Genomic DNA, 144,179 nt, shown 5'->3' on the forward strand with positions numbered 1-144,179 from the left:
GTAGGTAGATAGATAAACAGATGGATGGATGGATGGATGGATGGATGGGTGGATGGATGAAAAGATGGATGGATGAATAGATGGATGGATGGATAAAAAGGTAAGTAGATAGATAAACGGATGGATAGATAGATAGATAGATAGATAGATAGATAGATAGATAGATGGATGGATGGATGGATGGATGGATGGATGGATGGATGGATGGATGGATGGATGGATGGATGGATGGATGGATGGATGGATGGATGGATGGATGGATGGATGGATGGACGGATTAATAGGTAAGTAAGTAGATAAACGGATGGATGGATGGATGGGTGGATAGGTAAGTAGGTAGATAAACGGATAAATGGATGGGTGGGTGGATGGATGGATGGATGGATGGATGGATGCATGGACGGATGAATAGAAAAGTAGGTAGATAGATAAACAGATGGATGGATGGATGGATGGATGGATGGGTGGATGGATGAAAAGATGGATGGATGAATAGATGGATGGATGGATGGATGGATGGATGGACGGACGGATTAATAGGTAAGTAAGTAGATAAATGGATGGATGGATGGATGGATGGGTGGATAGGTAAGTAGGTAGATAAACGGATAAATGGATGGGTGGGTGGATGGATGGATGGATGGATGGATGGATGGATGCATGGACGGATGAATAGAAAAGTAGGTAGATAGATAAACAGATGGATGGATGGATGGATGGGTGGATGGATGAAAAGATGGATGGATGAATAGATGGATGGATGGATAAAAAGGTAAGTAGATAGATAAACGGATAGATAGACAGATAGATAGATAGATAGATAGATAGATAGATAGATAGATAGATAGATAGATAGATAGATAGATAGATAGATAGATAGATAGATGGATGGATGGATGGATGGATGGATGGATGGATGGATGGATGGATGGATGGATGGATGGATGGATGGATGGATGGATGGATGGATGGATGGATGGATGGATGGATGGATGGATGGATGGATGGATGGATGGATGGGTAGGTGGATGGGTAGGTGGATGGGTAGGTGGATGGGTGCATGGATGGATGAATAGGTAAGTAGGTAGATAGATAAACAGATGGATGGATGGATGGATGGATAGCTGGGTGGGTGGGTGGGTGAGTGAGTGGGTGGATGGATGGATGACTGGGTAAGTAGGTAGATAAACGGATGGATAGATAAATAGATGGGTGGATGGATGGATGCGTGGACGGATGAATTGGTAAGTAGGTAGATAAACAGATATATGGATGGATGGATGGATGGATGGATGCATAGCTGGGTGGGTGGGTGAGTGGGTGGATGGATGGATAAATAGGTAAGTAGGTAGATAAACGGATGGATGGATGGATGGATGGATAGCTGGGTGGATGGATGGATGCATGGACGAATTAATAGGTAAGTAGGTAGACAGATGGACGGACGGACGGACAGACAGATAGATAGATAATTCCTCATTCAAGAAGCATTTTATAGAGTAAACGAATGAATATAGAGTAAATATAGAGTAAATGAAATAATATGTGAAAATGAAGTGACGTTTTCCTTAAAACAATTAAGGTGAGTAAAAGAGGTGAGTAAATTTAAGGTGAGTAAATAGTCAAAAAAAATTTGATTATTTCGTTTTTTTATGGAAAAACTGACATATTCTCATTTAAAACTGACATATTCTCATTTAAAACTCACATATTGTTTCTGAAAACAAGACAATATTTTAGATTTATTATTTTATGATTTATTTTTATTTGTGCGTGTTTAGAAAACTATTCTTGATCTAAGAATTTATAGATATTTGGACTAGAAAACAAGACAAAAACTCTAAGAAAGAAAAGTTTTTTTGTAGAGTAGCTGTAAATGCTTGTTTGGTTTTGGGAAGAAATAAAGTGACATACGCGTCAATTTCAGTTTCATTCTTACCTTTATAGTCCAAAAAGTCCATTGAGGAGAAACTAGCAGTCGCTAAAATATAATATGAAGATGCGCCATGCTAAACGCTTGACCCAAGTGCATGTAAACAAGATCTCTACTCTCGGCTCCTTCATTTTATATCATAACTATTTTCTTTTTGATGAGGAATGCGTTTCGCCCTCCCTTGAAGCTCCGTCCCACTGGAAACTGTGAACATACAGACACACACACACAATTATACAACCCATTTGGCAGAGTTGTTTGAACTACGCAACAACAAAAAACCTGTTGCAACTGCAAACAGCACGTCTTTCATTTTGTCACTCGGCACCACACATCTGCACGAAAACAATCGACAGGTAAAGGCTGAGCTGACAGCGTGACATCATTCAACGATTCTTCAATCTGTCCATCTGCTGGATTATAAGTCAGAGTTTTACAAAAGCCTCTTCTGACATGCAATCAGTCATAATATGTGACTGCGTGTAAATAATCAGCAGGATCACGCATGCCTTTCACGTACACTTCAAACACCTCTTGTGTTGAGTTTTCTGGGCGCCACACCTATCGGCACTTTGCACTGAGGTTAAATCCATTTGTAAATAAGCCTTCGAGGGCACAAGTGTAAAAAGTGAATGCGCATTAGCATGTGACATTGATAGGCCTACTGGTGTTTAGTTAGGGGGCGTTTACGTGACGCCATTTTCGGCAAATGTTGTAGCCTTTTGGGGCCGTGCAAATGCACACTTCAGAAAGCCAGATTTCAGAATAGCATATTTATTCATTCTCCTACAGCTTAGTCCCTTATTTTATCATTGGTCGCCACAGCGGAATGAACTGCCAACTATTCCGGCATATGTATTATGCAGTGGATGCCCTTCCAGACGCAACCCAGTACTGGGAAGCACCCATACACATTCACACACACTCATTCACTACGGCCAATTTTTGTTTACACAATTCACCTATAGCGCATGTCTTTGGACTGTGGGGGAAACCAGAGCACCTGGAGGAAACCCACGTCAACCTGGGGAGAACATGCAAACTCCACACAGAAATGCCAACTGACACAGCCGGGACTCAAACTATTGACCTTCTTGCTGTGAGGCGACAGCGCTAACCACTGAGCCACCGTGTCACCCAGGAGAATTTTTTTTTCAAGGTAATTGTTTATTGACACAGAAATAAAAGCGGCTGTTTAGATTAATATAAACAGAAAGTGTTTTCTTATGGACGGCCAAATAAATATATCCACATTTTCAGAACTACAGGGAGTGACATTAACGAATTGGAGTGAAGCGGTGCAACTGAAGCAAGAAGGTCATGTGATAATGGCAGATGTAGAACAGTACATCCGAATTCCATTCATACTACACATTCATCCTATATGCAGTGCATCTGAAAAAGTCCTTATAGCGCTTCACTTTTTCCACATTGTTCCGCATGTTTCAGCCTTATTCCAAAATGGATTAAATTGATTTATTTCCTCAAAATTCTACACACAATACCCCATAATGACAATGTGAAAAAAATATTTGTTTAAATTGTTACAAATTTATTAAAAATAAAAAACCTGAAAAATCACATGTACATTAGTATTCACAACCTTTGCCATAAAGCTCTAAATTGAGCTCAGGTACATTCTGTTTGCACTGATCATTCTTGAGATGCTTATTGGAGTTCACCTGTGGTAAATTCAGTTGATTTGACATGATTTGAAAAGGCATACACCTGTCTATATAAGGTCCCAGGGTTGATAGTGCATGTCAAAGCACAAACCAAGCATGAAGACAAAGGAATTGTCTGTAGAACTCGGAGACAGGATTGTTTCGAGGCACAAGGCTGAGGAAGGTTACAGAAAAATTTCTGCTGCTCTGAAAGTTCTAATGACCACAGTGGCCTCCATCATCCATAAGTGGAAGATGTTTGGAACGACCAGGACTCTTCCTAGAGCAGGCTGGCCATCTAAGCTGAGTGATCATAAGAGAAGAGCCCTAGTCAGAGAGGTGATCAATAACCCGATGGTCACTCTGTCTGAGCTTCAGCGTTCTTCTGTGGAGAGAGGAGAACCTTACAGAAGGACAACCATCTGTGCAGCAATCCACCAATCAGGCCTGTATGGTAGAGTGGCCAGACGGAAGCCACTGCCCACCTGGAATTTGCTAAAAGGCATCTGAAGGACTCTCAGACCATAAGAAACAAAATTCTCTGGTCTGATGAGACTAAAATTGAACTCTTTGAAGTGAATGCCAGGCGTTAGGTTTGGAGAAAACCAGGCACCGATCATCACCAGGCTAATGCCATCCCTACATTGAAGCATGGTGGTGGCAGCATCATGCTGTGGGGATGTTTTTCAGCAGCAGGAACTGGAAGACTAGTCAGGGTAGAGGGAAAGGTGAATGCAGCAATGTACAGAGATATCCTGAAGACAAGTCCATCTTTCAGCAGGACAATGACCCAAAACACACTGCCAAAATGGAGTGGCTTCACAACAACTCGGTGAATGTCCTTGAGTGGCCCAGCCAGAGCCCAGACCTAAATCCTATTGAACATTTCCAGAGAGATCTGAAAATAGCTGTGCACCGTCGCTTCCCATCCAACCTCATAGAGCTTGAGAGGTACTGCAAAGAGGAATGGGCAAAAATTCCCAAAGACAGGTGTGCCAAGCTTGTGGTTGGGTTTAGGAAAGGGGTAGATGGGGGGAATCGGTCAGTCGGTTGGTCAGTCAGTCGACAGTGGCCTCTGGTGGATTTACACAAGAACAGCAGAAGTGAATGGCACTCGCGAAAGAAATTTGAGATCTCAAAAAATTTACACAGTGGCCTTTGGTGGATTCACAAAAACAAAAACTGTGAAAAAATTAACAAAATATTTTGCACTCTCCAGAAATTGACATAGGGGTATGTAATCAGAATGGGTTGAAATTAGCATATAACTTTTTGATTCTGGGGTGAGAGTAAATACTATATATTTAACCTATAAATAAATAAAATAAATCTATTTACTATATTGTTTAAATTGACTAAAGCTAATGATCTGTTTTGTAATGAGGCCAGTGTACTTTACCTTGGTTACAGAAAGGTTAATTTGCTGAAAGAACAAACAAATTAGCAAACAAAAAAAAGCCATGCAACTTTGGCAACATCCATTTAACCTAAATATAGGCTCATTTGTCTTGTAAATGTTTGTTCAAAGAGCTTCCTAGAGGTGTAAGCTAAGTGACAGGCAAAGAGAGCGAGAAGTGAAGCCAGAAATAAAAAGCAGATCTTCAAGACCATCTGCCAGGCTAACTTTGGCCGCTGTTTACAATGCCTTAGTCGGACAAAAGGAAAGTAAAATATAATAAGGGTTGGAGGGCTTGTCATGCATTTGTTACTTTAAAACATAAGCAATTTATATGGCAGGCATTTTAAAAAGTTTATGTCAGTTTTGCCAGCAAGACTGTGGACTTTGCAGGAAAGCACAACAATTGTATGGACCTCACCAAGAAGTTCAGCCAACACGAGAAACAGAGCACAATAAAATAAATTTATTGGACTTAAAGAAAGCCCAAGTGGCCACATAAAAAAATACTTCAACATCCAACTCCTAGCAAAAGAAGCTGTTGTACATTTCTGAGTTTTCAGAGGACAAAGGAAGATAAAAAGACAAACCAGATGGGCAGTCTGAGAAAGACTCCAACCAGCAATAAAGGTGAATAAATGTGCAAGAAAAACTCATTGACTTATTCCAACTGCAATAATGGGGTGTACATGCTCAATACTGGAAATTCAGAGAATTTAAAGTTTTAGAATTTAAAAAAAAGTATGGCATATTGCTGTGCACTCAAAATATGTCATTAAAATCATTTCATGATTAATTATTTCCCTCACATGCTTTGTTTGCTTGCAATAAAATCTAAGGTAAAGAGGCCTGTGGTCTGGCCTTCAAAACTCTTCAGTGATTTATATGGGAATTCTTTGAATGACATGTTTGAAATGTACATACATACATGCCTCTTTATGATAAGTCGCTGATGCCTTCTTTGATAAATGAGTCTTCTAAATGACTAAATGTTAGGTGAATGTATATATGTGACTATGAACAGCAGTGTTAGGTGTACATGTTTTGTAATTTAAATGTTTACATTGCTAACTAAGTAAGCTTTCCATTGATGTACAGTTCAATGTAAAAAAGCAATTAGTGGACTACTTTAAAGGGCACCTGTGTTGAAAATCATCTTTTGGACAGAACTGTGTGTAGGTATAGTGTCCACATTCATATTGGGGCGATATAAACACAATAAGTCTCTTTTTTTATTTTCCTGACCTTAAAATAAGATCCAAATCCCTCCCATTTTCAGGCCGACTGCAACGTGATGTAGGAGTGCGGTTTCCCCGCCCACCGAATTGATTGACAGCCGCGTATTAACATGTCTCCATAGTAATGCGTATAATCATATCAATAAGGCAGGATGAGTTTTACAAGTTTAAAATGTTTTTAAAACAGTGCATGTTGGTAATGAATTACATCGATTTTACCGTCTATATCACCACAGCAGCATGTCAGTACAATAATAAAAGAAGACGCCTCAATTCCCGTATGTGGATGTTAAATCAGGTTTATTTTGTTCATTACCATAACGGATATCCATACATTAATGGACATTAATGTGTATCCTGTCAATGTGTATCCTGTCACAGTTGCTGTGCAAAAACAGTGCAAAGTTAAACGTGCACACTGTGTGCGTGTGTGCTTGCTGTGTGTCTTTGTGTGTGCGTGAACTTTGTAACGACATTAACTCATTGTTGCAGAAATGCTTAAATTAACTCCACAACAACTACATCAGATAATCATTGGGAAAGTTCTTACTGTAGTATTTCTCACAAGCGTTACGTGAGATCTGCTTCCTTCATGTCTGTCACTGTGCTGTTTATCTGATGAAGATGGAGATTGAAGCACACTCTGACAGGCACATGGGAACGGTGGGCGGGGAGAACTAGCATTAAAGGCACAGACAACAAAAACAGCTACATTGTGTTCAGAGTAGAGAATTCTTATATTCCAATGCTATAATAAATAATCTGATGAGTGTTTTCAGCTGAAACTTTACAGACACATTCTGGACACAAAAAAGACTTATCTGAAATCTTATCTGACTTATCTGATGCCCTTTAAACAAGTTCAATTCAATTCAATTCAATTCACCTTTATTTGTATAGCGCTTATACAATGTAGATTGTGTCAAAGCAGCTTCACATAAAAGGTCATAGTAAATAGCAACAGTGTAGTTCAGTTTGTAGTGTTTAAGTTCAGTTCAGTTGAGCTCAGTTCAGTGTGGTTTAATAATCACTACTGAGAGTCCAAATACTGAAGAGCAAATCCAACGATGCGCAGCTCTATAGACCCTGAACCATGCAAGCCAGAGGCGACAGCGGAGAGGGAAAAAATTGAATAACAAGTGAGAAAACTCATTGAGTAAGTAAATGAACTATGTGTATAATTTTAAAAAATTAAGTGAACTAAATAGTTCTAAGTTAAAACAAAGTTAAAACAAAGATATTTACTTTTTTTTTAAAGTATAATTAATTTTTTTATGCAAAGGGTTTATTCAATTTTTAAATAACTGCTTTTAAAGTGTATGGTTTGTTAGGACAGGCCAATATTTGGCAGAGAAACAAATAATTAAAAAATCTGAAATGGGAATGTAAAATTTACAAGTGAAAAAATTAAATACTGAGAAAAATATAGCCCTAAGTTGTTAATATGTAGTGCTTAGTAATGGACGATACTAATAACAAATTGAGTTTTGATATATTTATGGTAGGATATTTACAAAATATATGAATGGAACATGATATTTACTTAATATTCTCATAATTTTAGCATAAAGTAGAAATCAATCAATTTGACCCATAAATGTATTTGTGGCTATTATCAAAAGTATACCTATGATCTTTTTCGACAGATAATTTATATTAAAAATGTCATTATTTGGCACAGGTCAAGATAAAACAAGTAAATATCACTTCTTTAGATACCTCCCGCTGTGAAGTTTTGTGTCCTCCTCAATGAGCCACTATCTATCACTGCCTCCCTCCTCCCTGCTTGACTCTATTATGGAGCTGAACCCATACTTTAAGGGACTTATTGGCAAAACATATTCTATAATTAATTTCTACAATCTGGAACCCCTAGTGCAATTAAAAAAACATGGGAGGTGGAAGTGGAAAACATCTTCAATTTGTTTAAAACAGAGTTATATAATTTAAAGTAATACACAGATTACATTGGTCCAAAGTGAAACTAGCCAAATCTAAACGAAATATAAAGCCTAATTGTGACCGATGTAATATTGAGCCAGATACTCTATCTCATATGTTTTGGGCTTGTTCAAAATTAAAGGATTTCTGGCAGCTAATATTTAAACTTCTCACTGACATATATAGAACCTGAGGCTATAGCTCAAATTTTTGGTATCACACCACAGTCCTTATGTTTTAATAAAAGCCAGATAAATGTGATTGCCTTTGCTACACTTTCAGCTAGAAGGTTAATATTGGTGAAAAGGAAGGAAAAATTTCCTCCAACCTTTAACCAATGGCTTATGGAACTCCTATGATATACTGTAAGAGGTTGTACTGATGTGTTTTTTTTTTCTCACCTGGCAACCTGTTTTAGATCACATAAAGAAGATGGACGCTTCAGTCATTTTAGAAGAGTAGAATATTCGCATGTTATTTTTTACATTTTTATTTGTTTATTATTTTTTTCTTTTCTTTTTCCTTTTCTTTCCTTTTATATATGAGAGTAAAATATGTTTTTCTTAATTATTATTTATTTGTATTTTATCTTAATATCATTTATATATTTTTATGGAACCTAAATGTATGTGTGCGACGGGTTTTGTTTGTTGTGTAATAAAAAAAGTGAAAACCTATTTGTACTGTATGCTTCATATCTAACATGTTCAATAAAAATATTTTTGAACAAAAGATAAAACATGATGATGACATCAGAGAGGGATTTTTTGAATCATTTATTTTCTTAAATCATGAAATTGGCTTTTTATTTTAAACTTCATAACAAAGGGTGTTGCCAGATGTTGCTTCATGACCCGTAAGATTTTATGGCATTTAATAATTATGCTTATCAGATATGTATCTTTATAGTCATTTAATACCTTGTTATTTTCACTGTGCGTCTCAGATATAATTTGTGCATGAGCATGTTTTAAATTTCCATATGAAAACTCTACAAAATATTAGATTTTGTGGTGTGAACTGCATTTCTTTTGGAGCATGATATAGGTCTATGGACATTCATTCAATCATTCTCTTTTCGGCTTAGTCCCTTTATTAATCAAGGGTGGCCACAGCGGAATGAACCGCTAACTTATCCAGCATATGTTTTACACAGCGGATGCCCTTCCAGCTGCAACCCATAAACTGATAAACACAAATACACACTCATTCACTCCAGACAATTTAGCTTACCCAATTCACCTATAGCGCATGTATTTGGACTGTGGGGGAAACCGGAGCACTCCACACAGAAATGCCAACTGACCCAACCGAGGCTCAAACCAGCCACCTTCTTGTTGTGAGGCGACATTGCTACCCACTGCGCCACCACGTCTATAGTCACTATATTTAAAAGGAAAGTTCACCCTTTATTATTATTATCATTTACTCACCTGCAGGCCAGATGGTCTTTGGAAGTATATGTTCTTGACTCTCGTAGTACAGGAAGCCATCATCTTGAGTATTAATGGATGGCCTGTGGGTAAAAAAAAAATCAACTGCATTTTATTTTTATTTTAGGTGAAATGTCCCTATAAAAAAGATAGATCACACTAGAACTAAAATAAGCAATTTACTCACCTTTGACTTGTTTCAAACCCATTAGAGTTTTCTTTGTCAGTTGAACACAAAAGAAGATACTTTGAAGTATGTTAGAAACCTGTTCCCATTGACCTCTATAGTTGTTTTTCTTGCTGTGGATGTCAACATAGTTGGTACAACAGAAAACATGAAACTTTTTTAGTTAAGAGTGTGTAAATAATGGCAGAACTATCACTCTAATGTAATATAACCAAAGCAACATCAATAATAAATATCCCCCTGTGTTCCACATCCTATATGAGGTCAAATGGGTTTATAACAAGATGATGATGACAGAGTTTTCATTTATGGATGACCTATTGCTTTAAATGTCTTTCTGAGTGCTTTAAACCTGCAACCTCTTAGATAGCAGTGTAAAAAGTTGACCGCCATTCTCCAGGCCTCGCTGCACAGAAATAGGTTTTATGATAGCTATCCAATGTAATCACTGAATCAGGTGTACCTGCCTTTATGAGCACTTCGCTTTACTGATAAGATAACACCACACATTAAGCTGTCTCCATGTAAACAAGCCAAAACAGTAGAGCAAATACAAACGAGTCTCAACAAAAGTTTGCAACCAGACATTGTTATATTCTTACAAAGCAATCAACTCATAAAACATCACGAACATCACCTTGTCGTTTAATTGAACACCACCTTGTCGTTTAATTCTGTGTGATGGTGTTAGGTGTTGGTTTAATTGACTTGAAGGGGCCCCAAACTGCCGTCTACCTTTGAGTCCGCCCATGCAAGATCACCACCATTCGTGACCGGGATTGGAGCCAGATTGCTCCATGTTCTCGTTTGCTGCTTTGAGGGAGTGGTATAAACGAAAAGCAAACACAAACTAATCCGAACTCACTTTTCCTCCGGTCTGTTTGCCCGACTGTTTCTCTTGAGCTATCATTACCATTACGCAGAATAATTACATCAGCTCGCAGCCACTTCCAGGCATCGATCTGTAACTCGAATCAATCCTCTGGGGACCCAAAGGGATGAAATGGTGATCTATGGTTGTGTGTGAGGGGAAAAACCTGACTTTCAGGCACCGTCGGAGTTCCAGTCTGTGCGATGGTGGGACGGTTCCTGGTATAGCTGCATCTCTTCCTTCTAAGTGCTCTAATGAGATAGTGGGCAAGAAAAAAACTGTCCGCGGGATGCAGCGTGTGAGAAACGGGAATATGAAGATGTGCGGCGTATGTGTAACGAGTTTCTAATTAAAGACACAGCGATGTGAGGCCACGAGGGACGACTGCTTCCGTCTGAGAGCCTCAATAAATTGGCGAGAATCGACGGCGAATGTTTGGAGACGTTCAGAAGGCGAGCGGCGCGCGCGCTCAGAGTCCTCCAGGAGCTTTCTGTGGAGTTTTGGAAACATCAGAAAGGAGTCTGACCACTTCAACTTCCCACGCTTGAATATAATAAAGGACAGTTCGCTTTAAAGGACAGCGCGCTTCTCGTTCTCTCTCTCTCTCTCTTTCCAGCTCGTTTTGCGAGCATTGCGTGGGGTTTAAATAAGCACCGGACACTCGGCACTCAATAAAACAAACAGCGCGCGCCAAAATCGCCTCAGGCTGCTGTGGAGATTCAAGGACACGACCGTCCTCAGGTAGGTTACTGAAGGATTTATGACTTATGGTGATTCTTATTTATCATATGACGGCTGTAACTTTGTAAGCTTTTCACCAATCCTTCTTTATATACAACTTAATTATAAATTATTTACAAAATAACCCTAAAGTGTGACCTACAGTACTAGTCAAAGTTTGGACACACTGCTGAATTATATATATATATATATATATATATATATATATATATATATATATATATATATATATATATATATATATATATATATATATATATATGAGACTTATCTTAATGCAGTGCTCAATTTGATGTATCGTATGTTTATTTAGGTTATTTACCTTCTTTTTTAAATTAATATAGTATTAGTACCTTTTAACTATGTTTTTTAAAGCAGAATTACTATTTCTAAAACCCATGGTTAATTTGTGGTTACCATTGCTTAATTAGTTTTTAATCTGTGGTAAACCCGTGGTTAATTTACATAAATCACATAGAAATGGACTATTTGAGATTTAAGAACAGGCTGTAGACTATAAAGCTCTTGCACAGCTCAGATTATTTGTTTTGTGAAAAATTGAGAAGATTTGAGCTCATATAGAGACTTCTGATGGGCGATGGAGGCACATCTGAAGTCTGAAAGTTTAGAGAAAACACGTGCGAGCTTCTCAGGAGAAGCAGGAGACTTCTCCGTTTGCTCTTCATATGCTACTGCTGTCGAGGAAAACCAATGACTAATGGACAAACATAAATTGTTCCTACATATCAGTTTCTTTCTGAAGTCTCGACTGATTTATTTTCTCAATGAATGAGTTGGACTGAGTAGAGGAAAATCAGCCAAGAAGTGCTGGGCATGTGAACTCTTTCACTTCAGCTGGGATTAAACCCATCACAGGAGGCACTCAAATTGAAAACAATCCAGAGACAGTTTGGATTTGTCTTAAATTCGAATCACAAGTGCTACAGTGCTGATTATACAATATTAAAAATGACAATAAAAAGAAAGAGTAGGCGTGTCCAAACTGACTGGTAGTGAAAGTCAAACAAGACTTCTATTTTAAATAAATCGTAAAAGCCTCCAAAGTTCATTTCTAACATAAAAGTGCATCTTATAAACCCTGCCACTTCTTCTCCAGACTGCGCGATCCTGGACTTGGGCTGTGCGCGCACTCTGGTTTCGGGAGAGATGCGCGCGCTGCGAGCTCCGGTGCTGGTAATGGGGCTCCTAATGTTAATCTGCACTGCCGCACAAAGTGATGCCAGCGCGAACAAAGTGGAGAAAACGCTCAGACGGATCATGGAAATCATGAGACAGGTGGAAAACAGCGCTGACGACGAGAGCGCGCAAAAGACAGAGAGCGCGCCTGAGCTGAAGGACACGCACACGCACCATCTCAAAACGGCAAGTGGGGAAACAATTTTAGGTAAGCGGGGCATTAAAAGATACACAGAATGTCAGTGCACTGGATATTAGAATGTGGGACAACCCAAACTGACATTTTAAGCAAAATGCTGTCTAGTAAGTACAATGTTCAGCATAATTGAGTACACCCCATTTTGAAAATGAATATTTTTATCCATTTCTCAGTGAATATAGGCAATGTGTTTTGGTGCATTTAAACAAAACAGATTTATTAAACAGATATATTTATTAGAATGCTATTTTAGTCACCAAACCTATTTAGAAATTGAAAGATAACACAATTAAATTTAAGCTAAATATTGCACAAAAAATTACAACCTACAAAATTTCAACTAAAATTTGAATTTTTTTTTGCTTCTCTTGATTTTTCCTCTTTTTAAAATTTGTATTTAATATTTTTCTATAACATAAACATTTGGGTGTACTAGTTTTTGGGCTGTTATCGTAAGTTATTTTATTAGATAAGCTCCAGATTTGGCTTCAGTACTGACTAATCTAATGTATATGCACAAATATAATATTGTATAGCTTCCTATTAAAATATAAATTTAAAAGAGAGATTTGTGAGGGGTGCACTTATATATGCTGAGCACTGTATTACAAATAAAGGTTACAAAAGAGGGTTTTAACACATATGCCATGGAAGAACAATTTTCGGATCCCTAAAAGAACAACTCAGCGAACATTTCTGATAAGAATCAAGATTTTCTCAGTTTAGTGAACATTTTAATCATCATTAACAGTTTAATCAGAAAGAAAAAGTTTCTATAAATGTTAAATGGTTTTTTGTGGAACTATCAATGGCAATAGTTCCCAATATTGAAATTTCTTAAATGGCTGGTATATTTAGGAGTTTATTTTCCTGTTTAGCACAAAAGAAGTTACAGAAGGATGTTGGAAACTGGTAGCCATCACGAATAGAATACTATGGAGGTCAGTGGCTAATGTTTCCAACATTGTTTGAAATATCTGTTCAAAAGGAGAAAAAAAAACTTAAAATGGAAGTTAAATGATGACAGAATTGAAATATGAGCTGTAATTTAATAGTCAACTAAATAATTAACTCTATGCATCTACTTTAGGTCATACGAAAGCAATTTGAGTACAAGTGACTGCATAAATGGTTCTGAAAATTGGATCATTGACCATGATCACTTGAGGCCAGCTGGTGTTACATTTTGATATGTAATGCGATGACATCCTAAGTGTCGTCACTGAATGTGCCATCTTATTTTTGACCTACTTTTTAAATCAATGTGACTTACCCTGAAGTCTCGATTCTTCAAAGAATGAGGTCAAAGAGCTTTGCATTGCACCTGTTGTGTGTTGAATCAGACACGTGGAATTGGACATTAGTTTGGGCAGAAGATTATGGCCAACATAAGACTTTCTATGAGAGGGAAGTGTGCAGTCTTCAATTAAATGTTCTTAACCTGGATTCATGGTTCTATAAAGAAAATATAAAAATACATACAGCCTTTATAATGCCCTAAAAAGTTACTTGGGTTATATAAAAAAAGAAGTGTTCATTGACATGGAACCTAAAATGCTATGAAAACTATTTTGTAACCTTTATTTTTAAGAATAAGCTAAATGACTGAAGGTACTGTACATTTCTGTTGATTGAGCTTGGATATTAGTGAGTGTGTGTAGAATGTTAAATATAGGAAAGCGCAGCTTGTTTTGATGTCTAAAGTGCTTAGTCGGAGTGTGTTCATTGCTAGGGAATGTTGAGCGGAGTGATTTGTCTCTCTTGAAGGATCAGAGGATATCCAGCATTTAAATTTTGAATGTTTCTTCTTTGCAGAAATCTTTCCCAGAGACCTCAGAAGGAAAGAGAAAGTTATCGGAATATTAACAGGTAGGAGACTGTCGAATACTCTGAGACATCAAGGCTGTGTGTTTGAGACTTCTAACCTTGTTGTTTTCCATCTGTCAGGTCCTCTTTATTTTGGTCCAAAGTGCAAGAAGGATGTCTACAGGCTTTACCACAACACTAGAGACTGCACCATCCCTGCACGTGAGTACTGTTCCACTCTCCACCACTTCAGATGCTACAGGTCACATCTCTGCCCACATGCACCACCTCCCTTTATATTCATGACAGTCTCATGTCGGCTAGGTGCCGCTGATTTACCGCTGCACACAGAAACAGTATAGGCTACAAATTCAGGACTCATCCAGATGATTATCCAACTCATCCAGCTTTACTCCTGTCCTCAGACTACAGACGTTGCGCGCGGCTCCTGACACGACTGGCGGGGACTCCGAAATGTCAAAAGGGTTAACTTATAATTACCAGGTAAGACACTTACAATTCCCCCTTTTCCTTTCTGATGCAGGAAACTAACAGTGTAAGAAAAAGGGTCACTTTGCTGGTACTGGCTTCTCAAAAGGTGCACTTTTGTATTTTGGGGACACTTAAGGTGCTTTCACACCTGTAGATCGATTGTTTTGTTTTCGAAACAGGGATTAAAATAGTTACACAGTTTATTTTTGTTCTCGGTGCAGTTCGCTTTCACATGGCAAAGTTTCTAAATGGAGCAAAATAGTTAAAACAAGTCACATGCGATCTCCTCACATTGGTCAGAGTTCCACGGTTTATTTTTAAGAGTCCCGCTTAGCTGTCATGAACTCTTATTTTAATGTATAACGATGAGCACTAAGATATAAGCAAAAATCTGCGCTTTAATTTTGAATGGTGACACCCACAGACATCGTCACCAAATATAAATCAGAGGTAAGACTTTCTCATACATACAGTAGCCGTTGGCTAGAATTATGCATTATAGGCTTTATGTTAGAGAGAAATAAAAGTTAAACCAAGACTGCAGTTCGTTAAATTTTGCTAACTGATAAACAGCTCTCGTTAATAGTTCAGCATGCTTTCACTTTCGTATTTGACATGAAACGCACATTTACCGGTAGGAATGACATTCTGCCATACTCATAATTCTCTCTCCATATAGACATATATATGCTTATTACATATCCATACTGTGATATAGCTGGTTGGATAGTTTGTTGGATCGTATTGCTTTCTCACTACAATCGATCCGCTCCAGAGTGTGTTCACCTCATTCAGGTGATCTCGGGCCGATTGTTTTAGCGTGGATCTGACTGCGATTGCTGGATTCACATATGGCAAACGAACTGCGCTAACTGGGCTAAACGCGTCAGGTTCCCAAGCAAAGGTCTAGGTGTGAAAGCACCCTGAAGCTACTAACCTAGACATTTAATGTTTCGATATGAACCTTTTTGGTAACGTGTACTTTTTGAAAAGATGTTGACCCTACTGACAGCTTTTCTACCCTTATGTGTAAGAAGCATACCTTAATGAAAGGTGGGGAATGGGGCATACTCATGGTCCTCAGAGTCTATAAAATGAAGGGCATTGATTGATTAAACACTATATCTAAATGTGTGTGTATACTGACAAAGGATTTGGGACATCTGTCTGTACATACACATAATCTTTAAAGGGAGAATTCACCTAAAAATGTAAATTCCGTCATCATTTACTCACCCTTGATTCAAATCTTTATGAGTTTGTTTCTTCTGATAAACATAAAATAAGTCATTTTGAAAAATGCTGAAAGCTTTTTTTTTCCTACAATGAAAGTAAAAGTTTCCGGTTTTCATCTTTTTTCAAAATATCTATTTTTTTTTAATAGAAGAAACAATTTCATAAAGGTTCGGAGCCACTTGAGAGTGAGTTAATAGTAAGTATATTTACATCATTGGGTGAACTATCCATTTAATGACATCCCAAGCTTAGTCTGTATGGTTTAATATGGAGTTGGCCACACCCCAAGGTTTAGTAGTGCATTTATGGAAAAGTTTGACCATTCTTCTAGAAGCATATTTAAGAAGTCAGGCAATGATGGTCTCCACTCTAATATATGCACAATATATTCTCTTGGGTTGACATCAGGACTTTGTGCAGGCCAGTCAAGATTCTCCTCACCACACTCGCTCATTTTCTTCATGGACTGTCCTTTTTGCACTGGTGTGCAATCATGTTGGAACAGGGATACCCATCACCAAACTGTTCCCAAAAAGTTGGAGAAATTGTCCAACAAGTATTGGTATGCTGAAGCTGAAGTTTCTTTCACTGGAACTAAGAGGCCAGGCCTAAACCTTGAAAAACATCACCACACTATAATACCCCACCACCAAACTTTACAATTGGCACAATGTAGTCAAACAAGCACTGTTCTCCTGGCAAACACTAAACCCATTGGCTTGCCAGACAGAGAAGCATGATTGATCACTCCATAGAACAACTTAAGTCCTAGAGTCCAGTGGCGGCCTGCTTTACACTACATTTTGCATTGCATTTGATGCTGTAAGGCTTGGACCCAGCTTCTCGCCCATAGAACCCCATTCACTGTTCTTGAGGTAATCTGATGTCCACACAAAGTTTGTAGCTGTTGACTGCAAAAAGCTGGTGACGTTAGCACACTAAACACCTCACTAGTGCAGACCCAGCTGTGATTTTACACGGCCTATCACTTCTTGGCTGAGTTGTTGTTGTTCCCAATTGCTTCCATTCAATGTAGTGAAGAAAGTTACCACGTTCACAGAGCTCCTGAGAGGGACCCATTCTTTCTAAATTGTTTGTAGAAGTGTCTGGATGTCTAGGTGCTTGATTCTATACACCTTGGGCAATGAAAGTGACTGGAACACATGAATTCAATGATTTAGAAGGATTCTCCAAATCTTTTGGTAACATAATGTGTGTGTACTTGTTTATGTGGTTTACACATTGTTTAAATGACATAGACATGACCTAGTTGTACTCAATTAGAATGGTTTTACGAGGACATGCCTTATGTCCACATAATTCAAATGCTTAAAATCTTAGTTAACAAGGTCTCTTAACAAGTTCAATGTTAGGGATGGATAAAGGGGTAAGGCAAAGGCAGGAGCAGCTTGACTAGTGTATTCAGCATTGAACTCCTCTGTGTTATAAATGGGAATGTTTATGTTTTTACTATAATAAATTCATTATAAAATGCTAAAAATTATACTGCATCATTAATTAATATGTTTTAAAGCAACATTTTCAAGTTATTTTTAAATATTAGCAAATAACTTAGGAAATTACCCATGGCAAATTTAATGCAATATGGTTTGGTATATTTATCGTTGGCCAACAGCCTCATACCTTATGTCCTCATAATTTAAATGCTTAAAATCATAGTCAACAAGTTCTCTTGACAAGTTTGATGTAAGGGTTGGATAAAGGGGTAGCGATAGTCTTCAGCAAAGGCTTCAAACTCATTCCTGGAGGGCCGCAGCTCTGCACAGTCCAATCAAACACAGTAAATGCAACTAATTAAGGTGTTCAAGTCTACTAGAGACTATTGGGAGGTGTGGTTGGAGCTAACCTGTGCACAGCTGTGACCCTTCAGGGACCCTCCAGTTTGAGACAATTGGTCTAAGGTATTATAATTAGCAGTTTTTACAGTCGAAAATGCATCACGTCTATGGAGAGTCCTCATAAACCATATATACAAGTATGTGTGTGTGTAGGCAAACTACAAAAGTACATCACATTCATAAAGAACACATGTACTTGGAGGTTTTAAGGTTGAAAATGGATTCCAAGATTAGATAACCAATCCAAGCTATAACCTGCATATCTCAGCAGTAAAGACCCCTGGGAAGTGATTTGAGCAGGTATACAAAGTTTGTGTCAATGCTTTACGTTAAAGTGCTTCTTTCTAAGATTACTCTGCAGGGAGTGTACGTAACAAGCCCCATTTCCCAATTTTTGGTTCTCAGAAGGAAAAGATTACATCCAAAATGCACACATGTAGATAAACAGAGCCAAGTCTGAAACAGCACTAAACTCCACTTCCTTTATCAAGCAGGTTGAAGCCAAACCAGAGTGACCCAGAGAAAACAACAAAAACAGCAGTCAAAAGTGCCTTTGGACAAGAGAAGAGAAGAGAATTTACACCAACACGCAACATTCCACATAATCAGCACATCACGTCCAGAGCACTGCTCGGCCTCTCTGGAGAATAGATGAGGGAAAGAATTGATAGAGCAGTAAATGGATAGAAAAATGGGATGCTCTTGCCCAAGGACGGTATGATGGACTCAGCATGGAGCCGATGTTAAAATACAAGATGTCAGAGAATGAAAACAGAAAAACGCATCTGGCGTTTTGGGTTCTGAACCCGTCTGCCAAAAAAACGAAAACCATTTTCCATTGTTTCATTGCGAAAAAAGGGATTGCCGTGGTTTTTACATTGCGTTCTCATCAGACATTGATAGTGATGTTTCGTGCGACGAGCCTCAACGGGGTTACAAATACAAGGACCTGTCAGTGCAATGAGAGAGAGCTTTCATTTTCTCCGTGCTAGTAAACTGCATGAACGTTTCCTTTCGCTTCAGTTTGCCAGCAGACAGGTCGAGTTCTGCAGTTAATCTGTGACCAGAAGCTTCTCGATGTTTGTTTGTTTGTGAGACTACGACTGTGGAAATACATTCAGTATATTTTGATATGTAAATATTGTACATACGAGACTTACAAATCCCTATAACAAACCACATAAGCATCTGGCGTACGAATGCTTCGTTGGGATATGTATATTTAAAAGAAAATATATTTAAATAAATTATGATTGTTTAAACGCTGTGGTGTCTGATATCGCAAGAAAAATAGAGTCTCGATCTGGATTAACGGCTTATCTTGGCATCGGAAAACCTGTTTGTGAGGGAGTTTTGGAGTTCTTATCGGTCACGCTGGATGCTTCGGATGCTTCTGAGATATTGAATTTTTTTCTTTCTCTGTCTGTAACCACACCAAAGATAACGGTCATCTTCTGTTGCTAAATAATTTAGTGATGGGGAAAACTGTCCAGGGAGTTCCTCAAAAGATGAAGAGGATGGATGAGAGAAGAAAACAACTGGAGGAGAAAGCGAACAAAGGAGTAAACAAAGTGAGTCATGTGGTAAAATGAATCAAAACGACAAGCAAACTTCAAAGTTGGCTGAAAAGTGAGGGTCTAAAAGCAAAGTATGCTTTTTTCTGCTATTTCTGCGCAGAATGGGCTTTATGCACAGCTAATGTTTTTCAGCCAATGATAAACTTCCGGTGAAAGCTTAATGTTACTATTTTCAATTTCATAAGGTTCCTTTTACAGCATCGATGTTGTAATGTCATTACAATACAGTCAGTTTAATAGACTTCAGCATTCATTTAGTTGTTCAAGCATAAAACTAGATGAAAGACCTCTAACGCCGTCAGGATCAGCTGACGAGTGCTGAAACGCCATTGAAAATACTGGGGTAAAACAAACTGTCATATTTTAAAGACCTGGCGGGGAGAAATGGAATTTAATGCAGTGCTTCTGGTCCGGTCTGAAACCCACTTCATATTGTATATCTATCAGGCAGGGAAGATCACAGATTTTGAAAAGAAATCAGACCTTAAACGTGACAATTTTATAAAGGAAAGTCAGTTCAATGGAAGCGCTGAGGCTAGCTGGTTAAAGTTAAATGCCCATGTGCATACCTAACATGAAATATAAACAAATGACTAACATGTTTACTTATATGTTGGGTTTACAATCCAAATCCAATTAGAGCTACTTGTTTGGTAAATAAAGCTACAGCAGGTCTCTGATTTAATACATCTGCTAAAAGGCAGAATTTATTACTTTACAAATAGTATTATATGAAAATGAACTAAAATGTTGCATATTATTCAATAATATTATTGAAATTATTGTAAAAACTGAATAAACATACATTTGTATCCATTTACAGTGAAAGTCAATAAATACATTAAAGGTGCAATGTGTAAGTTTGACACCCAGTGGTTTAACTAGGTATTGCACACCTGGTTCAAAACAAACACAAAGCGCAGGTTGCATTGACGACACCAACAGTAGTGTGCCTTACGATCAAGTCTAAAGGCTGATTTAAGTTGTGTTCTTAATAAAAGTAACGACACACGATAGAAGGAATATTTTCCATATTAAAAGGAGTTTTGTCCAAACCAACACCAGAAATGTATAAGTTAGAAACGGCTTTACTTCTTGCAGCTGAACAACAGAAAACTGACAGTGATCACCTCAGAAAAACTTACAGCACCTTTAAATGATGGACTTATAAAACTGGTGTTATCTGTAGGCGCTACAATAAAAAGATCTTTAAAGCCTGTTAAAATAAAGTTGTGAATATCTTTTAATCGCTCACACCTCCACCTGTCAACATGAGTCTATTGTTTTTTTTGTCGTCTTCAGTAGTTCGCTGTTATTTCATCTCCATTTCTTTTTAGACTGCGAAACTAAGGCTCAGTGTTGACCCCTTGTGGACAAACTATATAAGGCAAAAACTATTTAAAATGTAAAATTAATGTTAATAAAGGGATTTGAGCATATAAAGGCTGTCACATCAGGGAAAGAAATCTTTAATTAGATAAGAATTGAATGAATTTTTATTCAATTTATTTCTAAGACAAACTAAAAATGGATGGGTTTGTAACAGCATGAGGGTGAGCATTTAATAACCGAAACATTCATTCATTTTCTTTTCGGCTTAGTCCCTTTATTAATCAGGGGTCGCCACAGCGGAATAAACCGCCAACTTATCCAGCATATGTTTTACGCAGCAGATGCCCTTCCAGCTGCAACCCAACACCGGGAAACACCCATACACACTTTTTCACACACATGCACCATGGTCAATTTAGCTTAGTCAATTCACCTATAGCACATATCTTTGGACTGTGGGGGAAATGGGAGCACCCGGAGGAAACCTACACTAACACGGAGAGAACATGCAAACTCTCTCAGAAATGCCAACTGGCCCAGCCGGGACTCGAACTAGCGACCTTCTTGCTGTGAGGCTATCGTGCTATCCACTGCACCACCGTGACGCCACCTATAACCGAAACATTAATACATTAACGAAAAAACAAACAAAAACCCCAAGGAAGAAAAATAATCTCAGGCGCCAGTAATTCCAGCATTTTTATCTGGTTTATTTTGGTGAATTTCCTCTCTTCAGAGGCAATGGTCAACAAAAGCAGTTTACAGCTGCTCAAACAAGCATCCTTTGACATTTCATTACAACTTATTTTACAATTAAGACAAAGTGCTTCTCTATATGCTGCTGTCGATTGATGTGTGTGTGTTTTGCTTGATAGAAGTCACTTGATTCATGTTTCAGTTGGTTGTACACGGCAAAAAAAGCTTTGTTTTCTCTTGTTTCTAGTCCAAATATCTACAAATTCTTAAATCAAGACACATTTTCTAGACAAGGAAAACATGTTGTCTTGTTTTCAGAAATAATATGCCAAAATTGAGTGAGTTTTTACATAAAACAAGCAAAATAATCAGCCAATGAGGTCAGCAAAATAATCTTATGTCAGAAGGAAAATCAAGACTATTTTACTTCCCCATTTTCGGAAAATTTAGCTTGTTTTAAGGAAAAACTCACTCAATTTTACCATATTATCTCTAAAAACAAGACATTATGTTTCGCTTGTCTAGAAAATACCTCTAGGTTTAAGATTTTTTAGTTATTTGGACTAAAAACAAGACAAATAAACCAAAGGATAGCATTTAAGTATATATATTTGAGTAATTAATGAAGAAGTCTCATAGATTTCAGATGCTGTTGTGTGTGTGTGTGTGTGTGTGTGTGTGTGTGTGTGTGTATGTGCATGCATTACGAATGTTGTTCCAGGAAGGCTTTGCAGCATCTTGCACACTGTTCATACACCGTCTCAAAGTCTTTATCACTGCCCTGCAAGCAAAACAAACAGATACCATTAAAGAAAGATCAAAAGCAAAGAGACATCATCTCCAAAAACACAAAAGAGGACCATTTCAATCAAAAGACATGGAAATATCAGCTGAATATCATCTGAAAAGTGCATTTGGCTGCTGAATTGGACTATATGGAAGTTACAATCCAGCACAGAGGCCGGTTTCCTATTCTTCAATAGTACAAAGAGCTGCCAGCTTCGACCAGCTGGTTGGCACAAAAAAGTACTGTAAAGGAAGCTCAACTTTACACCATTCAGAAGGATTTTTCTTCAATCAAGCTCATCCTGTCTGTGTCCCACATGTTCTGCCTGGTGAAATATGTCTTCAATCAGCTCTTATTCGTATTCCAAAACCAAAAACTGGTGGGATCGGGATGACCTGACGATGTTTGAAGGAGAAATGCTAGAGATCTCAGTTGGGGTGGCCCTTTTCTGGTGCTTTCCCTGTTTCTATTTCACAACACCCTCCCCTATCATCTCTCATAATCCACACGGCTCCCTTTCCAAACCTCAGTTTTGCGGTTTTATCACTTGGGTAATCATCTTTTGTGTCATAACTGGGTTTTTGTGACAATAAACACTTCTGTTTAAAACACCAAATAAATGCATCTTACATTGGCTTGATATTACCAAACAGGCCTTGAAAAACCACAATGTGCACACAGATCCGCCTAAAGAGTCATGGATGATTCTTTTTCATCACTGCTGCCAGAGTTATTTGTGGAGGGGAGGAATAGAGAAGAGACCGATACACAACAGAGCCTTTGGATTCAAGTTTATTTTGCTCCCTTTGGATTAAAAGCATCCGTGTTTTTTACAAATGCATGCTGATATTCGCCATTACATGCAATATAATTATTGTCTATTATTGATGGCTTTAAACTCACAGCATAATCATTTCCATATTTAAGCCCTGATTATAAAGAACACATTTTTTTGTGCCTATATAAAATTATTAGTGGGCATTTTGCATGCCATTTAGCTAAAAATCTAGCTACGGTCTAATCAAATAATTGGAGAAGCAAGCTTTTTGCTGTGGCACAGTATGTTATTTTTTACCACTAGAGGGAGCATATTCACAACAAACAAAGGTGTGGTTTGATGACACCGTGAGTGTGGAATTATGGTTGTTATTACATCCTACTAGACTCCTGCAGAAATCATGCTGATGGATGAGCTATACTATTCAACACATGATAGTAAGCAGAGTAATGCTGTGTTCACATCAGATGGGGAACACGCAAACAAATTGCACTATTCATGCATAAATAGACACGTGAACATTTTGAGTTTACTCGCTTCGTTGGCGCATAAAATTCACTTCGATCGCACGTCAAATGCGATTCGTTCATGCGTCAAATTCACTTTGTTCGTGCATAAAATACGCTTCGTTTGTGCTTCAAATTCGGTTTGTTCTCGCGTCAAAACTGATTCGTTCTTGCGTCAAATTCGCTCCGATCGCACGTCAAATTAGTTTCGATTGCGCATCAAATTCGTTTTGATTGCGCATCAAATCTTCTTTGATCACGAATCAAATCAGCTTTGTTCACGAATCAAATCCGCTTCGTTGGTGCGGAAAATTCGCTTCGATCGCACGTCAAATCCGCTTCGTTCATGTATCAAATTCGCTTTGTTCATGCGTCAAATCCACTTAGATCTTGCATAAAATCCGATTTGCTTGTGTGTCAAATTCGCTTCATTCGCGCATCAAATACGATTCGTTCGCGCATCAAAACCGCTTTGTTTTCACGTCAAATCCGCTTCGTTCTTGCAACAAATTCGCTTCATTCTCGCGTCAAATTCGCTCCGATCGCATGTGAAATTTGTTTTTTATTGCGCATCAAATTCGTTTCAATCGCGCATCAAATCTGCTTCGTTCGCGAATCAAATCCGCTTCGTTCGTGCGTCAAACCCGCTTCGTTTCCCTGTCAAATCCGCTTCGTTCTCGCGTCAAATCCGCTTTGTTTTCACGTCAAATCCGCTTCGTTCGTGCGTCAAATCCGCTTAGTTTCCGTGTCAAATCCGCTTCGTTCTCGCGTCAAATCCGCTTTGTTTTCACGTCAAATCCGCTTCGTTCGTGCGTCAAATCCGCTTCGTTTCCGTGTCAAATCCGCTTCGTTCTCGCGTCAAATCCGCTTTGTCGCATCAAATCTGCTTTGTTCTCGTGTAAAATTAGATTCATTTCCGCGTCAAATCCGCTTCGTTCACACGTCAAATCCGCTAAAGACACAATAGGCACAGATTCACATCATGGGCAGGGATTCGGTCTGCCTGGTGACTCTAGCTTCGTTGCTAAATGGCTAACATGGATTTAATTAAGAGAATGGCTGTGTTTATGTGCTTTAGGAATGCTGAAAGAAAGCATAAATTTGTTTGGCACCATGTCTGAGTGCACTAGATCCTTTCAGAGGTGCACCCAGCTCTGTGAGTTCATCATCTCCTCCAGAAAATATACCTGGATGATGGAGGCTTTCAGCGGTGCTTCTGACTGAGCTGAGCCCAGTTTGATGAACTGTTGTCCAGTGTCGACAGGAGGATTTCCCCTCGGGACAATAACAACAGGCGCTACATCATAATCACGCCCCTACAGGAGAACGTTTCTGAGTTCCGTTGAGGTGTCTGCAGTGTTTGTGTTGTGAAGACACATGGGAGACTTTTGAAGATAGAGCAGAGACTTGTGGTTGCTGTTTTGAGTTATCCGGAGCTATATGACTCACAAATATCGAATATCACAATATTATTAAATATTAAAATTATACCAATATCAACAGCAGCACTCACACGCAATAACCAGCTGATTCAGTTGTTGCCTAGCGACAAAACGCACCGCACTTATTTTTCTCGTCAACAAAAAAGGCAGTGTGGTGCGCCTCACGTTTTTGTAACATAAATGCACGTTTGGTGTGATCGGCCCCTAAACCAGTCATGCTGGACAAGCCGTCCACATGGATGTACAGTTGAAGTCAGAATTATTAGCCCCCCTGAATTATTATTAGAGAGTAATTAGACAAGTTATTGTATTATGATGGTTTGTTCTATAGACTATTGAAAAACAATTTAAGGGGCTAATAATATTGACCTTAAAATGGTTTTTAAAAATGTAAAACTGCTTTCATTCTAGCCAAAACAAAAACAAATAAGACTTTCTCCAGAAGAAAAAATATTATCAGACATACTGTTAAAATTTCCTAGCTCTGTTAAACATCATTTGGGAAATATTTACAAATATAATTCAGTCATATGTACCCACAAGCACATATTTCTCAGTTCTCAAAAATGTACGCAGAGGCACTTTTTTGAAACATTAGTGATAAAGTAATTACACAAGTTAGTAATATTCAGCCCCGCTCTATAGTGATCTTAAGATATTTTACTAAAAAACAAATCATATATGGTGTGCCTTTAAAGCTTCTGTAACAATATAAAAATAGAATTATTACAAAATGTCATGGACAAGTACTTTATTTACTGTATTTAAATTTTAAGAAGTTAAATTTGGTAAATTCTAGAATTACTACACTCAAAGTGAAACATTTTAAATAGCTGAATTTTAATGGCGAGAGGTAGTTGCTGTTTTTTAATGTATTACTAAAGGTAGTACAATTAATGTTGTTTAACGTTGTCTTAAGTGTGTGTGGTATGATGTATCTGTTGTAAATCTAGTACGCTGCAGAACAAATCACCCCAAAAGGGCACAATAAAGTTTACTGTAACAGTAAGAGTTTTTGATGGATATAATGGTTAGGATGCTTAAGAAAATTTTTAAAAATCAATATCTCTAAAACTTTTTCAATTATCAGCAAGTAGTACCGACTTAAATTCCAACATTTATTTAAACATCAGGATAATATTACGATCAAATCAATCAAATTTTCTGATATTCTGGGTTATTCTGAAACTGAACTGACAATAACGACTTGTTCTTCTGTATGATCCAAAGAAGAAAAATGACACAGGCTTCGATTAACATGAGAACAGAGTTTTCACATTTAAAAACACTCGAACTTATTCTAACCCACAAGATGTTGGACATCCAGACCGTGTTGACAAAAGGAAAATCTGTAAATGAAGTCCGCCTTAAACACACGCAAAAACATTAGCTGAAGAATCCTCAATCTCAAACATCTAGCCAGGACCACACAATGCATCAAATTCTTATTTTTTCTGTATAGGAAGCCTAGACAGAGGACAAGATTTACTGCTTTCTTCATTGGCTAAGTACATGATTAAGTATGTCTAAGTAAACCACAACCGAATAAGCAGCTTGCAGCATTCCCAGAAAGTTTTCTGTACGCAATCAACAACAAGCACAAATAAACTCCCCTCGTGTAATCTTATAGAAGTGAAATAAATGTGCATTATTTCAAGCTTACTAGATTAGAAAAATAAACAAAAACAAATACAGTGTCCTGCCAAACAAACAAACTCTGGCATAGAAGTAGTCAGGATTTCTGTAGGTTGGTGGAGACACATTTTTAAAAGTCTTTTGAGAACTAAGTAAAGGAAATGTAATGAATACTCTAAAGGGAACTCTAAATGCAAACGTATAAGAAGCATTAGCTATCTATATGATTTTTACATTTAACTTCATATTGGTCCATTGACCTTTGAAGTGACCAAACATGAAAGATTGCAGTTAATTTTTTGTTTTCTGGAAGCTAAACATCTAATTGCATGTAGAAACAATTCAATTCAATTCAATTCAATTTGAGGTTGACAAAGAACATTGATTATCATGACTTTGACTTCAATTCTTTCTCAACAAAGTAATATTCAAAACATGAAATAACGAATCATTAAGAATCACCAAATAATCCTGGTGGCATATGAAGATGAATGTTAAAAGGGAGCGACGGTTGTGGGAAACATTAAAATAATCTAAAAACGCTAGGCTGATTTGAAAGGTTTCCCACACTAGTAAACAGCAGGAGTCGGACTTAGATGAAACGCAGAGTACAAGATTCAGAAGACATCATATAAACGCACCATAGGTTTACAGACCATAGGATTTAGGACAGTTTCTGGGAAATTCATATAAGGTTTCAACAAGATTTTTTTATTTTTTGGCCTGATGCCACTTTCATTGAATATTTGGCAATGAGTGTCCAGGGTTTGGGACGGATCCCGCTGAGTGCATGTGTGTACACTTACATAGTACGGGTCTTGGATAATAAGCTGTTTTTCAGGATCGTAGGAGCCGAGCAGCTCAATCTTGGCTTTGCTGTTTTTCACGCTGCTTGCCTTCTTGTTCAGATCTCTGTCAAAAAAAAAAAAAAAAAAAGACACACACTTTAGATCCTGTGCAGCCAGTGGATGGTTGCACAATCATATCAATGATGCGATTTCTTCAGTTCCTTCAGACTAATACGGAAATATGATTTAGGCAGGAATGAAACTTGACAGTATCAGTCTGTTCTTGTTTTTTGCAACTCTCTCCCAGGACAAAGACATTGCAACACACACACACACTCACGCACACAAAATAAATGAATAAATAGTTCATAAAAACACACATTAAATTCCTGGGTAATGACAGCTAGTGAGGTTGATTATGTATGACAAGAATATTAAAAACAAATGACTACTAGGGGTGCACAATATTACATATCATCAAAGCAGGCGGTTGGTGGCTAGAAGTGGGGTTGTTTGTAACTAAGAAGAAAATTAGTGAAACATTTTTTTTATAAATAAAAGGGTGGCACGGTGGCTCAGTGGTTAGCACTGTCGCCTCACAGCAAGCATGTCGCTGGTGTGAGTCCCGGCTTGGTCAGTTGGCGTTTCTGTGTGTGGTTTGCACGTTTTTTCCTGTATTCATGTGGGTTTCCTCTGGGTGCTCCGATTTCCCCCACAGTCCAAAGACATGCACTATTATGGCCCATTACCACTGAGAGGTACAGTACTGTATGGGTCACCTTAATCAGGCTTGCGTTTCCACTGCCAAAAGGGTACCCTTCTGGTAGGCGTGGTGTATGACAGTTTCAGACGACGTAATTTTTACTCAAGGAAATTTCAAAGTAAAGCTGTACAGATCGCTCACATATCATATGAGAAACACTGCTCACAAAACAGATGCTTTATACATATAAACACTTGTGTATAAATGTTTATTACTAACCTTTCTATGAACATGATTTGATTAGAACTGCAGATCAATGACAGTGCAAAATAGTCTACTGTAACGTCTGCGATTATATAAAATAAATAAATAAATGCAACATATATGAACACATACAGACCCTTACAGTCACTGATATGTTATCAATTACAGATAAACTACACACAGTATACATTTAGTCCTTATTTGGGTTCAAAAACAACACGAAATATAGGCCCCTGTCAGTGCAAACCTCTCATATGTGTCTTGAATCTTCAGCAGCACATGTAACCTCTGTTAGAGAGTTATTCCGTCATTCCGTCAGTTCATAAAAGTCCAAAAGGCGATGATAATAATTAAACATGGCAGTTTGTTCATGTTTTATGTTGCGGAAAGCTTCTCCTATTTTTTCGCGCTTCACTCACACGTTTGTCCCTTTCTGTAAGGATCGGCTATCAGAAACGCTTCAATAATCACGAGCACCTTATTAATATAGGTTCAGGAAGTTCGTCATTTCAAAAATAGACGCGCAGCAAGCTCTCTAGAGAAAGTGAAACCGCTCACACTTTTAGATGGGCTCGTAAAACAACAACAGGACACGACAGATTTGGTCTGCTTGGCTTTGTGGCTGTTCATCAAGATGATGACAAGATTTGTTTGAGCTCGGGTCGACCATGGCTTGTTATTATATGTATATACTATAACGGTGTAATGTTTTGGCTGTGTTTATATAAATGGCGGTTCCTTTGTTTTCATTCTCCTGCTTCTGCGAGTGACGTATCTCTGAGAATAAGTGGCGAGGAGCGGCGGTGTGTGTCGAGGAGAGTTGAAATCAAGTCAACTTTATGGTAATGAGCCATGACACTGTTCGGCAGCAAGCAATCAGAAGTAGTAGTCCACTGCTTGAGAGGATTCCAGAGAACACAGTCCTGTGAACTTTGGTTCAGACCACACTTGTTCCCAAGGGTTTTAATATTGCAGTTGCCGGATTGCCAGTTATTTATGGTGCTTTCTTACAGGGACATACATTAAAAAAAAAGTTACTGCAAGTTAATGTGAATTAATGTTATACATGTTTTTTTTTTTAAGCGGGAATCTCATGTACAGTACAAAACAGTATTGCTGCTTCAGAATATTTCAGACACATAGACATATTGGATAGGTGGAGCAAAGCCACAGCATACATAACAACTTGATCTTCCAAAATAATATAAATTTGATAAAAGGCACACAACATTTTTCATTTTTCAACATAGAAAACATGTTTTTATGCAGGAATTGGTTTGCTGATTTGCTGCAATGGCCCCTTTAAATACGAGATCAATGTGGGGAACTAACGCACAGTTAGACTGAACCTATCAGTTAGAAAAATGGTGACATGTAGAAATAGGGAGTCGACTCTCAATGGACCTAGCACCAGAATTGACTCCAGGAAACCCTCCTGAATGAAGCAGTTACGTTCTACAGTTATAATGCTCATTCTTGAGCATGATGAACACCGAAGGTGCCCACTTTGAATGCATGTTCACAAGTTTTATGCCTTCTAGGCTATTATTAATGAGCTGCTGCACAACTTTTCATTAAACATTTCAATAATAAATTGATGTTTTAGCTTTTAAAATATGACAATTATATAAAATAATCTAAAATAGCCTAATAGACTTTTTAGACCTAATAGATTTTATTTTGACTGCAGATAACTTAAACTGCTGGTTTGTCTGACCAGAGGTGAACTGCCCAATGTAAAGCTGCAACTGACGCAGTAGCATTGTGTAAAGTGCGATGTAATGGAGTCGATTCCGGAGTCGATCCCACCCACTCCAAAATTAGAAGTCGAGAATCTGAGTTGACTCCACAAAACCCGGAACTGAACACGCTTAGTGACATCTCTTCTCATATCTCATATGGTGTACTGTAATTTCGAAGAGTGCCACAAATACTAGAAACTCTGAAATGAGTTACTTAATAAAGCATTTAAAGACATGTCAGAACAATAGGCAGTGCCAGAATCAACCAAGTTTAGAAAAAAGCCAATGAGCTATAAAGATAAGACAAAACTGGTTATATAATTGAATATTTAAAGATATATTTTTCTTATATTATTCAGATAGAATTTATTGTTAAAGTTTTTTTTTACAGTTACCGTACTAATCGGGAAGTGAGAAAGGGTCTCAGAACACCTCTATTTTAGACTTAATGTGAATAATGGGAGAAAGGTTAAAGTGAATAATGGAAATGGAAACTAATCTGCTGTTTCTGATAATGGTGGCTTGTTTACTGTTGGTCACTAGATTACCAATACTACAGACAGCCACTCTAACAACTTGATGTAAACTCACCTAATTTGCATTCAGTTGAAAAGAGCTTTCTTAGAATAGAAACCTGGTTTACGACGATAATAATGCATCAGCATAATTAATTCTAAAGGAGCATGTGGCACTGAAGCAGGAGTAAATGTTTCTGATATGCAATTGCCAGAATTAGTGATATTTTTAGCCTTTAAACTTTAGGAAGTACCTCACTGAAGGCTAATCATATTTCGAGGTCAGTGGCATCTAAAAGTTTGCAAATCTCTGGTCTGTACGAAGGCCTGTTTAATGAGCATCTCGGCGTCTCATTAAGTCTGTAGTTTAGGGATCATCTCTTCCAGGTTCAAACCTTTGACCTTTAGGATTACCAGCTTAGACCAAATACCATCGTCAATATAAAAAGAAAAATAAAGCTAGTCTATGACTGTATATGTATATTTTTAACGTCAATTAACCCTAGACAGAGTCATTGCTAAGCTATATTATGAGTTATATTGAATCAGTATATCACACTGAGCTAAAGAAGAGAAAAGCCAAGTCAGAGCAAAGACGAAGAATCTAAAGAACTCGGTAATCTTCTTAATAAGCTCTGGATCTAGCAGAAACATGTGATTCTGACAATATTCCAGAAAAAAAAAATCTCCTTCCTGCACTGTTGACTTCACTTTCATATGATGGGGCCACAGACTGGTTGACGCACACTTTACAGTGTTGACAGATCCATAATATAATTCATTCACTCAGTTTTGGAATCATCAATCATCATTGTCCTGTCAGAGAGACAGGCGGAGGGGTAAGGTGGGAGCCCGAGGCTATTTAAACTGTCAACAAAAAAAGCCAAGGGCCTCACTACCGCTCGTCACTTTTGTGTTTGTAAACTCAATGAGAAGTGAACTTAGTCCCACTTTTCGCAACCAACATTTTTCCTGCACGTGCATGTTATTATCAATCAGTAATATTTGACATTCTGAATAGGATAAGAATGTGAATTCATATTCATTCACGTCTCCTCCAGTTTATTCATGCTCACAGAGATTCACTGAACAGCATCCATTATGGCTTTTATGTCCAAAAGTGTGTATATTTGCAGAAATATCGATATATTTACTAGGGATGTACTGAGGTGCCATTTACAGTAGTGCATTTTCATTTTCATGTTTCAGACAAATCTCCATCCACACCATACATACAGCCTAAAACGCATGATACGTGACCAACCATGGCTATTAGGTATGCGCATATTTTGCCTGCATCCATACTTGCAGTATTCCAGTTGTGTAATGATGTTATGAGAGGGTCCTGACGAATCAGGGAACGATATCCAATAGACCAATCAGAGAGCGTTTGTGAACAGCCATGCCTCTGCTTTTTTCAGTCCATCTATATCACCCTGCAGCCACTTACTGAAACTAAGCAGGGATGAGCCTGGTCAGTACCTGGATGGGAGACCACATGGGAAAACTAGGTTGCTGTTGGAAGTGGTGTTAGTGAGGCCAGCAGGGGGTGCTCAACCCCCTGAAGGGGGTTGTGGAATGGGGGTAAAGTGAAAGGGACACTATACTGTAAGAGGGTGCCATTTTCGGATGAGACGTTAAACAAAAGTCATTTAAAATCAGAGACCCCCCTCATGACTGTGAAGCACTTTTGGTGTATGGCCATACAGGATAAATGCGCTATATAAATACACACATTACATTACATTAAACTGAAATAAAACACAAGCATTTTGCAATTTAAAGCAGGGTCTTTAATAGGGCTGCACGATATTAGAAAAAACTGACATTGTCATATTTTGCTTGAATTTAATTGTAACATCTTTCAATTTCTAAATGTTGGTGACTAATGGTGACTAAAATATAATATTATTAATATATATTTATTATTATTATATATTAAAATTAATAAATATATCTGTTTAATAAATCTGTTTTGTTTAAATGCATCAAAACACATTGCCTATATTCACTGAGAAATGGATAACAATATTCATTTTCAAAACGGCGTGTACTCATTTACGCTGAGCACTGGAAGTAATGCAAGCACTTTACAAGGTGGCATCAACAAAATCTCTGTTTAAAACTTATAATGTAACAGAAACCATGAAGTCGGGCCTGTTCCCAGTTCTGTAATTATTAATAAATCTCCAGCACGGGATTTCAGAGTGAGAAGTGTTTACTACACAAAGTTGTAGTTCACCGACAAGCTGGAGATCTGGTAGTAATAATATCGGGAAATTGACTACTGATCACAGAACAGTACTTCCCTGACAAGATGTTTTGCATAATCAAGACTGCGATTTAAGTTTGTTTTTATTTGCCTCCCTAATTACTAATGCTAAAAGAATTTGCGCTTTGTATATTTTGTGTAAAAAAGTGTTGGTGATGGTACTGTATCTCACAAAGGAATATATGAATATCCCGATTTATGGCTATTAATCCCAATTTGAACCTTTGCACATACCTTAAATTGCTTTCATCCATGCAGAGGATGTAATCAAAACTCATGAAGTCATCTTTGGTGACCTAAGAAAGGGAAAGACAGCATGAGTAACGTATGCAATGCTTCATGCACATTGTCCTGCAGTGACCCTATAAGCACGGGGCAGCGCTTTCAGCCACCATCAACCCCCTTTCATTGAAATCTGCAAATCTGCAGCCCAAAGAGCACGTCGTAAGCTTGGACAAACTCCAGAGAACATGAGGAAAAGTCCCGGAGAGCGAGCAGACGTGCTGTCTATGTCTGCTCAAACATTCTCTTCCCTCACTCAAGACGTGAAGTAAAGAAACAGATCAAAGCACATCTGTGGCTGTACGTATGCGTGCGCATATATTGAGCAAGAAAGCATGATTCATCTGGGTCGCCACTACCCAGAGTCATAATAGGATGTTTCCAATTTATAAAAACAACAGACGAACAAAAACCTAAAAAGTTTTTAAACGTAACATGCATGAGGGGTCACAAAACTGGAGTAGAGCCTGCTTGGCTATACGTTTTTGCCTGTATAATTGTTGATTTGTGTGAGGTCAACTGGACAAAGATGTCTTTGGTGTAAGCTCAGCTCTGTAAAACCTGACCTCAAAAGGCCAAACTAAAGCTCGCCCACATGACTGAAATATCTGACTGACGTCTGGAATATGGGGGAGGAAAGCATGCAAGTTAGGAGTTTTCTCTTAGTCTGACATGTAATAGGTCAAACCGTGGATATTACAGGGAAGGTGATGCAGTGGCCTTGCTTTAACATAGTGTGCTTCATATTTTGAGTGCTTTTATTTTTGTGTTCTGCTAATATGCTTTTTTTTTTTATCAAAGAAATGCTTAAAAATGTCCAGCAACTAAGCACAGGATGTAAACTAGTGAGCACACTTGTTTTGAACATCTAAAAGGAGCCTATGATCAATGATGATTATGCTCTGTCAATCATAATTGGATGGGAAACTGAAATCTCTAGTGAAAATTTAATTGAATTGGGTTTGAAAAGTTATGCATAGCTAAAATCGTACAAGATGTAACATCCGCTAACACTTTTAACGCAGCTACTATAACTGTAGACTTTCAAGACTATATGGCAAGGAATATGAAGAGTTTGTTGAAACTAAAGCCTATTCAGTAAAGGTTAATATGAATTAATAACATTCAAAAAGTTAAGAAAATAATCAGAATTTAGATAATAAGCTATGCATTTTATGTATAATACCTAATAATGTCTGATTTTGATATATTAGTATCTGCCAATAAATGCATATGAACTGTTATCTGTCTTTTGTTGTTGCAATCAGGCTTAAAAAATGAAATCAAAATTTGTATTTATTGTCTAATATATCAATTACCAAATATAAAGACTTATTGGTAAATGTATTACACATCATTTTTCTAGCCATATGGACCTAGAAAATCGCAACTTTTAATTTTCTGTAAGACTTAGTACACCATGTAAGTGCAAAAGAGTCAAGCTTTAAGTATGAAAATGACCAAAACTCTTTTTGGAAATTTTCATAAAGATGCTAATGGTCTAATCCGATTCAATGATCTATGCTAAGCTAAAAGAGCTTCCGCCAGACCTGGAGATCGGCTGAATGGATTTAAAATTGGTAAACTCAACTGTTTAACTCTTGATGGCTTTAAAAATGTGGAGTGTTCCTTTAGCCATCCCAAAGAACGGCTAAAGAACTAAACTGGGTTTTATAGGTTCTTATATGGTAGCACAACCACCGAAAGACCAATTTGCGTGTTTATGTTGTGAAAATCCCCAACATTATTAGTAAAAAAGAAGCTATGTTTTTAGGGCAGTTGTGTTTCCCACCCAGCAACAGCACTGCTTCTTGGGAAAAGGTTATAGTTCTCATTAAATGATCTATTTGTGATTTATGGATATGCTACGAAGGACACGTTGATGATACATTATGAAGCAACTGTGTTTTATCAAAATACAGACCAAACACTATTTGGAAGCCAATTCAAAACAACAAACTCTATGGAGAATTTCTTCAGGAAACAGAGATGATAGATGAAAAACGGCAGAAAACACAGAGGGAGATTGAGAAGAGGGGTCAATAGCAGACATGCAGAGGACGCTTGTCGAAATCAATTTATAGGAAAGAGCTTAAAAATAAGGGGAAAAGATAAAACCTCTATGGTGTGTGACAAAGATGAAGCACGTTTGGCTGTAAATTGTGGTTCGATAATACTCATACATGCTATCTCGCCAAAACTGACCTAATATGTGCATGGGCAAGGTTTCATGAGTGACACTGACTGAAGTTATTGAAATGATGATAAATGTGTCGTTCATAGTGTAATGCACAGCGATTCCTCTCCCACTCTCTGCCTTATTTTTAGAGCAGTCTTCCAGTATTATTCACTTCAAGTTTTTAGTTTTCCATTTCTTTGCAGTACAAAAAAATGCTTGTTGTGCAGCAAAACTGATAATCAGTCTAACCATGCTATATTCGCTTATTATAAGAAACACACTGGTTTGAATTTTAATAATAACATTAACTGCACTTCGGTGATTAATTATTTACGTACACTTACCAGCCACTTTATTAAGTGCACAAGTTTAACTTAAATCCCTAATGAGCCAACCACATAACAGTGATTCAATGCGTTTATATTCGTTGACTTGGTCAAGATGATCTGCCAAAATTCAAACTGAGCATGAGAATGGGAACGAATTGAAATGACTTTAAGCATGACATGATTGTTGGCTGGTCTGAGTATTTCAGAAACCGCTGATCTACTGGGATTTTCATCAAAAGTAATCTCAAGGGTTTACAGTCAGAGAAAAGTATTAGAAGTTGATAAATCAAGTATGAGAAAATGAAGGCCCTTAAAAGGTATTAAAAAGTCGATCCACGCGACTGGTTCGGGCTGGGGCGCGTCCGGCCAAGCTTCTCCGTTCGAGTGATGTCATGTAATTTGCGACAAATGCAGGAAGGTGATGTGACGCTCTCCACATGTAGCGAAAAAGACGGCAAAATTGGAAAATGTAAGTTTGTGTACTCCTGGTTGGAAAAAGACGAGTTTAAACAGTGGCTGAAGCCTGTCGCTGAAAACAACCGCGCAATTTATTCATTCAAGCTTTGTTTCTTCCGAGCTTTTCTGAGTTCTGTAGCATGGTTGAGCTCCATTGATTTATTTATCTATATCTGTTTATTTACAACTGTTTATTAAGTTAAAGGTTTGATACTGATTAGAACTTGAATAAAATGTTCTGTGGTCTTTAAAAAGTCTTAAAAAGGTATTAAAATTACCTTTAGGATTCCTGCATATACCCTGTATCAGCACAAACCACTGATTCTGGTCATTCTCTTCTGACCTCTGACACCAACAATGCATTTTTACCTACAGAACTGCACTCGCTTGATATTTTCTTACTTTTTAAGACCCCGCGGACACCCTGTGATAAAATGACTACAGTCGCTCAAATAAAGGCTCATTTTAGAAGAGGAGGAGCTCTGGAAACACAACACATTAAACCTTGAAGCAGATGTACTACAGCAGCAGAAGTAGAAAAGTAAGGTGGTGATGCTCATAACAGCAAACTGAGAACAGGCTGAACAAAACAGGAGAAAAGTTAGGTAGAGATTCAGAATGTGTATGTTATTTATGAGGGATTTATTCTGTTCTACATTAAAGAGATGGTAATGGCACGGTGGCTCAGTGGTTAGCACTGTCGCCTCACAACAAGAAGGTCGCCGGTTCGAATCCTGACAGGGCCAGTGGCATTTCTGTGTGAAGTTTGCATGTTCTTCTCGTGTTGGCGTGGGTTTCCTCCGGGTACTCTGGTTCCGCCCACAGTCCAAACACATAAATTGGTGAATTGAATAAACAAATTTGGCTGTTGTGTATGCTGGAATAGTTGGTAGTTCATTCCACTGTGGCGACCCCTGATAAATAAGGGACTAAGCTGAAGAAAAATGAATGAATTAAAGAGATGGTTCACCCAAAAAGCACAATTTACTTACCCTCAGTTGTTTCTTTCTTCTGTTGAACACAATAGACGACATTAGGATAACAACCTGTAACTGTTGACTTCCTACAAATACTATGGAAGTCAATGGTTACAAGTTTCCAATATTATTCAAAATATTCCGTTGTGTTCAATAGAACAAAGAATAATTCAAATTGCTTTGAAACAAGCAAAGGGAGAGTAAATGATGGCAGAATTTTTGGGTGAACTAACCCTTTAAAATTCACCTGTTCAGACCCTTTTTATAAGACATAAAACAAATTTTAGATTGCAATAGACTGCAAGAGAAGTTCCAGCTCAAAATATCCCACAGAGATTTTGTTTTTATAATTTATTAAAATTGGTAGGTTTTTTTTTTACTTTAAATGTAAATAAGATGTAACTAAATGTAAATAAATCAAATCTTTTCGAAAGAGGTCGGAGCTTCATGCAGCAATCACAATCAAACTGTGAGAAGCTACGATCAGCCATGAATGTTCAAGTCAGATTTAACTTCACTACAATATTTTTTTAAAAAGTATAATTTTGCAGTCTGCCTTTATTGACTGGACAGTATCTAGGAGAGCTAGAGGGGGACATGATTGGTAAAAAAAGGTCCACGAGTCAGGATTCAAACTTGGGACACTCAAAGCGCATTGGGGCCATATGCCTGCGTAAAAAACACTATTTTCACCTACACTTTCATGTATAATTTAACTACATTCCTATTTACAGTAATTCTGGCAGCATGTGAATGCAACATCAGTGAAGACAGGCATAAGTGATAGCAGCTTTAGCAATATTAACCTTACAGAGTGCCAAGAAGCTCCTTCAGAAAACGCAATTTGGAAAACAAATACTCAGATGGAGAGTCTATGGAGATGTGTCTGTGTATCTGTGTCTATGCTAATGGAGGAGAGATCATCACTCAGAGTTTACACTCTAAGCAAAGTGTCCAATTCCATGACTTTCACTGGCTAAAAAGCTGAATTTTCATGATCTATAATAATTAGAAAAACTGGCAGCTGTTGTGTTGAGCAGACCCTTTAGAATTTAGTGACTCTGCGATCGCTAAATTTAATAGAAATTCAACCAAATGAGGGGAAAATGTTTTTTAATTGGCATAGATTGCCTGAGGGCTTTGACCAGAACCCTGTTCAGAGTCCTGCTGCACATTCTGCATTGTTTTACATTAAATGACATTATATTCACATAAAGAAAGTGTTCATCTGGTGTGTGACACGTTAAGTTGTCAGACAAGGCACAGCACTGCGCTTCTCCTGAAATGTGTGAACCACTTTAGACATTAAACACTTTCTGTCTTTGTTTCTCTCAATGTTCCCTGTATATAAATTACAAAGAGGTCAAAAAGTAACAAATTACTAAGGGGTGCACACACAATGCTATCTGAACCGTGCCAGGGCGGATTTCCCAGTTCGTTTGACAAGTGTGAGTGCTCTGAATCGGGGCCCGGGCGAGGTTTAGTTGGCCAGCCCTGGCCCAGTTGGAAGAGGTGTGCCAGAGCATGGTTCGGTTGAGCTCGCGGTACGCTTGTAGTACGCTCCTGAGCACGAAACTGAAGAGGCGACGTGACTTTAAAGGGAATGTTTCATATGGATTTATTAATCATTCTTAGTTTTCACTGAACGCAAACTGTCATAGTTTATTAAAGACACAAACCCCTTGCTGCACGTCAGCTGAACCTTTAGCAAACCTCCTAATACGTGCAGTACGAGGACTTATATGATAATTTATGAGCATCAAAAGTACTGGATATGTTCTGCAATATATTTGACTGTGTGGCACTGCATCCCAAACGACTAAAAATAATACAAACAATATAACTAAAGAAATCTTCACTGTGCTGAGCAAAAGCGCTTCTCCTCCTATTCAACTGAACAGTCGCATTATCGATGAGGGTGCCCAGGTTCGGAAGGTAAAAGCAGTGGGAGTGTAGGCCATCAGGGGAGAGGGGGCATTTGCGCTACAAGGCAACTGTAGCTAGTGTGAGTACGCCCTAAGAAAGTGGTGGGCCGGTGTCCTACACAGTTTAGCTCCAACTCTAATCAAACACACCTGCTTATGGATTTCAAGTGATCTTGAAGACACTGATTAGCATGTTCAGGTGTGTTTGATTAGTGTTGGAGCTAAACTATGCAGGACACAGGCCCTCCAGGATCGAGTTTGCCAACCCCTGTACTAGGATGTGTAAATCTGCTAACATTTTCACAGCAAAACAACACAAATACATCCTTAATATTGACGTAAATTTTCCAAAAGGTCGCAGTGAAAATCATTTTAGGCTTAAGCAAAAATCTAAAAATGTTCATGCCAATTCAAGCAGGGACCGGTTGAACAAGGAGCAGACAAACAACAGACCATAATGTAAGTGGTACAGCCGGGTGGGTGCATTTGATTGTGAGTTGCCATGTGGAATGGGTAGTGAAAAATAGCCTAACCATAACAACAGGCACACCATTTTAATGAATAGAAAGTAAATGTTTTTCTAATGATATTTCATGGCTACTTGGACAAAAAGATATATATAAAAATTTGTAAGACTGTTTTTTTTCTAATATGTCTTGTTCTTTTATTGTGATTGCAAAAAAAAAAATCAGTGGGTGGATTTTTACCATTAGAGGCTGGCTGCTTTTAAACATCTTATAAACGTGATTTATAAGAAAGTACCTTTGGTTTATATAAAAGTTACTGAAAGTAAATTGGTTCAACCTGGTACAAATGAGGTGTATCTAATAAACTGGCCAGTAAATGCTTAGTAGTTATAAAATAGCATTCTTGCCCAGTTTCATAACACACGTACAAATCAAATCCCACATCTGCAGTACCTGTCTTGCCCTGTGATCTGTCTCTATGCCATGTTTCCTGAGGCAGGCCAGACCACGGGCATCAGGAGTGCTGCCAGTATTCCAATCAGAGGTGGCACCAGAGTCTATAACCCACTGTAACACACACACACAGAAAACACGGCTCTAATGTTGAGTGCTAATCAGGACCCCGCCGTACCTGCCGCGCCACGTGCCTCATGGAAACGCCATGCTGCTTCATGCAGGCCTGGCCGCGGTGATCCGGGGGGTTTCCGATCTCATAGGTGGACGTGGCGGCACTGTCTATTCTCCACTGAAGACACACACACATAAAGCATGACAATGGCATATTATGCATACAAACATGCTCAAACACACAGGAACAGAAGAAGAGTTTAATTTAAAGACCTACATTACCAGGGAAAAGGATTGGGATCAGTAGGACTTCTTACTATTTTTAAAAGAAGCCTATTCTGAGCATTAATCATTTAATTGATCAACAATACAGTAAACATTTACAATTATGAAGTTATATAAATGCATTGGCTTGAAAATACAGTACAAAATTGTACAATTATGAATTATATAACATTTATTTGATCATAAATGAAGTAAAAACTGCACAATTATGAATTATTATTTATATAATTTAAAATTAATTTATTCTCCTTCAGCTTAGTCCCTTTATTCATCAGGGGTCGCCACAGCGGAATGAACCGCAAACTAACTTACTATGTTTTACACAGTGTATGCCCTTCCAGCAGCAACCCAGCACTGGGAATCACCCATACACTCTCACATGCAAGAACATGCAAACTCCACACAGAAAAGCCAACTGGCCCAGCTGGGACTCGAACCAGCGACCTTCTTGCTGTGAGGCGACAGTGCTAATCACTGAGCCACCGTGTCACCCGCAATTTAAAATCGTATGGCTTAAAAAAAAATCTTATACAGGATAATATTTAATCTGTATTTATTTAAATAATAAATTTTCTGCATCATTACTCTGATCTTCGGTCTCACAGGGTCCTTCAGAAATCAATATAATGTGATGATCTGCTGCTCAAAAAATGTGTACTATTGTTATAAGCTATGATACGGTACTATTCAAAAGTACCATTAAAAGTGTGTTTTATTCATCAAGGACTTATTAAATTGTTAAAGAGTGAAAGTAGACATGCCAAATGTAAAAACAGATAGAGTGCAAAAAGAAAGATTTATTTTTTAAATTGACTTCATTTCATACCATTTTAAAAATACCACAATTAACAAAAATACATTTTACTCAGACAATTTTGTAAATTAGTTACTATAAATACTATCTTTATATACTTCTATGACTTTCTTATAAAAAATTAAATCAAAATAGATTCTCATTTTAATTAAACTCTTAAAAACTTGCACCACATCAAAATCGCCATTTTGGCTTTTCCTACTAAAAAATGAATGATGAGCAAGAGAGAGAAAGAACAAGAGAGATACATTTACTTATTTTGATCTTTCTTTTCATCAAAGAATACTAATGGTTAGTGGTGTAACGGATCACCAATCTCACGGTTCGGATCACACTACGGTTTTTGAGTCACGGATCAGACCATTGTTCAAATCAGCAAAAAGGGGAGGAGACAAACGTCATTTCCTTTCCATTTATACAAAAATATATCTGCACAAACCATTGGTTTAACAAACAGAACTCAGAACTCAGTAATTTGAATAAAAATCAAGAAAGAACCAGCTGAAAAAAAAAATATTCAATACAAAAAATTATCTTTGCTAGTGTTGCTGATAATGTTAAATATAGAAATCTAACATTACAACATATCATATTTATATCATAATTAATCATTCAACAATTCACATAAAACTTCATGTTTTATTATAGGTGGATCATTTTTGAAATCCTATTCAGTGACATAATTTTGATGGTTGTTTGTTGCCACCTATTGGTTAAACAATGTAATTGCTACAACATTCACCAGCGTCAAGTCCCATTATACAGTGATTGTAATCTTTAACGTAAACATCCGTGATTATATCTGAACTATAAACTGTTCTCCCAGTACTTCTGTGTTATTTAATTGTTTGTAACAAACTGAAAAAGTGTAAAAACTGAATCTCTCTCGATCAAACGCAGATTTAAATGCAGCATTTCGAAGGATTAATAATCATCGGCAAATCATTATATTTATGATTCATGTTGCGCAGGTTTGAATTCAGATCACGATCATTTAATGTTTATTTGTGCAGATTAAACTAAATGCATTAATGCAGGCTAAACAAACAGTGACAGTAAACACCTTTAATTAATAACCTAAGAAAGCATTTAGGTTCCACCACAACTTTTCCGTCATCATTATATTTTGCAGGGAAGCCAAATTTATAAGCCAAAATTATACACGTGACTTGAATGACACAGGAGGCGATCTCGCTGCAACTGTTATAAATTTGGATTAACCTACAAGTTCAAAAATGTCATTAATCCGCGGGTCACTTGCGTTCCGAACTGTGGGCTGTGATACGTACGATTCAGGGATCAACTGTGAGCCGTTACACCCCTACTAATAGTAAAATGTTTCACAGATTTTTACAAAACCCTCAAGCACGAAAAATGCTTTTTTTAATCATTTAATTACAAAACAATTAATCATAACCGAGTAAAAAAGTAAATGATAATAACAGAAGAGCAAATGAGCTTATTATAATGATCTCTGAAAGATCGTGTGATACTGAAAACTGGAGTAATGATGCTGAAAATTCAATCAATTAAATTGTAAACCACATTCAATAATAAAAGCATTTTAAAACTGTACTACAATTTAACAACCTTTAATGATCTTTCATCATATAAATCCAGCTTTGCTGAGCAGAATAGTCTTCTTTTAAAAACATAAAATATTGTACTGATGCCAAACTTCTGACAGGCTGTGTAGGTTCAAAACTCATTGTACGCACATATGTTACTATATAGTGGTTTGTTACAGCTACAAAAATGCAAGTTAAGCATATCCAATGAGATAGTGTTGGCCCAGCATCGACATTTCAATATATCTGGCCTTACACTTAAAGGCTGGAATCAATCTGACAGTGTTTCTCTGCATTTTGGCTCATGAGGCTAAGGTTTCGACTTTCAAGCTTTTTGAACAGCAAGAAACGTGATTTTGTGTGTGCAATTTTCTTGTTTGTACCTTGTGCAACCATAGCACTCAAGTCAAACCTCCACAATAAAATGACCATGATACCAATATTCTCTATTCCAAAAGGTGCATGAGATGCTAGGCTACAAGTACTTGAAAATATTTATAAAAATACATAAATTCTGCAGAAAATAGTTAAATTGAAAAGGATTAGACTAATTTAGATTAAAACTGAAGGTCAGTATTTATTAATTTCTTCTTTTCTTTTTTCAAAGTATTGAACATGTCATGTTGTTTCTTGGAAATAATATTCCTAAAGGAGCTGTTGACATGGAATTTTGCCAGATTTTGGTAAAAACCCAAACAATACAAAAATAAAAATATTCTCCGAAACTTAATTGTGTGTAATAATACAATGACACAAGGAGAAAGTACTGAACTACTGAAATGTATTTAATACTTTTAACGCTTTTTTGGTGATGGCAGCTTAAAGACGCCCAGGGGCGTCGCTAGACCCAATTCACTGGGGCACGTGCCCCAGTGAAAATCTCCAGTGCCCCAGTAAATGCATTGAGATATGATTTACTTCATATGCAAGTGTATTTATTAAGAGTGGTCATTCCGAAATAAAGACGTTACTCTCTATGTGCAACCGAACCAACGCTGGTGAAAGCAATGTGTTTAACCAAAAAGCAAACTGAAGCATCTCCGCGTGTGCGCAGAGAACCCGCGCCCCTCTTCCACGCGCTGTTCTCGCAGGCGCTGCTCTTCTGCTGGTGCGAGTCCCGGTAGTTAACATGCGCGCCAAAAGAGCAGGCTACCTGCTTGTTACGCGCCGCGCATGCGTTGTAAAACCGGCGTAACAGCCTTTTTTGTTTAGCTAGTCACAAAACTAAAGTTTAAACAATATGGCTGTGATCTTACTAAGCATGCCTCCTGATAGATTTATTTTGTATGAAGCAAAAAGGAGGGATGAGGAGTCAGAGAGGTAAGACTTAACAAACCTAATTATCTGCCATGTGTCATCTTTTTTGTGTGTGTTTTATTGAATTGTCTATACAATTTCATTAAAATGAAATTAATATTTATGCAAAAGTAATTTCTTAAATGATCTTAGCATATCACTCCAGTTGTCTTAACATTGTTTTCCAGTTACATTTAAGATTATTTAGAAGAATAATTGTATAATAATAATACTTTTATTTATAATAAATATAATATGATATTATATATATATATATATATATATATATATATATATATATATATATATATATATTATAAATAAAAGTATTCTTATACTTATATATATATATATATATATATATATATATATATATAGTGTGTGTGTGTGTGTGTGTGTGTGTGTGTGTGTGTGTGTATATATGTGTGTATATATATATATATATATATATATATATATATATATATATATATATATATATATATATATATATATATATATATATAATTTTTTTTTTATATTTATTTATTTTTATTATTATTATTTTGAGGGGGGGAGGGGCACGTGCCCCAGTAGAGCTTTATGTCTAGCAACGCCCCTGAAGACGCCTCTAATATGGAGAACAAATTCACATGAACTGCTCAGGAGTGAGTTTTATACAGACTTTAACAGTGTAAAAATCATGATGGTTCTGTGGGTCCCGTCTATAAAATCTAAGCTTTGTTTTGTATTTTATATTGGATTCAAGTCAGGTGATTGGCTGGGCCATTCTACAGCTTGGTATTCTTTCTCTGAAAGCATTTGAGAGTTTTCTTGGCTGTGTTTTTTCATCATTCTCTTGCTGAAATGTCCACCCTGGTTTAATCTTCATCATCTTGCTAATGTAGATGCTGGAGTGATGCTAATATTAATTTAAAATGAGGACGGGCAGAGGGTTGCTGAAGAACTACTGAGAGATTTCAGCTGCTGTGTGGGCTTTCACTGCCTTTCTACACCTCCCTTTCCCATGTGTTCAATAGTTTTTCTGTGTGTCATTTAATTTTGTTATGCATAACCTAATATGTAAACTGATTACATCTATTTTCTTTGCATATATGGATTTCTTTGGTTGTTACCAATATCCAGAGAATATTTCAAGTCAACAGCACCTTTAGAAATATGTTTACTTAAAAAAAAAAAAGATGACATATTCAATACTTATTATTATTATTTACTTATTGTATTTATCGATTATTATTTTACTTTCTTATGTATTGTTTGTATATTGTAGCTTTTATTGTTGATTGTTGTGTAAATGTTTGTTCTACCAAAATTTGAGAAAGTAAAACAAATCTAGCCAGTCATGTATTGCCAATAAATTGCACACATTTGAACAGAAAAAAAAAGAATATATTGATGAATTGCTGTTGCTCTGGAGTGCAAATGTCACTTTGTTACATACCTGCTTGAACACTTAAAAGTTAGTGAACTTCAAGACCAGCCAATCATTTTCATCCAGAAGATGATGCAGTGTTGCAATCAACTCACTGAAGCGCGTGCGGTTTGATTGTTGAGTCTTCATAAACTCTGATCATCATATACATCATTTAATAAACAAAGCATGACATGCTGTGACTTACCTTATCCACCACTCCGCTGTCTGTGGCCATCTTTCTGAAAACAGCCTCCGCGATTGGAGATCTGCAGATATTCCTGGGTATCGAGGAGAAAGTTAAGAATTATATTCATTAGGCGAGCAACTTTAACAAAGTCACATTTAATTTAATTAAAACAATGTAAATTGTGAAAAATTAAGCTATATTTAGTTAGTAATTTCATTATTTTATGGCTTTTTGGAGGAATCATTCTGTCTAACTTTACAATAAGGTTTCTTCAATGTATTTGCTAACATGAACTATTAATAAACAATACATGTAATGTATTTATTAATCATAGTTCGATATTTACTGAAGCATTATTAAAACCCAAATTTATGCTTGTTTTATATTAGTTTATCCACTGTAAGTTAAGATGAACTAAGAACGAACAACTTTATTTCCATTAAGCAGCCATAACAAAGATGGATAAATCCTGTAATAAATAGAGATGCTCCAATTAGGATTTTTGCAGCCGATACGGAGTACGATTACATGTCATAGTGATCGCTGATACAGAGTATCAATTCTGATGTATCAAGCTTTATAAAGCATAAAGCACTTTTTACTCCAAGTATGATACTTAAGTCTCCTTACATAAGCGAATAAATGAAGGATGTTGTATTGTATAATCTCTTAAACATGTATTATATTTCGAGTGAACATGTCATGGTCAGAAGCAGCTTTACAGAAAATAATAGATAAAACAGTTTAAAAAATTGGTAAGAAAATGATGGAAGAAAAATTCAACATGTCTTAATGAAGAAAAAGTTTGGAGCTTATTTCATCTTTTGCATATTTGATGCATAAGAAGTTAACATACACACCTATAAATCCATTTTGTTTATTGCAGTAAGTATATTACAAAAAGGTATATTATTAAATATTCAAGTTTTAAAAAATAATTAACATTTTTTTTTATTTCATTAAAATGTTCAGGCAGGTTTTAGTGAACTTGCAATAGTCAAAAACACAGAACTTTCTGTTGTTAAACATGTAAAAAGGCCTAAATATACGCAACACCATTCAAATATTTTGCTCTCCAACTAGCACGTCTGATTCTTCTGCATGTAAACTCATAAACAAACACCTTCGATTGGTTCATGAGATCGGCCAGCTAACCGATCAAGTTATAAAATGTGATTATCGGCCAATACCGATCTCCGGCCAATCGATCGGAGCATCCCTAGTAATAAATGTTTTGTTCATTGTTTGTTCATGTTACTTAATATTAGTATTTCTTTGGGAAATCTGGGATAAGTTTTCCCAGGAATCTTCAATTATTAGAAATCAAAACAATAATCCATTAACATTTTTTAAGTAAATTTGGATCATTTTAATAACACGTCCTTGAATAAAAGTAATACAAGTATTCAAAGTGTTCTATAAAATTCTAAAATTCACATGATCGTGGTTATATTTGGGCATCTGTTACATAAAGGTTTGATAATCCTGGGACAAAGTTCTAAGCACAAAAACACACTGAGAAGTTTTTAATTTATTTAATGTTGGTTATTACTCTAAAACATCCTCTTAGTAAAATTGAGCACGTGTGTTTAAACGTGTTTAACTTTGAAAAAACATAAATAAAACAATTTACAGACAATAAAGAATAATATCTTGCAAAACTGCAGGAAGGATATTGATACCTTTTCTAATGACTTAGAAAGTATATGAAAGCTCACCTTATATGCTTAGTTTGTGTGTTGAGTTGACGCTATAACTTTAATATGTAAACATGAGTTACTGGTGCTGAGAAATACACATATAGCTTATGTTACGGTTTCTATGAGCCAACTATAACAAGTGCTACGATATAATAATATATTTATATATTAATGTATTGATGGCATCAGTATGCCAGTGTTTGAGCTGACGATGACAGCTTTCATTCACTGAATGAGTCGACTTTCACTGTGCGAAACACTGATAACAGTTTGATCGTTTACTTCAGCTGTAACACTGCCTTGTCGGCTGGCTATCGAAACGCCATAATGACATTAAAGAAGGTCTGGGCATATTTTATAGCATTTCTTACCCAAGCACACGAATAACACCGACCTTCCGCTGAAAGACGCCATATTGGTCACTAACAAAGGTCCCCGCGCCACCGCTGAGGGCTGCCTAAATTACCGCCTGCTCCAAAATTAATCAAAATAAAAACTACAGGTGTATTTGAAATGTTTCGTGAGTTTTAATCTAAAATGTATGAATTTGGCGGAGTAAATACACATCCAAATAGTGTGAAAACATGATCTATATGCACTCACTTTCACTTTTATTCTCTTCTACACACACAAATTTATAAATTCCTAAAGAAATGTTTCCTTAGTGTCAAGAAGAGTCTGTGAAGTCCTACAATGGACAGGCAGCACATGCTTCACCTAAAGTAGCATATCACATCACACCCAGAGCTCAGTGCTGAGTAAATTACCAGAAAGTGGCACAATAATTATTTATCTTTCTTTGATGTTTTCCAGGCTTGCATTAACCTAATCATCACTGAACTACTGGTGGTATTACTAAATTGGAACAGCATATCTAGCCTATGTGCATGGCAAGCTGTTTTAACATTTTACAAACATAGTTTTTATTTATTAGATAACCTACAAGTACTCGTTCATTAATTGTTTTATGAGACCTTGATTTTTTTTATGTTGAAGATAAATCTCTAGAGTTTAACAAAGTGACTTTTATTGACATTTTAGAGGTTTGAAATAATATAAATCTATAAGAAATAATAGATAGAGAAATAAGTCTGTAAAATAACAGAAGTTGTACTGGTAGCTTATTACAAGGTTATTGTACCATAATATTCAACACCAACCTAAATATATCACTTTAAACTGTTAAAAATGTTAATAAAAGTCTTTTTCTAACTTTTCAATGTTAAAAGGTGTTGAAAGAAACATCAAGATCCCATAAAGCAACTCAAAAGCATAAATAAACAGGAAAATTAAAAAACATGAATCACAAAATATGACTTTGATAATATGATAATACTTAGAATTTCAATGTAATTTCATCCTTCAATACATACAAATGGGGATTTTAAGCAATAGCAACTGATTCTCCATTTTTAATATAATTTGCTGATTAACGTGGAGACTATTCATTTGAAATGTAGGTGCAGTAATTTATTTGATCTGTGTAATTTATTTAATTGATCCAATTCATTGTGAACACGTTATTCTTTTGAGTCAATATTAAATGAGTCATTTCTTGTTTTTAACGAAACCAAACTGGATAAATCTGGGGTGTGTTTCCCTAACATATCATTAGCGAACTATGTTTGTTAAATTGTAATGAGTTGCATTTACCATTAAACAAATCTCTTTCCACATGGGAATAGGTTGCTGTTAGAAAAGGTGTAAGCGAGGCCACCCTGTGGTCTATGTGGGTCCTAATGCCCCAGTACAGTGATTAGGGCTCTATACTCTTCAGTGAGCACCCTCATTTGAATGAGATGTTAAACTGAGGTCCTGACTCTCTGTTGTCATTAAAAATCACCAGATGTTATGTGAAAAGAGTTGGTGTGGTTGTCCTCAATGGCCTCTGTTCATGGACTCTTAACCCAAAAGTAACTGTAGACTTGCATATGTAAGCTGAGACATGCAGTCTGAGACATGCAATCTCAGACAGAATGCACTTAATGGAGCTAATGACGTTGTGATGCGATTTCGCAGGTCAAAGTTCACTAAGCTTAAACTTTGCTATGTAGCGAACTGCAAAACTTGTCACACGAGCTTGCGTGTCCAGTCTGCCACATTCGCATGCATATGAATGAAAGTCTATGGGGCAAAAGGTGCAACATGACTGTTTTCTGGGGGTTGAGGAGATTGCCCCCAACATCTGTAAAGCACTTTGAGTACCCAGAAAAGCACTATAAATGTAAGGAATAATTGGAGACCTTTGTTAGTTATTTGGCTACTTTTATATGTTTGGTGTTCTTGGGTTTGTTTTGAAGCTTGGAACCCTATTAATGTGTTAAATAACTTAAGTTTTTAAAAGTAAAACCTCAGTAATATAACGAAATCCATTACAAGTTACTTTTTAAAGCATGTGTTTTGTAATCAGTGGAATATATTCCCAGTCCTGCTAGTCAGATCTGCCTTTTTGCAACAAGTCTGAATGGCCACAGAACAATACTAAAAATAAATTTTAAATAATTTTTTACAAGTAATATTTTAAATATATACTATCTAATAAATATATACATATATTTACTAAACATATACCAGTTGTTCTTTGAAAAGAGTTGGAGTGTAACCCCGGTGTCGCCACTAGGCCTCTGTTTATTATGGCCTCCTAACCCATTAGTATCTAACTGCAGTCTGAGACGTGCTATCTCAGGCACAATGCACTCAATGAAGCTAATGACATCATAGTCAAGGGTAGGGTTAGTGGCGGGATTAGGTGTGCACATTAAAAGCATTGCATGAAACTCAGCTTGCATATGTCTGAAATCCCTAACCCCCCTCTCCTAACCATCCCCATGTAATAACTGGCACCATCACTCCTCTCTACCTGGTGTGTGGTGTGCAGTTTAATGCAAAATGGCTGCCACCACATTATCCAGATGGATGCTGCAGACTTATGCCGTGGTAACACTAGAGTTTGAGCACACAAAATTCTGTGAAAGGTGCTGCAAAAAGGCGCAGGATTAAACAAGATGGCTAGACATTTTAAAAAGCTTGCGATTGGTCCATATTTTAAATTTCTGTCATGTTTTGATCTTCGATTGGTCTCACACAATCATGTGATGTGATTTCGCATCATGCGTATGAATGGAAGTCTATGGGACCCCATCCCCCACCCCACCCCCAACATCTATAAAGCAGTTTTTTCCAAAAAAGCGCTATGTAAATGTAAGGAATTGTTGAATTTTGGAACCTCATTAATGTGTTACATAGCTTTATGCATAGTATTTCAAATTAAAACATCAGTAATGTAATGAAATCCATTACTAATTACTTTTTGAATCATGTTTTTTATAACTTTCCCAGTCCTGCTAGTCAAATCTGCCTTTTTGCAATAAGTCTGAATGCCCTGAATAAAAAAAAAATTGTAAAATAAGAAATTATTTCTACACTGAAAAAAAAATAATTAATTGGATTTACAATTTTTTTAAAGTAAGTGGTTGCAAATTATTTATATGGGCTGAATTTAAATAAACAAATTAAATTTAGCATATTAACATATGTTTTTACACAAGGTAAAACTAAACAGCCCAATAGCTGAATTACCATGTTATGGTTCTGTGTAGTTCTATAATAATTCAATTAGAGCTGCTTAGTTCTGTTTTGGTTAAGGGTATGTGAATTAATAAAAACAAAAATAAATAAAAGCTGATTTTAAAAATTGTTGAACATTTTGAGCAATCACATCTTGTTAAATATATGTGATATACAAGAATGTTCTGTAATGCGTGTATTTATATAGCACATTTATTGTGTATGGCCAAACACCCAAAGCACTTCACAATCATGGGGGGTCTCTCCACACCACCACCAGTGTACAGCATCCACTTGGATGATGCGACGGCAGCCATAGGACAACAGCACCAGTGCGTTCACCACACACCAGCTATTGGTGGAGTAGAGAGACAGTGATAGAGCCAGTTAGGTGTATGAGGATGATTGGAAAGCCACGATTGTTAAGGGCTGATGGAGGGACTTTGGAATTTGTGATGTTTTTGTCCAAAACTGTTCAAATAAATTAATATTTGTGTTCAACAGTGCGTTAAATTCTGCACTAACTATTTTTGTAAATGACACAGTACTGAACTGTAATATGAACTGTATTTAACTGTAGGACAGTTATGCAGTGTGTTGCTGTATTTTAAAGTTGCATTATGAACATTACGGGGGTGTCACAATGGTGCAGTGGGTAGCACAATCGCCTCACAGCAAGAAGGTCGCTGGTTCGAGCCCCGGCTGGGTCAGTTGGCATTTCTGTGTGGAGTTTGCATGCCCTCCGGGTGCTCCGGTTTCCCCCACAAGTTCAAAGACATGTGCTATAGGTGAATTGAATAAACTAATTTGGCCATAGTGTATGAATGTGTATGAATGTGAGAGTGTATGAGTGTTTCCCAGTACTGGGTTGTGTGTGAAAGCGCATCCGCTGCATAAAACATATGCCGGAGAAGTTGGTGGTTTATTTCACTTCTAGCAACCTCTAAAATAGAGACTAAGCTGAAGGAAAATGAATGAATGAATGTAGGTATAACCAGACACTTGAGGGTATCCTTTAATTTCCATATTTCTCTCTGGTTACCAATAATCTTCAAAAAATGTTCTGAATTCATCAGAAAAAAAGGAACTGATACAGGTATTTGGAAGAACTTTATAGGGTCAGTAAATAGTGCGCAAATGCTCTTTTTTGGGTGAACTATTCCTTTAAATTGATCAAAAGTGACAGTAAAGACTTTTATATTACAGATGATTTTGATTTCAAATAACTGTTGTTCATTTGAACTTTGTAATCCTGCAAAAAATAAAAAAAGTATCACCGTTTCCAAAAAATATTAAGCAGCACAGCTGTTTTGAAATGTTTACATGAGCAGTAAATCAGCATTGTTTCTATATTGTATCTGCTGTGTTCAGATTTGAAATTGCAGGAATAAATCAAATTAAAACAGAATACTTATATATATATATATATAATTAATTATATATATATATAATTAACAACAATATTACTAAAGTATCTATCGATTAAATGAATGCAGCCTTGATGGATATAAACTCTCTCAAATACAATAAACTTCTTACCGCCTCCAAACGTTTGTGAATGTGAACACAGAGATTCCTATGCATGGTAAAAATGCCAACAATCTGGTGAGTCACGAACAAAAATATCAGTATCATTTCACCATAGAGCTATACTTACATTTTTATCAGCTTTCCACATTTGGCTTTGATGCAAACACTGTCAAAGAGAATGACCGGTGAGAGATATAATGAAAACAATACTTCGGGGTCAGTGACTCAAGTGGAGCCAAACTTTAAGGGAGGTGATCTATGAATCCAACTTACTGAGAGATCCAACACAGCTTCTCTGTGCAACAACAAAACTGATATCCATTGACATTGTCGATTTATTTTAGATTTGACTGACAGGATTACGAAGCACAACTGTTCTCCCCCATCACCCCACCTTGATATTTAGCATTAAAGTGTTAATTCACCTAAAAATGTAAATGATATTATTAATTACTCATTCTCATGTCATTTAAAGACCATTGTTCATCTTCTGAACACAAATTAAGATATTCTAAACAAATCCTCCATAGATTGCAAGGTTTAAAGTCCATTAAAGTATACCAAAAAATCCTCAAAACAGACCATATGCCTTCAGCTACGTTTATCAATTATTATCAAGCTACATGAATCCTTTTAGGTGCACACAAAACAAAAATAATGACTTTATTTATTAGTTTATATCCCCCCATTGTCAGTATGGGTGGGGTTTATGTGTTGACCTATTCTGATGATCAATTCAGATTCTTTGCTTTAAATAGAGGAAGTTGTATGTAGGCAATATACTTTACAGTTTAGTGTGCAATATACTGAAACTGAGGACTGAAACTATTGAATAAAGTACAAAAAAAGTATATTTTTGGATTTCCCAGGGTGTTCAAGCTACTGACAATTACCTCAGATGCTTCGCTTTAAAGTAGGAAGTTGTATGCTGGCAATATACTGTACAGTATAATGCACAATGTACTGAAACTGAGGAGTGAAACTGTTGAATAAAGTACAGAAAAGTATATTTTTGTACTGTCTGGAGGATCAGCGAGCTCTCAGATTTCATCTAAGCTCAACTCACACTGTGCGATTTTTAATAATCCTGAACGATTGTAGCATGTCAGGCTGCATGAACATGACTCCCATGTCAGACTGTAAGATTTCAGCTGTCATAATGTAAAAGTGAATGACAATAAAGATGGACGTAACATGGAAGTAAACCTGGAGTTTGACGTCATCCAAGCGTGATGCTTTCACTGTCTCTTGTTCTCACAGCAAACATAAACAATCTGTAGTGGCAATTTTGCACACAGCGTGCCTCAATAATAAAACCAGGAAGAAAAAAATTGTTTTGACATTTCACCATAGTGGTTTGAAGTACACTGTTAACAATTTCCTGTAGAATCTACAGTAACTTACTGCCAGCAATTCCCCAGTAAGTCACTGTATATAAATTACAGCAAAATACTGTATTTACATTTACAGTGCCATTTATCTTGCTGTATGCACCGTAAAAAATACCCGTAAATTAGCAGTTTTCCATATTTTGTGATTTCTGTTTTTATTTTGGTCCTGTTTATTTATGCTTTTAAATGCATTATGGGATTTTGATCTTTCTTCCAACAACTTTTAACCTTGAAATGTCAAAAAAAAAGTGACGTATTGTCTGGGTTGGTGTTGTATATTACGCTACAAAAACCTTGTAATAAACTGCAAGTACATTTTCTGTTATTTTACAGAATTATTTATTTATCTATTATTTCTTATACACTTATATTATTTCAAACTACTAAAATGTCTTAAAATTTTCAACATCAAAATCATCAAAATCATAATGCAAATCTCAAATAAACAGAAAACAAAATACAGAAACTGTTAGTTAGCAGGTATTTTTTGCAGTGTATATGTATTTACAGTATGCACCATGCAATTTTCTGCAAAAAGACTGTTATGATGGATTTACAGTTCACCATATTCTTAAAACCTTGATAGATTTTAATATTTAACATTTTTTAAATGTATGAACATTTATTTGCATTTATGAATGTATATCATCTTTGCGTCAAATTACAAAAAACGAATTACCACTTATGCGAGGTGTCTTTAATGCAGCTTCTATGGGGCTGAGAGTACATTTGACTTCATATTCTACTCTAACTGGCGTCATCAGTCTCACACAATTTTTTCCCTTTTTCTGGAAGTACAGATAACACAATCGTGGAGTTTTGGAAATGTGAAAAGGGTCTATTATGTATATATATATCTTCATTATAAAATTACACAGTAGTTTTCACAATGAAACTTCAAAATACAGTAACATACTGCATAACTGTACTACAGTAAAATACAATTTATATTACAGTTCAGTACTGTGTCATTTACAAATATCGTTAACAGTGTCACAAGGATTGCATCATCATATTTGGCACTCCTATTGGTTGTTGGTTTTACACGTTGCAGCTGTTGTCACATTGAAGGAAAGTGTCAGAAATCTTTTAGGATTTCCCAAATTTGTCTCAAATCGTAGCTAAAATCCCACAGTGTGAGCAGTGGGTTTCAGCAACTATATCTTAATTAATATCTTCATTTGAATTCTGAAGACGAAGAAATGTCTCTGGGGTTTGAGGGTAAGTAATTAACAGCACAATATTAATTTTTTGGGTGAACTAACCCTTCAACACACAAGCTAGATATTGATCTATACAGCTGTTATTCCCAAATTGAAATTCAGCTGGTCTCCAGCTGCTTCATGCATAAATCTTCTCAGGGTTTACTTCTCGGTAATAAGCAAATCTTTGAAACTTTCATTAATTATGTCTTCACATTCACATCCTCGGCCATACGGACGCAATATGCTGTCCTCAGGAAATACCTGTCAAATTTGAGTGAACTTTCTGTGTTTGTACAAATTGTCAGCGCAGCCTAACAAGATCTTTTAAAAAAAGATGATTATTTTATCCTTCACATCGGCAACCTAAATACCCATGCCAGTGTACGAAGGCTGTGCATTCAGAGACTGACAAAATCATTCCTCACTCCAGACCCAAATGATTAACCTGGAGGTCAGTGCTGTTTCCTATCAGAAATCGTGTCTGGAACCATTCATACGTTCGTCCAGAAAAACCTTGAGAGATCATTTTAAGGTGTGGAACGGGCACGTCACGACCTTTTACTTTGTGCGATGTGTAAACAAGGTCAGTGGAAGGTAGTGGTTTTGGTTGTAATTTGTCATGCTGCGGTTTCAAATGTTATAATATGCGATGAAGGACGGCTAGAGGGGGTGTTTTGGAGAACTTCTCAATGTGGCATTAGACTGAGCTCACTAATCAGTGTCATTATAAGTGAACTATCTGTGTACAATTATAGTTATTAAGGGTTGTAAGTGATGCAGAATGGTGAAAGATGTTCACGTGCTTCAGAGCAAACTGACATGATAATGATTTCCTCCCTGTAGCATTTGGATCCACAATTTTGGGAGGCTGGAGAAAGCCGTATATTGGTTTTTAATGTACTGCTATTGGATACTTTCCAGCTCACTGTACAGCAGGCCTCTTCATGCACATAAATTACATCTGCACAAATTCTTGGTTAAGTGAAGAAATGAATTCTGGGTTACACTTTGAACAATGCACGAACACTCCACAGGAATCCTGTCAGCAAAATCGTTCCAAAGTGTTGATATGCTGGTGTTACTGTGGTTTTTGATGTGTTATTATGTGGCTGCTAGGGTGAAGTGTTTGGCTCCTTACTAGTCACATTTATTGGTTGTTTTATTGTCTGCCATTAAAATTACATGGCATGACAATACTGATGGCTTTAGAAAAGTTAAGGTCATTTTACGGCTTCATTTTCTAATTAGTTTTATTAGGGTTTAAAGTCAGCACTCATCATGTACACACATGTACGCTTTCAGTCACACTTCCTCTAGTCTGCTGCCATCTAACGTTTTCACAGAGATCCTGCATTCATTTTGACCCCCTCCCAAAAGTCTTTCTGTCATAAATCTAAATCTGTATGCTTTTAATTAGAATAGATGTGTGTAAGCCAATTAAATTTTATGTGCTGTACATCTGCGTTTCTTTCATATATAAACTGCTGCCACATGACCATACTTTGACCGCTTATAAACAAGGACTCGGCAAACAAAAGTTCAGCAGGTCAGATCTGTCAAAAGAGTTTTCCAATTTTTTGGACTTTGTTTGACAACATGAGCCTGTACAAAGGGTGAAATATTATTGAATCGGGACACACGACGCATAAACAGATGTTGAGAAAAACAAGAATCAAGTCAAGATTTAAAGAGTTTTTAAAAGATAAATCTGTTGCCACAAATTATTAGTATAAGCTTAAACTTCATAATACACTCAAAATATGAATATGATTATAGATTATGGGTCTGTTTGAACATGAAGCATCTTTGATTTATAATTTTTCATATTTTTAAACTTATCATATGAGTTTTTTTTACACATGAATCAGCTCCCCACCAAAAACGACAGAATATATCATTTTTTATTGCATCATATGACACTTACAAGAATATAATCTCTGAATTATCAGTATTAAACCCATTAGAATTTAGTTATATTGCTTTCAGGTGACATGGTGGAGCAGTGGGTAGCACAATCGCCTCACAGCAAGAAGGTCGCTGGTTCAAGCCTCAGCTGAATCAGTTGGCATTTCTGTGTGGAGTTTGCATGTTATCCCTGTGTTCGCGTATAGGTTTCCTCCGGGTGCTCCGGTTTCCCCCACAAGCCCAAAGACATGTGCTGTAGGTGAAATGGCTAAGATAAATTGGCTGTAGTGTATGTGATTGAGTGTGTATGGGTGTTTCCCAATGATGGGTTGCAGATGGAAGAGCATCCGCTGCATAAAACATATGCTGGATAAGTTGGCAGTTCATTCCGCTGTGGCGACCCCAGATTATTAAAGGAACTAAGCCGAAAAGAAAATGAATGAATGAATAATCTCAGAATTACCAGTATTAACCATTTAACTGCCTGCTCTACCAAATGGTTGACCATATTTTGACTGTTTTAAATAATGAATGTTAAAGTCAATTTAAAAATGTCTGTTTTAAATAATGGTTTACATTACACAGCGTTGTTGGTTTGCAAAAAAATCAAAGAAACATAATCTTGTTGTACTACTACACTTGATTTTTGTTTTATTGTAAAAAACAAGAACAAGAAAACAACTTACATGAGAATCTGAAATATTTTATGGCATACTTAAAAAAATAAAGATGATAAAGATTAAAACATTTTTATTTTGATTATATATTTTAACTAATTTGGTCTTATACTTAATATCTTTTTGATTTTTCATAGTATATTAATTAATTTTGGTACTTTTACAATGAATTTCCCAGTGATGGGTTGCAGCTGGAAGGGCATCTGCTGCACAAAACATATGCTGGATAAATTGGCGGTTTCTTCCGCTGTGGTGACCCCAGAATAAAGGAATTAAGCCAAAAAGAAAATGAATGAATGAATTTTACCATAAACCGACATATCAATCATTTGGTAAAGGTTAATATTTTAGAAATTATGGGATGTGTTGAAAAAATTGCATTGAGTGTGTTAACTAGCGACATTAGGAGTTGAAAAATGCAATCCATTTTTTTTCTTGGTGGGGTAGTTAAAAGGTTTAAATCCATTACAATTTATTTAGTTATATTGCTTTAAATTTATAATTACTATATTTATTTTAAACAAAACACCAAAATAAAATTTTTTAAACAAAATACATTTATTTTACTTGCATTTTTGTTTATAAATGTGGCTGCAATGTTTGTAAAGATGTGTACAACATTTAATTTATTAACAAAACTCTAAAAGCGTGTGAGAAATGGGGAAATGGCTAAATATATTTTATGATTTTACATTTTAAAGTTTACTAAAGTTTTAACTTCATAGTCAATTAAACCAAAAGTAGCCTATTTTAAACATAAATCCATACCCAAACAATTTGTGTAAAATAAATCCTTACATCTACAAAATAGATCCTTACATTTCTTTTAAATTTATCATCCCTAAAAAAGTAAATCAAACATGAATTGCATTAAAAAAAAATCTAGTATAAACAAATGAAATATATTTTAAATGGACTTGAATGTCATTCCAGGGTTTTCCTGGAATAAAAAAGTAAAACCCTTTTCACCAGCCTCCACTCACTTAATTCTTTGTGCTTATTACATAACTCCATCCTATTTTGAAAATGCTATAGTCGATGTTTCCTGAAAGTCTTCCTCATCTTTTCCCAGACAACTCTCATGTCAGAGCTCGCATTGTCTTGACCTGCTAGTGGGTGGAGTAGGTGAGTATGAACAGGTAAAAGTGTGCGTCAGTGCTGTGCATGCTTGCTCATCTACCGGACCCCTAAACACGTTGAGCAACACAGCCGTTGTGGATTTAGCACACAGTACTCACCTGTTTATACCGGAATAATGTTGAAGAAAACGCAGGGATCGTTCGAGGTGGACCCCTCACGCATACTTGTGAAGGGACCGGAATTTTTGAGGAAACAGATGGAGAGAGAAAACGATGCGAATAAAGGACGCGTCAGTGCGGTGGAGAGGCTGGCAGCCACTAAACCACAGTATGTAAAATGCCAACAAGAGGTCGGTTCCTCTCAGGAACCGGTTATCAGCACCGGGTCTGCCTCTGGGAGCAGTCAAGGGTCTTCAAAGGAAGACGGTTCCTTAAAATACACCTTTAATGTTGATTATAAAGAGTTACCTGAAGAAGATAGCAACGTGGTGAGACGGAGCAGCTCGAAGAAACGGGACTCGATTCTGTTATACAGACAGAAGTGTGAACTCTTGAGAGGAGCACCTGTACTGAGAAGGAGACTCGTCAGAAAGCCGTTACTTACCGTTAGAGACAAATGTGGAGAATCTGAGCTTCGCGCGCTTAGCGCCACAAGTAAGGAATGTGGAAAAGAGTCCTCACAGGTAACTCTAACCGCAAGCGGGACAAACGAGGTTCAGAGAGCGACTCCTCACAGGAGAGTCACTGAAACAAAAGAGCAGGAGCGCAAGAGTCGCACAGGAGTGTCGCGCTCTAGCTCGGACATCAGCTCGCGCTACTCGAAAAACTTCGCGGACTTTGACGTGTTCTTCAAATATTGCGGGCTCGACGGTGACATCATCGAGTCGCTAGGCAAAGAGAATTTCTCCGCGCGCTCGGACGATCTCAGCTCCAATATCAGGAGCATCAGCGTGTCGACGTCAGATGACGGACTTTCGAGCTGCAGCGACGGTTTGCAAGAGGAGGAATTGCAGGAGACTGTCCGTCAAGGGTCGTCAGTGATCGAGCGCAATGCTCGGATTATCAAGTGGCTTTACAGCTGCAGAAATGCAGCGGAGTCTGGAAAGACTCTTCGAGATCTGGATTAAATTGTGTCGTGTAACAAATTACTTTGTCTTGACTACGTTCATCACTGCGGTCACGCCATCTGCGGTTCGGAGAGACACGGTCGCGCTATCTGTGCTTTAAATTGTAGTGCGCGTCTACTCTGTGTTTTGCGGTAGATTAAAGACGCGTGTGTTTAATGCGCTGCAGTTTTATATTCTTGTTTCACTTTTATTCGCGTAAATGAATTTAAATGAGGGATAATCAAAAATCGTCACTTTTGTTCATATTTGGGTATATAATAATCATGAATTTGCATGTAGGCTATGCTATTATTCCTTTGTTTTGCTGCAATTGTGTTTTATTTGCGAGTTTAAAACAAAATTAATAGTATTAAAGTCATTACCCGGTTGTCATGACTATTCACATTCCTTTTCATATTCACAACTTACTATTTAGGTGTTTACTGTGCAATTATGACAGTTTTATTGGTTTATTTGTTGGGTTTTTTGTTAATATTTTCCCCTTTTTCATGTGGAATGTTGCTAAATTAATGAAAAAAAGTTTTTTTTTTGTACGAATGTTCATTTTCCCTACTTCAATCACATTTAAATAATAACATACCAAAATCATGTGAAATACTGACTTTTTACTGAAGAGTCATATTAGAAAAATCATAAAAAAATAAAATCAATTTGTTTTCTGCCAACTCCACCAGATTATTATTCTACATGTCCTGATGTACCACTGTACCCACTTTTCATATCATATTACTGTTGCATATTTTAATAATAGAGTGCTAAAATCATGGAAAATAGTGTTTTTTTACTGAAGAGTCATATTAGAAAATTCATAAAAAAATAAAATCAAATTGTTTTCTGCCAACTCCACCAGATTATTATTCTACAAGTCTTGATGTACCACTGTACCCACTTTTCATATCATATTACTGTTGCATATTTTAATAATAACGTGCTAAAATCATGGAAAATACAGTGTTTTTTACCGAAGAGTCATATTAGAAAATTCATAAAAAAATAAAATCAAATTGTTTTCTGCCAACTCCACCAGATTATTATTCTACAAGTCCTGATGTACCACTGTACCCACTTTTCATATCATATTACTGTTGCATATTAATAATAGCGTGCTAAAATCATGGAAAATACAGTGTTTTTTTACTGTACGGTCATATTAGAAAATTCATAAAAAAATAAAATCAAATTGTTTTCTGCCAACTCCACCAGATTATTATTCTACATGTCCTGATGTACCACTGTACCCACTTTTCATATCATATTACTGTTGCATATTTTAATAATAGAGTGCTAAAATCATGGAAAATACAGTGTTTTTTACTGAAGAGTCATATTAGAAAATTCATAAAAAAATAAAATCAAATTGTTTTCTGCCAACTCCACCAGATTATTATTCTACAAGTCCTGATGTACCACTGTACCCACTTTTCATATCATATTACTGTTGCATATTTTAATAATAGAGTGCTAAAATCATGGAAAATACAGTGTTTTTTTACTGTACGGTCATATTAGAAAATTCATAAAAAAATAAAATCAAATTGTTTTCTGCCAACTACACCAGATTATTATTCTACAAGTCCTGATGTACCACTGTACCCACTTTTCATATCATATTACTGTTGCATATTTTAATAATAGAGTGCTAAAATCATGGAAAATACAGTGTTTTTTTACTGAAGAGTCATATTAGAAAATTCATAAAAAAATAAAATCAAATTGTTTTCTGCCAACTCCACCAGATTATTATTCTACATGTCCCGATGTACCACTGTACCCACTTTTCATATCATATTACTGTTGCATATTTTAATAATAGAGTGCTAAAATCATGGAAAATACAGTGTTTTTTACCGAAGAGTCATATTAGAAAATTCATAAAAAAATAAAATCAAATTGTTTTCTGCCAACTACACCAGATTATTATTCTACAAGTCCTGATGTACCACTGTACCCACTTTTCATATCATATTACTGTTGCATATTTTAATAATAGAGTGCTAAAATCATGGAAAATACAGTGTTTTTTTACTGTACGGTCATATTAGAAAATTCATAAAAAAATAAAATCAAATTGTTTTCTGCCAACTACACCAGATTATTATTCTACAAGTCCTGATGTACCACTGTACCCACTTTTCATATCATATTACTGTTACATATTTTAATAATAGAGTGCTAAAATCATGGAAAATACAGTGTTTTTTACTGAAGAGTCATATTAGAAAATTCATAAAAAAATAAAATCAAATTGTTTTCTGCCAACTCCACCAGATTATTATTCTACATGTCCTGATGTACCACTGTACCCACTTTTCATATCATATTACTGTTGCATATTTTAATAATAGAGTGCTAAAATCATGGAAAATACAGTGTTTTTTACTGAAGAGTCATATTAGAAAATTCATAAAAAAATAAAATCAAATTGTTTTCTGCCAACTCCACCAGATTATTATTCTACAAGTCCTGATGTACCACTGTACCCACTTTTCATATCATATTACTGTTGCATATTTGAATAATAGCGTGCTAAAATCATGGAAAATAGTGTTTTTTACCGAAGAGTCATATTAGAAAATTCATAAAAAAATAAAATCAAATTGTTTTCTGCCAACTCCACCAGATTATTATTCTACAAGTCCTGATGTACCACTGTACCCACTTTTCATATCATATTACTGTTGCATATTTTAATAATAGCGTGCTAAAATCATGGAAAATACAGTGTTTTTTACCGAAGAGTCATATTAGAAAATTCATAAAAAAATAAAATCAAATTGTTTTCTGCCAACTCCACCAGATTATTATTCTACAAGTCCTGATGTACCACTGTACCCACTTTTCATATCATATTACTGTTGCATATTTTAATAATAGAGTGCTAAAATCATGGAAAATACAGTGTTTTTTACCGAAGAGTCATATCAGAAAATTCATAAAAAAATAAAATCAAATTGTTTTCTGCCAACTCCACCAGATTATTATTCTACAAGTCCAACCGAAGAGTCATATTAGAAAATTCATAAAAAAATTAAATCAAATTGTTATTATTCTACACTGTGCTCACTTGTCATATCACTTCTCTGTTTTTTGTAATTAAATAAAAATTTTAGTTCACTAAATAATAGCCAAATTAGATTTGTTTTAATAAAATGAAGCCAATAAGTCATTAAAAATAGTTTAAAGTTCATAAAGTTTATCTAATTATCATATTGCAAATATTGTAATAAACTACAAATTTCAAAATTATGTTGAAGAGATGTTATGTATTTATAAGGACATGGCCCACGCATTTACAGTCCGTGTAAAAGGACTTATTGTATTAATTTAAAATACTTCAGTGTTTTAATTTTACCAAACCATTTATTGAATAAATTTAATTATTGAATTCATATAACAATGTAGAATAAATTTTTTTAAATAAAATTGTACAATTTTAACCTACACATAATTTAATTTTCACCCGGTCATTAAGGGTCCTGTTTCTTTAAGAAACCTGCCTGGTTGATTTGTTATCACCTCCCCCCTTTTTACTTTATAATTGGAGGTTCATGTAGTGCAAAGTAAGTAATAAAGTACAATTTAATACTTATGTAGAATAATAATCTGGTGTAGTTGGCAGAAAACAATTTGATTTTATTTTTTTATGAATTTTCTAATATGACTCTTCGGTAAAAAAACACTATTTTCCATGATTTTAGCACGCTATTATTAAAATATGCAACAGTAATATGATATGAAAAGTGGGTACAGTGGTACATCAAGACTTGTAGAATAATAATCTGGTGGAGTTGGCAGAAAACAATTTGATTTTATTTTTTTATGAATTTTCTAATATGACTCTTCAGTAAAAAAACACTATTTTCCATGATTTTAGCACGCTATTATTAAAATATGCAACAGTAATATGATATGAAAAGTGGGTACAGTGGTACATCAGGACATGTAGAATAATAATCTGGTGGAGTTGGCAGAAAACAAATTGATTTTATTTTTTTATGATTTTTCTAATATGACTCTTCAGTAAAAAGTCAGTATTTCACATGATTTTGGTATGTTATTATTTAAATGTGATTGAAGTAGGGAAAATGAACATTCGTACAAAAAAAAAACTTTTTTTCATTAATTTAGCAACATTCCACATGAAAAAGGGGAAAATATTAACAAAAAACCCAACAAATAAACCAATAAAACTGTCATAATTGCACAGTAAACACCTAAATAGTAAGTTGTGAATATGAAAAGGAATGTGAATAGTCATGACAACCGGGTAATGACTTTAATACTATTAATTTTGTTTTAAACTCGCAAATAAAACACAATTGCAGCAAAACAAAGGAATAATAGCATAGCCTACATGCAAATTCATGATTATTATATACCCAAATATGAACAAAAGTGACGATTTTTGAATATCCCTCATTTGAATTCATTTACGCGAATAAAAGTGAAACAAGAATATAAAACTGCAGCGCATTAAACACACGCGTCTTTAATCTACCGCAAAACACAGAGTAGACGCGCACTACAATTTAAAGCACAGATAGCGCGACCGTGTCTCTCCGAACCGCAGATGGCGTGACCGCAGTCTGTCATCAAAGGCGTCTCTACAGCGTTGAGAAAGAGTTGTTGGAGACACCAGAACATTATTAGCCAATCAGAAAATTAGGCACTAAACTCTTCTGGACTGTTCTAGGGCCTACTAATTGGAACATTTTAGTAGATCTATCCTGGGATTTTGTAAAATAAGATATGTGGTTAACATTTTCCTTTACTTACTTTACTACAAATTTTTGTACCTCACATCTGGGGCACGTTAAAGTCCCTGTCCAACGTTTTGGGTAAAGATGGGATACAGCTGTGGATTCTCCTATCAATAGCCTAGTTTTTGTGACACTGTGCAACAATAATTAGTGTTATTACATTACTATGGCTGTTTGGTTTTGGATTGGGGTAGGGGTAGATGTTAAAATACAATTGAATGGGTAATTTCATAAATAATATTAACAATACTTGGTATAATTACTGTCATAACTGTGATGGTTTTGGTGGGTTTAGGCTTGGGGTAGGGGTAGACATTAAAAAACACAATTAATGGGTAATTTTATAAATAATTAAATAATTCTCATTATAACTTGCAGCTGTATCTCTTCTAGCCACAACCAATGTTTTGCTATGGTTTTCGGAAGCAACTTGTAAACCACTTGGTATAAAGAGACAGCTCACACAATGGTTTAAGTAAAATTGCTTCTCTTTAATTTTGAACAACTAGAGCAGTGATTGTAACACTGAGTTTATTTTGCAGTATTAAACACATATTTATACCGATTTCATCAGGCTCTGATTTTTTTTACAGATCACAAGAATGGCCTGCTCAGCTGCCATATATTTGCAACTCTTGTGTCATCAGAACAAGATGTTCAACCACCACCTTTTCCATTTAAAAGAACATTTTGCAACATTTTGAACTCAGTTTGAGTTGAGTTTCTTTACATGTCGATTGTTGTGTTTAATTTAAACCTGAAGAACAGTGTCAGCTAGAAACATATGGCTTTTATATTATCCTCCTAAGATGCAGCATTTTGATTGTAGCATCTCAATTTCCCCATGCGATAGCACATTTTTATTACTCTTAAGGTCAAGAAAGTGTTTGAGTTTGTATCCTATTTAATTCAAATTGTTTGCTCATCTTCTTTTTGGTGCAAGTGGTAAAGACACCTTCACATTTCACAAATGGGCACTTCAATCTGACAAAGGCAGGTTAAGCAGTTTACATGCTGTGTGAAATCAGAGTAAAAATTGTTGTGATGATGAATGATAAAGAATAATGGGTTATTGCATATACATGACCGCATTGTAGACATATTAAGGATATTGGATTAAGAATTGCACTCTTGTTTTTTTTCCGAAGCATAAACAGTAGTGTTTCGTCAAGCATGTACACATCCTTTTGGTGGTAGCAATCTTTATTTAGCACAGTTTGCGTAATGTATGTTGACGTGAACATTTATTAAAAGAATACTAACTGCAGGTTTTATTTTACTCGTAAATCCAAAACCGCCATTTAAAAAAACCCTATGGGAAATTCCAGAGGGATCCCACAGCTCAGCTTTTGGGCCTCAAACTGCTGTATTGTTACAAGCCGTTTTTGGTTAAGCCTTTTCTTCATGCCAGTACTTGATCCTGGAAAGTATTCTATTATGAGATATCATGTTACTTGATTTATACTGTATTAAAAGCCAGTTATACCGCATTTCCTTTGCATTTTAGTTCACTGTTGAATGTAAAAACTGGCTTTGCACGTATTCAAACATTAGTTTACAGACAAAGACAATTGTTGGCTTTAAACTATCATACAACCCTGCTAGCTATGGAATGCAGAGGTGGCCTATAAATAGGGCTTCAGATTTGCAGTTTTGTCTATTGTTGGGTAACAACGGAAATGGTGAACAAAAAACAAGGACATTCACACCCAGCGTGGGTGTATATAAATTGTGCCATTGTCACTTCAGTTCAAAGATAAGTGTCTGTTTATCCTGGGTGTTATCTGTCCTTTCCTGACTCACTGAACATTAAAATGGAGTTTGATTACTTCATCAGACTGCCTGACATGCTGTGTGAAATATGAGTTTATATTTACTTTTCCAGAACTGTTACTGTTACCAAAATGGTTTGAAAAAGTCATGGAAATTTGTTTAACAAATATCTGTGTACCCAATTATAGTTATGACTGTTTTTGCATGAGCATTGCTGACTTAAAAGCTGATATTTTATTTCATATACAATAATTTCACATTTTATTATTAAAACACACAGGTTTTACAAGTGCGTATGTTCGTAATTTTGCACATGACTGAATTTTTGGCAGGTTCTTTAACCATTGTGTGCAGTGTTTTCACATGCACACGAAAACTTACCCCTCTGGCATCTCAAATGCAGACTGTAGGGCAGGTTAGATCTTGCAGAGGGAGTGTTTGTGGCCTTTACACTACTTTAAATGATTTTGGACATGCATTCTTTCTTGAATGCATGCTAGAATGAATTATTCACATTTTAAGCTTATACTTACTGAACATCTGTGATGTTTTCTAACACCTTACAAGGCGGATTTATTGTTAACTTTCTATATGTAGAATTCAGAAACTGTTATTATAGTGGTATTGATGCAACATTCACTTTGGTGTTTGTGTCTCACTGCTTGTCATTTTCTTATAGCAAGTATTCTGTAGCTCAGTTTGGACTTTCATCTGGGTGGGGTTTTACCTGACACAAATATGGGTCAAATGTCAAAGAAACTGTAAAAAGGTCTATATACTGTATCAATACAGTGAAACTCTAGCCTTGCCATAAATGGTAGTTTTCTCTGGCATTTATTACCTACGCTGGCTTCAAATGCCTATTTAGGAAATTGTTTTGAAGTCCTTCAAATAAACAGATCAGTGAAAAACAATCCAATATTGTCATGTTTAAACATTAATATAATTAAACAACCCTGACACACATTCAGAAAATGGCTGATTAACATTGTATCAAGCAGGTTTAGGTTTTAGTTTATTTGTGTTGTCTGTTTTGTCCATGAATGCCAAGTGTGGATAATTGTATTTTAAATATCTTAGTATTGAAATATATAATTTTTTATTTAAAAATAAATCACGTGAAGGATTATTGAATCAAAAATATAAACAAGATATTTTGAAGAAAGCTGAAAACCGAGAACCATTGACATCCACAGCAGGAAAAACAATGGAAGCCAATGGTTACAGGTTTCCAGATTTCTTCAAAATAAATAATTTTGTGTTCAACAGAAAAAAATAAAGTCAAACAAGTTTGGAACAAGTGAAGGATGCATTATTTACTGACAATTTTTAAATTGTAAAAAGGCCAATATACTGTATCAATAGTGAGTGAAATGCTAGCCTTGCCATAAATGGTAGTTTTCTCTGGGTTTTATTACATACGCTGGCTTCAAACGCCTAATTAGGAAACTGTGGTGAATACAGTCCTTTAAATAAACAAATTAGTCAAAAACAATCCAATATTGCCATGTTTGGTGATAGCAAAAGGAAAAACAAACAATTAAACAACCCTGACACACATTCAGAAAATGGTTGATTGACATTGTATCAAGCAGGTTTAGGTTTTAGTTTATTTATGTTCTCTATTTTGTCCATGAATGCCAGGCATGGATAACTGTATTTTAGATATCTTAGTATTGAATATATATATATTTTCATTTAAAGATAAATCACATGAAGGATTATTAAATGTTCATCAAAAAATAAAGAAGATATTTTAAAGAAAGCTAAAAACCGGGAACCATTGACGTCCACAGTATAGGAAAAACAATGGAAGTCAATGGTTACAGGTTTCCAGATTTCTTCAAAATAAATTCTTCATTATTTTCACCAGAAAAAATGATGTCAAGCAAGTTTGAAACAAGTGAAGGATGCATTATTTACTGACAATTTTCAATTTTGGGTGAACTATCCCTTTAAAAACGTAATTTTAAGTAAATTATTATCAAATTTGCTATTATATAAAACTAGATAAAATAAAACACTACTTTTTAAAAGGTCCAGTGCATTGTCTTAAGTTTGTATACACTCTCAGAAATAGAGGTACACGAGCTGTCACTGGGGTTGTACCTTTACTAAGATACAAATTTGTACCTAAAAGGTCCATATTAATACCTCAAGGATACATATTAGTACCTAAAATGTACAAAAGTGTTCCTCTTAAAAATTATAGGCACTAATATATACTTTTGAGGTACCAATATGGACCCTTCAAGTACAAATGTGTACCTTTTGAAAAGGTACCACCATAGTAACAGCCCGCGTACCTTTATTTCTGAGAGTGCATGTGTTTTAATGATTGTGTTTGGTCTGGTTTCTATCACACAAAGATCTGTACTTAAAGCTGACTGAGATGATTACAAAATAAACCTGTTTATTCCTATTATCCAAATGCGAGCAGAGGAAACGTTTGTTATTATCCAACATGATCAGTTTATTCCATCGTTCATCTGATCCATTTCCCTTCCCCCATTGCAAAATCAAAACATGACAACATGTGCAGTGTCTGTGTCACGTGTAAGAAGCTACCACGACAGAGAGCTAGGGATAAATTTACGAGTGATTGACAGGGCCGATGGCCAATCAGCTCGGGAATTCCGGGTAGCAACAAAATAAATACAAACACGACTGCCAATCGCAAGCGCCAAACAAATGGGGTTTTAAATTTTCAGTGGAAAAAACCAAATATATTTTCTTTACAAATAAAAAAAGAAGAATTGACTTAAAACTGAAAATATATAATACAGAATTAGAACAGGTAAAAGTGATCAGATTTTTAGGAATGTGGTTTGATTTTAGAGCTACATGGAGTAATCACATCAGTAAAATACAGGAGAAATGCAAAAGAATTTTGAATGTAATGAGATGTATTTCGGGGCGTGAGTGGGGAGCAGATAGATTAGCTTTAAAAACAATTTATGTAACAATGATCAGAGCAATTCTTGATTATGGTTGTATGGCATACAGTTCAGCAGCAAAGTCGCAATTAGAAAAACTTGAAAGAATACAATCTCAAGCTCTTAGAATTTGTTGCGGAGCATTTCCTTCCTCTCCAGTTCCAGCATTGCAGGTGGAGATGGGGGAGATGCCAATTCATCTAAGAAGGAAACAACTGTTATTGACATACTGGGCAAGAGTAAAAGGCCAAGATGATAATCATCCTGTAAAAACACTATTGGAGGTATGTTGGGAATATGGGAAAAGGAAAATTAACAGCTTTAACTGGATTATTGGGGATTTAGTGCAGGAAATGAAACTAAGTGAATATAGTATTATACCATCAATAGTTCTACCAACAATACCTTTGTGGATATTACCACAACCAAAAATAGACCTCAAATTATTGAAAGACAGACAGGAAAAAGGACAGGAATTAACAGAAGGATATCTAACAAGAGAGTATATTGGGACACAATACGATCAATTTACACACATTTTTACAGATGCATCAAAAGATCCTCAAAGTGGCCGGGTGGGGATAGCTTATGTCATTCCAAGTTTAGATGTGTCAGAAGGGAAAAGAATAACAAATAATTTATCAGTATTTACAGGAGAGCTGCTAGCAATCATGCTAGCTATCATCAAAGTTTATGAAATGGATCTGGACAAGGCAATAATATGTTCTGATTCAAGTTCAGCGTTACTATGCCTGGATCTTAAAAAATCAGAAACTAGGCAGGACATTATAATAGAAATTCTTCTGTTGTTGCATAATTTAGAGCAGAAAAACAAGATAGTTGAGTTTGTATGGGTACCATCACATTCAGGAGTTGAGGGCAATGAAGCAGCAGATAGGTTAGCAAAAACAGTAATAGCAAAAGAGAGGATAGAAATGAAAATCAGGTATAGTAGGGCTGAACTTAAATCAATAATTAAAAAGGGAATACACAAAGACTGGCAAATAAGTTGGGACAATGAACAAAAAGGCAGACATTTTTATGAAATACAACCAACGGTAGGACAGATTTTGAAATCAAGTGGAAGCAGGAAGGAGGATTGTATTCTTTCAAGATTAAGGCTAGGACATACAGGGCTAAACTCTACACTACACATGATAGGAAAACATCCAACAGGCTTGTGTGATGGATGCGGAGAGAGAGAGACAGTAGAACATGTAATCATTAGTTGCAATAAATACATGGAGGAAAGAAATATATTAATCAATGATCTAAAGATAATTGATAAACAAATAACTCTGAAAGAATTTTTATATCCGGAAGGAAGGAAATGGTTGATACAATTCTTAAAAAGAACTCAGTTAATACATAGGATATAGAATGTCTAGGACCTGAGCTGTAGATGGAGGAGCTGAACACGCAGCAACATCGAAGGCTCGGGTTTTGAAGAGTCTAGAGTTATAAAATAAATAAATAAATAAATAATAATAATAAAAGAACCTCTGATCCATAACCCACAGTAGGTGGCGGTAATGCTCTGTTTAGAATGCGAACCGCCAATAAACACCAAGAAGAAGAAGAAGAAGAAGAATCGCAAGCGCCGGGGGGCGTGTCTTATATTCCGCTTTTCTGACTGTTTACTTCCGTCAATATTCAAAGAAAAGAAGAAAATTATCAGCATAACAAAGGACTCGCAGTAAGTAAACTTAAATATACGTCCGTTATCAACACCAATACGTGACTTTGCGAGTAAAACGTAAATAGAGTTAGATACTAGAGCTGTCTTTAGTGTTTTGTCGTCGTTTATAAAGATAAGCTTCCTGGCAGGCTTTGCGTTTAAGCAAATTAACTGGCAGTAGTTGTTCAACAAGCCATAGCTTATAAACAGTTTACAAATAGCGTCAAAATGCGTCATGTTTGTTTTTAGAAATATAATTATTTACATCAAGATTGCTGACTGAAGTACATTGTGTGTTGTCATATCAGACTATACTCATATTAAAGTCTGATGTGTGATAAGCCTCTGTTGTGTTATAATGGTTTGAGATGATAGTCTCTTGTATTCAGGTCTCTGGAGCAGGTGAAAGAAGATGCCTTTCTTGGGTCAAGACTGGAGATCTCCAGGCTGGAGTTGGATCAAAACTGAGGATGGCTGGAAGCGCTTTGATTATTTCAGCCACAAATTGGGAGATAACATCAATGAACTTGGCTTGGAAGAGTAAGACATGCTTTGAATTATCTCACTCTAGTTGTTGTATCTCGATCTAAGGAGAATCAGGGTAAAGTTTGGTTTATATTCGCACATTCAGACTTTCTCCTTTATTATATTATTTCAGAAACGAACTCTTGGAGAATTCTGTATATGGAAATCTTATTAGCAGCCAATGACTATCAAAGAACAACTTTGTTCACAGTCAATTAAATAGTGCTAATGTTATTTTGAAGTCATACTTGAAAGCGATTTCACACCGAATAATCAAAGTAGAGTGGGAAAAACTATAGGGACCATTTTACATGTTGGCACTGTTAAAAAAATGAACGAATATGTGAATGTAAAACCAATTTCAGCTTAATCTAAGGGGCTATATCTGGGATTTGAACCTATAATCTTCAACCACAACAAGACTATAAAACCCCAGCAAAGCATCGAGGAACCAACAAAAGAGGAAGTGTGTATGTGGCATGTGGGAAGTCAGGTATCCGTGTTTAGAATTGGTGTGTGTTATTGTCACAAGGTTATTTTCTAAAGTGGTGTTTTGCATTTATTATTTCTATCTATCCATCCATCCATCCATCCATCCATCCATCCATCTTGACTGAGCTAAAAGCTTTCTGTCATGGAAACTAACCTAAGGTCGGCCAATTTACAAGGAAATATAATCACGTAAAAAATATCCAGCTTTGTAAGGACGTTGGTAGGTGTTCGTGTAGTGTCGGTGTGAGTCAGTTCCTCTTGTGTGTTAAATTTTGACAAAGACAGAACATTCAAGTTGAGTAAGTAAAACATCTTCAGATCTTAACGACACCTCACTCTGCAATACTTGGATTAATAATTAACAGCATTGACTTGCTTATTGGATTCTCTGTCAGGTTTATGTATTGCAAAATTGCATGCTGGCCATCTGTTGATCACATGATATTATATCATTTGAGGTCCACTCATGTACTTTTTGTTGGATGCTCTGAAGTGTAACCTGTGCTGTATGTTAATATAATGTCTGAAAAAAAGCTTATTTTGGGAGATTATAATTAACATCACATTATTAACTCTCCAGATTGGACAATGACAACAAGGAGAACGTCTTCGTGGGAGATGTCTGTGAAGTAGCTGCCAAGAAGAGGAAAAAGGACTTTTTCAACAACAACACTAAGTCACAATGTAAAAATAACATTATATTCAATTACATGATGCATGATTATGATATGTATATTTTATGAAATAATTATAAAACAATCACCACAAATTTCACAGTGGTTTCTTGGGAAAAAAAGGTGCTTATGGAGTTTAGTGACAATTATAAAAAATGTCTTATTACATTGCCTTTGTAATAGTATTAATATTACTGTAATAACATGAATAGTATTAGAATATTAAGAAATGTAAAAATATGTTGAAATAAAATGTTGATAAAGTACAATTTACAATTTTGATAGAGCAGTCAAATTAATTATTTTATGATATTAAAAATTAAACATTATAAATCACATTATAGAATAGATATACTAGTGCTGGGCAAAAATTTATCGCACCCAAAATAAAAGTTTGATATAATACGTGTGTGTGTGCTGTGTATATTTAATATGTATATATAAATAAACATGCATATATTTGAGAAAATGTTTATTTATATTTAGAAATAAACTATAAATGTATATGATACAAATTATATATACAGTTTTGTTTCTACATATGTGTGTGTATCGCATAAGCATAATAAATATATATAATACACACACAAATATTATGTCAAAACCAACTTTTATTTTGGATGCGATTAATATTATACATTTCATATGCCAACACACATATATTGTCAAAACAAACTTATATAAATTATAAAAGTTATAGAATTGACTCAAATGATTCTATATTTAAAACTGTTGATTCTTTCAAAAAAGAAAACAAGTGATGTTGTTTTTTGAAATGAATCATAGAATCGTTGACTCAAATGATTCTATATTCAAAAAAGTTTATTCATTCAGAAAGGAAATAAAGTGACTGTCCTTATGAGTGAATCATCGAATTGTTGACTCAAATGATTCTATATTCAAAACTGTTGATTTATTCAGAAAGGAAAATGAGTGACTATCTTCATGAATGAATTATAGAATCGTCAACTCAAATGATTCTACATTCAAAACTGTCGATTCTTTCAGAAAGGAAAACAAGTGACTTTTTTTATAAAATGAATCATAAAATCATCATTGACTCAAATGATTCTATATTCAAAAAAGTTTATTCATTCAGAAAGGCAATAAAGTGACTATCCTTATGAACGAATCATAGAATAGTTGACTCAAATGATTCTATATTCAAAACCGTTGATTTATATAGAAAGGAAAATGAGTGACTATCTTCATGAATGAATCAAAAAAGCGTCACCTCAAATGATTCCTGATTCAAAAAAGTTCATCCATTCAGAAAGGAAAACAAGTGACTATCTTTATGAATGAATCATAGAATCATTGAGTCAAAACAGTTGATTGATTCTGACTCAAAACAGCTGATTCATTCAGAAAGGAAAACAACTGACTATCTTTATGAATGAATCATCGAATCATTGACTTCTATGATATATATGTATACCTATATTAGTGCAAAAATTATTCGCATCCAAAATAAACATTTGTTTTGACATAATATTTGTTCAGTAGTTGTTAGTTTGTTTAGTAGTTGTTATGCTTGACAACAGAGTAGTATAGTTGACTAGTCAGGAATAAAATACTGTTACTGATAATTAAGCATTTGTTTATATGTCCTATTTAATTACATAATACTCATAATTATCTCTAATTTCAAAGAGTTTCAATGGTAATTACAGTGTTTCATGGTCATTAAACAATTATGACTGCAAAATGTTGCAACTGATCAATGAGCATCAAGTTCTCTAAAGATCTGTGTAATAATTACTATTAATAAATGCAATTAAAGAGATAGTCCACTCAAAAATGTGAACTCTTTAGTACAAGAACGAATACAAGTTTTGCAAGAAATTTAATATATTGCTGTATTATTCCTTTAAAGGATGATGTTATATGTATTAATTATATTTGATCTTTTTTTATTTAGTTTTGTTCCAGGAGAGGTGGATTTATGTTCAAAAAGAGAGTACGAGAGAGGTGAGAAAAAATATATCATAGCATAAAAAGTACAAAAAGCAGCTAAAAATACAACACAAGTAAACCAGTTTTGAATGTGATCCATGTGTTTGTTTTTGCAGAGACATGGGTATTGTACGCTTGGTGAGGCCTTCAATCGTCTGGACTTTTCCAGCGCCATTCAGGATGTGCGGCGATTCAACTATGTAGTTAAAGTAAGAAGTTGTCATCTGTGCTGAACAACTGCATTTCAATAATTTTCTTTTCTTTCCATAATATTTTTTTCTCACTTTACCCTCTGTTTCCAACTCTCTTAGCTTCTGCATCTGATTGCCAAATCCCAGCTGACGTCGTTGAGTGGAGCTGCTCAGAAGAACTACTTCAACGTTCTGGAAAAGATTGTGAGGAAAGGTGAATGATCAGTTGAGATGAGAGTTACTCACATACAGTTGAGGTCAAAATGATTAGCCCTTCTGTAAATTTTTAAAAAATATTTCCCAAATGATGTTTAATTTAAGGATTTTCACAGTATTTTCTATAATATTTTTTCTTCTGGAGAAAGTCTTATTTATTTTATTTCGGCTAGAATAAAAGCAGTTTTTAATTTTTTAAAAAACATTTAGGTCATTATTTTTAGCCTCTTAAGAAATATCGATTTCCGATTGTCTACAGAACAAACCATCATTATACAATAACTTGCCTAATTACCCTAACTTGCCTAATTAACTTAGTTAAGCGTTTAAATTGCACTTTAAACTGAATACTAGTTTCTTGAAAAGTATCTAGTAAAATATTATATACTGTCATCATTGCAAGATAAAATAAATTAGTTATTAGAAATGAGTTATTAAAACTATTACGATTAGAAATGTGTTCTTCTTTTCATTAATCAGAAATTGGGGAAAAAATATACAGGGGGCTAATAATTCAGGAGGGCTAATAATTCTTCAACTGCACTTGTTTTTCGGTGAATCTGAAACACTTTTACATCCAACTGCAAAGACGGGCCAGAAATATGTGCACCTATAAGTGGATATTGAAAACCTTTTTGTTTGTTTTCTGACCGGGCAGTTCTGGAAGACCATCAGAACCCACGACTGATCAAGGCGCTGCTGCATGATTTAAGCTCCACGCTTTGCATCCTCATCCGAGAAGTTGGGAAGTCTGTGCTGGTCGGCAACATCAACATTTGGGTCTGCCGTTTAGAAACCATCTTAAAATGGCAGCAGCAGCTCAACAATTTACAAATTCCAAAGGTAATCTTTTACATGGGTTATGAATGGGTAGAAATATATCTTTATCCAAAAAGCGAGGGATCGATCAACAAATATTTGCAATTGAAATATTTGAAAATTACAATTAGTTGAAATATTATAATTACATAATAATACAGTGTGTCTGTGAGGTCTTGAAAAGTCTTAAACGTAAAAAACTATTTTAGGCCTTATAAAGTCTTAAATTCACTGAAATATTGTGTTGTAGGTTTTAAACCGGTCTTAATATTCATGTCCATGTGAAGTTGCCCAAACGGAGTGACACTCATACAGTCACCAACAATCCGTCTCAAAAAGTCTTATTGAAAACCTTTTTTTTTTGTATTTTTTAATTGCGAAGAGATACAAATTACAAAATCTGTTAGACATTTTTACAGCAAATTCACCAAATTAAATTCTCTGATCAGGAAAAAGAAAACTAAAAACAATTCCTCGTTATAATAACAGAGCAATATATCCCTTTGCAGACAATATTAATCAATAAGCATGATAATAAAGTGTTTATAACAGAAACACTATAGGTTGAATGGGAGTTATGCACTCAATTCATTTGGTCCAAAAGTCACCAAATATATCTTAATGTAGTTTTCTCCATAATAAATATACTTTTAACAATGTTAGATTTGTTCAAAAGAAATGTTATGTTGAAAAAAAAGTAAATGTATGTATTCAACTACAGTTTGCTTTTAGACACATTATTTAAAAGATGTGGCTAAGAAATAACTAAATTAGAAATTTCTTTCTAAAAAATTTTTTTCCTTTGGCCCAACCGGACCATTAAAAAAAATCTTATCGTTTATCCTTGTAAAAGTCTGACATTTCATTCATAATGGTCTTAAAAATGTCTTAAATTTGACTTAATGAAAACTGCAGAATCTCTGTTATGCTCTATTACGTTTATGATGTAGACCAGGGGTGGGCAAACTCAGTCCTGGAGGGCCGGTGTCCTGCACAGTTTAGCTTCAACTCTGATCAAACACACCTGCTTATAGATAATTAGTGATCTTGGAGACACTGATTAGCATGTTCAGGTGTGTTTGATTAGAGTTGAAGCTAAATTATGCTGGACACCGGCCCTCCAGGACCGAGTTTGCCCACCCCTGATGTAGACTGTTATAATGTTTTAACAATGATATCACTGCATTTACCCTTTTACAATTAACAATTAAGGAAGTCTTTGAAATTTGAAATAACACATACCACACCAAAGCACAAACAAAAGCCTATACAAAACAGCTGTGTTTCATTTCAGAGGCTCAGACTTCAAAGGTGAGTCCTTCAAAAGTCGAGACAAGCCGAACTGAGCATTTTGAAATGAGCTGATCTAGCCTACAGAGGACAGATCTCGTCACCTAGCAACCGTAACAGCTGCCTTTTTTGTAATGACTTTTTTTCAAAGTGATTTTAAAACCTATTTTAAGCGATCTGAATGCAAAGCAAGGTTTACAGAAGCTGGAAAATAATTAATTTGATCCATACATGTACACATAAAAATGTAAACTGTCTATAAAATCACTTTTTATTAAGACATTTCATACTCTTTGTTTATATACTCTTTTGTTTTCATGTGTTAACATATCCAGGTAAAGTAAACCTAATTCATACAATTAATCCAGAGTTTTCTTTTAAAAACGTCCTGCCGTTATCAGCGCGCAATTAATCTTGGCACGTTTGAGGCCGCAAAGGATCCACCGGTTGTGTCTTTCATTAGACTTTCATTAGTATTTCATTAGAAAATGAAGGATGCATTTTGAGGATGCATTTGAAGGAATTTTTGAAATGAGATAGCCTTCGTCGCACCACAATGACACAGCGCCCTATAAATGCATCCTTTGGAGGATGCAGCCTCTGAAATAAGAGCTACAGTATATACATTGAGCTTCCCTCAAACATTAGTGGTAACCATAGTAACTCAGTGACTGTTGCGGAGCCTTTGTTCCTCTGTATATTCTGTACATATGCTTCACCGCGGAGCTCATGTTGACCAACCAACTTGAGAAATCTCAAAAATATTTGCAAAGAGGTAGCTAACACATGTTACTATGAGCTATTAGATATGCCCGTATCATTTACATGCACACCCATGCTATCTCTTGCTTGTTTTATCTTTTTCCTAAAGTAATATAATTTCACATTATGAATTCATTATGTATTAATCTTTGGTTCTATTTACATACCTGATGCTAAATATGTTTGTGTGCAGCAAGTTTCAAACGGGATGACACTGAGCGACCTCCCTTTGCACATGCAAACCAACATCCTTTACAAGTTTACCGATGCCTATGACATCATCAATCTGGGACAAGCCACGCCGACGCTGCAAATGCTTAGCGAGGACCGACATCTGTGGAAGAAACTGTGCCAGTTTCACTTTGCTGAAAAACAGGTGAGGACTAAGTGTCTCGTTAATTACTTGTCCTGATTCTTTAATTAGAAAACACTTTAATAATTACCATCAAACACAATATCACACGTTCACACATGCAGCATCAGTAGTTTCTATATTTTTCAAGTGTTGTCAAAAAAAGTAGTAATATTTGACCACTTGAAGCATTTCGTTATGGTGTTATGGCTCCACCACAGTCTGTCACGCTATAGTTTCTCCTTGTGTAAACTTGATATAGTCGGTTCATGGAAAACCTGGAATTTTGACAAGGCATTTTACAGGCCTGGAAAAGTTTTGGAAAAACAAATAAACCCAAAATGGTTTGAAAAAGTCATGGAAATTTGTTTAACAAATATCTGTGTACCTGATTATATTTTTTAGATGATGATTGATAGTAATGGGTAAATTTTTAATACAATTGCGCAGTTTGTCTCTTCACGTGACGTTTTCTGTGTGGGGTAAAATAAAGCTACTTTGATTGAGCAGTTTTGCCTCTCTTTCAGTCGCATTCTTTGTAATTAAAGCTACATTTTGAGTGTGGTGTTAAGAAACAATCTCTCACTACAGAGGAACATACTGTGGGTGGTAAAAGCTAATTTGTACCTTTTTTTTATTAATCTATGAAAACACAAGGCAACTTTATAAAATATTTTCACACAGACAGCAAGATACGTTCTAAACTATTTTACAGATATAAAAATAAATATAAACCACATAGATTGTCACATTTTTTGATATGCTGTAATAAATTTGAATGTGCGTTTTGTTCTTATTTTCCACATGTACAGTACATAGACATTACATGAAACATTAGGACATGAATATTTACCTAAAAGATTTGAATTTTAGTAGTAAAATGTGTATGAACCCTGATTAAAGATGCAGCAAGTCACAACAGAGTTCAGCACTGCCTCAATGTTTTTACATCTCTCTCTCTCTCTCTCTCTCTCTCTCTCTCTCTCTCTCTCTCTCTCTCTCTCTCTCTCTCTCTCACTAGTTGACTAGTTTTACATGTTCTTATGCTTTAATGGATAGGCTATGTCTAGTAATGTTAAAATTATCATTAAAATATAATCAGTTGCCTCTTAAGTGAAAGTAATGTAGTGGACTTTTTTTTTTTAAATGACAGAAGCCTAAACCAGCAAAAGGCAAAATCACTATTAGTGATTAGTGAATGATTTGTATATTAATTTTGTTGTAATTATTTGTGCTGTTGGTTGCAATTTGTTTATTACTGACTGTTCACTTTTCTTTTAAGGTCCCTTGAAATTAAAATAATAAATTGTAGATGCTGGTTTCAGTCTGTTAGTTTTAAGGATCTCTATGAGCTGGTGTGTGCCAAAACAGTGATAATTCGCATTTAGAGAATATAAAACTAATATAAACATGCAAGGCTTGCAGTTTGTGACTTCCATCTAAATGAGTCAACGATTTTTTTTCCGCGTCACCACATACAGTTTCTCATCAAATCTTGACCAATCAAATGCTCTCTAGTATTTGACATGCCCCGCCCCCTTCAAGACGCTTCTCAATTTTATTTGCATTTGATGCGCTTGAGCTCAACCAGTTCCACTGGCAGAGCGGTGAAAAAACTAAATGCTTTTTAGAGCTACTCTGTCTCACCCTGTCTTCGTTTTTTCTTACTTAGATTACTTCAAAGGACCTTTAATAATATTTTAACTTTTTATATAAAGTTTAAGCTAGTAGTTATTCTATAAAACTTTATTGGACATAAGAATTGTGAAATTCATTACAATGCTACATGCAAAAACAACAAATATTTGTATTATACTTTCTTTTTTCCCCCCCTTTTCCCTTTTTTCCTTCACCTGTGTGAAAAAAATACTACCATTAATAACTGTAATGACTTGACCAGTTGATAAAATCCTTAAAGGTCCCATGAAGGTTTGTAGATGTTAGTATTGTCAGTATTGTTAATTTTTAGGATATCTATAAGCTAGTGTGCTGCAAACAGTGACAAAATTCACTTTTAGAAGATATCAAATTGATATAAACATGTAAGATGTATAGTTTGTCACATTTTTTTTGAGCTGACATCATATTCAGTTTCTCATCAAATCGATTTGTGACCAATCAAATGCTCTCTAGTATCTAACATGCCCCGCCCCCTTCAAGGCGCCTCACATTTGATGCGCTTGAGCACAACCACTTTCACTGGCAGAGCTGTAATAAAGCAAAACGTTAGTGGCTGGTTTTTTTTTTTTTTTTTTTTAAAGAGGAGGAACCCCTCTATGTCCCACCCTCTCTTCATTTTCAGTTTACTAAGTGGTACTCACTACAGAGCCACATCAGCAGAACTGAGCTCTAGCAAGGGGGAGCTTGAGCTCCAGCTGCACTTCTACAAGTGAGTCACTGGCAGTTGGGGTTAGGGGCGGGTAGGTGTAAGCATTAAAACAGCTTATAGGAGGAGAAGCTGGAGCTCAAGCTTCCCCTCTTTGGAGCCCAGGTGGCTCTGCAGTGAGCAGCATCTACATCGAATAAAAATGAACATTTCAAAGCCCTTCACAGGACCTTTAACACTGAGCCATGCTTTAACTCTGACAAATGAAGAAATTAACAAATGCAATAATTTTTCTTTTTTTATTTCAATGACTGCTACTGCAATTATTTTTCATTTCTAATATAAATAATTTTAAGCTATTTTATTTAGGATACATATTCTAATGTTGTGACCGCACTAATAAAATGTAACGCCTAAATGAAGAATCTTTCCAATTACATGTGTGCCAAAGCACTAAATTTTTTTGGAGGAAAAAAAATTCTATAACCTGTAGCAGAACAAATAGTAAGTGTGTTACTCTGACCACAAGGTGGCAGCGCAGAGGTGTTCAGGTGTGCCAGAGAGACATCAGTTTCTCATAGCGGTGTCTGTGTTTGTTTGTCTTCAGTTCTGCAGGCACTTGATTCTGTCAGAGAAGGGCCATGTGGACTGGAAGCTGATGTTTTTCACACTTCAGAAATACTACCCTCAGAAAGAGCAGTACGGGGACACTCTGCAGTTCTGCAGGCACTGTAGCATCCTCTTCTGGAACGTAAGAAATCCTTTTCAAATGTCAAACATTCGGGTCTGGGAATAAACAGTCATTCTTCAAGGTTCTGTTTCTATTTAGGTTTAAGTGCTCTTTGAAAAACGTTTCCCTTGCTGAATCCTAGTATGTGTCAGGGTTGATTGTGTCTAAATATACCCTCACATTCTCTAGAATGCAGTTTGAGATTAGAAACCCTGTGTAGAAGCAATAATAAGTCAGCAAACATTAGCTTATTTTGCAGATTTATTATTTTTAAACAAAGCAAGCCAAAGTTGAAGCGTCAAACTGACATTTCCCCCCAGAAAGATCAAATTATAAATGGTTTTGGTTAGCTTGCCATTACAAATCAGGTTAAGGAGACATTAGCTATGTTTCTATCCACCTATTTTTATGCACATTTTAGATTATCGCATAAAAAATGCCAAGATGTGCATAAACTTCGAAAATACACATAAAAAACGTATGTGCACAACTAAGTAAAATAAACTTTTTATTCGATAAGAAAAAATATGCACATGATCTACGATGGAAACACATTTACAGAATAAATTCCAGGATGCATGTTAAAATAAAGTCATGTAATTTTGTTTTGAAAGATCATGTGATGATAAAAATGGTTGTGATGGACAGCATTAATGGACAAACCAGTGAGCCAATCACATTTATTACAGTGTGGTATAGTTATTTTGGTCATTTTAAAATCTCTTAATCAAAGTCCATCTCAGTGGTTCAGTATTATAATAATTATTATTAATAATTAATATTATTATTTTAACCTCAAAGAGAGTCTCATGCCTCCAAACTCCATCGGGCTTTCATTGGGTGTCATCATTATTTTCGGAGGCACAAGTAATTTGTTATACAAGTAAAAGACTCGTGCAGCTTCTCATATCTCAGCAAATTCAGTTATTCTTTTTGATATTTGGTGCCAGATTATCAGGAAATGACGACTTTGTTCTCCTTGACTCATTGGATGGAAACACTATTATTCGCAGATCTTTTATATGATATTGCGGTTTTATGCATGAATTTAATTAGCATCTTTGAATGAAAACGCATAGCTAATAAATGAAAGAAACAGCGATGCCTTTTGTATTTGCTAAGTTCCAGAATTGTTGTAAATTTTTTTGTTAAATTGTTACATCAGCAGCTTTAGCATAAGTGATGGCTGAACATATGAAGGCTTAGTTCCAACATGTATCTCCCATTTTCATTTGGATAAAGTTTTATTTTGGGTTGAATTTTCTATCTAATTAATTTGCCCTTTGTAAAAGCAGCTCCCTTCCTGTACCCTTATAAATGTAACCTTTGATTCTTTCCCTGTTCTCCTTCTGGTCCCTTATCTCCTAAAGGACAGACACCTGGCTTTGATCTTTAAGGTACATGCTAAATGTTCCCTGTGCCAGCTTTCGGAAACCAGTGTCTGTCAGTGAAACTTGTCTCATCATTTATTTTTGTTTTGTCTTTTGTAGGTTATGTCTGTCATTAGTTTTTTGTTTTTCATACAGATCCATCCTGACTTTATTTTTTAACACTTGACTGCATGTATTTATCTGAATGTCTTCATTTTTCTTTTTGTTGTCAGTGTGTTCCACTGTTTTATATGCATAACATTGGTTAATGGAAATGCTGTCATTTTGTAGTTAGTTTTTATATTTTATCTTAGAAAATATTAAAATTTTTTTACAAAAACTTCAAATAGAAATGCACCCTAATGTTATAATAAGGTTTTTTTACTGATCACACAAACATGCACACAATGACTATGGTATAAAGTTAAGTAATACTACATTTGAGTGTTTTCTCAGTACATATTGTGATATTCCAAATATTAATCAAAAATATTTAACAATTATATATTTTATATTTATTTAACAAATAAAATTATATTATATTTAACACGAATAACAAAATATTATAACTTTGATAATTTACATTATTACATTTTTATTATGTTTCTTACTACGCAGATGATTAACACAATTACCAAAGACTTTGGATGATTTCACAATGTGGGACAAAATAAAAGGCCCACTTTCTATTGCCATGACTTGACAAATTCACTTAAACTATGAAGCTTTCCATTGGTCAGTGCAATAAATGATACGACTAGTTTGAACATGAATTAAATCTGCTTATGCTTTCTACCCTCACATAAAAGTCAAACTTCCAGCATTCACATTAGCAAAATTTTAACACAGGCTCATTGAAATTGTGACATTTCTGCAAAAGCATACATTCCAATTATGATTACAAGGGCAGAATGTTGATAAATAAGCCTTATTTTTATAAAGTCCTTTGTACAATACTATAAAAAGACCTAAAAGTGATAAGCATAATTAAATGAATACATTTGTGTCACATATCCTCATCTAGATGGCACACATCTGCAAATTTGATGAAGAATCGTAATCATAAACATCTTAGACAGTCTAAATGCCTATTTAACATCCAAAAGGAGATGTCTCAGATGTGTTGCAGATGAAAAAGAATAGAATACAAAGTACTACTTTTCTGACATAGTAGTTCAAATGGGACAATATGTTATTGTGATACACAGCACCCTAGTACAAATCCTGTGAAAAATGTTACAATAATAAAAGTCTAAGCCTTGTAAAACCATCTTAAAATGCTTCAGCAAATGCAATTCTGTGGTGTATTTGCTTCTAGTGCAACCATTGGTTAGGTTTGGGGTATGGTGTAGCATAAGTGATACATACGACAAACAATGCCCTCTTGTGGATGTTTCATAAGAAAACGTTTAAGTATAGCATTTCATAAGCAACATATTTTTGCAGAAATGTAGCCAGAGTTAGATATTTCCAATGTTTGCAAAATTTTGCATGCAAAAAATGTAAATTTTTCTACTGCACTATACACAGAGTTAGTTGTGGTCAAATGAGCAAAATTGAAGAAAAACTTTGAGAGAAAAGTCACAGCACAGAAAAAAAAAACAGTAAAGACTGCCAACCATACATTACATGTTTGCAAAAAAAAATTATTTAAACAAAGTCAATTTTTTCGCTTTATTCATTCACTTTGGGTGTGGACAAATTAAAAAAACTGAAGCAAAACTTTGAGAGAAAAGTTATATCACAGAAAAAACAGGCAATCACCTTGCAACAGTAAAGTAAAGCCCTGGCAACCATATATAACATGTTTACAAAATTTTCGATGTGAAAAAAGTCAATTTTTCTAATGCGCTATACACAGAATTCAGTACTCGCAGACTTAGGTTGTGGGCAAATTAGCAAAATTGAAGAAAAACTTTGAGAGTAAAATCACAGCTTGAAAAGAAAAGAAAAAAAGTCCTGGTAATCATATATTACATGTTTACAAAATTTGGTAAATTTTAAATGGTAAAAAAAAAAAAAAATTCAATGGCGCTATACACAAAATTAAGTATTCACAGACTTTGTTGGAAAAATTGTTGAGAGATAAGTCACAGCTTAAAAAAAAAAAAAAAAAAAAGGAAACTATATAAACAGGTTACCAGTAAAGCAATGCCCCGGCAACGATCTATAACATGTTTGCATGTTAAAAAAATTAATAAAAAGTTAAAGTTTTTATTGCGCTATACACAGAATTCAGTATTTGCAGACTTTGGTTTTGGTCAAATTAGCAAAATCGAAAGAAAAACTTTGAGAGAAAAAAAGCTTAAAAAAAACACAAACAAACTGACAAACATCTTGCATCAGTAAAGCAAACCCCTGGCAACCATATATAACATGTTTGCATGTAAAAAAAAAAGTAAAAGTTTTTTTGCACTATACACAGAATTCAGTACTCATAGACTTTGGTTGTAGACAAATTAGCAAAATTGAAGCAAAACTTTTGAGAGAAAAGTCACAAAAAAAAAAAAAAGACAAAAAAAAAAACAGGCAACTACCCTGCATCAGTAAAGCAATGCACTGGTAATCATATATAACTTCTTTTCAAATTTTTGAGTGTATGAAAAGGTCCATTTTTCTCTTGCTCTATACACAGAATCAAGTATTCACAGACTGAGTTGTGGTCAAATTAGCAAATTTGAAGCAAAACATTGAGAGAAAAGTCACAACTTAAAAAAAGAAACAGGCAACCACCTTGAAACAGTAAAGCAATGCCCTGACAGCCATATATAACATCCCAACAATGTGGTGTCAACTTTTGCATGGAGAAAAACGACTGACGCCTGCAATCCAGATACTATTGGGGAAATGCTCCGATCTTGTTTTAATCACTTTCTTTTTTTCCTCGCCAGGACTCGGGACATCCCTGCACGGCCAATGATCCTGACAGCTGCCTCACCCCCATCTCTCCTCAGCACTTCATAGACCTCTTCAAATTCTGAAATTGGGAATAATCTTGGGACCCTCCTGCCTTCTGATCTCCTCCGGAACACCTGCAAACAAACACCTCTAACAACATGTATTTTGCCTTCTTCAGCTCTGTGCTACAAACTATATCCTTCTTTCTTCTCCCATCTCACACTCCCCAGATGCTCGTTCTACGATTAAAGTGTGAAACCTCCGACGATGTAACGAATGATTAAATTTTCCTTTTTTGCCTCACCCCCAAACTCAAGGGCTCATGGAAAAGATGTCATAACATTAGTGTTTCTTTGGTGTTGTCCTCTATTTTTGTTCCTCAGAGAAGTTCTTGATGCACGGATAAACGGGAGATGAAAAGCAAACAGAGGTGGGATATCGGAAGGATGAATTTGCTTTCAGGATGAACTGATCAAGTGTGGGAGATCCTGAGTGGAGGTTATCTTGTCTTTTTCATGTACTGTATGTATTTTCGTTTCTATACCAATGATATGCACGTCAGAAGTAGCCGTAGGTTATTGTTTACGTGACTTTTTGTGTCGTTTCGTCAGTGCTGTGCGTGCGTATTTGATGCGTCAACACTAAAGTGTGCATTTGCATTGCATTTGCTGCACAAAACCTTTTTACGATACACTTTTTGCCGAGTCTGTCGTGAGGACGGACGGAAATTCTAATGTAAGCTTTGCTATTTATGAAAAAAAACAAATGTATTTTATATCCTTTCTCTGAACTTTGTAATATTCCTTTACTATTCCGGTAATATAAATGTCTTTGAAATGGCTGAACTGTAGGATGTGTTTGGTACTATTGTTAAGCATTTGCAAGAAACATGATTATCTAAAAGGAATTAAAACTTTTGGAAAGAAAAAGACTTTCGCTTATTCATTTATATTTCTGACAATCTACGAAAACTTTTAAATATTTCAATAATTGTGGCATAGTTAAGTGGCATGATAATTTTAATGATTTAGTTAACAAAAATCAGCCTTTTAAAGAAATCTTTACTTGATTTTTTTAGCTACAGGTTAAAACTTTAGGTAAAGAAGTGGAAAGACGTAGTGTTAACCTGGTTAACAGTATGTTTTCTTAATATATACGGCAAATAATCATTAATTGACTTTCCCAGAATTCCCTGCATAGCACATCACTTTTTATGCTTTTTGTTGACATTACTATGGATCTTTTTAGTTGTTTCCCCATCAGTTATGTACATCAGAGGTTTATGTTGCATCTAATGTTGAATGACAATGTTTATTTCATGACTTTAATTTTATGCGTGTTGTCATACTGGTGTTTAGTAGCTGTGTGAATGACACTGAGCACCTTCTATACACTTTTCTACTTGAGGGAAAAGTTGTTTGTGATGAGCATTGGTTCATTATGTAACTTTCTCATCACCACCTGCATATGGCTGCGTTAACGTGTCTATGTGTGTAATAAAAGATGTGTAGATGTTGGTAATTCAAAATACCGACACATTACCTCAAAACTAATGAAATATGGTAGTTTTCTGTAAAAATGAGAAATTACATTTACGGCTTGTACCGTATTTTTAACGGTGAAAGACTGGCAACCAAAGCTGCATTTTTTTTTACTTAAACGTTTATGGATTTATTTTTACAGTAGGTTAACTAGGCAGGTTAGGGTAATTAGGCAAGTTATTGTATTATGATGGTTTGATCTGTAGACAATCGAAAAAATATAGCTTAAAGTAATAATTTTGACCATAAAATGGTTTTAAAAACTTTTTTAAACTGCTTTTATTTCAGCCGAAATAAAACAAATAAGACTTTCTCCAGAAGAAAAAATATTATCGGACATACTGTGAAAATTTCCTTGCTCTGTTAAACATCATTTGGGAAATATTTAAAAAAGAAAAAGAAATTAAAAGGGGGCTAATAATTCTGACTTTTATGTTGCTAGCATGTCTATCTCTAGCATGTTTTATCACTTTGCTATCACGTTGGTAACATTCATGGTTATGTAAAGAAACATCACTGTATTGTAAAGGAAAGAAGAAGAAAACAGGTCTGAATCTATAGTGTAACTTTTATTCAGATTCCCTCATCTGAACCCCTGGAACTACAGCGTTTCAATCATAATAGTACAGAAACAAATCATTCAGTAGTGTCAAGATAAAAAACAAAATAAGGATCTTGCAAAGGCCTCAGAGAAAGAGCTAAATCGATTATCATCCATCAAACATTTTTGGACTAATTCTATAAAGCTACTATGAACAAGAGCAGCGAACTCACTTATAATCTGATTAACCTTATAAATAATATCCTAAAATCAGTAATAAGACCACTCACACACATCCTACAGCAAATCAAAGATCTTAAAAGGCCAGAGGTTTATATATAAAATGCATATTGGACTTTCCATATTAGACTTAAGTGATGGTTGTCCTTATTTACCATTTTAAGGGTGCTGGAAGAGAATAATTGGCAAACATTTCATCAAGATCACACTATAAAATGACTTAAATTGAGGCACAGCAAAGAAAAAATTAAAATAAAAACTTCATGAGCTTTTACGGCACAGCTTCTGAGGTCTTTGGAAGGCTTTAAATATGTTTAAAACAGCAGTCATTACTAGATCCTCGTCCAATTTGTGGACATCCAACCAACTTCACACAAGAAAAAGGTTTGTTCTTCTTCCAAATCTAAATCTCTAAAGGCAAGAATCAAAGAGCACATACATACACATTCAGTTTAAAATGGTTCCCAGTGTGTCTTAAAAAGCAAATCTCTTCCTTGTGATCAGAAAAGGGCACTGAGTATGTCTGCATGACCAATATATAGCAAATAGTTTGGGATTATAGCGAGAAATCATTGCATAGAGTAATTACAGTACATTAATGATTGTTTATCAGCAGGCAGTAGCGATCTACTCTAATCGGCTGAATGTGTTTTTACATTAGTTTTACATTCAACTCTTTTATTATATACCAGAATAAATTAACCACGACTGAATCTGAGAGAAATAAACACTTGTTATTCATTTATAATCATCGATCTCTCCTTCAGGAGGGATTGGGGACAGTGAGACGCGATGCGCCATCTGTAGGTGATAATGACTTTTGCAGCTTTACTCAACCCAGTCGACACGGATTTAAAAACGCGAATTCGAAGGGATAATTCAGGTAAATTTTTACATTTTGTCATCATTAAATCACTCAGGACATTTCAAACATGTCTGGCTTTCGAGTGTGGAAAGTAGAAGTGTAGCAAAACGTACTGACAGCCTTGTTTATGCCATGAAAGTGAACGCTAACTTGTTCACTGACGTAAAACATAACTTAAGAACACTTATAATATAACGCACAGCTCGTTTTAGACTAACATTATATTCACGATCTTTCTGTCATTCCAGCAGCTATTATTTCATTGTATGAGAAATAGCTGATCTAAACAACTACTTTAAGTACCACAGAAGAAAACAAACAGGTCTGCAAGTACGTGAGGCGGGTGAAACAATTACGACAAGATATTAATTTAAGCGAACCATGTAATTTGCGGTTAATTTACTCCCCCTCAGGCCATCCAAGATGACTTCCTTTCTTCAGTAGAACATTAAATAACATTTTTAGCTAAAAACGGGTCTGGGGGATTCATTTCCTTCGGCTTAGTCCCTCTATTTTAACAGGGGTTGCCACAGCAGAATGAACCGCCAACTTATTCAGCATATGTTTAACGCAGCGGATGCCCTTCCAGCCACAACCCAGCTTGGCAAACTGAGGGATTCATTAAATGGAAATCAGTGGTATTTTAAGACCAAAATACATAACATAGCGACAAAACAAAATGAATATCCATGTATGGCTTCTGATTATATAGCCTATTCAGTGCTTATGAAGCAAAACAATCAGCTTATGCAAGAAACTGAACATCATTTATAATATCTAATAATCCACTGTGTTCACAGTACTGTCTGGGTGAACATCTTGTCACATAATGGTGTTTAAATGTTGTAAATCAGGGGTTCCCAAGCTTTTTAGCCCGCGACCCCCAAAATAATAATGCCAGTGATTCATTATGACCCCTAATATACTCTAAAATGGTTATAAATATTCAAACCTTGCATACAACGGTGCACACACAACAATAGGCCCAAGTCTATTCTTCATTTAATTTTGGGGAGAACGCCGTTCTGAGATCATCCACAATGTTCAGTTTTTTTATTTATGTGAGTGACGTAAAGGTGTAAAGTTTAATCTGGTGTCATGAAATCAATCTGCTGCATCTGATCCTATTCTTTAATCGAATGTAATGACCCCAGAGGTCGCAATCCAGTGGAAAAAAAATTATGTTTTTTAATGTAATTTTTAATTACTTTTAACTTTTGTAAATTATGGATAAAATATGGCCATACTAATAGTTTAATAAAATGAATTAGATTTTTGGAAAATCACCAAGCACGAAAGCTCCTCATTATTCCGCAACCCCCTGAGGGGGCCCGACCCCCACTTTTGGAACCACTGTTGTAAATTATACAGGGTGTCCACGGGGTCTTAAAAAGTATTAAAAGTTGATAAATCAATTAGGGTAAAATTAAACGATACAAAAGGTCTTAATCATGTATTTATGAGGTCTTAATTTTTGTTCAAGCATTGTCTAAAGTGTTTGACTCCAAAAAAGCATTAATATATATATATTTTCCTCCTAATATTAACAACGGTGTGCTCGATTCACACGATTGGTTCTGGCCGGGGCGCGTCTGGCCAAGCTACTCTGTCCGGGTGATGTCACGTAATATGCGACAAACGTGGGAAGGTGATGCGACGCCCTCCACATGTAGCAGAACTATAGAGCGAAACTTATGGCAAAATGGGAAAATGTAAGTTTGTGTACTCCTGGTTGGAGAAAGACGAGTTTAAACAGTGGCTGAAGCCTGTCGCTAAAAACAACCGCGTAATTTATTATTTCAAGCTTTGCTTCTGAGCTTATCTGAGTTCTGTTGCATGGTTGTGCTCCATTGATTTATTTAACCACAACTGTTTATTAAAGGGTTTAAGTTAAAGGGTTTGATACTGATTATAACTTAAAGTGGCAATGAGGTCTTAAAATATTCAGAGAAGCTCTTTAAAAAGTCTTAAAAAGGTAATTAAATTACCATTAGAATTCCTGCATATACCCAGTAATAGTATTTTGCTTCATAAGACCACAGAGTCATCAGTAGCCACATGTAATAATTTAGTTTTGTCTGTATATTCTTGTTGGATTCAAGTGCTGGTAGCCTTTATAAAATCACCAAAAACTTTAATTTCAGCAAAAAAAATGTAAACAATCTTTAAGTGGTGTTAGTGATACCAGCAGGGGGTGCTCAATCTGCGGTCTGTGTGGGTCGTAACGCCCCAGAATATTTATGGGGACTCTATACTGCTCAGTGAGCGCCATATTTTGGATGAGACGTTAAACCAAGGTCCTTGCTCTCGGTGGTCGTAAAAAATCCCGGGATGTCCTTCGAAAAGAAAAGGGATTTAACCCTGGCATCCTGGCCAAATTTGTCCACTGGTCTCTATCCATCAGGGCCTCCTAACCATCCCCACATGTCATAATTGGCTTCATCACTCTGTCTCCTCTCCACCAATCAGCTGGTGTGTGGTGGGGCGCAAGTCTGGCGCAATATAGCTGCTGTCGCATCATTCAGGTGGATGCTGCACACTGGTGGTGGATGGGGAGATCCCCCCCAAAACCACTTTGAGTGTCCAGAAAAGCGCTATATAAATGTAAGGAGTTAATTAATTAAGTTATTGTTCTACTGAAGAAAAAAGGTATCCTATGTCTGACCTGAGAATGAGTAACTTAACATCAATTATTAATTTATAGATAATGCTTAGAGTGACCTTTCTCTCATCTCATTTACACATTCTAAACCTATTTGATTTTCTTTCGTCTCTTGAACACAAGATTCTTTGAAGAATGCTGGTTGTTGGGACCCATAGACTTCCATGTTATGTTTTCAGTGTTCAACATGAAGAAACTCATGAGGATAATTAGGGCAACATGGTGGCGCAGTAGGTAGCGGTGTCGCCTCACAGCAAGGAGGTTGCTGGTTGAGTCCGAGCTGGGTCAGTTGGCATTTCTGTGCGGGGTTTGCATGTTCTCCTCATGTTCACGTGGGTTTCCTCCGGGTGCTCTGGTTTCACCCACAAGTCCAAAGACATGTGCTGTAGGTAATTTGGGTAAGCTAAATTGTCTGTAGTGTAGAAGTGTTTGTCCTGGTCCTCCAGGTTGGAGGATGAGCATTGAGCTAACAATCCACCTCGTAAAAATTAGATGTAAAATATGGTGCGGCTAATGCCGAGTTTAGACTGCATGATTTTAGCTCCGATTTTAACTCGCCAACAGGTTTTGAGAAATCGCTGACAAATGCCTGAAATCACTAACAAATCAGTGCTCGTTCACGCGAGTAACGATCACACAATATGAACTAAGAGAATCGCAGATGAGTCGGCGATACTCGTGAAATTTTTGGCGTGCTAAATATCTGGAGCTGTTGGCGATTCAAATCATGCTGTGTGAAATGAGTATTGACTGAAAATAACATCAGCGATAACCTACAGCCAAAGAGAGAGCGGCATTTACTAGTGTGTGTACCTGCAGGCCAGCGGGAGGTTGTGGGAGAAGTTTAAAGCGCTTATTTTCAGTTTATTTGGACTCAAGAAATGGAGGAGAAACTAGTGTAAATTTGGCAGGAGCACCAGTGTCTGTTTGACATGTCATCTGAGCAATATCACAACCGGACCAATAAGAAAAAAGTTGAGGAGAAATTGCTAATTCTCTTTAAACCCAGGTGAGCAAATATGGACATTAAAGGCTTCTTTCTCCTTGTGTAGTAAATAACAAAAGATATACTACATGTTTTTGGTTGTGAGACGTAGTTTGGACAAAGTTGTCAGCGATTCTTCCTATTGTAAAGTCATGCAGTGTGAAACCCCCTGTCGCTGATCCATCTTGCAGTGTAAACAAAGCAGCAACAAAACGCTAGCCCTGATAATCATGCAGTGTGAAAACATCTGTGACACGACTACTTTGAAAATCATGCAGTCTGAACTCAGCATAAATATCAAATTCGATATAAACAGCCTTGGGAGTAAGTATGAGGGACAATTAAGGATGTGGTAATTTATGTTTCTGGGTAAACTAACCCTTTAAATTAAGGCTGGGCGATATGGCATAAATGCAGTCTCGATAATTATTTTTCATACTGAACGATAACGGTATGATATAAGTTGTTAATGCTTCCAGATTTAAAAGAGGATCCTAACAATGACTGAAGCCACAAAAATTAGAGGGTCCATTAAATGCCATTACATATTTTCGGCTGATTAATTTGTCGGTGGCCGAAAATTCGGTGCATCTCTAATATCAACACACTTTTAGATTCCCATTGTTGCACATTTCTGCTGTGTGATTGGCTCTTAGATCAATATAGAGTAAAAAAGTACAGAGCTTGTTATTGTTATTGACATACATTTGATCATTATTCCATATAATATTGTTTATCAACCCAGCCCTACTTTAAAAGTAATCTCTGAAACGTCATGTGATCAGTCAATCATTAAAATCCAGCGGATTCTCTAAAAAAAGCTTCATTCAAAAGCTGAAAAGTCACTTACATCAAAAGGAAAAGTGATTCACTGACAGGCATTAAAAGCAGGCACTCTTGGTCTGAGGGTCCTACTCATCGGTCCAATTATTGGCATACAAAGAAGGCGTGGTCATATTGGATATGTAAATCATTTAAGCCCCTCCCATGTGCTCTCTGATAGGTTAGCTGGACTTCTACGGCGGACAGCGGCAAATTTATCTCGTGCCCGCGCCGCCCACTGCGCAGGACCACCCATCTGAGACTCGGTCAGACTGGCGTAGCGGGACGAGTCCTCCTCCAAACCTAAACCCACCCAGGATGGCAGGCCCAGAGAATGAGGCAGAGACAGTGATAGAGGCGAAGATAGCGGAGACGAGTCGCTCCTCTTCTTCTCCAGCTCAGTTTTGTCCTCCTCCATCTGTCCGTCCGTCAGTTGTGGCGGCCCCCCGCCCTCCATCCTGTCCATCTTCCTGGTGGGCGTGATCTGCTTCATGGTGGTGCTGATGCTGTCCCACAGGCAGTGCGCTTTGTCTTTCTCTGGGTGAGTCTTGATCTTGTCGTCTTCCCAGTTTTTTTTAGTCGATCTGAGTAAGAGAGAGAGTGATTTATGGATGATGGAGAATCACCAATGTTTTATCCACAAAAATTGGGTACTGCTGCTTAGATGGCTAAAAAAAGCAATCGATAATTAAACTGCAAATTACAATACATTAACACATTTTTATTAGAAGTATTAGATTTTTTTAATTGATTAAATAAAGAAATAAATTAAACTTTACACACAGCAGTTGTCTACAGCTGAAGACAAAATTATTAACTCTTTCTTTAGAAAAACGCGGTGTTTAACAGAGCAGGGACATTTTCTAAATATTTTAGTTTGGCTGGAAAAGTAATAATTATGTTTTAAAATTATTTAAAGGCTAAGGTCAATACAGAACAAACCACTGTTTTCCAATGACTTGCCTAATTAACCTATCTTAGTTAACCTTATTAACTAGCTAAGCCTTAAGGCTGATTTATACTTCTGCATCAAGCGCATGCATAGCCCTTGCCGTGGCTGACACCGACGCTGATGCGCACCTCTCGAAAAATGGAACTACACGTCGCAATGACGCATATCGCAAGCTCTGTGATTGGTCGACTTGGTAGCTGTGACGAGTGTGGGCGGTGCGGAGAGCTGTGCGCCAGATGGAGCAAGGTTATTATAGTTAACAAAAACAAAAGAAAAAACGAAAACTAGATTTAAAAAAACATTTTTGTTAACTGAAATAAAAATAGACCTAACTAAAACTGTATTGTGTTTGTACAAAACTAACTTAAACTAACTAAAATTACAGCAAAAACATTCTTCGTTTTAGTCTTCGTAAATGTATTTAATACATAAGCCTTTTAGAGGTAAATCTATTTACTTCGCGATGCCAGTTTTACACCAGATGTTTGAGTTGTACGGCACCTCGGAGTCTGTAATCCTGCTGCCATTGGCCAGATCAAGCTGTTCTCCTGTAGTCAGTCCTCACTGTTGCTCCCGTGACAAAAACAACGACTGGACATGACAGCTGCCCGGTGACATTGATTTCATAACAGAAAATCGAAATGGAATTTAAATAAGTGAATCATGCTTCAGTTGCGTTGCACAAATTAATTGTAAGAAACTTTTCAGATCATGCTGATGTTTTAACTGACTGAAATTATGATTGCTGACTACATTTCTTTGATATGTTGAGTCCTAACATGGGATGATTGTCACAAAAGATCCAGTTCACGTAAAAGATCTGAACTTTTCATCACTACTGTGTATCTAACCGCAGCAACCTTGCACACATATTACAGCTTCCAGCCTCCGGCGCCTGGACTGCAGCTCTGCACAAGACGTTTGGCCAGTGGAGAAATGGTCGTGCCCAACTGAGCCTGGTTTCGCTCAAGGTTTTTTAATTCTTCACTTTCGCCAATTGGTGACGTTTTTTTCCTCGCCGCTGTCGCCTCTGGCTTGCATGGCTAGAGAGCTGTAGAGCTGCGCATCGATGGATTACTCTTCAGTGTTTGGACTCTCAGTAGTGATTGTTAAACCACACTGAACTGAGCTAAACTAAACTGAACTTAAACTCTGAAAACTGAACTACACTGTTTCAATTTACTATGATCTTCTATGTGAAGCTGCTTTGACACAATATAAAATTTAAAAGTGCCATACAAATAAAGGTGAATTGAAAATTTTTTATTCATTATTGAACGGTACTTAAGGCTGCTATCTTGTGGGCTGTTATATTTGAATTTGAGGATGGGTAGTGGGTAGTGATGGGTAGTGTTCATGTGTCCTCTGAATACAGGCATCAAAAATAAACCTTTGGTTGAGTTATTATACAATATTCTGATGATTTTGTACCTTGCACCTAACAAATATTCTAATTTATATATATATATATAAAAAAAACCTAAAACTAATACTGAAATTCATTAAAAACTAAACTAAAACTAAATAATTTCAAAATATAGAAACTAATAAAAACTAGCAAATCTGCCTCCAAAAACTAATGAAAACTAACTGAATTTGAAAACAAAGTGTCTGGAGAATGAGGATGGAGCGAGTGTTTATCAGTGTCAAGTGCAGTGCTTCAGAGGGAGCTTCAGAGGGAGACATTTGTTTTGTGTTTACCTTATGATTAAAGTTGTTGCACGTCCGCCAGTTCCCGCCTCTGAATGAGCGAGCTTTAGCTACTTATACATTAAGGTAGCATTCAGAAATACAAAACACCCGCAAAAAAAAAAATCGACACAGAGGAACATAAAAAACCTACTGCCAGCTAGTGTTTCAGAAGTGTTATTGCAGAGCAACACAAACAGCACGCAGAAGTATGAATGCACGGCAACACACAAGGCAGGCACTGTGGGTCACGCTGATCACTCGATGCAGAAGTATAAACCAGCTTTTAAAGCTGAATGCTAGTATCTTGCAAAATAGCTAGTAAAACATGTCATCATGGCAAAAGACAAAAAAAAATAGTTACTAGAAATAAAAAATATTTTAATGTAATAATTAAACTACAAATTACAACACATTTTAACTAATTTTCCAAAGTAGAAAAAAAAACATAAATAAAACAACAACACAGACAGTTGAAGACAACATCATTAGCCCTTTTTGTGAAAAAAAAAATCCCAGGTGATGTATAACAGAGCAAAAAACATTTCCACAATATTTCTTATATTTTTCATCTGGAGGATGTCTTTTAGTTGGTTGGAATACTTTTTTTATTATTTAAAAACTGCCGAAGTCAATATTATTAGATATTAAATTATTATTTTTTGATTGGCTACAAAACAAACCACTTTTGTCAAATGACTTACTAATTAACCTAATACAGTCTTTAAACACCAGTATCTTGCAAAATAACTAGTAAAATATTATGTACTGTCATCATGGGAAACTACAAAACAAATATTACTAGGAATTAGTTATTAAAACTATACTTTGTACTACATGTTTAAAATATTTGGATAAAATCTTCTCTGTTAAATTGCACCTGGAAAATAATTGATAAAGAATTTATTTTACAAGAGAACTAATTAAAATGCTTGTGTTTTCATTTTTAAATATATTTTCATATTTTTCATATTGAACTGGTGTGGTTTCATTATTATATAACTTATATAACGAGTTATATTACCATTACTATTATGCTATAGTATTTAAAATTTCAATTATTTTTCATGTTTTTATATGCATTCTAAATATTAAATTTTTTTCTACACATTTTATTCTAGTTTTATAATAATAATAACAACAACATTATTATTATTATTATCAACATCATTATTACATATTTGAGATGTTTTAATAAAGTTTTTTTTAATAAAGTTTAATAAAGTTATACTATATCATGTATTTTAAATGAATGTTTTTTAAAACCCATTACTGCATAAAAACTCATTCAAATGATCAAAAATATAGTAAAAACATTACTATTGTACAAAATTATTGCAAACTAAACCCCATTTCCCATGTTTAAGAGTCATTGCTCTAAGTGTATCCTTGTTGAATTGCAAAATTTCCATAAATAAAAGCATACAAGGCAAAACAGTAAAGTCATTATATCCTATGCATGATGTCTATGCGTCATAATAAGCAGAAAGCAGCCACGTATTCTTCAGCAGGAAAGACGGCAGTCGAGCCACAGGGTGCGGTTTCCATTTCTGACACTCACTTGATGGTTCAGTGACTTATTTAAACCTACACTATGTTTATGCGCAAAACCATACAGTACATTTTGCATTGCAATGTAAAGATAGTTATTTTTATGATCAGCCCATATAGTATAGACCTCTCCACACATAATACGATATTTTGACTTTCATAGTATTTACTTCTTAGCATGTCAAAGGTTACAGGTTTACAACATTCTTCAAAATATCTTCTTCTGTTCAACAACAAAAAAGACACTCTTAAAAGTTTTGTAATCACTTCATGGTGAGTAAATTTTGTATTCTGGGATGAACTATCCCTTTAAACAATTTTTTTCTCCTCTGACTTTAATAAGCACAGTCAAGAAGTCATCATTGGCTCATTTCCCCACAGACTGTAAACACTGCGGCTCTGTGGTGCTTTTACAACATGGCTTTGTTTCAGCATGTTCATTTCAGACTGGAGCAGTGGTGTGAATTTAGGGCAGAGCAAAAAGATTTACATAATGTTGAATCGAACAATGCCTATAAAGAGAAACATGTAATCCGGAAAGCGTCGTTCTCTATTTTTAGCATCTCTTTTGTGTGCAAATGTCTGGTTAACATTTCAACCACATTGGATTTACATAAATTCAGTTGAATCGACACGTAGAAAGGTTTTCTGAAAGAAATTCTAACATCTACAGGGCCATGCCGTTAATTATGCAGACATAATATAATATAATATAATATAATATAATATAATATAATATAATATAATATAATATAATATAATATAATATAATATAATATAATATAATATAATATAACATAACATAACATAATATAATAAAATAACATAACATAATATAATATAATATAATAAAAACTAAATGGAGGCGTTATAAAACAAATTCACCCCACTCACAGTTGTCATGAAGGGTAATATTCACCAAAACCATCTTTTGTACCAGGCTGTAAACACGTTTTTATCAGCTGTAAAATTGGCCAAATTAGCATTGCAATTAGTGAACATCTGGACTTCCTGGAGCCAACCCCCCTAAGGCCAGTCGATGAATTGCAGCTTCAGTTACTTCCGTGTTGGCTTCACAAGGGAGAGCGGGAGGTAGCCGCTTGGTTTAAACCCCTTACAAAACTGATTTTTGCATAATTGTTCCTTTTTAAACTAAAAGTGTTACATTTATTTTATAGTTACCATGCTTGGTGTGAACACACTTTAAAAAGTGCTAGAAAAAGATTACAAGGTTCCCCACATACCTATATTTTCATCTGGAAGTTTTTAATAAAATAATAAAAAAATGTATAAACAGAATTTTATGTAATACATGAAACATTCTGCTAACCCTTTAGCAAAAATAAAAATGACATAAAATGCCAACGTAATCCTTATCCTCTCCATATCAAGTTAACGAGTAAATGATCTGTCATAAACCAGAAGCAGATTTACAGATTAAGATTTTGTATTGTTTTAATAGACATCATTGACTGAACACAGCTTTAGTATTTATATTGCAATAATTAAAAACGTATAGAAGTATAGTGGCATAGCATTATGATTTAAAGTGATTTATATGTAGTTTGGGCTTGTGATCCTTTAATATAGTCTTTATTGTAATAATGTTTATTATTTTATACTTTAATAATGTATACTATAATTATTCATTCATTTTCCTTCAGCTTAGTCTCTATTTCAGGGGTCGCCACAGCAGAATGAACCACCAGCTATTCTGGCATATGTTTTACACAGCGGATGCCCTTCCAGCTACAACCCAGTACTGGGTAACACCCATACACACTTACATTCGCACACTTATACACTACAACCAATTTAGTTATTCAATTCACCTATAGCGCATGTCTTTGGGCTGTGGGGGAAACCGGAGCACCCGAAGGAAAACCACGCCAACCCTGGGAGAACATGCAAACTCCACACAGAAATGCCAACTGATCAAGCTGGGACTCGAACCAGCGACCTTCTTGCTGTGAGGCTACAGTGCTAACCACTGAGCCACCGTGTCACCCATATAGTATAATATTAATAAAGAGGACACAGTCTAATGTACCGAAACACTTTTGTAATACACTTTTAATATTTTTTGATGCTTGATATTGACTCCAAGCCCCCCCAAAAGATCAGTAAACAAATCTTACCCTCTTCTGTGAGAAACAGTGACTCCTGTCAGCAAGATGTGTTCATCGTCCTGAGACGGAAACAACTTTTTGTCTCCCTTTTCTCGCTTCGATTTCACCTTCTTTAACTTTGAATCCTACGAAAGGTCAAAACCAGAGTCAGAAATCATACAATGACACAAGTCTGCTTGTGTGTTACAGTACAATAAGTGTCAGAAGGTGCAGCTTCGGTTTCTCAGTGTGATAGAAATACAGATGGTAGGTTTAGATAGCAGGTTAATCCTGGCACAGATACAACTGATCATCACAAAGACACACTTTATACTGAATAGAGGAGCGGAGTGTGTGTGTGTGTGTGTGTGTGTGTGTGTGTGTGTGTGTGTGTGTGTGTGTGTGTGTGTGTGTGTGACAAACTCAAAACAGGAAAGGCCTGTGTTGATTACAGCGGATATTTGAGCACACACATGCGTTTATGAGTGTGTGTGTGTGTGTGTGTGTTTTGGGTCAGTTGGCGATTGAATACATTCCTTCAGATTCCCTCCTGCCTGCGTCCAGTTTGACCCTCAAGATTTGAAATGCCGGCCCGGCTTTGGAGCTTATTATATAGGAAAAAACCTTTGGCACAATTTCTTGCTCTCTTTCACAAGTTTGGTACAGAATGTTCTTCCCTCAAATTGAAACAGAAAAAAACATGATACACCACAGAACTGAGCCATATATCACTCCAAAATGATCGAATGAAAATGGAAAAAAGGAGAGATTATAACTTGGATAACGAAAAGACAGACAACCATTTTGTTTTGCATCATGAAATCATTTGATTAAACTGACAAAGTAGTTTTGACAGTAGTTTTCCATTTCCATTATCAGAATTTCTCTAATAGAACAATTCTCATTAAACAATTCACATTAATGCATGACAAAATAGGGTAACAAATGCTTATTTTATTACATAGTTTTTCTCATTAAAACCTGTAAGCTCCTCTTGTTGCTGTGGATCATTTTCATGATAGTATAGATTTATTTCTGCATTATTATGATGAGAATTGTTCTGGTAAACACGTAAAACATCTATCTAAATGTAAAAAAAAGGCTAAAATCCATGCTGTCATCCAATGGAGAATGTTCTAAATATGTCAAATAGTAAATAAATAAATATATTACTAATACTTATTTTCATTATATTATTACTGCAAAGCCAATTTCCGCTCATTAAAATAATATAAATATGAAATAAAGGGAAACACTTTACAGTACGGTTCTATTTGTTAGAATGTAATGGCAGCTAGCTCTCTGCAACTCACACATGGTCGCCCACTGAAACTAAGTAGGGCTGTGCCCGGTCAGTACATGGATGGTATACCACATGAGAAAGCTAGGTTGCTGCCGGAAGTAGTGAGTGAGGCCAGCAGGGGGCGCTCAATCTACAGTCTGTGTGGGTCTGAACACCCCAGTATAGTGAAGGGGACTCTATACTGCTCAATGAGCGCCGTCTTTCGGATGACATGTTAAACCGAGGTCCCAACTCTCTGTGGTCATTAAAAATCCCAGGATGTCCTTTGAAAAGAGTAGGGGTTTAAGGTCAAATTTGCCCACTGGCCTCTGTCCATCATGGCCTCCTAACCATCCCCATGTCATAATTGGCTTCATCGCTCTGTCTCCTCTCTACCAATCAGCTGGTGTGTGGTGGATGCTGCACACTGGTGGTGGATGAGGAGATTCCTCCCAATAAATAAAATGCTTTGAGTGTCCAGAAAAGCGCTATATAAATGTAAGAAATTATTATTTGTAATGTAATGTGTATATTTATATATCGTATTTATCTTGTATGGCCATGCACCCAAAGCGCTTCACAATCTTGAGGGGGGTCTCTCCACACCACCACCAATGTGCAGCATCCACTTGGATGATGCGACGGCAGTCACAGGACAACACCCCCAGTGTACTCACCACACACCAGCTATTGGATGCAGCCAATTCAGTGAATGGGGATGATTGGGAGGCTATGATTGGTAAGGGTCAATGGAGGGAATTTGGCCAGGACACTAGGGTTACACCCCTACACTTTACGAGAAGTGCCATGGGATTTTTAATGACCACAGAGTCAGAACCTCGGTTTAACGTCTCAACTGAAAGACGGCGCTCACCTACAGTATAGTATCCCCTTCACTTCACTGGAGCATTAGGACTCACACAGACCGCAGCTAATTCGGTGAATGGGAATGATTGGGAGGCTATGATTGGTAAGGGTCGATGGAGGGAATTTGGCCAGGACACTAGGGTTACACCACTACACTTTACGAGAAGTGCCATGGGATTTTTAATGACCACAGAGTCAGAACCTCGGTTTAACGTCTCAACTGAAAGACGGCGCTCACTTACAGTATAGTGTCCCCTTCACTTCACTGGAGCATTAGGACTCACACAGACCACAGGTTGAGAACCCCCTGCTGGCCTCACTAACACCATTTCCAACAGCAACCTAGTATTCCCATGTGGTCTCCCATCCAGGTACTGACCAAGCTCAGCCCTGCTTTGCTTCAGTGAGTAACTGGTCTTGGGCTGGAAATCAGTTAACATGTAAAGGGTTTCTAAATCATTTATTAATCGTAACACATTTTAATAAATGTAGTAATACGTTTTTTTGGACCTGAGCTAAAGATGGAGTATGAAAAACTGTCTGTTTTTAAAATAAAATCAACAAAAAGTAACACATATGGTATCAAATGTATTGCTGGTTGTTAGTTAATGCATCAAATCATCCTAACTAATTGACCTTATGGTAAAGTTTTTACTTTTATTTAGTAATAATATCCATTTTATTTATAGATTTACAGACTTTGATGATTTAAGCATTTTGCAAACATTCATTTTTTTCTTCCTTTATATTAAACAGTGAAATATGAGCAGGGAAATTCGCCATGAGACTGAATGTGTTTTTCCCCAAACATAATGCATTCATTTGTACGTCATACACTGTAAAAATACTGGGTTACAGAAAATTGATTTGTGTTGGGACAACATAAAGGAGTTGACTTATGAATTTCTACAAATTCAAGTGTATTGAACATAAACAATTAAGTTGTTTTAAAAAATAAAAAAACTAATAATTATGTTGTTTCAGCTCATATTAAATAAGTAGTTTGAACTAACATCAAACGTGTACAGATGTTGTTGCAGCAAGATTTAAGTCACAGCAAAGGTACAAGCACATGGTTAATTTTATATGCCACTCCTTGCTTCCTTTCAAACCAAAGCTCTTTGTGTTCTGTCACTGTGCTGTGCTAAAACAGGCCATCTGATTATCCACTAACACATAAACGCTTGTTAAATCCAGCCTGGCTCTTGGTATGAGTTCCAGCACATTTATGAGCATTAGAGGTCTCCATTACTCATTCCATCAGATAAACAGACGTTGGGATCGGACTCGTCTTTGACCTCAGATGAAGCACAGCACTCTTTTGGCTTCCGTCTTTATCTTCATTTGTCTTGTCCTCCCTCGCTCCACTTGGTTACATCAAACACGCAGTGGAAATAAACAGCGGTGTCTTTAAAGGGACAGTTCACTCAAAATTGAACATTTGCTCACCATTTACTAAATATATATCGTTTCAGCATCGATATCGCAATTTGTGCATCCACAATAGTCATATAGCAAGATATACAATGTTGAGTCTGAATTAGAGCTTATTTATATACACGATTTATGCAATTTTTGTCTTGTTTCTAGTCCTAATATCTTCATTTCAAAGCAAAGACAAGATTATTATACTAGCCCCACTGGCAGATCATTTAGCTTGTTTTAAGGAGAAACTCTTCATTTTGACTCTGAATTTTTTCTTAAGTTGAAAACAAACCAATATTTTACTTGATCTAAGAACTTTTAGATATTTAGACCAGAAATGAGACGAAGCAAAGTAAGAACACATTTACTGCATTGAGATTATTCAATTTCTGTACCAGAATACTGTTAGGTTCCCTAGAAAACTTGTGAAGTTGTAGTCATACCGCAATATTTAACCACAGAAAAATTAAATATTGCAATATCAGATTTTTCCAAATATCGTGCAGCTCTACCTCAAGTGGCTCTAAATGTTTATGAGTTATGATTGGACAGTAAGGCAGCAGCCTATAGTCCTTTGGACACAGCCACTGTCTATTTGTACAGTACATCTCCGACTATTTACACACTTTGTAGTACAAAGTAACCGCAATCTATTTTGTCTACAAGTCTGAAGATATGCCAAAATAAGTCGACAACAAAAAAATTCAGATTCAGATTTCATGCTGGTTGATTCAGTATATCTCTACAATAGAAAATATTTTGGAAAATGCTGGAAACTGGTAGCCATTGACATCCATTGTAAGAAAAATAAAGACTATGGAAGTTGATGGTTAGCAGTTGTCAATATTATTCAGTATATCTCTGTTTGAGTTCAACAGCCAAAAGAAACTTAGTTAGATAGCTTTGGAGTAAGGGTGGAGGATTTGTAACTTTTGGGTGAGCTGTCACTTTAAAGAGATAGTTCTTAAAATGTTCCAGTTTTAAAACATTTGCTCAACATTTACTCAACCTCAAGTGGTTCCAAACATTTATGAGTTATAATTGGAGAGTAAGACAGCAGCCTACCCAGCAGGCACACAACATCATAAGATGTTAATATTAGGTTAGATTTAGTTTGTGATATCAGGTGACCAAAATTCAATGCCTAGCCAGCGTCTAAGGACAATGTTATTTTGACGTCCAATAACAACGTAAAAATGACATTGATATTTGGTTGATTTTAGGTTGTGTTGGAAAGTGACTAAAATCCAATGTCGAGCCAACATCTTAAACCAGGGTGTATGCAGGAATTCTAATGGTAATTTCAATACCTTTTTAAGACTTTTTAAAGAGCTTCTCAGAATATATAAAGACCTCATCGCCACTTCAAGTTCTAATCAGTATCAAACCTTTAACTTAATAAACAGTTGTAGTTAAATAATCAATGGAGCACAACCATGCAACAGAACTATTATAAAATAATAAATTACGCGGTTGTTTTTAGCGACAGGCTTCAGCCACCGTTTAAACTTGTCTTTCTCCAACCTGGAGTACACAAACTTTCATTTTCCCAGTTTGCCATAAGTTTCACTCTATGGTTTTGCTACATGTGGAGAGTGTCGCATCACCTTCCCACGTTTGTCGCGAACTATGTGACATCACAGAGTAGCTTGGCCGGATGCGCCCCGGCCCAAACCAATCATGTGGATCGAGCACGCCGTTGTTAATATTAGGAGGAAAATAAATATATTTATGCTTTTTTGGAGTCAAACACTTTGGACAACACTTGAATTAAATTTAAGACCTCGTAAAAACGTGATTAAGACATTTTAATACCTTTTATGGGCCTTCATTTACTCATAATTAATTTATCAACTTTTAATACTTTTAAAGACCTTATGGACACCCTGTAAACCTACATCATATTGATGCCAAATACTGACATTTATTCGTCAACATCTGATAGACTTTATAATGATAACGGCCATACAACATCAAGCTGTAACATCATTAGATGTTGATATTTGGTTGATTTTAAGTTAGACATTGGACATTGACGTCGGCCTGACGTTGGGTTCTGACGTCAACTCAATTTTCATTTCCAAACAAAATGCAACGTCACCACGATATTGGGGTACAACGTCAATCTGACGTGTTGACCTCCTGTGCCTGCTGGGTATAGTCTTTCAGACACAGCCAATATGTCTGTTTGTACAGTACATCATCTATTTACACACTTTATAGTACAAAGTAATTGCAATCCAGTTTGTCTACAAGGATATGCCAAGTTAAATCCACAAGGAAAAAATTCAGAGTCAGATTTCTGGCTGGTTGATCAGTCATCTCCTCAATAGAAGACATTTTGAAGAATGCTGGAAACTGGTAGACATTGACATCCATAGTAAGAAAAATAAAGACGATGGAGGTTGATGGTTACCAGTTATCAACATTATTCAAAATATCTCTGTTTGTGTTCAACAGCCAAAAGAAACTCGGATAGCTTTGGAGCAAAGGTGGAGGATTTGAAACTTTTGGGTGAGCTGTCACTTTAAAGAGATTCCAGTTTTAGAACATTTGCTCAGCATTTACTCTACCTCAAGTGGTTCCAAACATTTATGAGTTATGATTGGACAGTAAGGCAGCAGCCTATAGTCTTTCAGACACAGCCACTATGTCTATTTGTACAGTACATCTCCATCTATTTACACACTTTATAGTAATTGCAATCCAGTTTGTCTACAAGTCTGGGGATATGCCAAAATAAGTCAACAACAAAAAAATTCGGAGTCAGATTTCTGTCTGGTTGATCAGTCATCTCCTCAATAGAAGACATTTTGAAGAATGCTGGTAGCCATTGACATCCAAAGTGAGAAAATAAAGACTATCGAAGTTAATGGTTACTAATTTTCGACATTATTCAGGATATCTGTGTTTGTGTTCAACAGCCAAATAGCTTTGGAGCTATGTGTTTCCGAAAAGAAAATGAATGAATGAACTATTTGGAAAAATTTGTATCATTTTAGGTTGATTAGGATGAATCTGGCAGGGAGCACATATGCATAAAATATAAGAAACAATCTGCAAGCATAGATAAATTCAATAAAGAAAAAGATACGAATTAAACAAACAGCGTATGATTGTTTTTTTGAGTCGTTGAACTGTATTCAGGTAAACAGTAGTTGAATAATCAAATGTAAAACAAAACCGCATAGTCTTTGTTTTATAAACAATTCAATTCGATACAATTTTTAGGATTGAATGCTTTTAATTTCCCTCACACAGTTCCAGGCCTAAAAAAAAACTCTTTTTATATTATATATTTTATTCTATTATACAATTATAATAAAGACTCGATATTGTGTATACTCGCGATGTGGCTATTGCGAATGATCACATTGTGACATCGATGCTGAAATCATATGTTGTGCAGACCTATCATCACCCATACATAAAAATCAATTCTAGCAACATTTTAGCTAATTGCGCAACCTCTCTATCTCTATTGGAGGTGTCAGTATGGTTAAAAAAACACTATAGTATTTACTATAAATTACTATAGTATATTTTCATGTGGGTGTCTGACAACTGAAAATAGATCTGGTAGCAGATATCGCAGCCTCTGTTACTTTTTACCTTGCGCTTTTTTTGTTAACATTTATTATTATTTATTTAGGATATCCGTTTTCACTTTCTGATTCCAATGCCCAGTTATTAAATTGTTAAAATGACAATAATTAAATTAAATATTCTTAGGAATAAAATATTATGTCGGAGCCAATAGCCCAGTGTTTATAGTGCCGACATATAGTGGTGACCTGAGTTCAATTCCCAGCTTAAGGTCCTAAAATATTTTTTAATAGACAATGATATCGTTTATCACAATATATTTTGGTGTAATATATCGTACAACAAAAAATAGATATTGTGACAGGCCTACGCTATAGGTGAATTGGGTAAGCTAAATTGTCCGTAATAGATGAGTGTGAATGAGAGTGTATGGGTGTTTTCCAGTGATGGGTTGCAGCTGAAAGGGCATCCGCTGTGTAAAACATGTGCTGGATAAGTTATAATGTAATAAAGGGACTAAGCCAAAAAGAGAATGAATAATAATAATAATAATAATAATAATAACAACAATAATAATAACAATTATTAATATTATTATTATTATTATTAATAATAATAATAATATTATTATTATTATTATAAATACACTTTATGGAATAATTACAAATAAATTGCAAACGAAAATTTGACAAAAAACTATTTAAATTTAGACAATATTTAGAAACCTTTTAAATTATTAAACATTTTTCTTATCTGTTTGAATTATTAAATATAAAATAGTAAATAAAAAAGGTCACCATTTTTTTTTACTATTTAAAAGAAAAAAAAACCTATAACAAAATGATTTCCTCACACCACACATTTAATTCCGTGTCTATTAATAGAGAAACTTCTTGAATCACATAACACTGTATTTATTCCATTAACCGGCAGCAACCAACGTCCCATGCTATTAAAATGAAGCATCCTTCGGCTATTTGTTTGATATTATAAAGCATGACCCAACATTTAAAAGCAGTTCATTGAATGAAACCACGCCACTGGATGTTTGTGAGTCTCAAAACTGTTTTGCTATTGTCCAGATTGTTCATAAGGAATGTATTACTTCCTCCTTGCATGTTTAACCGATTATCCAACTCTACACTGTACTATCAAACCATTCATTACATCCATTCACCAAGGAAAACAAATAGAAATTCTGTTTTTATAATCAAGCTTACATCACATCCTGACATGACATTTCAGTGGCGTTGTATCCCAGACTGGCAACAAACTCAAGCATTTCTGTTCAAAGCAACAAGGCATCCTGCATGTGTGTGTGTGTTTACCTTTGTCGTGGGGCTTAGAGTTTCCTCTGTTCCCTCCGAGTCTTTATCCTGAAAAGCAAAGGCCAAGAAGAACAAAACAATGAGAACATGCGCACACACCAATGTATACGACCACACGAGAATGCAAAGTATATTTTTAGCATGCTAATATAAACAAGGTCTTGCAGATTTGCTGGGGGAAACTTGAAAACGATCTTGGTTTCCATCAAACACGACTGCAGTAAAGAATAGAGAGCTCCTGATATGGATATCCCACTATTCTGAGGTCATAATCAGATCTATCGGTATGAATACGATCATTAACGCTCTTCTATTCTGGCGTTCAACTTCCTGTTAAGGGTCTGAACTCTTCGCCTTCCTTCCTGCTCCACCTGCACCAGAACTGACTCCTGGAAACTTTCTGCTCAGCTCTGATTTTATGGCAAGCTGGTTAAACATTTCATTTATAAGACATAGTGTTGTCGAAAATATCGATACTGGAATGTTTAAAACGATACGATTTTGCTTTTGGTTAGTATCGATAATGGCTTCAATCTCATGCTTTTTTCTTTGCATTATCAAAAATGGTATCGAATATCGATGTTTTTGGTATCGTATTGAGGTTAGAAATTCCAGTACCGTGATAATACTAATATGACATTTTATTTTGATTTTCATGCTACTGGTACTTAATTTATTTTAGATACCAGATAAATATAAATTTAGATTCAAAGTATCGTATGGAAGTTAGAAATTCCATTACTGTGATAACACTATAGACATGTATTGGTTTTCATGCTACTATTACTTATTTTATTTTAGATACTAGTACATTTTCCATTAAGTACTGGTAATTGTTCATTAGTCACTCGTGCTTATTGTGTATCTCTTGCGCTCTCCTCGCAGTATCAAAAATAATATCGAATATCAATGTTTTTCAAAGTATCGTATCGAAGTTAGAAATTCCAGTACTGTGATAACACTAATAAGACATGTATTGGGTTTCATGCTACTGTTACTTATTTTATTTTAGATACCAGATACATTTTCCATCAAGTACTGGTAATTGTTCATTAGTCACTAGTGCTTTTTTGTGTATCTCTCGAGCTCTCCGTACAGTACCAGAAATGGTATCGAATGTCGATATTTTACAAAGTATCGTATGGAAGTTAGAAATTCCACATCTTGACAACACTAATAAGACATGTATTGATTTTCATGCTACTATTACTTATTTTATTTTAGATATTAGTACATTTTCCATTTATTACTGGTAATTATTCATTAGTCACTCGTGCTTATTTTGTATCTCTCACGCTCTCCTCACAGTATCAAAAATATTATCGAATATCAATTTTTTCAAAGTATCGTTTCGAAGTTAGAAATTCCAGTACCGTGACAACACTAACAAGACATGTATTGGTTTTCATGCTACTGTTACTTATTTTATTTTAGATATTAGAACATTTTCCTTTAAATACTGGTAATTATTCATTAGTCACTAGTGCTTATTGTGGATCTCCTGCACTCTCCACACAGTATAAAAAATGGTATTGAATATTGATATTTTTCAAAGTATCATATCCAAGTTAGAAATTCCATTACTTTGATAACACTAATAAGACATGTATTGATTTTTATGCTACTATTACTTATTTTATTTAAGATACCAGAACATTTTTTATCAAGTACTGGCAATTATTCATTAGTTGCTAGTGCTTATTCAGTAGACACTAATACTTAGTCAGATACTAGTTCTTTTTCATTAGAAACTGGTTCTGATTAGATATTAGTATGCCTGCACTAGATGCTATACCGATTCATTAGATACTAGAACTTATTAATTAGATATTGACTCTTAATATTACATAACAAAAAATACTCCATAGATACATTTATTCCAACTAATAGCTAAATCGCAGAAAAACAAAATATTGCAATGTCATATTTTTCCAATATCGTGCAGCCCTACATCACAGAAACACATTTTTATATTTATTAAATTTTAAAAAGTAATAATATTAGTTTTGTCACTTTATTTTGACCCAACACTTCCAGGAACATAAAAAGTCAGGGTACAGAGCAGAGCAAACACTATGATTCTGACAAGCCTTTAAGGCAAAACATGATTCATATGAAGAGAGAACAAGATCAATCTCTGTTCTGCACTATCCATGCCATCATTCCTCCCCTACCCACAATCCTGTGCCATCTTCATTTATACTCCCTCTCACTCCTTATATCTCTAGCACACACACCTCCACCCCATCATACCAAAGCGCTTGGCCTGATTACAGCATGATGCTCTCCCGAGTGCTCATTTAAAATGAAGGAGTGAAGCTCACACACACAAAAAATCTTTCAGATATTTTAAGTCCCTTGCCCTCTAGTCATTTCTTATGATTGTGGCATATTAGGGACAGCTCAGGCCTGACTCTCCTGATTGAAGAACACAGGGTCACAGGAGTCCATTCACTCTGCCTTCAGTTGATTTATGAAGGAACACGAACCACAGTATCAACAAGACTGTGCCTCAAAATAATGATGTTTACCAACTGGCAACCTGACATGGTTTAAAATAAAATCGACCCTCATAAAAAACAGCTTGATATAAACCACTGGAACAGACTGGACATTCATCTCGATCAAGGCCTGTTTATCTTAGGAAAATCGAAACTCTTGACAAAAATTCAGACAGGATCTGAATGATGGAACTGGAGCTGTATGCAGGTTTAGGGTTCATTTGTCCTCATCCGTTCAGCTTCCTGCTCTACATACCAAGTTCTGGATGAACAATCTGAGTAGGAGCCGAAGGAAGCGGATCTCACTGAAATATCTCTTTGTAGACTGAACGACATTATAGCATTCCTTCCCCCATCCAATATACAATCCAAACATCCAATACCACCACTGAGAACAGGAAAAAAGCTTCACTAAGAAAAAGTACTATGATATTACTACATTTTTTTGGACATAGTACAATAGAAATAATGGTTATTTAGACATTTATTGTCAACGTAGGCTCATTCTGAAAACGTAGCCCTATATACATTTCTTCAGACCGCGACTTATGTAGCTAGAGGTACGTATGGCTGCATTTCATCTTTAAAACGAATGCTACTGAGCAGTACCAATGCTTACCAGTTGACCGCTTGCCTCTATATGGATGGTTTTCCCGCTGAAACCAGTTTGTCTCGATAGCTCACATGTAGGTCGGCGGACTTGAGACACAGAGAGGAGTTGACCACGACCACGGAGCGGTTTCAGAAAGCAGGTAGAATAAAAACAGAATCCAAAAAATAAAATAAATAAATAAATAAATAACAAAAATACGTAAATAACAGGGTGAGAATGTGGTAAAATCTGAAATCGTGGTAAAAATGAGACGAGGTCTTTTCTTTTTCTGCATTTCTTTTGAAAATTGTTGGTTGGGTTTAGGGAAGTGGGTGGCCGGGTCAACCAATAAAATTGGTTGGGTTTAGTGAAGGATGAGGGTGGGTCAGTCGATCAGTCAGTCAGTCAGTCAAACAGTCAGTCAACAGCAGCCTCTGGTGGGTTTACTGAAGAACAGAAGGCGCGATTGGCACTTGCGAGAGAAATTTGAGATCTCAAAAAGAGTACACAGCAGTCACTCATGGATTCGCCAAAACAAAATCTGCAAAAAACGTACCCCCTAGGACAGACTCCAGAAATTTATATAGATGTACGTTTCCAGAATGAGCCTGGGTTGTTTATTGAAGCACTTGACCTTAAATCTCTGTCTCAAATGCTAATATATGCCCCAACATACAACTGTGTTTTAAGTAGTATATTATTGATAAACTCTAAAGGCATAGTTCACCCCAAAAAATGAAAACCCTTTATTTGTTTCAGACCTTTATGAGTTTATATCTTCTGTTAAATGCAAAACAAGATATTGAAAGCTGGAAAAAAACATTGACTTCCATATTCCATTTGTTTTGGAATAAGAACTGTTTGTTCTTTATAACCGCTCGTAATCTGGCATTATACATTCAGAGCTTGTTCATGCTGAAATGGACATTAAAATTGATGTGGAAATAGCATTGTTTGGATGTTCAGACCAGGCTCTAACTTGTCCTAAACATCAATAACTCTCCCTTATATTTGGCATGATGCTGGCCAAGAGAGTGATTCTGATGGAGTGGAAATCCACGACATCTCCAAGTTTTTTAAAAATGGTTAGCTGAGATGGTTTCAGCCCTCAAACTGGAAAAGTTACGTTTCTCTAGATTTGGCAAACAGAAGATGTATGACGAAATATGAGGCCCCTTCCGTAGATTTAAAGGCTAATAATGTCTCTGTAATTATTTTTTTTTGTAATTTTTTTTCTCTCCTTCCTTTTTACATGTCATTTTATTCAGTTTCCTATTTCATTAGTCTGCTGAGATTTATTTATTTTTTGATGGTGCTTTATAATTGCTGTATTGTTTGCTAGTGTTTTGGTGCATGTTCTAGTTAGTATCAGGTAATAACACAGAGATAATTTTTTTAACATATATATATATATATACACAGATGTACACTATTGGGTGTTATGTTATCTTAAAAACTTCTATTAATAAATAAAAAAAATAATAATAAAATAAACAAAAGTCAGGGTTCTTATGCCTTAAAATGTAGTCATATTTAAACACTTTTCAAGTGCTTTCCAAGTGCATTTTCAAAGTTTTCAATCACATTACAAATTTGGCAAATAGCATATTTACACACATTCTTCATCATATATCGGATGTTATTTTTCATAGTACTCTACACTGTAAAAAATGTCCTTAAATGATCAGTTTTCTGTATTTTGTTTTTATTTTTCACTGTTTATTTATGCTTTATGAATTGCATTATGGGACCTTGATCTTTCTTCTAATCACTTTTAATCATGAAAAGTTTGAAAAAGTGACTTTTATTAACATTTCTAATAGTTTAAAGTGATATGTAGCCTGGGTTGTTGTATATTAATAAACTGACTGTACATTTTCTGTTATTTTACAGAATTATTTCTCTAGATATACTTTTTTGTACATTATATTATTTCAAACTACTAAAATGTCAATTAAAGTCACTGTGTTAAACAGTAGAGTTGAATTTTCAACATCAAAAGTCAACAGAGTAGAGATCAAAGTCCTATAATGCCATTCACAACCAGAAATATACAGAAAACAGTTGAATCACAAATTACGAAAACTTAACCGATTTTTTTACAGTGCGAGGAAACTTTAATGGCATGTTTGCCCCAAGCTCAACACTGATTTACTGTCATTTACTCTTTTAAATGTCATTTATTCACATCTTGAATGTGTAATCTTTCATCTTAAATTTGAATTTATTTTAGATTTCTTGTATTGTACACTGATAAAAATGTAATCTCCATACATTTTGCACAGACTTTAGTTTTAATATTATGCAAAAGCAACAAGATTTATTTTATGGCAATGACAATTTATACAGCACAATTAAAAACAACCCACGTTGAACAATGTGCTAAACAATAACTAAAAAACACAACAAGATTAAGTCAGAGACAAAAACAAGTTTTAAAAAAGACGCAAAGAATCAAAGCTTTTACTAGGTCAAAAGCCAGTAAGTTATTAAATAAAACCCATTCATGTGTTAAATGCTTTGTCAAACAGGAAAGTTTTGAACTTTAACAGACAAAGATGTTGCCAATCTAATGGAAAGGGGCAAATCATTCCATTGTTTAGGAGCAGCTACAGAGAAAGATAGATCAATTGCCCTGACATTTTAGCCTAGACTTATAGGAATCAACAAAAGTCTCTGATATGATGAGCGAAATGATCTGGTTAGATATTAAATTAAAGATTATTTTTTTTTAATAGTTTATTATTATTGCCTATTTATGAAGATAACGCGTTGTGAAACACGCTTTATATTGAAGAATAAAAAATCAAAGCACTTTTTAAACCTTGAAAACACTGACATAAGAACCCTAAAAAGCATAAAAACTCCAATTCTGGTTAAAATGTAAAGTTGGAAACCTGCATTTGCACACTCAAATAAAATGGGACAAAATTTAGGTCAAAAACATTTTGGAAACAAATTGTGACTCCCAGAATCATAATTAGTTTGTGAAGTCTCTAAAGATTCCCACCCCTATCTGGCATTCATGGTAGTTTAGAGAATACTATGGTTAAAGTTACTGGTCTTCTATCAAATGGGAACTTTCAATAAGTATGTGAAGTCTTACAACCTAGTCAAAAAACGTCAGACAGTTTGGTCTAACAGATAGGTTTGCCATCTTAAAAAAACATGTTTCTGTTGGGAGGAATGTGACCGCGTGGCCTAGTCAAGGCCATCGAATGTCACACTGGAGACAGAACAGTACGAATCTTTAACATTTCAGTGTAAGCTTCTGAAATGCATGAAAAAAATGTGTGTGAGTGGGAGAGAAAGAAAGCTTATCTGCAACCGTCTCCTGCTGTTACGCTGTAGGGACCTTATCAGACTCCTGCAGTCTAACAGCTGACAGAACATTAGATCTGAAGGGGAGGATGACGGCGAATGCCATGAATCTGTATTGAAAGCCCGCCAGAGCAGAGTCACATTCAATTAAGATACATTTATGATCATATCTAAGAAAAAAAAAAAAAATCACAATCATCATCCATATTGCACAAGACAGAACAGGGAAACGTGGAGAACTATATAATGTCATGTACAGTGGAAGTCAAATTTATTAGCCCTTGTGTATTTGTTTTTTTTTAAATATTTTCTAAATGATGTTTAACAGAACAAGGAATTTTCTCACAGTATTTTTATAATATATTTTTTCTTCTGGATAAAGTCTTATTTGTTTTATTTCAGCTAGAATAAAAGCAGTTTTTAATTTTTTTTAAAACCATTCAATATTATTAGCAATATTTTTTCAATTGTCCACAAAACAAATCTATCATTATACAATGACTAGCCTAATTACCCTGGCTTGCCTAGTTAACCCAATTAAGCCTTTAAGGCCCAATCCCAATTCTAATTTTATTTATTTTTTTTTTTTAAATGATGTTAAAACACGAACGTCCTTATGTATATTAAAACATATGATTGTTTTTTGTAAAAATTTGTAATAATGACAAAAAAATACTAATTTGTGCATCTCCTGACTTCTCGACATTCATGCTGCTGTTGTAGCCTGGTGTATTCTGGGAAATATTTTTACGCCTTGGTTTCGAATGTGGTCTTGAAAAACCTCTGTATTGAGGGGTATCTAGATCTTCCCCTTAGCCCTACGCCTTCAAGCTAAAGAGAATTGGGACACCCCTATCCCTTCATGTGAACGCGCAAAATGAGGGGTAGGGGTAAGGGGAAAGTCTAAGGGGTAGAATTGGGATTGGGCCTAAATGTCACTTTAAGCTAAATACTATTTTCTTGAAAAATATCTAATTAAATATTATTTACTGTCATCATGGCAAACATAAAATAAATCAGTTATTAGAAATTACTTATTAAAACTATTATGTTTACAAATGTGTTGAAAAAAAAAGTTAGAAAATAGAAAATATGCAGGGGGGCTAATAATTATGACTTCAACTGTATATAATAATTAATAATTCTTACGTTAACTTCTCATGAACGTCATAAAATCGTACTCTCCAGTAATATCATATTTAAATACACTCGTCTTATTCATTTGACAGTGGACAATTGACTAATAACGGATGACATAAGCAAATACAAAAGAAACAGCAATGAATTCGAAACTGAACATCATTTACTTTATTGCTGCCTTTAATTCACATGCTCAAGAAACGACTCTGAGTATTCAGTTTCAAAGATCTGTCAGAAACTGTTTTTGCCCCATTGACTTCCAATTATAATGACATTTATTGATTGCAACGCCATGACACCATATAATCATGCTTTCGTGATTGTTGGTGATTTACCCTGTTGGAAATGGGAAAAGGTCAAATTTGTCGTTATAATTAAAGTCAATGGGGGAAAAACAGCCACCAACATAACGAAAGGGTAGTCAATTTGAACAATACACAAGGGTTAATTTAGTTTTGATTGTATGAGTTTTTTTTGTTTTAGGTTAACTATATCTTTAATTTGGAAAACCCTAAATGTGGCCTAATTTAAATGAGCAAAATATCACCCAAAAAGCTAGTAAACAGGGTTTAAACTACACTCTCACTCTCTCAAATCTTTTAACCAATAAACCTATACATGCTTAATACACTCCATATTAATACCGACAAATACTAGTGGTCAAAGCTTATTTTGAAAGTGAAGTCATTAAAATGTGTCTGATGACATAAGTTAAGGATGTCTAAACTCAGTTCTGGAGGGTGTCCTGCTGAGTTTAGCTCCAACTTGCATCAAGACACTTGCAAGTTTCGCAGATAGCTGTGTTGGAAAGTTCAAGCGTGGTGAACTCTGACCTGTGAAATCGCATCACATGATTGCGTGAGACCAATCAAGGATCAAAACATGACCTCTCTGGACAGAAATTTAAAACATGGACCAATTGCTCACTTATTTAATGTCTAATCATCTTGTTTAATCCCGCCCCTTTTCGCAGAGCTGTACGGCAGAATTTTGCACGCACAAACTCTAGTATGACCGTGCCATTAGAGCTTGATTAGCTGGTTCAGGTGTGTTTGATTAGGGTTGAGCTAAACTCTCCACGACTGAGTTTGGACACCCCCTAACATAAGTAAATACAAATGAGCAATTAGCTATGCTGTATATCCCAAATAATGTGATCACATGAGCCAAATGGGTATGGCAATCCTGTTCCAAAGGCAACAGCATTTGAATACCTGAAATGTGATCAGTTATTTCACCACAATCTTGCTTTGTCAATTCTTTTAATCTCTTATTTGAATGTACATCTCTTTCTTTCATACTCACATACTGCAAATACTTACCATACCTCCATCGCTACATACTTGAATGCTAAAATTTCCCTATATTTTTATTATGCATATGATTCATGCTGTTTTTGTTGTTGTTTTCTATGAATATACAATCAAATAAAATAAAAAAACCAGCTACTAATTTTAGCTGTGGGTTGGCAAGGAACGTTTTCTTTGTGTAAAGAGTAAGTTTTCTGTAGGTTAGTAAATGTTCCTGCAATTTTATCTTTTAGATTTTCTAGTTAACTCAAAACTGAAAATTCTGTCATCATTTACTATCCCTTCACTTGTTACAAACTTGTTTGACTTTCTTCTGTTGAATGCAAAACGCGATATTGAAACAAAGCTGGAAACCTGTAACCATTGACTTCCATAGTATTTGTATTTCCTACTATGGGAGTCAACTGTTACAGGTTTTCAGGTCTCTTTAGAATAGGGCTGCACAATATTGGAAACATCTAACATTGCGATATTTTGTTATTCTGCAATATACATGAATACAATTTCACCTGGTGACTTGAACATATCTATTTGAAAAAAATGTATAGTATTATATTGATTAAGATGATTGTGCTTTGGAGTGCATCTGCATAAAATCTAATAAATACAAAAAGAAAAAGATACAATTGAAACTGATAACAAAAATAAAATTAATTCAATAAAATTAATTCTTATTAAAGTTACAAACAGTACAATTTCTTATGCCTGAATGCTTTTAAAATCATTATACAGTCACAGGCCTAAAACAAAACAAATTCAACATTGCATATTCTGTGATGTGACTATTGTCAATGATCACATTGCGATAACGATATATTGTACAGCCCCACTTTAGAATCTCTTCTTTAGTGTTCAGTAGAAGAAAGAAACTCATAAAGGTTTGAAACCACTTGAGGTTTAGTAAATAGTGAGGAAATTTTCATTTTTGGGTGAAATATCCCTTTAGATTAATACAAAGACTATATTTTTTTAATGTAGGCAGAATATTCTGTTATTGTAGGGTTATATAGGCAAATTATGATAACCACAATATCACCATGGCCTACAAATGGCAATAATTGAATAGGAAAACATTGTAATAACACTTATATACAATAATAAACGCATAGTTCAACTTTATATTTCCGTAGAAGAGCGAATTCAAAAAGAGGTGGAGGGATCTATAAGTGCATTAAATCATAGATGTGTGTAAGGTAGGCGTACACATTAATAACCGAGTTAAATAACAGGATTTTCAAAAAGCAAGTGGGCAACAATTATTGTTTTGCTCTCATAATCCTACTTTATGACTCACTCGGGGGCGCATCCGCTTTGTAAACAATACAGTTACTGTACGGGCAGAAATATGACACAGATACTGAGATCAAGTCGGTTTTACATTCGCACAGTTGTTCATTTTTGAACATTTTTGTCCCTATGTTGTTTGACGTCAGCACGCTACTTTGAATATTCGGTTTAAAATGGCATCTAAGTACTTCAAAACAACATTAGCAACGTTATTTAATTGACTGTAAACAATGTTGTAACTTTACTTTGATAGTCGTAGTAAATATGCTGTTTATATGGTTCCCTATTTACGTCAGAACTTGACAACAAAACTTTTCTAAATGTATATTATTCAGGAGAAAGTGCCAAAGTGCTATTATAAAACCAAGTTTCCCTCAATGACACAGACTCAAGCACATCTGATCCCTTAAATTTGAAGCGCAGGGGAAACTACAACACCCCAGCTCACCTTCCCCGCGTGCTCATGATGCCACGACACCTCGTCCTCCTCCGACGCTTCATCCACCAGAACTTTACTCTTGCTCTTCTTGAACATTCTTCGCGTTGTTCTCTCTCTTTCTCTCTCTCCCTCTCAGATGAAGCGGAGTAACGTTATTTCCAAGCCCATGAGATGTGAGCGGAGACTCTCGGTGAGGAGATATCGAGATAAATCAAAACAATAACCCGGCTGTGATCGCGATGCCCCACAGATGGTAGTCTTTCCTCTGTTTCTTCTTCTTCTCCGCTGATGAGCTTCTGTCTGCGCGCACGCTCGGCTGCAGCACCTGGACCGCCGCTCCTCCCATCACGGCTCAGATTGCCGCTGATCAACCGGTTGTCATGGTGACGCGGGCGGGACGAAGGGACCCCCTCGGCCCGGCCCGGCCCACCCAGACAGGAGGTCTTGAAGTCAAAAATGTCTCCTGAGTTTCAGGCAGCCTGCGGAGGTCTTTCATTTCCCCTTTAAACTTAAGCGAGACAGTTAAATTTACAAATCTGTCTGTCTGTCTATCTATCTATCTATCTATCTATCTATCTATCTATCTATCTATCTATCTATCTATCTATCTATCTATCTATCTATCTATCTATCTGTCTGTCTGTCTGTCTGTCTGTCTGTCTGTCTGTCTGTCTGTCTGTCTGTCTGTCTGTCTGTCTGTCTGTCTGTCTGTCTGTCGATCCATCATCTGTCTGTCTATTTTTCTCTATCTATCTATCTATCTATCTATCTATCTATCTATCTATCTATCTATCTATCTATCTATCTATCTATCTATCTATCTATCTATCTATCTATCTATCTATCTGTCTGTCTGTCTGTCTGTCGATCCATCGTCTGTCTGTCTGTCTGTCTGTCTGTCTGTCTGTCTGTCTGTCTGTCTGTCTGTCTGTCTGTCTGTCGATCCATCATCTGTCTGTCTGTCTGTCTGTCTGTCTATTTTTCTCTATCTATCTATCTATCTATCTATCTATCTATCTATCTATCTATCTATCTATCTATCTATCTATCTATCTATCTATCTATCTATCTATCTATCTATCTATCTATCTATCTATCTATCTATCTCTCTATCTCTCTCTCTATCTATCTATCTGTCTGTCTGTCTGTCTATTTTTCTCTGTCTGTCTGTCTGTCTGTCTGTCTGTCTGTCTGTCTGTCTGTCTGTCTGTCTGTCTATCTATCTATCTATCTATCTATCTATCTATCTATCTATCTATCTATCTGGATTTATTAGGTATTGGTTTGAGTAACATTTGTATATTTATTTTAATTTTTAATTGATTTAAATTTTAATTTATTTTAAAGTTGTGTTTGAGCTGTTGCTATTGTTTTTTTTTTATCATTCTCTAAACCACAAATGACTTCTTAAAATGTTATGCAAAAATTCTGCTCTGAATATAAATATATTCAATATAAACTGTAAAAAAAATCTGTTGATTAACAGTTTCCGTGTTTTGTGATTCACACGTTTTCTGTTTATTTATGGTTGTGAATTGCATTATGGGACCTTAATCTCTGTTCTGTCGGCATGTGATGTTGAAAATTCAACTCTGCAGTTTAACAAAGTGACTTTTATTGACATTTTAAAGGTCTGAAATATAATAATAAATAAGAAATAATATACAGAGAAATAAGTCTGTAAAATAACAGAAAATATACTGGCAGTTTATTACAAGGTTTTTGTAGAGTAATATACAACACCAACCCAGACAATATATGACTATAAAGTATTAAAAATTTTAATACACAAAAGTTTTTTCAAACTTTTCAAGGTTAAAAGTTATTGGAAGAAAAATCAAGGTCCCATAATGCAATTTAAAATAGGGAAAAATAAAAACATAACTTTTTATCAGTGGCTTTGGTGCATTTCTGACACTATTTACATTTGCACAACAGTTAATGCATTTCTCAAAACTATTAGTACAAACTGCAAAACCTGACAACCTGCAAAAGCGTGTTACTTGCTCAAAATGGAGAGCTCATTCCTCAAAAGCTAGTATTCATGTCAAGGAAAGTGTCAGTGTCATCAAGATGAAAAGTCCTGACACCATTGTTTATGAACAAGATAGTCAGATGGCTTTGTCATGTTTTCATTATGACAGTTTACTCCGAACATTTTTTTCCAGTGCAAAAATTTTTGGTGACACGTCCTGAAAATGCTCAAGACAGCACTGTATACTATTTGCACAGCCATTTGAAAACTACAGTAAAGTTAGACATCACTGCATTTAGTGAGGTATCTGAGTACAAGACACTGAATATGTATGTTTCACATTTTACTGCTCTTTGCAATTCTACTTTATTCACAGCATTGTGCAAAAGAAATAAATACACCCTTATTTACAACAAACATAAATCTTCTTTTGGGTAGAGCTGTGCACAAATGTAAACAATATTGCAGTATATTGAAACTGAAGCTACAACATAGACAGGTCTGTAAATCATTCATGAAATTGTTCAATTTAGAAGACATTTTCAGGAAAAAAAAAGATTTTAAAAGTTTTATAAAATTTGCTTGACACATTTTGACTAATTCAACATTTTTGTATGTGATGACTCAAGTAATGAAATGAGGATTATTAGTTTTATATGGGCAACGCAGTGGCGCAGTAGGTAGTGCTGTTGCCTTACAGCAAGAAGGTCGCTGGTTCAAGCCTCGGCTAGGTCAGTTGGTGTTTCTGTGTGGAGTTTGCATGTTCTCCCTGCGTTCGCATGGGTTTCCTCTGGGTGCTCCGGTTTCCCCCACAGTCCAAAGATATGCAGTACAGGTGACTTGGGTAAGCTAAATTGTCCATAGTGTATGAGTGTGAGTGAGTTTGTGTGTATGTTTCCCAGAGATAGGTTGCAGCTGGAAGGGCATCCGCTGTGTTAAACATGTGCTGAATAAGTCGGTGGTTCATTCCGCTGTGGCAACTCCGGATTGATAAAGGGACTAAGCCGAAAAGAAAATGAGTGAATAAATAGTTTTATATGGACTGACTATTCAGCATTCACAAGTTTAGTTAATTTTGAGCAGTTTTGCATTTTTAATATTTGTTTTATTATATACACTGCTTTTTCATAATATAATTAAGCTTAAACGGAAATGACACAATAAAATATATAGTCACAGCGAAGTAATGTTTACCAAGATTAGTTAGCCTATTTATTTTTGCCTGTAATAATAATCGCAAACTCGTCAATGACATTTATTAGAGGCAAATCTGTTGTGGTGGAACTTTGTGAAAAACTGAAATAAATTACTAACACTACAAATATTAAAGGTGCCACTGAATGAATTGTTTAAGTTCTTCTCTGATATAAAAATATATGGCTTAGTTAAATGTAAACATGCTTTACATGATTATTTACAACCATAGAAATTGCCCAAGGTTGGAAAGCTCAGTTTTGACCTTATTTGGAAGTGTTGTGAATATTAATGAGCTCTGCTCTGATGCTTCAGTAAAAATAATTCATTCATTCATCTTCCCACAGTCCAAAGACATGCAGAATAGGTGAACTGGATGAAATAAATTGTCCGTAGTGTACTAGTGTGTATGGGTGTTTCCCAGTACTGGGTTGCAGCTGGAAGGTCACCCGCTTCATAAAACATATAATGGAATAGTCAACGGTTCATTCCGCTGTGACGACCTCTGAAATAAAGACTAAGCTAAAGGGTAATTAATGAATAATATTAACTATTTGACCTAAAATGAAAGAAACCCCCATAGATGTGTTGTTTATAGACACTATCATCAATATGTTTACTCTTTAAATGTGGCGAACCCTCTTTCTGTAAAGTTTTAAACAGCATGTCTAAAGGTTTTCCATTAAGAAAGCCTGACTAATCATTATTAGTCTTGCTCATCATACATTAGTTGCATCTCAGATATACATGTGTAATGCATAAATGTGCTCCTGTCATGTGATTGTCCCCATACTTTACATGTTAACAATATAGTCTTTGTTGGCAGCTAAAAGCGTTTAAACACACCTCTCAGGTCTCCTCGGGTTCTTCATTAAGCTGATTATAAAGCTGAAGGTTATGCACTTGTTTATGAAGTTGCCTGGCACACATTGAAAACAGCAGCTTATGCTAGAATATTACAATTTACACATAACAAACATGACAGAAGAGCTAACCTTAGCTGGGAAAAGACACACACACAAAAGTACAGATCAGAAGGGTCATCAGATATCATCTTTATACAGGCATGTTTACAGTAAATACATAAACAAAGAAGATGCGATAAGAGTCCAGGTTGATTTATGATGTCCACAAAAATGATCTGAGAGATAGTATTTATGCATAATAGTTTTGTATCTTTACCAAAAATGTAAGGTCAACAGGATTTTTTTTAATAGGCCTACTTGTATTCTTCAAGGATGCGTTAAATCGATTAAAAGTGTCAGTAAAGACATTCATTAATTTTCCTTCAGCTTAGTCCCTTATTCATCAGAGGTCGCCACAGTGGAATGATCCGCCAACTTATCCAGCATATGTTTTCACACTGGATGCCCTTCCAGCTGCAACCCAGTACTGGAAAACATCCATACACTCTCACATTCACACACATATTCTACGGACAGTTTAGTTTATTCGATTCACCTATACCGCATGTTTTTGGACTGTGGGGGAAACTGGAGCATGCGGAGGAAACCCACACCAACAAGGAGAGAACATGCAAACTCCAAACAGAAATGCCAACTGGGCCAGCCGGGACTCGAACCAGCGACCTTCTTGCTGTGAATTTTCAATTCAAGGGTCAAAGATGAAAATAACCTGTCAAGCACCCCCCCCCCCCCCCCCCCCCCCCCCAAAAAAAAACATTTTTTTTCTTTTCTTTTTTGCATATGATATTTATACATCTATAAGATTTTTAATATTGATATAATTTAGTTGCCAACACAATATCAGTGTTTATGCTTAATAAGAAATCAAATTTGTTTTAAATAACCCAGATTCACAATGAATTCGGTTAAAAACATTTGCTCTTTTGACGAATTGTCACTTGCTAAAAAGTGTCAAAATAGCATTAAATTAAATTTCCAAATTAGGAAATTTGGAATAAATACCCAATAAATCTAGACAAACTGAATTTTCAAATGGTCCATGGTAAAATCAAAGTTCAGATCATTATAATGAAGGTTTTGTTGTTTGGAATATTATTTCACCAATAGTTTACATTTAGTTTTCACACAAATAGTTTATACATATTTAACATTTTTATATGTATATAAATTAATTTTGTTCACTTTAACTAATTCTCAAGTCACACCAATACTTAAAAATATTTTATTATGATTTCCACAATAATGTTAATAATAATAATAAATAAATAAACAAGGTGTCACGGTGGCGCAGTGGGTAGCATGATCGCCTCACAGCAAGAAGGTCACTGGTTCGAGCCACGGCTGGGTCAGTTGGCATTTGTGTGAGGAGTTTGCATGTTATCCCTGTGTTCGCGTAGCTTTCCTCCCAGTGCTCCGGTTTCCCCCACAGTCCAAATAACTTTTTCGGTAGAAGTTCGGTAATACATGCTGCAGTGAATCAAATTGATGAATATATTTAAATTACATTACATTTAATAATAAATTGTATATGTTTTTAGTGTTTTGAGGGATATTAGAGACTATTTTAGAGGTTACTGTCGGTCAAACTATCAAATTATGTGTCTGAGTTTGCTTTTTTAGGCTACATGCAGATATAAACACCTATTTGACAAGAAATGTGTTTTGTGAATACTTAAGATGTCTTTCAGTGCTCTAAAACTGCCAGTTTCAGACTGTTGAATGATATTTTTTCCTAGCATTGGCACGATTATGCATTCACAATGGTATGAACCGTTATAGGGGGTCAAATGTGTATTTATATTATATACCTTTTTAATTATTAATATTTAAGATATAAATCAGAGATCAGAGAAAGCTATTTCTTACTATTAAAAAGCAGACCCCCGGCAGCGGTAAGGCATTAATTAGGGGGTTAATCCCCCCCAAATCTCTGCCTATAAATAATTCGCACCCTGCCTATAAACCTAGATTTTTGATTGAGTCGTGACAAAGCGCTATACTTTGAAGGACATACAGTCTGCTGACTCATCCTGAGGATCACAGTCACACGCATACACACTATCCTTACTAATAATAACCCGGAAGTGAACAGACGACTACCTTCTAGAAAGTTATCTCAAAAGTTCACTCACACGATGCTGTTTATTCGACATATTAATGTATATTTGCGTACTCTACCTGTTTATTTACGACTTGAATGTATGTGTCCGCATGTGTAAAGAAGTAATACCGACAGGTTGGTTCTGGTAAGGATTTAGAGAGCTTATTAGCTAAAGTGGGTCAGTGCTTTTGCTAAACACCGCAGGTGATCGTCTGGAAGATCAGACTCTCATAAACAACCCGCGTTTAGCGTTTCGCTCTTTTACATAATGACGAATTTAAACAGTGTAGTAGATCGTAATCAGATTTTAGCAGAGGAAATGTTCGTTAAATGCTGTTAAAGTTCAGGCTGTTGCTATTTTCGGTGGTTTTGGTGCAGTACTGCCCTCTACTGCATGATGCGAGCTTTGACATTTGAAGTTTCAGTTATAAAACTGCACACAGTAAACCCACAGTTCATAGTAAAATACTGTAGTGTTTTTGAACCGAACTGACAAAACTTTGCTAATGACTACTACAGCATACTGCAATATTAACTAGCTAAACTGTAATAAATACTGTAGTATACCTTAGCTTCAACTGCAGTATTCTATGGTGTATTGTAGTATTATATACCCTATAGTTGTAGAAAACTATAGTATTGGATAATTTGTTTATATTACTGCAGTTGCTGGATTACCACTGCAACTAGAATGATCAGATTAACAGCTTAATTCAAGTACGTCACTATAGTATTGTGCAAAAAAACATTATTTGCTATAAATTACTACAGTATTTTTTCATGTGTGCATTATAAAAAAACTGGATTGTTGTAACTCAGTGGGTCAGATATTGACAATTTTCTAAGTAAACTAGATTATTTTTTACTTATAATAATAATTTAAAAAATCAATGCCTATTAGTTTTAAAATCATATGTTTAGTCATAACCTTTATATCAAATAAACAAACAAAAGAATTATTGTATGTGTTGATAGTTGTGTAAACCTGTTTGTAAAAAGTCTTATTGTTGTCTTATTTACATGCATAAATGTTTTTTTATAAAAAAAGATTAGTTTTCCCCCAAGTATAGTAAGTTGATTAAAAATAAAATAAGTAATGTATAAAATAAGTAATAAAAAGTGATTTTTAAGTTTATTATACATGCATAAATGATTATACATGTTATTATACATATTATACATGCATTTTAGGTTTATTATACATGCATAAATAATTTTATTTTGTGAAAAAAGATTAGTTTTTTAAAGTATAGTATGTTAATTAAAAATAAAATAAGTAATTTATTTTTAAAAAGGTATTTTTAGGTTTATTGTACATGCATAAATGATTATACATGTTTTTATACGTATTATCCATGGATTGTAGGTTTATTGTACATGCATAAATGATTATACATGTTATTATACTTATTATGCATGCATTTTAGGATTATTATACATGCATAAATATTTTATTTTGTTAAAAAAAATTTAGTATGTTAATTAAAAATAAAATAAGTAATTTATAATAAAAAGTTATTTTAAGGTTATTATTTCTAGTTTACAATTAGCTAAATAAATGGAAGTCCATGTGTTCCACTAAAATAGATATAGCAAAAAATGGTATCTAAAAAAGTAAACAATTATTATATATCAGACAAGAGATGCCCAAACTATGGCCTGCAGGCCAAAGTTGACCCATGATAACCTTTGATTTGGCCCACCATCCCATCTAAGGGGAGAGGGAGAATGTGGGGATGGTTTCGAGAATATCATTTCACATATAAAGTAATCTTTTATTTGTGTGTTTTCATTTAAAACTACTTAAACTGAAATTAAATGTTTTAATTCAAATGTTGTAACTTAGTTTAAAATGTACATACTTTCACCCGACGAATAGAGGACAATGCAGAGCCTTTACTACAGATGCTTGACTAGTGTATTCAGCATTGAACTCCACTGTGTTATAAATGTGACTGGTTATGTTTTATTGCAATAAGCTATATTTTTATATATATAAAAAATTAGGTATACTGCATTAGTTAATAGGATTTAAAGAGATGTTTATTTTTTAAATATTATTAAATAAATTAGGAAATTACTCTTGGCAGCTTTAATGTAAAATAGTTTTTTTATTTATCTTTGGCCCACGGCTGATTTTGGCCCTTCATAAGAAAACAAAGGTCAATAAACCAGCTGTAACTTGGAACTGTTAAGTTGACTTTACTTAAGTTTTATAATTATGAACAAATTTTTGCAAATATGGTTTCATTTAAGTATAAACATAAATGAAATCCTTGATGCATATATAGGTGCATAAATATTTTATTTTGTAAATACAAATACAACATACAAACTCTCATATATTACAAGATATTCCCTTTTTTCATTTGAAAAGAGCTTAAGAAATACAATCATTGCTGTCATCAAAGTGCAGAGTCCTTTAAAACATTCACAATCAGAACATTAAAAAACCAAAACAATAGAAAAATCGGTGTAAATCAATCAGAGCGTACAGAAACAATCAGAACAGCTCGACGTCCTCAAATGAATGGCTGGCGTTTGTTGTTCTCCAAATGAAAGTCTTTGACCTTACACTATCAGCCAACAGTAAGTGGATTAGAGATTTGACCGTTTTAAGAACATAAGCTTCTCTTCTGAATGTCTATCTGAGACGTCATGACATCTTTACATGACTCAGCACTCAAGCCCATTCACAAAAACACTGACATTTTGCTGTCGGTGAGCCGTTCACTATAGGCCAATGCAACAACACACACTTTTTACATTTTGTTTCCACTTATTTCTCTAATCTTTAAAGTCAAGACACTGCAGGCACCTGAGATTTTGGTCTTTTTGGCTTCTCGTTCATTTATTTATTTTCCTTCGTCCCTTATTTATTATTTTAGATCTTCTGGTTTAGCTGCTATAGAATTATGTGAAACAGCAGAAAATGGTCACTTGCTGTCCAAACAAGTGTGTTTATGACTATTCATTCATTCATTCATTCATTCATTCATTCATTCAGTTTTCTTCACCTTAGTCTTTGATTTATTAGAGGTTGTCACAGTGGAATGAACCGCTGTAATGCCACGCCAGCAGAGGGAGCCCTCTCCCGACTACTAACTCAGCTCCGCTCCCTTTGCGGTTACTTCCTGTTTGTGCTGTATTTCAGTGAGTGCTCAGACCATGCTTCCTGGCCAAGTATTCTGTAACATGGAAGCTGAGGCTGTGTTAGAATCCATATGCAGAAGTTTTATTAAAGGGTTTAAGCAGCTGGACATTAATGTGAGTCTCACGTCTGGATATCATCCCCAAGCTAATGGCCAAGTCGAACAGCTTAACCAAGAAATAGGCAGGTAAACTGCCAATACTTCACCCAGAAGCATGGCCTGAGCTCTCACTGAAATAGTACACAAATAGGAAGTAACCGCAGAGGGAGCAGAGCTGAGTCAGTAGTCGGGAGAGGGCTCCCTCTGCTGGCGTGGCGTTACAACCGCCAACTATTCCAGCATATGTTTTACACAGCGGATGGCCTTCCAGCCACAACCCAGTACTAGGAAACTTTTTGGCTTCTCATAAAGTGTTTATTTAGTATAAAGAAAACACAAAATAAATGAATGTGTGTGTGTAGATTTCAATGAATATATATATATATATATATATATATATATATATATATATATATATATATATATATATATATATATATATATATATATATATATATATATATTTAAAGGCTGTTTCATCAAGTTAAATTTTCTTTTCTCTAGCACTGAGCCATACATCTCTACTTCAGCGAGACATACAATTAAAGGCAAAATTATTAGCCCTCCTGTCAAATGTTAATTCTCAAGTGATGTTTTAGAGTATTTGCTAATATTTTTTATTTTCTTATTTGTTTTAGATTCTTTTTTAAATTTAAATATCTAGTAAAATATGATGTACTGGCATCATGACAGACAATATAGTTATTAGAAATGCATTATTAAAATGATTATGATTAAAAATATGTTGAAAAAAAAACACCTCTTTATTAAGCAGAACTGTGCAATTTCGACTTGAATATGCACCAAATTGTACAGTTTTAGTTATATCTGTATAAATATATCTGTATATGTATCTGTTTTTACAGAGGGTTACATAATATGCCTAATTATATGCATTCTATTCTACAAAATAGTGTGAAAATATATATACTGCTCAAAAAAATAAAGGGAACAACACATTGTAGCTCCAAGTATTCCCTTTATTTTTTTGAGCATTATGTATTTCTTGTCTGGCTATTCACCGGATTTTCTGAATTATGAAGAGATAAAAATATTCACAAAATCTATAGGGCGACACGGTGGTTTAAATAAACTTTCAACCTGTTCACCTGCAGTGTCTTGCCTTAAGAGACATCAGATGCCTACACTGAAAAAAAAATACTGTTCCACACAATTCCTTCATGCTAAGTTACCTTAATTGCTTTTGCAAATGTAAGTAGATTGAACACAAAAACATCAAGTTGTTCTCCAAAAAATTAAATAATTGTCATGGATTGGTCAGGCTCTCACGACCCCCACTCACGAAGATCACCATCACCTGACTTCTAATGAGCACACAGCTGCATCACATTCACGAGCACCAGATAAAAGCACAGCACTCCAGTCGCTCATTGTCCGGGCTCGTCTCGACGAAAGCGGACAACTGAGCGACCACTCAGCGTAGTCATCCTCAGCTAAAACAAACGATTTACTTACCTGTTCTCTTTGTATTCCTCCTAGTCTTCCTGGTCCTCCCGAATCGTCCTGTCTTCCAGTCCTTCCAAGTCTGTGTCATCCTCTGTCAGCTGTATCTGGTGTGTGCTGTCCATCCTCGTGTATTCCTGTTACCCAGCCACGGAGGAAAAGACCCCAACATCATTCCTGATCCTCCTGGCTATCCTTCATGTGCTCCTTGTTGTCATTTAATAAACACCCTAACGTTTCCTTACCTCTGTCTCCTGTCCGCTTCATAACAGAAGCCCGGACCCATAACGACGACAACATGAGCACCCCCGATCACCTTCAAGAGCTGGTGGACCAGTTGAAGCGGATTCTACAGCCACCAGCTCCACTTTCCAACGCACCACCAGCACCGAGCACTTCCGCCTCCACAGTTTCTTCTTCGGCCCTTCCTTCCAGTCCCATGGCCCGACCAGCGCCCTACTCAGGCGGAGCGGGGGAGTGCAATGGTTTTCTGTTACAATGTTCCCTCATATTCGAAATGCAACCTTCTCTATATCCCACAGATAAGTCGAAGATCGCCTACATCGTATCTCTACTCTCTGGACCTGCACTTAAATGGGCTGAGACGATCTGGAACCAAGCCGGGCCGGTCATGAATTCCATCACTACCTTCACGGAGTATTTCAAAGAGGTGTTTGGACGTTCTGATGGGGAAGTAGCCGCTGGAGAGCAGCTGTATCATCTAAAGCAAGGTACTCTATCTACACAGGAATATGCTCTCCGGTTTCGCACTCTAGCAGCTGCAAGTGGATGGAATGAGAGATCGTTGTTGACCACGTACCGGCTCGGCTTGGAACCCACTCTCCGAATCCAACTGGCCACATTAGATGATACAATGGGTCTGGAGAGATTCATCCAACATTCTCTCCGATGTTCCGATCGTCTCCGTTCCTATCAACAGGACACCATCACCCCCTCGTCTGCACTCCTCCAATCGCCTGAGTCAACAGCCTCTCCAGAACCAGAACCCATGATAATAGAGTCTGGAAGACTGACATCAGCGGAACGACAGAGGAGGCTGACCCGGGGTCTGTGTCTATACTGCGGTGTCAGTGGACACACCCGTATGGAGTGTCCCCTTCGTCCCATTCGGACTTCAGTGAGTGTATTCAGTACGAATATTGAACAATGTAAACCACTTACTACCACCGTACAAATAACTACTGCCTCTATTTCTCTCCTTGTCACAGCCCTCATCGACTCCGGGTCAGCAGGGAACTTCATCTCCCAATCCCTCTGTCGTCAACTCCACCTCCGTACTGAGGCGTCCTCGCATATATACCAGATACAACCGATAACCCAGTGCACTCGATCTTCGACCCGTATCCATCGACAATGCGAAGACATCCTTCTTCAAGTGGGGTTGTTACATCAAGAGAGCTTCCCAGCTACCGCCGCATCGGCCATGGGACTGCGCGATCGACCTAGTTCCAGATGCCCAGTTGCCAAGAGGTAGGATCTACCCGCTCTCGCTTCCAGAGAATCAGGCAATGGAAGATTACATAAGGGAGGCTCTGAGTCAGGGGTACATACGTCACTCAAAATCACCAGCCGCCTCAAGCTTCTTCTTTGTGGCCAAGAAGGACGGAGGGCTGCGTCCATGCATCGACTACAGGGTCCTAAATAACGGTACAGTAAAATACCGATATCCCCTTCCTCTGGTACCAGCCGCTTTGGAACAGCTCCGAGAAGCTAAAGTCTTCACTAAATTGGACCTCCGCAGCGCGTATAATCTGATAAGAATACGTGAGGGGGACCAATGGAAGACAGCATTCGTGACCCCTACTGGCCACTATGAATATGAGGTCATGCCTTACGGTCTGGTCAACGCCCCCTCCGTATTCCAAAACTTCATTCATGAAGTCCTCCGGGAGTTTCTTCACCACTGTGTAATAGTGTACATAGATGACATCCTCATTTACTCCCGGAGTGAGGCCGAACATCGCCAACACGTTGCGGAGGTCCTACACACATTGAGAGAACATCACCTCTACCTCAAAGCGGAGAAATGCTCATTCCACCAGAAGTCGATTCATTTCTTGGGATACATCATTGACCAAACCGGTATACGTATGGATGGGAAGAAAATTGAGGCTGTTCTATCCTGGTCAGAACCCACTTCCATTAAGGAGCTCCAGAGGTTTCTTGGGTTTGCTAACTTTTATAGACGGTTTATCAAGGACTACAGCAGGATTACATCACCTCTCACTAATCTCCTCAAGGGTAAACCCAAAGGACTGGAGTGGACCAAAGAAGCAGCCGCAGCCTTCCGCCTTCTTAAGAAGGAGTTCACAAGGGCCCCACTCCTGACTCATCCTGACCCAAATCTTCCTTTCGTGGTGGAAGTGGACGCATCCACCACCGGCGTCGGGGCAGTATTATCTCAACATCATGATACACCGCCCCGACTGCATCCCTGTGCCTATTTCTCTCGGAAGTTGAGCCCGGCGGAGCAGAATTACAGCATAGGAGACAGGGAGCTTCTAGCAATCAAGCTAGCCTTGGAGGAGTGGCGTCACTGGTTGGAGGGAGCCAAACATCCGTTCCAGGTGATCACAGATCACAAAAACCTCCAATACATCAAAGAGGCCAAGAGACTATGTCCACGTCAAGCCAGATGGTCACTTTTCTTCTCACGTTTTGATTTCTCCATTTCCTATCGTCCAGGACCCAAGAATCTAAGAGCAGACGCTCTCTCTCGTTTACACGAGCATCACGATCATGAAGAACTCCCAACGAAGATTCTTCCCGAACACATCTCCATTTGTCCGATCACCTGGAACGCTCCTCCAGTCGTTGCCACTCCGGAAGCCCCTGCTCCGCCGGGATGCCCTCCTCATCGGCAGTTCATACCACCTGAACACCGGGTAGATCTGATCCACTCCTTACATACCTCGCTAGGCACTGGACATCCAGGGATCAACAATACTCTCTCGCTAGTATCCCAACGATTCTGGTGGCCAAACATGGCAAGGGATGTGAGGCAATATGTTCAGGGCTGTAAGGACTGTGCCCAATCCAAGAGCCCACGTCATCTACCCGCTGGAAAGCTCCATCCCTTGCCGATTCCGAACCGTCCCTGGTCACACCTAGGAGTGGACTTTATCACTGACCTCCCTTCGTCAGAAGGTAATACCTGTATTCTAGTCATAGTAGATAGATTCTCAAAGTTTGTCAAACTAATCCCTCTGAAAGGTCTTCCCACAGCCTTTGAAACTGCCGACAATATCTTTAATCAAGTCTTCAGGTCATTTGGTATTCCAGAAGATATTGTGTCGGACAGAGGTCCACAGTTCATCTCACGTCTATGGAAAGCCTTCTTCAAGCTCCTAGGTGTGGCCGTCAGCCTCTCTTCTGGATATCATCCCCAAACCAACGGGCAGACAGAGAGGAAGATTCAGGAGGTGGGACGGTTCCTGAGGACCTTCTGCAGTGGTCACCAGAACTCCTGGAGCCAGTATTTGGGCTGGGCAGAATATGCCCAAAATTCACTGCGGCAACCCTCCACCGGACTCACGCCATTCCAGTGCGTCCTGGGCTTCCAACCACCGCTCTTTCCCTGGGATGGCGAACCATCTGATGTCCCCGCAGTGGATCACTGGTTCCGGGAGAGCGAGAGAGTCTGGGACGAGGCTCATCAACATCTGCAGAGGGCAGTCCGTCGAAGCAAGGTAACCGCCGATAGGAGAAGGTCTGAAGAACCCAGATACACACCCGGACAAAAGGTGTGGCTATCCACCCGGGACATACGCATGCGACTGCCCTCTCGCAAGTTAAGTCCCCGATTTGTTGGTCCCTTCACCATCATGGAACAGGTTAACCCCGTCACCTACAAACTACAATTACCCTCTCACTACCGTATTCACCCTACATTCCACGTATCACTCCTGAAACCCTATCACGATCCTGTTCTTCCCTCCACAGAGCCTGACCACGAAGAGGAACCCCCTCCTCCACTGCTCCTAGAAGAAGGAGCCGTCTACGCAGTGAAGGAGATCTTGCGTTCCCGACGTCGTGGTGGCCAGTTGGAGTACCTGGTGGACTGGGAAGGGTACGGCCCCGAAGAAAGGACATGGGTTCCCAGAGCTGATATTCTCGATCCTAGTCTCATGGTGGAGTTTCATGAGAGCCACCCTGAGTTCCCAGCGCCTAGAGGCAGAGGGAGACCACCACGGCGTCGGAGGTGTCGGCCCTCAGGAGCGGGCCCTGGGGAGGGGGGTACTGTCATGGATTGGTCAGGCTCTCACGACCCCCACTCACGAAGATCACCATCACCTGACTTCTAATGAGCACACAGCTGCATCACATTCACGAGCACCAGATAAAAGCACAGCACTCCAGTCGCTCATTGTCCGGGCTCGTCTCGACGAAAGCGGACAACTGAGCGACCACTCAGCGTAGTCATCCTCAGCTAAAACAAACGATTTACTTACCTGTTCTCTTTGTATTCCTCCTAGTCTTCCTGGTCCTCCCGAATCGTCCTGTCTTCCAGTCCTTCCAAGTCTGTGTCATCCTCTGTCAGCTGTATCTGGTGTGTGCTGTCCATCCTCGTGTATTCCTGTTACCCAGCCACGGAGGAAAAGACCCCAACATCATTCCTGATCCTCCTGGCTATCCTTCATGTGCTCCTTGTTGTCATTTAATAAACACCCTAACGTTTCCTTACCTCTGTCTCCTGTCCGCTTCATAACAATAATTGTGTTTATTGAGCTTATTTTAAATAAGTAGTTTGAACGAGCAGCACAAATTATTTTTAGAGTGTAGTTAGGAGAGAGTTTCTAACAGGTCAGTGTCTTTCATGGGCATTTCAGCTGGTTAAACTCTGGCTCTGTCTACTTTCTGTATGACACTGCGGCTGGCAAACCACAGTGCCAAACATAAACCGGATGAGGAGTTCTGAACACCCGACTGAAAGAAACACTGTCCTGCTCTCAAAGCTAAATACATGCTTTACGGTTATTAGAAAATAAATACAAATTAATGCAAATAATTATACATTTGCAAATACATGTACATTAGAACTCAAACTGTTTTTATAAACATCATATGTAAGCATACAAAATAATAGATTCACAGAATATATAATAGCTGTAAAAAGGGTCGTTTTTGCATTTCTTCAGAAATAATAAATCAATAAAATAACATTTATGTAATATACGTTAATTTATTAATTTACTATAGATATATGTCTGGCATAATATTGAACTAGAATCATTATTAAGGGATAATAGTGCACCTCATTATTAATTAATTAGTGGTATTGTTGTATTTTATAAGTTGTTTGGTATTAATATACTATTATGTTGTTATATTTTTGTACTTTGCCGTACACATAACTACACTGTAAAACCCAACAGTCAACTTTATTAAATGAAATGAGTGTAGTTAACTTAAAATCTACTGAAAGTTAATTCTACTCATTTGAAAAGAGTTTTGAACTCAGTGTTGAAGGTAAGGAGTTAATTAAATAACTCATTACTTCAACTTAAATGGAGTAAGCTCACAGTACTCATATAGATTAGTTTTTTAACTCAAATGGTTTGTTGCAATCGGTTTCCTCAAACGGTTTGAGTTGCCTAACATATTGGGTTTTACAGTACTCAGTTGGTTTGAGTTCTCTTCATTTATCGGGTATACTATGCTCAAAATGCTTCGTTTACTCAAATGAATTAAGTTCACAGTACTCATTAGGATTAGTTTTTGAACTTAAATTGTTTGTTGCAATCAGTTTTCTCAAACAGTTTGAGTTACCTTAACCTTTTGGGTTTTACAGTGTAGAAGTATTTCATCCTAAAGTCCAGTATATACAGTTTAAGTGCCATTACTCTCTTTTTAAATGTATTTTAACAAGTACAGGTCTGTTTTATAATCCACTGAATGCTGATGTCACCCTAAAGGTTATATGCTTTCTAATGAGGAGGACAAGCTTAAAGGTCAGGCCCTGTCACATTTTTATAAGTCAAAATGTATGTTTCTGGTAGAATGTCCCACAAACTCTTATTTTTGGTTTTGGTTTCGGTTCATGAACTTTATGACATGTCATGTCTCAAAAATACACATGTGCCATTATTCAGTATCACACTAAATCCTCATCATGAAGATGAACAAATTAAACATACAGTGAATAATTATTTTAGGTTGCACTTTAAGTATATTCACTGAATGCCGATGTTACCCTAAAGGTTATATGCTTTCTAATAAGATTATAAAATTACTTTATCAGTTTAATTTGATTATTGATTTCACTCCAAATTGGGACGTCTCGTCTTTGACCTATAGTATATATAACAAAGAATAACTCACTTCCAGACAGCCAGAGAGAAATTGCCTGCCTTAGACAAATGCAATATTAAATGCTCAGTGTGTATTTTAAAGATGAAGCCCTGGCTTGTAAACGGTGACTCACTGTTATGAAGGTGACCTGCTGAAATCGAATCTGTTCATTACAGCAATATGTCTCTTAAATTGACTTTAAAGCAATCAATGAAAACTGTAGTTATACTTAGCTGGATTTTTGCCTGATTTACAGCCTGCGTTGGGTTTCTTTAGGACCTTTAAATGCACATAGGACATTCTACTAGAAACGTACATTATCTGTCACTAAAATAAAAACATAAACACAGTAAATTAAAAAGTATTTCATGCCAAAAGATTTCTAAAATGGACTAATGGTTGATTTCTGTGAGTTGTTCTGTACAGGAATATGTCATTCATTTAGTTTTCTTGATTTTTTTCACTTTACAATTTGACAAACCCTGTCATTGTCCTTGTCCTCAGCCCAATTGAGCATACAGCTTTAATAGTTTTGTAATGTTAAAAACTGTTATTTAGGGAAAAAACTCCAGAAATAGCAAGTTTTAAGTTGTTATCATTCACATCAATTGATTAAAAACAAATGATAAATAAATTCTACAAATAAATACTATTTTACTATTGTCCCCATTTGCATTAAATTTGCAATAACATAAAATGTGTGCAACACACATTTAAGACTATGACTCAGAGGAAAAGGAGAAGCTGACAGTGATCTGACAGTGACTGAGAAGCTGACAGTGACACTGACTATCATTGGATTGTATGATTTAATGGTATTTTTGTATTTTTGTATGATTATTTTGAGGAGGACAAGCTTAAAGGTCAGGCCCTGTCACATTTTTATAAGTCAAAATGTATGTTTCTGGTAGAATGTCCCACAAACTCTTATTTTTGGTTTTGGTTTCGGTTCATGAACTTTATGACATGTCATGTCTCAAAAATACACATGTGCCATTATTCAGTATTACACTAAATCCTCATAATGAAGATGAACAACTTAAAAATACAGTGAATAATTATTTTAGGTTGCATTTTAAGTATATTCATAGCTGTTTTTCTGACGTCACTATATACTTCAGTTTCTCATCACATCATAACCAATCAAATGCTCTCTAGTGACTGACATGCCCCGCCCACTTCAAGACGCTTTTCATTTGCTTTTCGTTTGATGCACTTAAGCTCAATTGCTATTACTGGCAGAGCTGTGATAAAACAAAAAGCTATTGGCTGTTTTAAACAAGGGGAGGAGCTACTCTATATCTCATCTCTCTTCGTGTTTTGGTTGAGATTGCGTCAAACATTGACTAAAAATGCATATTTCAAAGCTCTTCATGGGACCTTTAAAAAAAGAGAACATTTTCATATGTTAATGTGGCTTACAAAATGCAGAGATATTGATTTGAAAATCGTATTATTATTTATGGGCAATAACACTTTACAGTGAGTCTCTGTTTGTTAACATTTGTGAATTAAACTAAAGTGAAAACTACTTTTAAAGCATTTGTTAAACTTGAATGTTTAATAACTCACTTAAATTAAATGTTATTTAATGGAACTTTTATTTAATGGAACCAAACTACTAATAAATTCAGTTGTATTTTTAAGCTAAGACTAAAGTCGGCATAAAATCCAAATGTTTTATTTTTTAAAAGGTTTAATTTGCTACCACACAGTGTTACTCTTATAAGCCCAATCCCAATTCTACCCCTTAGCCTTTCCCTTCTCGTGAAGGGGTAGGGCTGTCCCAATTATCTTTATCCTGAAGGCGTAGGGCTAAGGGGAAGGACTAGATAGCGCTTGAAACAGAGATTTTTCAGGAACACACTTGAAATGAAGGGCTACGAGCTACACTCTGTTTCAAGGGCCAAGGGGAAGGGGTAGGGGTACAAAAATAGAATTGGGATTGGGCTTTAAAGTGAACAATTAATCCGTGTTAATCCTCTGGGGAAAAGTTAGTAATCTTTAATCAAAATCTGACCATTTGCTTCTATTTTGAAATGGCAGTCCTTCTCTGATGACCTCAGTTTGACGGCTTGGGTGAAATATGCTTAGCCACGCCTCTCCAACAGTTAATTTGCTGCAAGTAAAAGATAAGAGGAGGAGTGCAAAAATAAAGCCCGCCCCTACTCAATATTCAATTTCAGTTGGAAATACATCGTTGTACTGAAATAAAAGTCTGCAGCAACTTCAAGTTCATGCGGATTGTAGTAGCTACTGTAACAAATGAAGCTGTTTCTCATTGTTGATGTTAGTTAATGGTTTAATAAATGTTTACTAATGAGATCATATTGTAAAGTGTTACCTGTTCATTGCATTTGTTTACTCTGAATAAATGTTTATGTACAAAAATGTCCACAGAAATATTATCGTATCGTATCGTAGTAAGTATCGTAATAACACCATACAATGTGGTAAATGCCAAGCAATTATTGCAATAATAAAATTCAATACCATCCTATGCCTATACTCCCAAATGACGGATTAAAATGCATTTTGAGATATCTAGACTTTGAGATAACTAGATTTTAAAAGACAAATTGCATTTAATTGTTGCCAGAGAATACGTTTGGAAAGGCTTGGTTGAATATCGGCCATCCTCGCAACCAAAGCAAGACCACAAAGTTCAGCATGATGTGGTTAAATTGATTGTTGATGTCTGGATTGTTCGAAAATGGAGTGTGTTGAAGAGATGTTGCACCTTTAGTCAAAAAGGATTTGTCTTTGTGTTTCACCGCAGGAGATGTGGCGATGGTTTGTAGTGGAGGGTCAGCTGTCGAGAGCTGTATCCTGACATCCCAATACCCAATAGGCCCAACAGCATGGCAAATCTGGGTACGACAGGTCCCTCCTTCTGCAGACCGGCCCGCGCCGCCTGAGTCTGAACACACAAGACAGAAGACGTTCAGAATGAGTGTGTTGTTTTATATTTACATCAAAACCTGTTTTCAGTGACAATGAAACATCCCACATAGAAATACTATAGTAATTTAGTAGTTAAAGCTAAGTGGTTTAGTTGTTTTCAACCACACTATTGACCTTATTCATTAATGTAAGAGCAGGCATAGCTATTGGAGCCTTATTGGTTCAAGACTTTAATGTTGACGTTTATATGAGATTTATAGCCGTAAATAATTGTTATTCTGCTTGATGTTGTATTTTGGAATTAAATAGATTTTATTTTTTTATTTTATTTTAACTATTCCAATTTTTAGCCATAAAAAACAGTTTGTTATGCTGCTTGATGTTGTGGTTTGGTATTTTGTAATTTAATTATTTTTATCTATAGTCATAAACACAGTTGTTTGTATAGAGCAAGTGACCGTTTTTTGCCATTTGTTATTTCTATGGGAGCTGAATCGGAAACTCTTTGTGGAATGAGGTCAGTAGTAAAGTACTTGAATCAATCTGTTTTGGCAATTCAAAGCGGCAACCTCCCGCTCTCCCTCATGAAGCAAATACGGAAGTAACTGAAACTACAATTCATCAAAAGTCCATTAGGCCTGGCTCCATAATAGAGCAGATTTCTATTGACCTCACTGTTAAAATGGCCAACTTTACAGCATAAAAAAGGTGTTTACAGCCTGGTACAAAGAACAATTTTGGTTCATATACAGTTGAAGTCAGAATTATTAGCCCCTCTTTTATTTATTTATTTTTTTTTATATTTCCCAAATGATGTTTAACAGCAAGGAAATTTTCACAGTATGTCTGATAATATTTTTTCTTCTGGAGAAAGTCTTATTTGTTTTATTTCAGCTAGAATAAAAGCAGATTTACATTTTTTTAAAGACCATTTTAAGGTCACAATTGTTAGCCCCTTTAAGCTATATTTTTTCGATAGTCTACAGAACAAATCATCGTTATACAATAACTTGCCTAATTACCCTAACCTGCCTAGTTAACCTAATTAACCTAGTTAAGCCTTTAAATGTCACTTTAAGCTGTATAGAAGTGTCTCGAAAAATATCTAGTCAAATATTATTTACTGTCATCATGGCAAAGATAAAATAAATCAGTTATTAGAAATGAGTTATTAAAACTATTATTGTTTACAAATGGGTTGAAAAAAATCTTTCCGTTAAACAGAATTTGGGGAAAAAAACAATTCAGGGGGGCTAATAATTCTGACTTCAACTGTAGCTAATATTACCCTTCATGACAACTGTGAAGGGGTGTATTTTTTTGTAACTCATCCGTTTAGTTTTTATTAAGTCATATTAAGTCTGCATAATTAAGGGCGTGGTCACTTGAGTGACAGCTAGGTCTAGCTGCTCGCAGTCACGTCACTCACCTCAGCTGATTTCGGCTGATTAGCCGATGAACTTGGCATATACATCGTATTTTTGTTTTGTTTTTACAGAGTCAGCTGCTTTTTGGAATCATCATTTGATATTCAATTATCAGATGATATGGCATGATGTGTGCACCTAATTACAAACCGTTTATGTGGCCTCCATTTCCCAGGTGAGTGAAATTATATACTTATAAACAATCTCTATAAATGTATTTGTTTTATTTAAGATAGTTTATCATTTATATTTTTCTTTAGACCTGTATTGCACTCCAGAATCTGACAGATTGATTATCTGTAGGCTAGAACAGTCATCTGAAACATTGTCATGCAGTGTTATGCCTGGATTTCATAAATAGCCTTGCATTTACTAGCACAGACTATATTTGTGTTTGGAAGTAATTCGCATTTTCTTCCTGTAGAAAAGCATCATATTGTCCGAACACAAATCAAAAGACAAAAGCACAGAGCTCAGCATTCATGAATATTCTATTAGAATGCATTAGTTCAATCATTTCAATTAAATGCAAAGTTTCTTTATCAGGGTTGCCAATTCCATGTTTTTCCTGCGGAATTTGGCTACTTTTAACCACTTGCAGTCGGTTGTTTTTTAATCGACGGGTTAAAGGCATGACATGTTGCATTAATTACATTATGTTTATATGGTTACATTTAAATATTTTACTCAAATTAATTTTCTACCAATGATAAGGGTGATGTGCTAGGATGATGAAATAGACTAGTGTAAACACACATTTAGGTGACGCGGTGGCGTAGGTAGTGCTGTTGCTTCACAGCAAGAAGAGTGTATGAGAGTGTATGGGTGTTTCCCAGTGATGGGTTGCAGCTGGAAGTGCATGTGCTGGATAAATTGGCGATTCATTCCGCTGTGGCGACCCTAGATTAATAAAGGGACTAAGCCGAAAATAAAATAAATGAATGAATGAACACATATTTTTCATTCATTCATTTTCCTTCGACTTAGTCCCTTTATTCATCAGGGGTCGCCACAGCGGAATGAACCACCAACTATTCCGCCATATGTTTTACACAGCGGATGTCCTTCCAGCTACAACCCAGTACTGGAAAACATCCATACACACTCAACCACACACTCATGCATACAGTACGGCCAATTTAGTTTATTCAATTCACCTATACTGCATATCTTTGGACTGAGGGGGAAACCGGAGCACACGGAGGAAACCCACGCCAACATGGGGAAAACATCCAAACTCCACACAGAAATGCCAACTGACCCAGCTGGGACTCAAACCAGTGACCTTCTTGCGGTGTGGCCACAGCGCTAACCATTGAGCCACCATGTCGCCCCAACACATATTTTTATGGGGTGCAATTAGTAATTACTATTGGACATTTATTTTCAAACAAGAAACTGTATAATGCATACAGTGAGGTGAAATATGTACTATAATTTGCGAATGTGTGATGGCATATGCTGATACTTTAGGCTAAATTTGTTGTGGAAACCTGACAACCCTGTTCTTTATCGGCATGATGAATTGGAAAGGCATGATAATCATGTTTTTATTTCACAAAAGTATTTTTTATTGTTAAAAAAGATTCTTTAGATTACTCGACTGTTCTTCACACGATGAAAACAAATGCTTCTTTCAAGTCCTTTTCATGCCAACACTATATTTTTGAAAACTTGATTATTATTTTAAAAACTGTTAAAGGAGAGGAGATCAATCCCAGAAGGTGTTAGAGAAGTATTATTACATTTCCTAGATCAGGAATAAGACGATTAAGCATTTCAACATAAACACGTATTTAAGCAGTTTCCTTGAAGATGATTTAAAGTGTTTAGAAACAACACAGTGTACATTACTGATTACAGAGTCTATTTACAGTGTTTCTGGATTACATCTTTGAGCATTAATAGAAACAAACAGCAAAACATCAGAGGTGGTTAATTCCAGACCAATCTGTTTCCTAAAATAGCTGTCAGGAGAGCCTTAGAGGTTTGGAGCAAGCGTCTCGTGCCACTGGGTTCAGGATTCAATTACTCAGCATTAATCTGGACAGACATTCTGATTCAAAAATGCTTTTAAAAATTCAACAGGTAAGCTACTATATATAATATATTTCACATTTGGATTATTTTCTTTGATTTCATTATTTTGAAATTAATTTCTTATTAAATCTTTTATTTTTTGCTTTTAAATTGCATTACGCACCTCAATCTCCGCTCAGACAACACTTGATAATTAAAGTTTAACTTTACAGATAACAGGGTGTCCGCTGATATTCAAAATCTTAAAATGTCTTAAATGTATTTAAAAAACAAAATTTTAGGCCTTAAAAAGTCTTAAGTTCACTGAAATATTGTGTTGTAGGCCTTAAATCATTTTAACAGGTCTTAATTTTTCTTTTGTCCAAGAAAAGCTACTCAATCCATCCGACCTCCATCCAATCACCAAAAACACATCTCAATTAAACCTTATTTTTTATATTTAGGTTATTTGTTGCAAAGAGATACTATTCACAACAGCTTTTAGACATTTTACAGCAAAACCACCAAATTAAATCCTCTAATCAGGGAAAGAATACTAAAAAATAAAAGATTCCTCATGATATTACCAGGTCATTAGAAAACATCCTTAAGCAGGTCGCACACCGGATGCATCGCTCAGCACCAGGACCTAACGCACATATGGCAGTTGGAAGTATCACACACCAGACGCGCACATGCGCATGTTATTTAAAATGAAACTACTCAGATTGCGCTATGTGGCGTGGCAGTAATATGAAGTCTCCTGACTCCTGAGTTGTAGCTGGGTGCCGCGGACAGCCGCTGACTTGCAGCGCCGGTGTGCGTACCCTGATAGAAATCTATGTTTAGAATTCCTTAAATGTATGGCGCTGCGTGCTGTGCGACTCCCTTAGTTCTGCCACGCCACAGATCGCCATCTGAATAGTTTTATTTAAAATTTAACATGTGAATGTCCGCGCCTGTTGTTCGATACTTTCAACTGTCATGTGTGTGCGCCCTGTCGCGGGACCGAGCGGCACATCTAGTTTGCGACTCGCTTCAGGACACTATTCATATTTCTGCCGCACCACAGAGCGCCATCTGAGTAGTTTCATTTTAAATAATGTGCGAATGTGCACATCTGGTGTGTTATACTTCCAACTGTCATATGCACGCCGTAACGCGGCGCTGAGCAGCGCATCTGTCGTGCGACCCCCTTGAGTCGTAGCTGGGCGCTGCGCACAGCCACCGACTTGCAGCACCTGCGTACTGTGATAGAAATCATGTTTAGAATTCTAAAATGCATGGCGCTGCATTCATATGTTCATTTGATTTACTTACAATACTGTATGTAAAGTAATATTTTCTGTATTTTATAGTAGATATATTATATTAGAGACTTGCTTTGTTTACCAAATAAATGAATCTAATTGGATTTTTATTGTAGACGTTAAATAAAAGTTAAAAAGGTATTCTTTTTTTATTATATATATTAAGTTTTTAGTTACGATACTCCCAAAATTATTCTGCATAAATCCACAGATTAAAAAAAAACATTGCACAGAAATAGCAAGAAATGTCTGCAGATTCTGTCTGGCCTACTTAGAACTATATTTTTTTTGTTTTAATTTTAGGGGTTTTTCACCTTTATTAAGACAGGACAGTAGAGAATTCAGACAGGAAAGCATTGGGAGCAGAGAGAGGGGAAGAATCGGCAAAGGATCTCGA

At 36.0% G+C, this 144,179-nt stretch overlaps 5 protein-coding genes across 10 annotated transcripts; 3 read left to right on the plus strand and 2 right to left on the minus strand.

Moving 5' to 3' along the window:
• The first annotated feature begins 10,641 nt into the window (after window positions 1-10,641).
• On the plus strand, window positions 10,642-19,455 carry LOC130217323 (ALK and LTK ligand 2a-like). Of its 3 annotated transcripts, none has more exons than XM_056449415.1 (6): window positions 10,648-11,404; window positions 12,522-12,809; window positions 14,616-14,669; window positions 14,748-14,828; window positions 15,032-15,110; window positions 18,688-19,455. In XM_056449415.1, exons 2-5 carry the CDS (start codon window positions 12,572-12,574, stop codon window positions 15,094-15,096), a joined length of 438 nt encoding a protein of 145 aa, XP_056305390.1. In that variant the 5' UTR covers window positions 10,648-11,404; window positions 12,522-12,571; the 3' UTR covers window positions 15,097-15,110; window positions 18,688-19,455. The 3 variants fall into 3 exon arrangements, with proteins under 3 accessions (XP_056305391.1, XP_056305390.1, XP_056305389.1); XM_056449414.1 differs by having other exon boundaries at window positions 10,653-11,404; window positions 18,685-19,455; XM_056449416.1 differs by lacking the exons at window positions 15,032-15,110; window positions 18,688-19,455 and adding an exon at window positions 14,931-15,023 and having other exon boundaries at window positions 10,642-11,404.
• A 2,333-nt stretch (window positions 19,456-21,788) lies between these two features.
• Window positions 21,789-48,101, minus strand: acp1 (acid phosphatase 1). 2 transcript variants are annotated; one of them, XM_056450018.1, is made up of 6 exons: window positions 48,047-48,101; window positions 45,995-46,067; window positions 40,299-40,412; window positions 33,465-33,526; window positions 27,753-27,858; window positions 21,789-22,579 (listed from the first exon to the last, which is right to left on the minus strand). In XM_056450018.1, the coding sequence occupies exons 1-6, from the start codon at window positions 48,088-48,090 to the stop codon at window positions 22,502-22,504; spliced, it is 477 nt and encodes a 158-aa protein (XP_056305993.1). In that variant the 5' UTR covers window positions 48,091-48,101; the 3' UTR covers window positions 21,789-22,501. The 2 variants fall into 2 exon arrangements, with proteins under 2 accessions (XP_056305993.1, XP_056305994.1); XM_056450019.1 differs by lacking the exon at window positions 40,299-40,412 and adding an exon at window positions 40,477-40,590.
• A 10,960-nt stretch (window positions 48,102-59,061) lies between these two features.
• fam110c (family with sequence similarity 110 member C) lies at window positions 59,062-60,195 on the plus strand. Its single transcript, XM_056449480.1, has one exon. It carries the CDS (start codon window positions 59,207-59,209, stop codon window positions 60,155-60,157), a length of 951 nt encoding a protein of 316 aa, XP_056305455.1. The 5' UTR covers window positions 59,062-59,206; the 3' UTR covers window positions 60,158-60,195.
• An 11,040-nt stretch (window positions 60,196-71,235) lies between these two features.
• fbxo25 (F-box protein 25) lies at window positions 71,236-86,820 on the plus strand. 3 transcript variants are annotated; one of them, XM_056449794.1, is made up of 11 exons: window positions 71,236-71,322; window positions 71,680-71,844; window positions 72,902-73,005; window positions 74,917-74,966; window positions 75,068-75,160; window positions 75,263-75,356; window positions 76,017-76,201; window positions 78,423-78,605; window positions 81,515-81,658; window positions 83,008-83,034; window positions 85,899-86,820. In XM_056449794.1, the coding sequence occupies exons 2-11, from the start codon at window positions 71,717-71,719 to the stop codon at window positions 85,986-85,988; spliced, it is 1,098 nt and encodes a 365-aa protein (XP_056305769.1). In that variant the 5' UTR covers window positions 71,236-71,322; window positions 71,680-71,716; the 3' UTR covers window positions 85,989-86,820. The 3 variants fall into 3 exon arrangements, with proteins under 3 accessions (XP_056305769.1, XP_056305767.1, XP_056305770.1); XM_056449792.1 differs by having other exon boundaries at window positions 71,694-71,844; XM_056449795.1 differs by lacking the exon at window positions 83,008-83,034 and having other exon boundaries at window positions 71,694-71,844; window positions 85,899-86,818.
• A 1,176-nt stretch (window positions 86,821-87,996) lies between these two features.
• On the minus strand, window positions 87,997-119,214 carry si:ch211-225h24.2 (uncharacterized protein LOC564539 homolog). The gene is made up of 4 exons (XM_056449450.1): window positions 118,909-119,214; window positions 108,310-108,357; window positions 99,892-100,007; window positions 87,997-94,145 (listed from the first exon to the last, which is right to left on the minus strand). Exons 1-4 carry the CDS (start codon window positions 118,993-118,995, stop codon window positions 93,710-93,712), a joined length of 687 nt encoding a protein of 228 aa, XP_056305425.1. The 5' UTR covers window positions 118,996-119,214; the 3' UTR covers window positions 87,997-93,709.
• Between the last annotated feature and the right edge of the window lie 24,965 nt (window positions 119,215-144,179).

Source organism: Danio aesculapii, chromosome 23, assembly GCF_903798145.1.
Source record: "Danio aesculapii chromosome 23, fDanAes4.1, whole genome shotgun sequence".
Classification (NCBI taxonomy): Eukaryota; Metazoa; Chordata; class Actinopteri; order Cypriniformes; family Danionidae; genus Danio; species Danio aesculapii.

Bases quoted from the DNA above. Each gene is read 5' to 3' on its own strand.
- acp1 (XM_056450018.1), bottom strand. From the start codon at position 48,090: ATGGCGTCTTTCAGCGGAAGGTCGGTGTTATTCGTGTGCTTGGG. The intron at 46,068-48,046 runs TAAGAAATGCTA...CTCGATACCCAG, and splicing joins GTGTTATTCGTGTGCTTGGG to GAATATCTGCAGATCTCCAA. The intron at 22,580-27,752 runs GTAAGTGTACAC...TTTTGCTTGCAG, and splicing joins TTATCCAAGACCCGTACTAT to GGCAGTGATAAAGACTTTGA.
- si:ch211-225h24.2 (XM_056449450.1), bottom strand. From the start codon at position 118,995: ATGTTCAAGAAGAGCAAGAGTAAAGTTCTGGTGGATGAAGCGTCGGAG. The intron at 100,008-108,309 runs GTAAACACACAC...GACCTTTCGTAG, and splicing joins CTCTAAGCCCCACGACAAAG to GATTCAAAGTTAAAGAAGGT. The intron at 94,146-99,891 runs GTAAGATTTGTT...TCTCTTACTCAG, and splicing joins ACTGTTTCTCACAGAAGAGG to ATCGACTAAAAAAAACTGGG.
- LOC130217323 (XM_056449415.1), top strand. From the start codon at position 12,572: ATGCGCGCGCTGCGAGCTCCGGTGCTGGTAATGGGGCTCCTAATGTTA. The intron at 14,670-14,747 runs GTAGGAGACTGT...TCCATCTGTCAG, and splicing joins AGTTATCGGAATATTAACAG to GTCCTCTTTATTTTGGTCCA. The intron at 14,829-15,031 runs GTGAGTACTGTT...TCCTGTCCTCAG, and splicing joins AGACTGCACCATCCCTGCAC to ACTACAGACGTTGCGCGCGG.
- fbxo25 (XM_056449794.1), top strand. From the start codon at position 71,717: ATGCCTTTCTTGGGTCAAGACTGGAGATCTCCAGGCTGGAGTTGGATC. The intron at 75,161-75,262 runs GTAAGAAGTTGT...CAACTCTCTTAG, and splicing joins GATTCAACTATGTAGTTAAA to CTTCTGCATCTGATTGCCAA. The intron at 76,202-78,422 runs GTAATCTTTTAC...GTTTGTGTGCAG, and splicing joins ACAATTTACAAATTCCAAAG to CAAGTTTCAAACGGGATGAC.
- fam110c (XM_056449480.1), top strand. From the start codon at position 59,207: ATGTTGAAGAAAACGCAGGGATCGTTCGAGGTGGACCCCTCACGCATA.